The 143,194-nt window shown below is 48.1% G+C and overlaps 2 protein-coding genes across 3 annotated transcripts; one reads left to right on the forward strand and one right to left on the reverse strand.

The window, feature by feature from the left end:
* The first annotated feature begins 527 nt into the window (after positions 1-527).
* MEIS3 (Meis homeobox 3) lies at positions 528-68,283 on the forward strand. 2 transcript variants are annotated; one of them, XM_033158491.1, is made up of 13 exons: positions 528-791; positions 4,688-4,890; positions 14,772-14,919; positions 19,953-20,003; positions 24,355-24,405; positions 29,775-29,924; positions 38,423-38,534; positions 51,423-51,568; positions 60,374-60,450; positions 61,956-62,014; positions 63,635-63,721; positions 66,058-66,141; positions 68,065-68,283. In XM_033158491.1, the coding sequence occupies exons 2-12, from the start codon at positions 4,715-4,717 to the stop codon at positions 66,105-66,107; spliced, it is 1,107 nt and encodes a 368-aa protein (XP_033014382.1). In that variant the 5' UTR covers positions 528-791; positions 4,688-4,714; the 3' UTR covers positions 66,108-66,141; positions 68,065-68,283. The 2 variants fall into 2 exon arrangements, with proteins under 2 accessions (XP_033014382.1, XP_033014381.1); XM_033158490.1 differs by lacking the exon at positions 528-791 and adding an exon at positions 986-1,220.
* A 28,710-nt stretch (positions 68,284-96,993) lies between these two features.
* LOC117052068 (sodium/calcium exchanger 2-like) lies at positions 96,994-110,860 on the reverse strand. The gene is made up of 5 exons (XM_033158794.1): positions 110,815-110,860; positions 109,961-110,085; positions 108,257-108,356; positions 103,438-103,713; positions 96,994-97,405 (listed from the first exon to the last, which is right to left on the reverse strand). The coding sequence occupies exons 1-5, from the start codon at positions 110,858-110,860 to the stop codon at positions 97,029-97,031; spliced, it is 924 nt and encodes a 307-aa protein (XP_033014685.1). The 3' UTR covers positions 96,994-97,028.
* Positions 110,861-143,194: the final 32,334 nt, after the last annotated feature.

Raw genomic sequence — 143,194 nt, forward strand, 5'->3', positions numbered from 1 at the left:
CTGTTTGCTGAGCAGAGGGGGCTGGGGTGTGTTGTGGGAGCTGAATCCTCCTTGGTGGAGATGCTGGGTGGGGGGGCTTTTTGGAACCCCTGAGCCCCCCCACACCTCCCTTCTTGCACCTACTCTCCTCCTCCTCCTCCTCCTCTGCTTCTTCTTCTTCTTCTTCTGTCTCTCCACACCCCCCCACCCGGTTTTCCTTTTCATTCCTGGCTTCTTGCTTTGATAGGATTGAAGCCACAACCATTTAAAAGGGGAGAGGGAGGAGAAAGGAGCCGGGGGGGGGGAGAGAGAGAGAGAAGAAGAAGAAGAGAGAGTCGATGTCCATCTTTTAAAGGAGAGGAGAAGGAGAAGGAGAGGGGGGGAAGAAAAGAAAAGAAAGGGGGAGAGAGAGAAAGGAGTGTTTTGGAGAAGGGGGTGGTGGTGTTTGATCATCACACACACCCCTTCTCTCTCTCTCTCTCTCTCTCTCTCTCTCTCTCTCTCTCTCTCTCTCTCTCTCTCGCTTTCTCTCTCTCTCTCTCTCTCTCCTCTCCCCCCCCCTCCAATTTCAAACTACCACCGGGTTGTTGATATATTTTTTTCCCTACAAGGACCATCAGTCACTTGAAGTCTGACACCTCTCAGCACTTGATGGGCAGCTACGACAGCCAAAAGGCAGAAGAAAGGGTCTACTTGGGAGAAAGAAGATACCCACAAGCAAGGAAATAAGGAACTCTAGCCTCTCCCCCCCCCAATGCAAACACATCCACGCAGATCTGTCACCCCGGCATCTCACTAGCAAGCTGGGTTAGGTTTGTTTTCTGTATCCGTGTGTGTATGTGTATAAAAGGTTAGATTTTCTCTCTCTCTCTCTCTTTTTTGGGGGGCTATTTTTTTAAAAAATATTATTATTGCTGCTGCTGAGCGATCCGCAGAGAAATCGGCCGTCCCTTAAAGGAAAATAGGTTGTTTCCTCCCCCACCAAAAGAAAAGAAAACAAAACAAAAAAAAACCCTACCCAAGGCGACAAAAGCCAAACTGTTTGAAACAGTTTCCATCTCTCACTTGGTTGATCTTCTTGGAGCGATGGGGTCAGAGAAGGGGCCAAAATGAAAGATCTCCTCTTTGAAAAGGACTGAAGTTTCTCTGGCCCCCCAAGAGCCGCCTCCCCCCAAGGGGGAGAAGCAAGACGGAAGGAAAGCCCGAGAGAACAAACTTCCGAGCGTCTGATGGCACAAAGGGTAAGTGATGGCAAGGATGGTGACGGCGGTGATGATGTGTTTTTTGGGGGGATAAAACTCGGTGTTGTTTGCGTCGCATGCGAAATCTGTTCTGAAAGATGTCTATCTTCTGGCCTAGACTCTTAAAAGCACACGACAAAAACTCGACAAAAGGAATGATAGGTCTGCATGTCTCTCTCTGTGTTGTTGTTGTTTATAGATATACTATAGTTTTCTCATTGCCTGCTCTTTCGGAAAAAGAAAAATAACTTTGTGGTTTGTGAAGTTAGTAACTCCAGAACTCGCAGCGATAAACTCAAAGACAGGGCTTGAACCTGTCTGCTGGCTTTAAAACAGCCTCCATCCCTCCCTCCTTCAACACTTCCCATCTCAACTTCTTATTTGTAAATATTTATCTCTTCCCTCCCTCCGCCCACCCCGGAGTTTGATTGGCAAGTGTCAAATGGAAATTTTTGGATGGGGTGAAAAAGAAAAGAGAGATGAATGCCACTTTTGAAATATATATATATATATATTTAAAAACATTTTCATTTCGAGTAAATTAGCTGTCACCCCTAGTCGATATAAATAGAGGCACGCCTCATTCTCGGATTAACTTTGTGGTTTAAGAGATATGGATTTATTTTTTATTTTTTAAACCCGACTAAATTTGACCGGTGTTTTGAAGCGTCTCTATAGCAAATTTGAGCAAAATAGATGCATTGGGTATACTTAAGAACAAAACCAAAAAAAAAGCAGCCCTGGACAAAACCTCTCTCATGCAGGGCAAACTATTTCTTGACTTTCTCAGTCTAGTCTTTTTGCTTTGATTGCATGCTGCTCATTTGAAAGCCTCAATGGGGCTGCTTTGTGGCGTTTTGCGATGCCTTTCTGAAGTTTTTCGACTCCTTTTTCTCCTCTGACCCCCCTCCGTGGAGCGGCAGAAAAGATCTGACCGGTCTGAAAGGCTGAGGTTAATGTGTCTTCAATGTGGCCGGTTGTAAGAAATTCAGGAAACTTTTCATGGGACTCTTAATTCCCAAACCGCCACCATTTATTTTGTATGGGGGGGGGAATGCTTCAGTACCCACCCACCCTCCCCACTATTTTGAAATTCATCCATTGCATTTGGGGCTGGAGGAACTACAATTCCTTGCAACACAGACACAACGAGCTACTTCCTTCTGCAAAAAAAGCCTCTCAGTTTCCCCACTCACCCAACTTCTCTATAGCAAGCCAATGCAGCTTGCGCCAACATTTTTTAATTCAAAGAGAATCTCTGCCGCTTTATTTAAAAAAAAATCCTGTCCATTCTGATTAAGTTTTCAAACTTTAGAAATCAACTGTTTCTCTAGGCAAAAGCAGAAGGGTGTGTGTGTGTGTGTGTGTGTGTTTGTGTGTTGGAAATCCTTCACATACTTACACCTAGGAGAAAATAAGATAATTCAAAATATGAGTGTGCTCAATAGTTTTGCAACCAGCATTTGTACCATCCCCTACACCTGAACAATTTAAATTACTGTTGTTGTTGCTGCTGTTGTTGTTGTTCATTCAAAAGTCCCATACCCAGAGCATATGTGGGGCATTTAAAAGGCATTCATTCATTCATTCATTTATATGAAATTGTGTATTTTGCACCCGTTGAAAGAGAGGTCTGTGGAGTTTCAAGCGAGGTTTTGAGAAACGAGAGGAGGTGGTGGGGGGGTGAAATAACGTCAAACGGCCCATAAGAGCTTGAGATACGGCATCATTTAAATAAGAATAGTTGGCAGGGTGAAAAAATTTCACACTTTCTCTTTTTTTGCCCCCCCCCCCTTTCCCCACGAAAGGGGGGGGCGGGAGATGTGAGAAGAAGAGAATGTTTTTGTTCTATTTAAAAAGAACATTGAAGTTTCCAAAAGTGCCTGGCGGGGTTTAATGAGTTAGAAAGGGGTTGACTGTACTCCCTTTAAGGGGGGGGGAGCGAGAGAGAGAGAGAGAGAGAGATGGGGGCAAAAAGATGTAGGTATTGATTTCTTCTTAGGGTGACAACCAGTCGGGGAAAAGGATAAAGATGACCTGAGAGTAAAGGGGCACACAGTTCATTCAGGAAATAAATACAAGCTTATTTAAAAGCCCGCTCGCAGGAAGCGTGGAAATCATGCAGATTCCCAGTGTAAATAATAATAATAATAATAATAATAATAATAATAATAATAATAATAATAATAATAATAATAATAATTTCCTTCTTGGACAATTCAGTCCCAGGACAGAAGTGTGATTGTGTGCGTGCGTGAGTTTGATCTCTCCAAAGTTCAGTGCCTCCCCGGTCAGGAGAAAGGCTTTCTCACTTCTTTTAAAGTTTGCAAAAAAGCGATGCAGCCTCCGGTCCACTAGCAAAAACAAAAGTAATCGGGGTTACAGGTAGGTAGCCGTGTTGGTCTGCCATAGTCAAAACAAAATAAAAAAAATAAAAAAATAAAAAAATTCCTTCCAGTAGCACCTTAGAGACCATACTTCTGAAGAAGTGTGCATGTACACGAAAACTCATAGCAAAAGCAATTGGGGTTTAAGAAAACTAGACCCCCCCCTTGTATTTGTGGAAGGTGTTTTGCAGTTTGAGGTTGTATCAAACTGCAAGCGAAATTAGCAGCTTTCCCACCTGATTTGCAAGTACGGTAACTTTTTGGGGGGAGGGGGAGAACTGGTGAGGGTCTTCTTCTAGGTGCTGTGTTTTGTATTTGGGGGGGGGGGGAGAGAGAGAGACTACGGCGCCCAGTACTTGGGAGCGCGACGCTGCGCGCAGGCCTTGGAGACGGAGGCTGAAATTAACAAGGCCGGCTTCGTGAAATTGACGAGCGCTGGCGTGAAATTGACTTAAGTGGCCGAAGGCACAAAAGAGGAGACATTTGTGGCGAGAGATGGCGAAAGTTTTGGGGGCTGTTGTGAGGGGCGGCTGCTGGACAGAAACGGCCGGGGGTCTCATGAGTGGAGGATTAAGGGCAAAGCTGGTCGTCGGTGCATGGGGTGCTGCCGCTAAGCTCTATTTTAATTTTTATTTATTTTGAGGGGGTGCAGAAGAACGACAAACAAAACCAGCAAATGTTCGACCCGAGTGGAAAACTCGGGGAAGTCGTGACGTCGGTGGGAAAAGATCAAGATGCGGGGAGGTTTAGATAATAACCAAGGGCTGCGTCTGTATATTTGTGCTGGCCCCTCAATACTTCGCCCCAAGTTCCTCTCTGAGATGAAAACCTTCCAAAAATTTGATTTTTGAAAGTCTGTCATTTAAAAGGCATCTTTCTTTGTATGTGACTTTTTAGGCATGCTTATTATATATGGGGTTTTCCTGGTGTCGTCTGGCCGTGCCATTTATTCGCCCTTTGGTGATGCGAAATTGGCTAAACGCGCCTAGATCGGATGTCTAAACTTTCTCTTTCTCTCTCTGTCTCTCTTCCCCCCCCCACCTTGCCCCGTTTTCGCACCTGGGTCTTCTTTACCTCCAGTACGATGACTTGGTACATTACGCCGGAATGGACGGGGTCTCTCTGCCGGGCTTTGGAGACCCACACACGGGCCGGGGTCTGCAACACCACGCTCTGAACCAGGGGGGCCCTTACGGATCCGCCGGAGTGAACCACCGGCCCGGCTTGCCCCCGGGGCTGGGCACCAACGACGCCTTGAAGAGAGAGAAGGATGAGATTTATGGGTGAGTCCGGCTCCCGCTCAGTCCCTCGAGAGAGGACCGGGGGGGGCGGGTGAGGGATGGGGGTTGGCAGGGGTTCGGATGATGAGCCCAACTGGCCTTGAAAACTTGTGCGCGCAACTCTTTGGCATCGGGGATCGGTCCCCCTCCTCTTCTCCAAACCCTCTTTGGATATTGGAGAAAGGGAGGAGAAGGGTGGAAACATGTGCGCGCCTCGATCCGAAGCCTGCCTCCTCGGGAGTAAATGCCTCTGTGCTCTAGGGGGCTTCCCACCCAAGGAAACGGGACGCAGGAAGACTCAAAACTTATTTTGCAGCGGCTTCTCCCCTGCTGCTTGCTCGCTTACTTCGGGGTGAACCAGGTGGAGCCTGCTCCTGCTTGTACGGAGGACTTACTCCGGAGGAATCGTGCTGCAAAGTCGCAACCCGCCCGCCCCCGGCCCCAATGCGCTCTCACTGGGAAGGAAGCCTCTCGGAAGCCACATAGGGGCTGCTTCCCAGTTAGACGTGCAGACGATCCGGACCGCGAATCTGATATATTCCAACCGGGATACTGTATTTCTCTAAATTCAGCTGGATCTCTCTCTCACACACAAACTCTTAGCGGATCGAAGATGTTCCCTTCCGGTAGATCTGTGCTCAGGCTTCTCCCTCTCCCCCCATGAAAGAGAGTTATTATCGTGTTTGCTTAATTGATCGATTCGGTGGGACCCGGCTTCCCTGCGGGTCTCCCCGTCTTGCTTTTGCCAGGGAGCGTAAATAGTGGGGTCCTCTCTCCCCCAGTTTCGTGCACACCTTATCCTTTGCAGCCGGATCCTCTGGGTGTTTATTCGTTAGTATTTTCCTATATGCTTGGGGGGGGGGGGCTTACTCCCCCGTAAATCTGCCGAGGACCGGCGCAGCCTGAATTAACTGTCCTCTCCGTCTAGGTCGTAATCGGTTTGTTTGGTGACTCCAAGCAGACAGACTTGATTTACAGGGAGCATTTTCTGCTTGGGTTCCGCAAGCTCTTCTTGTTCAGAAATCCGCTCAAGGTGCCTGGGATTTCTAGAACATCTGCACGCCTCGGAGATTTATTTAAGCGTCTGCGGTTTCTAAGACTTCAGTTTACCCTCGCGTTTTTCTCCGTGGGGCGAAAAGGATCTGATGATCCAGTGGGTTGTATATAGATATCTTTCTCTCTCTGGCTCTCTCCATTCCGCATGTTTCTTCATGCCAAGGAATGATAGGATTCGCGTCTCCTGTTGCTGGCTAGCTAGATTTTCCTTCCTTCCATGTGCGTTTATGATTCCCAATCTCAGGTGGGTCTCTCCTCCTCCTTTCCAAAAGGTCCGTTCCTCTTTTTGGCTGCCCGTCTCAGGATTTCCATAGCAGATGAAATGCTCTCGGGATTTTAGTTTCCACCAATCCTACCATATAGACACCCCCCCCCCCACTTCTGAAAGGCATTTTGTTTCTCGCTGGAGGGATAGGGGCCAACCCTCCGACGACCGCAAGAAATAAGAAGCGGGCAAGCAACGGAGGTTTATACTATTGAAATCTCAGGCTTTCACTAAGACCTCGGAACAGCAGGTGACGGAACATGAGGGAGATGCCTTTTTCCAAGTCCATTGGGTCCAGCTAGCTCGGAAACCTGGTTCTCCGAGGTTTCAGACGGGGTTTTCCCCCAGCCCTACCTGGCGATGCCATGGAGAATCCGAACCAGGGGACCTTCTTCAATGCGAAACAGATGCGCATCTACTGAGCCACCCGGCCAGCTGTGGAAATCCGGAGGGCGGCAGGTTGGCAAAAGCTGGGGACGCCGGAGAGGCGGAATGGGGAGGGCACAGGGACACCGGAAGCTGCTTTATCCTGAGTCAGACCCCATTTGGCTCTCTGTCTTGCCCGCTCTGGCTGGCAGTGGCAGCGATTCTCAGGGTTTCAGGCAGGGGATGATTCAAACCCGCACCCCAAGTGGAGATGCCGGGGTGCATGAAAAGCAGATGCTCTGCCCCTGAGCCTCAGCCCCTCCTTTCTCCTCCACTCACATCATCATCATCATCATCATCATCATCATCATCAGTGCTGCTGTTACCATCCTGTAGTTGAGATGCGAACAGAAAGGGACTCCAAAGTGCGCAGGTCAGCTGAAAGGGTGGTGGAGAGGATTAAAAAAAACACAGAATGATTGAAAACAAGAGCGTTTCGGTGTGAATCAGCCAAGGATCAGACCCTCCCCGGTGTGCCTTGCAGAATGTGGCCCCTCCCAGGCTTGAGAAGAGGCAGATTTGGGGCATCAACGAAGGAGTGGCAAGGCGGGGAAGCGGCTGTGTCCCAGGGGAGAACAGTCCAGTCACTCTCTTCTTCCCCCCCCGCCCACCAACTCCAACCTCAGTTTCCCCCATCTGTAAAACGGGACCAACAACAGCGGACGTCTCAGAGCAGGTTTGCGAGGTGTGAGAGGATTTGCGGCAGGGGCTTTTGAAGTGGTGGAGGAGGAATCTTTTTCGGGGTGTGTGACAAATTCATGGATCCCGTGTGAACTGGATCCAAAGACGGCGTCGCCACGTAGCCCCGTTATAAGTTGTGAGCTTCCCAGAGGTGTAAGGCTGGGCACTCCGGGAAAGGGGACCTTGGGGGGGACATGACGATCCTTGTGGAATCCCCACGAGAGGTTGCTACACACCAGCACCCCAGTTGAAAGAGGCGTTTATTAAAACGGGCATTAAAATTATTTTTCACTGCGGGGTGTGTGTGTGAGAGAGAGCATGCATCGTTTTACAAAGTAACCTTTTGTTGCTCTTTGCGCTGGATCGGTCCCAGCGAACAGGTGGGGATCTCCAGATCGGGTTTTGTGCTGCAGTTTTTTTTTTCCATAGCAGAGGTGAATGTGTGTGTGTAGGTGCACGCATGATTTTGTGAGGAGAGGAGTGGGCATGGATGCGGAGATCCACATCCTCATGGATTTGGTTTTATTTGAGCACCCAAGAAGGAAAAATCCAAATGACAGTTTAAAAAAGTTTAGTAGGCGTTCCCCCTCCTTTTTTCCTTGTTACATTTTTTTTTTGAAGCGATGTGCTTCTTGGAGCACTTTGCCTGAGAGTAGAGCTAGTTTGGCATTAGAACACAAACCCTGCTCAATCAGTCAAAAAGTCTGCTTTGCCCAGTGGTCCTGTTTCTGACAGTGGCAGGTCTTGATCACTGGCATTCGGCTGTTTGGTCAGGACCCACTATTTGGTCAAGGCCTGATTATTTATTTATTTACATTTCTGACAAATAAACATTTCAAACAGAATCATCTTTACATATCATATTTTGACTCCCCCTCTTTCTGCGGTTCCTTATATTTACTCTTTTTTCCTGCATATCCCAATCTAAATCAATTTTATATTTCATTTCCATCCATTTCGTATATGTTTTCACTACTGAAAATCACTACTTAGATCCAGGCCTGATCTAAGATGGGTTGCAACAGCACCACTGCTACCAAAGAGATACAACAACAACAACAACAACAACAACAACAACAACAACAACAACAACAGAGAAATGGGTCCCCAAATGTATGCTTGGCTTAAGGTGGTTACCCACCCAGGTCTGAGAACCTTTAAGGCCCACAAGCAGGCCATGAAATTAATTATCCTCCCCAATTGTCTGTTTGCCAGCAGTGTTTTCTGGGATATACTGCCACTGAAGAAGGAAGCTCCATTAAGCTCTGGCTTTCTGCTGGCTGCTTCCTCTTGGGTTATCAGGTTATGTCCCACAAGCAGCTTATGACCATAAACCACTCTTCTAGGTTGCCAGTGCAACCGTCACAGCCAACCCATAGACTGAGGTAGATGCTTCTGTGTGCTTCCCAGTTTCCCATGTGCAGTGGCCATGTGGAAGAAGCCACTTCGGTTGGCTTTTCTCACGCCGCCACAAATGCCCTGCCTCCAGCTCGTGCAGGAAACACTGAACATGGTCCCTGTGTGATTGGCAGAGCACGCCCCAGTCAGGTCCCTGTGATATTGCAGAGGTGCTTATATATTTGTATTGCAAACAGGGTCCTTGTAAGAACATAAGAATATCAGATCAGCCTGCTGGAGGAGGCCAATGGCCCATCTAGTCCAACATCCTGTTGCACAGTGGACAGATTCCTTTGGGAAGGTGGCATGCTGGTTATGAACGCAACCTCAGAGCCCATAGCAACATTGCTGGCCCAAGGAGCTGCTTAGATGGGTTGGGTGGCTACATAAGCCTTCTCCGAGTACCGGTACTTTTTATGCCAGCTTCCAGTTGCAAGGAGCCAGTGTGGTGTAGTGGTTAAGAGCGGTAGACTTGTAATCTGGTGAACCGGGTTCGCGTCTCCGCTCCTCCACATGCAGCTGCTGGGTGACCTTGGGCTAGTCACACTTCTCTGAAGTCTCTCAGCCCCACTCACCTCACAGAGTGTTTGTTGTGGGGGGGGGGGGAGGAAGGGAAAGGAGAATGTGAGCCGCTTTGAGACTCCTTTGGGTAGTGATAAAGTGGGATATCAAATGCAAACTCCTCCTCCTCCTCTCCCTCTTCTTCTTCTTCTTCTTCTTCTTCTTCTTCTTCTTCTTCTTCTTCTTCTTCTTCTTCTTTCTGCTCCTCATTGTGAGCTACAGACTTAATGCCGTTGCTCATCCAAGCTGGGGCCCTTCAGATGTTTTAGACTCCCGGTCCTCTCAGTGATGGGAGCTGGAGTCAAGAACATCTGGAGGACCCCATCTTGGATGTCTTGTCCCATGCTTTGATCTCTTGGGATTGGGAGGGAGGAGGCAAATCTCAAATGGGTGTCTCAAGAGAGAAAACAGGAAGAAGCTAGGTGACGGTGGGAAGGTGCAGTCTATTTCTGAACCTGGGGACAAGATGGAGCTGCAAGGTGGCTATTTGTGAGATGGTGTTGAGTGTTTTCCCCCATGATGGAAGTCTGTACGGATCTCAGGTGACCTGCTGCCTAGGTGTTGACCAGACATTGGCCTGCTTAAGCTCCAGCAAGGTTGTGGCATCACGTGGCTTTGGACTGCGCCCTAGAGACCTCACCTGCCTTACTTGGAAGCAAGTCCCATTTGCCTTCCATGGTGGCATCTCATGCTAGTTCTACTCAGAGCAGACCCGTTGAAACTAAGTTTGGCCCATTGGTTTCAATGGGACTTTGTAAGACTTAGTTGCAGACAACCCAGTGCCACTTAACTTCCATATAATGGACACAATCCATCAAAATGTGCAGTGCAATCAACGTCCAGCTCATTTCAGTGGAACGTACTTCTCAGTTACAGTGTGTAAGGCTTAGGAAGCTGCCTTCTGTTGGACAAGACCACTGGTCTGTCTCACCTGGTATTGTCTTCACGGATTGGCAGCTGCTCTTCAGGCCTGGGGTTTCAGGCAGAGATCTTCTCTAGCCTTACCTGGAGATTCCTCCTGGGACCAAACCTGGAAGTTTCTGCATGGAAGACAAATGCTGTGCCACTGGGTTGCAGCCCTAAAAAACGACTTCAGCTTTAGTTGTGACTAATGGCAAGGACAGCATCCTAAGTACATTTACTCAGAAGTAAGTCTTGAAGAGTTCAATGGGACTTGAGTAAATCCCCCATCAACGTGGGTTAGGACTGGGCTACAGGACCCTTCTTTAAAAGGCACAGGACTGAACTTGGTGGTAACTCATTAATGAACAATTGTTTTGCTCACACCGCACAGATGTAAATTTGGGGTTTGCTACCAAATGTAAGTAAGTAAGTAAATTTTTAATTATACCCTGCCCTCCCCCGCCAAGACCGGGCTCAGGGCAGCTAACATCAAATATCAAATACATTAAAACACAATCAAATAATTGATTAAAATACAGCTTAAAAATTAGAATCAGGATAAAATTAAATGATTAACCATGAATTGCAACCATAGGGGTCGGGAACCTCAAGTATTCATCAGGGCCAGATACCCATGTTGGTCCCACATGAGCCGATAAAAGGGCCAAAGAGGTAACTTACAGGGTCCCATGGAGGGGGGGTCAAACTGGGCCCGGACCAAAGGCCAGGTGGAAAAACTCCGTCTGGCAGGCCCTGCGGAAAGATGTCAAGTCTCGCAGGGCCCTGGTCTCCTGCGATAAAGTGTTCCACCAGGCTGGGGCCAAAGCCATTGCGGATCTGCAGCCAATCCCAGCTCCATGTATGGGGCATAAGTTTTTTGTATTCACGCTGCATTTTTTTTAAAGGTTTGTGCTTAAAATACAATACACAACGTCGTCCTTAGGGCATTCTCATCCCATGCATGTTTATATAGATGTAAGTCCCACTGATTTCAATGGGACCTCGTCTGTGTTCAGGATTTGGGGTGGGGGGGGGGAGTGTCAAAAGATTTCTCGCAGCTAACATCTTTTGCCCCTGCAGGGAGATTTATGGGCTGGCGTAACAGGGCTGCGTCTTTTCTCTCCTACACCCCAGCCAATTGACAGCTCTGTCATTAGGAATAGAAAGGTGTATGTTTGTTTTTGAGAGGGAAAGGCTGGTGGAAGAGAAGAATTACCCCTTTCTGAAACCCCCTCCCTGTGCCCATGGGGGGCGGGAACAATTAAGATTCCCCCACCCTCTTCAGCTTCTCAACAACCCGATTATTGGGAAATGTAATATTTCTGCATGGTTGGTTTTTTTAAAAAAAAACATATATAGCGAATGATTAAATATTTGCTGTGTTGGATAATTATATAAATATCTCTTTTCAAGTGTAAAGAAAATTACATTTTAAGAAGAAAAGCTTAAGGGGAAGGACACTGAGAACCGAATTCTTGCACTTTTGTATGGAAAGCTCAGATCGAGCCCCCCAACCCCAAATAAAACCAGTGTTCCTCTTCCTAACTGTGGGTTATCAGCCAGAGTATTTGAGAATCGGATTCTGAAGACGGCACAAAAGCCTTGTAGGCCAGAGGCCTTGCTAGTCCAGCATCCTGTTCATTCACACGGGGGGGGGGGGCAACCAGATGCCCCAATGGGAAGCCCCACAATCTGAACACAAGAGCACTCACAGCACTTGGGATTCCTCACAACTGGCCCTCATTTTCACGAAAAAGGCTAAGAGCCCTTCGGTGTGCATTCTGTTCCCTCGCCAGTTCTAGCCCAGGACAGAAATCACTGTAGAATCTGGTTCCTAAATCAAAAATGCTCTGCCCCCTCCCCAGCAAGGTTGGGAAATGCAGAAACTGGTTTAAAAGCGTCACTGGGGGTGGGGTGGGGTGGGGGGAGCAACTGGCCTAAGAGGAACATGATGGATTTCCCTTCCTTTCCTCTTCAACTTGCGCTGTACGGTTTGAAGCTTTCCAGCCGTCTTAGAGCAAGTATATATTTTTTCCACCCTACGAGACATAAAAGTTATTTGCTCCCCCCCCCTCCGCCATGCCCAGCCCTGCAACACCCTACCCCCAGATCCCTACTTACAGCTGGCAATGGTTTTAATTTGCCAAAAAAAAAAAAAATCCCTCTTGGAATTTGCAGTGGGGCAGAGAGGGAGAGAGAGAAGATGAAATGTTGCAGGATTTGGCCTTCCCATCTTTCTTGGGGGGGGGCAGCGGGGGATTTGTTTTGTTTTACATATGAGATCTAAAAGTTCCGTGGAGACGCTCACTTAACAGCTACACCGTGCTGGGCCTCAGCTACAAATATTTGTGTAACATATGGTGCGTGAACTTGTATAATGTATGGCTGGGAACACTCTGTCTTGCTAGCTATCCATTCAAATCTAGGGGGAAAGTGTGTGTGCTGGGGGGGGGGGGAAGCAGCCGAGGGATGGCCTTTACTGGTTTGCAGTTGACATTGCTCATAAGACATAAATCACAGAACAGGATGGAAGTGAGCTCCCCACTGTACCCCCAAATGAGCTCTTTGAAATAACTGTGATCCTATCAGAAACAGTTTCTTAGATCCACATACTGCCTCCCCTCCCCCGACCGCCTTTGAACGACTTCTCTCTCGTTTTTCTTCCAGAATTTGCTCTTCTTCCAGAACGTTACTTGGCACGTAGACCGAGATTCTAAATCACAATTTTTGCATGGATTTTAAGTATTTTGGAATTGGGTTTTGTTTTTTTTTTTACACACACACACACACACACACACACACACACACACACACACACACGGGCCCTTGCTGTTTTTATTCACTGGGCGGGGAGTTCCCTTAACACATGCAGGTTGATATCTTGACAATGCCACACTGTGGTGACTTTGAGGTGTGAACATGTTGTGGAGAGCCAGTGTGGTGTAGTGGTTAAGAGTGGTGGACTCGTAATCTGGTGAACTGGGTTCGCTTCCCCGCTCCTCCACATGCAGCTGCTGGGTGACCTTGGGCTAGTCACACTTCTTTGAAGTCTCTCAGCCCCACTCACCTCACAGAGGGTTTGTTGTGGAGGAGGAGGAAGGGAAAGGAGAATGTTAGCCGCTTTTAGACTCCTTCGGGTAGTGATAAAGCAGGATATCAAATCCAAACTCTTCTTCTTCTTCTTCTTCTTCTTCTTCTTCTTCTTCTTCTTCTTCTTCTTCTTCTTCTTCTGCCACATCCCAGACAGGACTTCTGCAGCCTTCACACTGAGAGAGAGAGAGAGAGAGAGAGAGAGAGAGAGAAAGAAAGAAATAGAGAGCGAGAGAGAGACTGTTTGATGGAGTCTGTTAGTTCACAAACCCGGCTTAGAGGTCTCCAGCGCTGGTGGGCCAATGCAGGGCCAGGGGGGATGTAAGAGATGGCAAGCAGATGCCTTATATGGGCAGACACGATCCTTGATAATAGTTTTCTGGGTTTCCATGTGTCTTCTACTGCCTACAGAGCCTCTCAAGGCTGGTCCTGGGGCCCATATGTGACGTTGAGATGGGGGGGATAGTGGGTCTCAGGGAACCAGGCAGAGGGCCTTTTTGGTAGTGTGCCCGCCCTCTGGAACGCCCTTCCATCAGAGGTCAAGGGAATAAGCAGCTATCCTATTTTTAAAGACATCTGAAGGCAGCCCTGTTTAGAGAAGAGTTTATACTTAATGCTGTATTGTTTTTAACACTCGATTGGGAGCCACCCAGAGTGGCTGGGGAAACTCAGCCAGATGGGCGGGGTACAAATAAATTATTATTATTATTATTATTATTATTATTATTATTTATGCAGGTGATTGTTTTGTTTTTTTGTTTGTTTCCAACCGTCTCTCCAAGACATTTTTGTTTCGACAGGCTTTCCTGGATGAGCAAATGGGTCTTTACCACAAATGTCCACTTGTTAGGATTTTAGTCTTGCGTTAATATATGGGCAGATTGTAAATAATACAATTGTTGTTATTATTATTATTGTGTCCCCCCCCCCCCCGTTTTTGTCTTATATGCCTGGAGATGGTGGTTTAGAAGGCAGTTAATAAATCAGCCATGATGGCACGAAGAGAGCAGCAATATGGGTTTTCAGGTTATGGGCTGTATCCAGCGTCAAGTCTTATTCAGAGTATTCCACTGAAACTGGGCAGCAGGACTAAGGCCCATCATTTTCAATAATTCTACTCCGAGTAGAACTTGGTTGGAGACAACCCTATGACCCCCCCAGGCAAGCATTCCCACCGCTGCCTGGCCGAGGAAAGTAAATACCGAGAACCAATGCAACTCCCCCCCCCAATTTTCCATGAATTTAATGTACAGTAATTTGTTTTTTCCTTTCAAATGGTCTCGAACACCAAGGGTCCTTTTGCCTCCCTTTTATGCTGGCAGCGTGGCTAGTCAGGAAACGAGGGGGGAAACACCAGGCTCTGTAAGAAAAGCTTGTGCTCTCCGAGTCTCCAACTCCATTCCAAACCCACCGTGCCCTAGTTTCTGTTCCGAGCTGAAATGTTGGCTAGTGTCTTTGGATCTCCCTCTCTGCTGGGCCCTGAACATCTCCTCTTGTGTAACAGGCATCCCTTATTCCCGCTGCTGGCCCTGGTCTTTGAAAAATGTGAGCTGGCAACCTGTTCTCCCAGGGACACTTCTGGCTCGTATCCGGGAGGGGACGTCTGCTCGTCGGATTCCTTCAACGAAGACATCGCCGTCTTTGCCAAACAGGTTGGTTTCTGGAGAATGAGAGGTGCTGGAGGGAGAGAGCAGATCCGGGGAACGCTCGGCAGTAGGAACGTAGAGGCTAGCCGTGCAAATAAATCTTCTACCGCTCCTTAAAAAGGTTCCTTAGCCAAATTGCCTACTTGTATGCATTTGTAGCCTTTTAAAAAAAAATTAAAAAAATAAAAATTAAGAGCCAGGTTCTAGAAAAAGATTCCTGACTTGGGTGTCCGAAGGCAGCTCTTAACTCGCCAGAGGCAGTGGAGAGTCCTGCGGCTCCTTCAAAATGACTTCTTTATCAATGGCAAAATTTCGAGACTTCATGCATCCAACAAAGTGAAAGCTCATAAATTTGTTAGCCATTCCTTATTCTTATTTCATTTGACAAAGAGTTATACCGTATTGTCCCGGCGTATAAGACGACTGGGCGTATAAGACGACCCCCAACTTTTCCAGTTAAAATATAGAGTTTGAAATATATTCGACCGCAGATTCTCCACCCGGCGTATAAGACGACTCCCGACTTTTGAGAAGATTTTCCTGGATTAAAAAGTAGTCTTATACGCCAGAATATCAGCTCAAAGCTGTTTGCACGAAATGGTGTAAAATGTTCGTTAAGAAAAAACAAGCTTTCAGAACAGGAAGCAGGATAAAATGATCAAATTGCAGAGAAAACCAGTTACAGATAGGTAGCTGTCTTGGTCTGCCATAGTCGAAACAAAATAAAAAAATTCCTTCCAGTAGCACCTTAGAGACCAACCAAGTTTGTTCCTGGTATGAGCTTTCGTGTGCAGAGAAAACCAGCGGTTAAAATATATATGTGTGTGTGTGTGTATGTATATGTGTATATATATATATATATATATATATATATATATATATATGCATGCATAATGAAATCACATGTCTGGGTAGACTTGCCTAAACAAGGAGGAAGTTTTTATTTTTAGCAGGCCAGCATGGCCAGTGGTCAAGTTTGATGGGAGTTGTAATCCCACTGCTAGAGGGAGAGGAAAGTTAAGCGAGGTCCAGCCTTCAAAGGCTGGTTTACACCTTTGAGAGGCAGAGTACCCTCCACTAATGAATGCAGATTTTCCTTGCAGTGCAGAAAGCCATGCTGGTCTTTTGCATAGCTCCATGGCTTAAGCCAGGGGTGGCCAACTCCCAAGAGACTGCGATCTTGTGATCTACTCACAGAGTTAAACACAGGCAGTGATCTACCCCCTTTTGGGGGGATTCAGGTCAAAGTTGCTGAGGTTTTTTTTAGGAAGGAGGAAGGCCCATTTGGGGGGGGGTGGTTCGGCTCAAAGTTGTTGAGTTTTTTCAGGGAGGAGGCAAAATGTTGAGCTTTTTTAAGGGGAGCCACACTTGTTCAGCTTCTTTGGGGGGAGCCAATGATCTACCAGTGATCTACCGGTAGATCACGATCCGCCTGTTGGACGTGCCTGGCTTAAGGTAAGAGGTGATTTTCTTTAGGACCATGATGCAGGAGAAAAGGGTTACACCCACCCACACCCATGTGACCGCCGTGATCCCCACTGATGGGGTTTCCTTGCCTGCTGTTTCTCGATGAGAAGCAATTGCCCAACCTCCAGGGACATGCATAGCGCCATACTTGTAGTCTGATTGTATGGAAATTAGGGACATTTATATTCTTTTAACCCCACGTTTTTATCGTCCTACTGCCTTTATATCTTTTCCGTTCTGGCAGCCGGGCAGAAGAGAGTGAAGCTCTGGCAAAGCTCGTAGGTTCCATCAAGGTTGTGAGACGGGGACCTCTTTGATTAAAAGTCCACTGTTGGAATGATCGCTCAGTTAACCAATATGATGAATCTATGGAGGTCAAATTTCTCCCTCATTTCGTTGGAAGGCGAGCTCGAAGCCAAGAATCGCCTAGGATGGAACAAAAAAAATGTGTGTGGGTTTTTTTGGGGTGGGGGTGGGGGGAGCAAAGTAGGTTGTACAACCCTAGCGTCTGTAGCAAGGTCTCTACACTTGAAAAGAAAAAGCTCTCTCAGGAGTAGAGAATACAGTTGTACGTCATGTTACGAATGATTCAGGATGCGTCAAACACGGGCTACGAATGCGCCGAACCCAGAAATAACGGAACGTGTTACTTCCGGTTTCTGCGGTTTGTGCATGCGCAGAAGCGCCGAATCGCATCGCTCACCTGCGCAGACGCGGCGCTTCATGTTACGCACGTCACGGGTTACGAACGGGGCTCCGGAAAGGATCCCGTTCGTAACCAGAGGTACCACTGTACTGTACAGAGTGGAGAAACAGCATGGGGAGGAAGAAATGGGAGCTAAACCCTTTTCTTCCTTTATTGCAATTAAAGGTAAAGGTAAAGGAACCCCTGACCGTTAGGTCCAGTCGCAGACGACTCTGGGGTTGCGGCGCTCATCTCGCTTTACTGGCCAAGGGAGCCGGCGTACAGCTTCCAGGTCATGTGGCCAGCATGACTGAGCCGCTTCTGGCGAACCAGAGCAGCGCACGGAAATGCCTGTTTACCTTCCCACTGGAGCGGTACCTATTTATCTACTTGCACTTTGACGTGCTTTCGAACTGATAGGTGGGCAGGAGCAGGGACCGAGCAAACCGCTGACCTTCTGGTCAGCAAGCCCTAGGCTCTGTGGTTTAACCCACAGCGCCATCTGTGTCCCTACTTACATCATAGGAGCCTACAAAACATGAAACACTGTTGCTGCATGTGGGTTTTATTTTATTTGTTTTTTATCTTATATTTGGAAAGGTACATCCAGTTTTTTTCCCCCTTTAATTTTTTGGGGGCCCCCAATAGAGTGGGGCCCTAAGCTATAGCTTGCTTAGCTTATACGCAAATCTGGCACTGGTTGTGTTCAGCACATGTTATCCCACCCTTTCCTGTACATCTCCCTGCCAAGGGCGCTTCTGTAGTGTTGCTTTCATTATAGGTAGGCCTCCACCATATGGGACGCGGGGGGTCCTGTGGTCTAAACCACAGAGCCTAGGGCTTGCCGATCAGAAGGTTGGCGGTTCGAATCCCCGCAACGGGGTGAGCTCCCGTTGCCCGGTCCCAGCTCCTGCCAACTGAGCAGTTCTAAAGCACTAAGTGCAAGTAGATAAATAGGTACCACTCCGGCGGGAAGGTAAACGGCGTTTCCGTGCGCTGCTCTGGTTTGCCAGAAGCGGCTTAGTCATGCTGGCCACATGACCCGGAAGCTGTACGCCAGCTCCCTCGACCAGTAAAGCGAGATGAGCGCCGCAACCCCAGAGTCGTTTGCGACTGGATCTAACGGTCAGGGGTCCCTTTACCTTTACCTTAGGCTTCCTCCACATGGTGGCAAGTTCAGGAGGCACAATCAGAGCTGATTTGGCACCCTCTATTTCGCACAAACCCACTTGCCCCCTCCCAAGCCAGACTTTCTAGTGCAAGGAATAAGCTCGGTAAGCGGGCGCTGGAAACGGTGGGATTCAAGTTGCAAGGAAGGAGATTCCGGCTCAACATCAGGAAGTACTTTCTGACAGTAAGAGCTGTTGGACAGTGGAACGGTCTCCCTCGGGAGGATGTGGACTCTCCTTCCTTGGAGGTTTTTAAGCAGAGGTTGGATGGCCACCTGTCAAGGATGCTATGGTTGAGATTCCTGCACTGAAGTGGTTTGGACTAGATGATTCTAGGGGTCCCTTCCAACTCTATGTGTCTATGTTAACGTCACCTAACCTCCCCTGCAAGCAAATCAGAACGAATGCTTGATAAACAAACAAGTGAGTTTGTCGCATGAGTGGTCCTAAACGAACTTTAACTGTGTGACCTGAGTTTTATGGTGTTAAGCAGCATACAGAGCCAGTTGAAATAAAATAAACTGGGCAACCTGAATTTGCCGCTGTGTGATGGAATCCCACCTGACAGTCTGGAAGTGCCCCCAATGGGGAGAAAAGCCTTTGGGGATATTGGGGGGGGGGTTATAGGCAGCAAACTGATGCAGAGGAATAGTGAGCCGAGAAACGGTTAAGAAACTGGTCTTTCTCAGTTCTAACCCCCCCTCTTTTTTAAAAAAAAAGGCATAAGGCATTGTTATATGTGTTAGCAATGTGCTGTTTGTCCTTGAGACACAGCTGGGAATTAGGAAATTCCTTTTACTAGGATTTAGCTCCCCCCCACCCACCCTTGTATCTTTTCAGCCAGTTGCCAGAACTACAAAAGGGGAAATGGAGGAGTCCTCCTCACTCGCCATCATAATAAAATAAAATAAAATAAATAAAATAAATAAAATAAAATAAAATAAAATAAAATAAAATAAAATACTCCCAAGATCAGCTTTTGCCAAGCTGGTGCCCTCCAGATGTCTGGGAATGACTGGGTCTGATGGGATTTGTAGTCCAAACACATCTGGAAGGCACCAGCAAGGCAAACTTCGCCTTAGGTGAATAAACAACTTTTGCCCTGTGCTCCAACCCCAGATCTGCCCAAACTGGGGCTTCACACACACACACACACACACACACACACACACACACCCCTATGCAGCTCCCTCTGGATCTCCTCTTAAAGGCCCCATCCGGGTACCAGAATTTCTGATTCTCCAAGTTGGCGGAGCCCTATCCCAGAATTTGGAGGATGAGGCCAGACGCCTGGGTCTGTTTAGTGCCTTGAAACTATTTACTGCCGGGGATTTCTCTCTCTCTCGTCTCTTTCGTTTCTTAAATGAGACATGTGGAGGGGGAAACTAAACTTTTGCATTTTGATACAGGGAGGGGGAAATGTTGAGGAATTTTAAAAGCACAGGGGGCTACTGGGGGTAGGGGGGGGGGGTGGAGAGAGGGAGGTTGCAAACTCTTGAAAGTGAAATATACGTTCTCCTGCCAGCTGCTGCTCTCGGGAGACGAGAGTCACATTTTTTTGCCGTTTCTTTACAGTTTCTGGGAAATGAGAGAAACAGATTTTTCAGTGATGCGCATCGATTCCTTACATTTCTCTCTATCATGTTTTCTCCCCCTGTACTAACGCTTTCTGTTTTCTTCTGTTCCCCCTTCCCATCCCGAAATGCCCATTTTTTTAGGTTAGGACAGAAAAACCTTTATTTTCTTCCAATCCTGAGCTGGATAACTTGGTAAGGATGTTTCTTTCTTTTCTTCTTTTAAGTTTTTAAACTGCATTTCCCCTGTCCGTCTGCCAGCCTTGCCTACTCGGCATAGGACCACGAAGTATTTTCACACCTCCATTCAGAAAAAGTGTAGTGTAGTGGCTAGAGTATTGGTCCACGATCTGGGAGACCAAGGTTCAAGGCCTCACTTGTCCATGAAGGTCCTTGGGTGAGTCACTGCCTCTCAGGCTTATCCTACCTCACAAGACTGTTGTGGGGATTAAACGAAGAGGGAAAGACGCAGATGCGCCACCTCCAGCTCCTTGGAGGAAAAGGTGTTATGTAAAGCCGATGAATCAATTAATAAATCGATTAATATCCGCGCGCCATCCAGATGTTGTTGCACTCCAGCTCCCCAGCAGCCTCACCCACCATGGTCAGGGATGATGGGAGTTGTAGTCCTGCAACACAGAAAGGGCGTACGCCCATCTTAGACACACAGCACCATTCCTTCACAACCAGTGTGGTGTAGTGGTTAAGAGCTGAGGACTTGTAATCTGGGGAACCGGGTTCGCTTCCCCGCTCCTCCACATGCAGCTGCTGGGTGTCCTTGGGCTAGTCACACTTCTCTGAAGTCTCTCAGCCCCACTCACCTCCAAGTGTTTGTTGTGGGGGAGGAAGGGAAAAGGAGAAAGTTAGCCGCTTTGAGACTCCTTCGGGTAGTGATAAAGCGGGATATCAAATCCAAACTCTTCTTTACAGAAGTGGGCCGGAAATGGCAGCCAGCAGAGCCAAATCTGGATTCTGAACAGCTGGCCTGCCAATGATTCTGCCAGTGATCCTCATTGCCTGCTAGCCAGTTGGACACAACTTGGGTCCTTCCTGTTGAGGGTGATGCAGAGGCCAGTTGCTTAGCAAAACCGAGCAAATAAAATCCCTGGCTCTACAGTTGCTGCAGCCGTCAGACTGCTAGGAAGTCTTAGGCAAGCCGCCACCTCTCAGCCTTAACTAGGATAGCCACAACAAAATAAAATAAAAAAATTCCTTCCAGTAGCACCTTAGAGAAACTAAGTTTGTTCTTGGTATGAGCTTTTGTGTGTCTGAAGAAGTGTGCATGCACACGAAAGCTCATACCAAGAACAAACTTAGTTGGTCTCTTAAGGTGCTACTGGAAGGAATATTTTAATTATTATTTATTTTGTTTTGACTATGGCAGACCAACACGGCTACCTACCTGTAACTAGGATAGCCACGTGTCCTGCAGGAGAGCCTGCTGGATCAGGCCAAAGGGAGCCCATCCAGTCCGGTGTCTTGTTCTTACTGTGGTCACCCAGATGCCCGTGCAAGGAGGACCCAAGCACAAGAGCCATCTCGCCTCCTGCGGCTCCCAGCAACTGGTACTCAGAAGTATTTCTTCCTGGCAAGCAGCCATTGATGGCTTCTCCTTTACAAAGGAGAGTCTCTATTTGAAAGGCTGTCTGGTCCAAGCCCAGCTTAGAGATAAATAACTCTAAGAAGGGAGAGGCCTTGAAGCAACACCTGGGCAGCCGACTGAGCAGGCCCACAGCTCACCTGGTTACAGTCTTCCTCACTCTGGGGAGACGTTTTCCTTTCATTTCTAGCCCAGGTTTCCACCAAAGAGCTCAAGGTGGCCTATGTGGTTCTCTTCCTCCCCGTTTTATCTTCTCCACAGCCCTGCCAGGTAGGTTAGGATGAGAGGCAGCGACTGGCCCAAGGCCACCCGGTGAATTTCACGGCTGAGCAGGGATTTGAACCCTGGTCTTCCAGGTCCTCGCCCACTAGCCTAACCACAGCATTATACAGGTGAAACTCGAAAAATTAGAATATTGTGGAAAAATCCATTTATATAAGCAATTGTTTTCATTAGCTACTGGAGTTTAATATATGAGATAGACTCGTGACATGCAAAGCGAGGAATGTCAAGCCTTTGCTTGTTATAATTGTGATGATTGTGGCGCACAGCTGATGAAAACCCCAAAGTTGAAATTGTTAATTTGGGGTTCTCATCAGCTGTACGCCATAATGATCACAATTATAACAAATAAAGGCTTGACATACCTCGCTTTGCATGTCATGAGTCTATCTCATACATTAGTTTCACCTTTTAAGTTGAATTACTGAAAGAAATTAACCTTTCCATGATATTCTAATTTTTCGAGTTTCACCTGCAGTTATTACTCATAAATAGGTAAATCCATATCAGTTGACATTTGCGCAATTTATCTTCGCCTCCCCCTTTTTTGGGGGTGCATCTCCTCCTTTGTGGCGACACAAATGTGGGTGTCCTGCCAACTGCACCCTGGTTCCCGGAAGGATGTGTTTGCCACAGCAGATGAGACGGGTTAACTCCGAACATGGATTTAAGAAGTCGTTTGCCTCAGTCCATGCATGTTTTCTTCAGAAGCAAGCCAGGATCTTCAGTGAGACTTACTCTGTCCACCATATGTACACAATAAGCTAGTGTATCAGCTGCACTCCTTCCTTGTGATACAGTAAGCCCATAAACTACTCTCCATGGAGAATTATCGTTTACAGTGGGAGGGCATTATGTTCCGGTGATCATGCCTAAAGTCTAAATTGTGCATGGTCTCCAGCGTGAAGAACAACACACACAAGCCATTAAGGCTAAAAACTACTTTATTGCAGATAAATTGCAGAGTATGTCTCTGCTGCAAGCTCGGTAAGTCAGAGCTGTGCATAAGGGTGTCCAGCATCTCTGAGCCAGAAACGAAAGTAAAGTACAATAGTAAAGTACAAAACATCACGGTGTGGGAAAGCTGTTAGGACTAGTGGCTTTCCCACAGAATAAAAACAGACACAGTCGTGCCTGGCCTCGCTGCTGCAGCTTTTGCAGCTCGGCTTGTAATAATATCCTGACACAGAGCATATGGGTGCAATGGCGGGTGGGATGCCCACCCGCTTTCTAATTTTAAAATATATTTTTTTGCCAGGTGCATAAAGCTGAATGTGCACACAGGGCTGTATTACCCATAGGCGCTAGGGGTGCGGAACACCAGGTCGCTGGGCTCTCAGGGGCGCCAGGCCAAGAGTCTGGGACCCGAGAGTTGAGTCCGGGGAAGAGCCCACCCGTCGGTCGGAGTGCCACGACGGGCTCTTTTGCTGCGGGTGGCTCTGCGCCATGAGTTCGGGGGCAACTGAGCCAGCGAGACACTGAGGCTGCCAGCCGGCTCCGCCCTCCTGCTCGCCTTGGGACTGGGCACTGGGGGGGAGGTGCCGGGCGGATCTTTGCACCCCAGTGCCGCATATGCTTAAGACAGTCCTGTGTGCACAAGTTAAATACACCAACGTTGAGGGTTTATTGTATCTGATTTGGCCACAGTGACACAGGCCTAAGTTACACCCCATTGGAATGACTGTAACATGCTCTATATGGGGCTGCCTTTGAAAAATGGTCAGAAACCTCAACCGGCTCAAAGAACTGCAGCTGGATTGTTGACCAGGGCCGGTTAGAGGGAGCAGACGATTCCCTTGTTGGAAAAGCTCCACCAGCTACCGGTTTGTTTCCAGGCACAGTTCAAAGTGCTGGTTATGATCTTTAAAGCACTACACCATGGGTAGGCAAACTAAGGCCCCGGGGGCCGGATCCGGCCCAATCGCCTTCTCAATCTGGCCCACGGATGGTCGGGAATCAGCGTGTTTTTACATGAGTAGCATGTGTCCTTTTATTTAAATGCATCTCTGGGTTATTTGAGGGGCATAGGAATTCGTTCATTTCCACCCCCCCCCAAAAAAATATAGTCTGGCCCGCCACAAGGTCTGAGGGACAGTGGACCGGCCCCCTGCTGAAAATGTTTGCCGACTCCTGTCCTACACCATGTAGGCCCAAGCTCTCTGAAAGACCGTATTCTGTCATGTGAACCTGCCTGGGTTTTGAGATCTTCAGGGGAGGCCCTTCTCTCCATCCCGCATCCTCACAGGAAGGCTTGGTGGAACAGGGCCTCCTCAGTGACTGCTCCCAGACTTTGGAGCTCTCTCCCTAGAGAAGCTAGCCTGGCTCCCCTCCTTGTTGTCGTTCTGTTGGCAGGTGAAGACCTTTTTGCAGCAACAAGCTTTTGGGAATTGACTGCTTTTAGTTAAAGGGCTGGTGCCATGCTGTTTTCATTTGTAATTATTGGTGTATTTATAAACAGGTTTTGTATATGCATATAGTTTTAATTCTACCAATGTTTAATTGCTTTTTAATGATGGATTATTCCATTCTATGTTTTTAGCAGTTCTTGATTTTATCTGTAAGCCACCTTGAGTCCTGTCAGGGAAAACAATATCACAGTCTAAGAAAAGTAATATAGTCACCAATATTTAGCAACGACTTAGTTTCTCTCTCTTATAATTGCAGATGATCCAAGCTATTCAAGTTCTGAGATTCCACCTTCTGGAATTAGAAAAGGTATAGATGTTTGCTTTGCAATTTCTTTTATCCTTTTCCCACCCGCAAACCCTACGCTCCCCCCCCTCAACACCCCCACCCCACCCCCAGTCTAGCAATTTGGAAACTAGGCAGAAGGACATGATTGATCTCTGCTTTATAGAGGCATCCCTGATTGGGAAAGAGCTGTGGTTTCCTACAATGACTGCTGAAACCAAATGTTGGGCCAAATCAAGTTTGCTGAGAAGTCAAGTTGTGGTCAGTATGTCTTCCCTGCTGCAGGTAGTTTAGAATCCTGCACTGAAGGAAAGTTGGATTTTGAAACCTGCACGAACTGAGACTTCAGGCATTGCCCACGCACCTCCAGGCTTATCATGAGGGACAGAAACTTGTCTTCATAAAAAGAAAGCTGATGTGGGGGGGGGGGGTTGAGATTCTCCACAGCAGAATTCTCAGCCTCATAGTGCAACGTCTCACATATTTCTTCCGTGCTTCGGCAAACTAGTTTTCATATAGCTCAAAGTAAAGCCCGAGGTGGTCCCTGGAAAAAACTGAAAGGGTGAAAATCCCACTATCTCAAAGTATAGGATTCTTTTGTGTTGTTTTTTTTTTAAAAAAAAAAACAAATCAAAATCCAAGGTTATCCTCCAGCAAAAAGAAAAGAAAGAAGTTTGCATATAATTTCCCTTTCTCACTAGCGGCAGCAACAGCTGTCTCCAATTTTGAAGTATTTCCTCATATGGGAGTGAGAGGGGGAGAAGTTTTAAAAATAGACTCAGAGTCCAGTTCTCCGTTATGTTTCTACGGCACCAGAACTCATAGGTTTTCAGATAAATGCTAATCCAGCGATGCCCCCCACCCGTTCATACTGATCCCGAGAGGGATGGCTAAAGAATACATAAATGATGTCTCTCTCTCTGTGTGTGTATATATCTTGCAGGTTTTGTGGCTCGATCCACAAATCTCCTGGCCAACACAATGCTCGGGTTTTCATCCCACAGCCACCCGTTTCTGAGCTAGGCATATATGCAAGGACAGGTTGCGAGACTTTAGATCTGAGCTATCGAGTCACTATTATTTAGCAAAGGCACTATGGCCTTGTCAATGGATGCCACTTCAGTTTAGTGGCTCCGGTTAGCAAACCTCCTGAGCTGAGAGGAGCTGGCTGGCTGGCTGGCTAGGTCACCACGAGGCACTTTGCCATCCAGCGCAGCTCTCCTTTTGCTTTGATCTCAAGGCTTCCAGCTCCACCTCGACAGCTTCAATTGTTCTAGGGCAAACGTAACTGAAGGCGAAGCTGCGTCCAGCGAGATCACACTTGGGAGCTGAGGGAAGGAGGGTGGCTCGACCTAAAAGCGGCCTTCGCCAACATGGTGCCCTGTAAATATTTTGGACTACAGCTAGAGTGTGCCAGGTTGGCATGTAGCCTGTCTAAATAATATATCCTGGCGAGGTCCGGCCCAGAAATAAGTGTATGGGTTGCATGTTGCTTATGTGTTTACGTTCAGAAGAAGCTGGGTTCATCAGAGGTTGTTGCCTAGCAACCGCTCCATTTGAGCAATACCTTGGACCAGTGTCTTGTGCCTCCTGCATTCAGAAATTTGGATACGGGTGGTTGATGTCACAGAACTTAAGATCACAGGCTGTTTGTACTGGTGTGTCAGCCCAGTTAGAATTTCATCCTTTGGATCATCAGCAAGTGTAAGAGTAGAGCCAGTGAGATTATTTGACTAAAGTTAGCTGCGTCTATTAATTTCAGTGGGTCTACTCTGAGCAGGACTAACATTGGATGCAACCTTTTGGGTCTTCCCTGCAAGAGACAGGCCATGCTCCTTGGCTTAGGGCCATGTCCAAACTGGGGACCGTTGTTTCTTTCGCCAGTGTGGTGTAGTGGTTAAGAGCGGTAGACTCGTAATCTGGTGAACCGGGTTCGCACCTCCGCTCCTCCACATGCAGCTGCTGGGTGACCTTGGGCCAGTCACACTTCTCTGAAGTCTCTCAGCCCCACTCACCTGACAGAGTGTTTGTTGTGGGGGAGGAAGGGAAAGGAGAATGTTAGCCGCTTTGAGACTCCTCCGGGTAGTGATAAAGTGGGATATCAAATCCAAACTCCTCCCCTTCTTCTTCTTCTTCTTCTTCTTCTTCTTCTTCTTCTTCTTCTTCTTCTTCTTCTTCTTCTTCTTCTTCTAACAAACCATGGCCAGTAAGCCAAGGACAAACCTTGGTTACAGATCGGAGTTCCTTTGAAGGGAAACAAACCACGATCCCTGATTTGGATGTAATTCTAAGATAGGGATCGTGGTTTGTGTCTCTCCAGCGCTAGCAGGAGGGTGGGCAGAACGAACACAACCAGATTGTGCTTGGTAAGCGTACTTTGACTTGACAGGGCCTTTTCAGTGATGGTTTCCGGGTGTGGAACACCTTTCCTGGCAAGGTGCATCTGCCTCCATCACTGTTGAGAAAGTTAAAATATTCTTGTTTACCCAAGCAGCTGATGGCTGATAGACAATGGCCGTAGCAACCATGAAATCAATACCTGAGGGTGTGTCGTTGCTTATTTTTTTATTTTTTAAGATGTTCTAAATGTTTTATTTTTATTGCACCATTTTAACGTTTTGATGCTCGCTGCTCTGGGAGGCAGCTCAGGATTGAAATTACATGAACAAAATGAATAGATAATAAATAAATGTGGCCGCAGAAAGCTAGCAAGTCGGGACGGACGGATTAGACTATTAACCCTTCTACCTGACGTGATCACCTTCCATGTGAAACCTGAATGTTTATCTTTAGAAAAATAGAACAATCCTTTCGCCTAGAAATCTAACACATCAGGGACATCTCTCCTCCCTGACACTCTAGCTTTCGAGGCACAGGCTGCCCACCTCTTTGGGTTATTTGGTGGGCCCTGGGAAAGAGTGGGTGTCAAGTCTACCCCCCTTTAACCAGCCCAAACCCTCTTGTGAAAACCCCACTGGTTGCCTCTACAGGTGGGGCGTGGGATTGTGTGTGTGTGTGTGTGTGTGTGTGTGTGTGTATAAATAAAGGCACGTTCTTTGCTAGGGTAATGAGCTCGTTAGCCACACAATAAAACTCAGTGTTTGTAACCTGATAAATCCCTTGTTAATGGAATTAACCCTTTGATTCACGCAGAGGGCACCTGCTGGGAAGCAGCAGACTCTAGAAGCTGGGGTTTAATTCTTTGTCCTGGGGAAAGGGGTGTTTCTGAGTTCAGAAGAGGGAAAAGGGGGTCGGTGGTGCTCTGCTGGGTCAGAGACAAGGCTGCGGGGAGGCGAAAAGGGAAGCGGCAGCCCCATTCAGCCACCACTGAAGCCTCTTAGATCTCTGACATGCTAACATTAAGGGGGGGGGGTTTCCAAAAATTCACTAGGCAGTTATCAGCAAGGTGCTGGCTTCATGTACCTTTAGAATAAGCCCTGGCCGGCGGCCTGTTTATTAAAAACAAAAGCCCTGCCAAGTTTCTACGCTTCAAGAGGAGCTTTGAAAAGGGCAGCGGGGCATTTATTTATTCATGTTAAAGCATTCATCAACCGCTCAGTGTTTCGAGAATCTCTCAGTCTAAAAAAAAGAACGAACAATATACTCAAAACAGAATTAAAAAAAAAAATCCTTCCAGTAGCACCTTGGAGACCAACTAAGTTTGTTCTTGGTATGAGCTTTCGTGTGCATGCACACTTCTTCAGATACAGTATATTTAACAATATACTGTTAAAGCAAATGAAAGGGTAATGAAATAATAAGACAGAATATATATATATATGAACAAAAACAGAGCCTGATAAAACAGCAATATAAAAACAGAGAAAAGCACAGAAAAGCGAATACAACAGAAAATCAGAGGACTCAAAAACATGTAAAATGGGGGCTTTTCTTATGAAGCAGGAAAATCCTGGGCTTATAAGTATACTCTCTGATTCCTGCTCTTGAACCAGTTACTGATGCAGGAAAGGACCTTATCCCTTATGCAGGGGCGTAGCAAGGGGGGGCGTAGGGGGCGGTCCGCCCCATTTTCCATCATGGAGGGGGTGACAAATTATCAAGGAACAATTACTGCCCTACTAGGGCGGTTCATAAAAACTTTTTTTTTTAAATGCCTGCTCCAAAGGTCTTATCTTACTATACTAGGGCTTATATAGCTATATAAGAAATGTCATGCATATCGGTTAATATCTTGACCCTCCTCCACCAAAATAGCTGTTTACTTGGCTGTTTTCCTATGTCGTGAAGGCTGAAATTTCAGTTCAGTGGAGCTCTTTCTGTTCCCAACCCTAACCCTGTGGAAAGCCACCGAATTAGACTTTTATTTGATTTTGAGATGTTTTTTAGGAGGTAATTTCAGTATTGTTTGATTTTATACCAGTGTTATGTATCTGATGTTAGCCACCCTGAGCCCGACTTTGGCCGGGGAGGGCGGGATATAATAAAAGGTTTATGGTAGAGCACACAGCTCCCCGCAAAGAATCCTGGGAATTGTTGTTTGCCCCTCATTGATCCACTGTGTCCCAGCACCCCCAAGAAACTACAGTTCCCAGCATTCTTTGCGGGAAGCCACACGCTTTCAGTGTATGGCGCGAATGTGGCTAAAGCCCATGACCCTTTGGTTTTAAACTGGGGAAGTTGCTTGTGAGGCCAGATGAAACACAAAGGCGTGAGAATGGCTCTGCTGCCGGATCAGGCCACCTGCTCCAGCATCCTTTGTTCCACTGTGGCTGTCCAGAGGCCTTTGGGATGCTTCTGGACAGACCACAAAGGCAGGAGCCTCCCCTACCATTGATCCCTCAGCATTTGATGTTCTCACGTACACTACCTCTGAACATGGAGGTTCTGCTTAGTTAGCTTGCGTTAGAGATATTAAGAGACTTTCCCTCCCGTGAAATTGCCTAATTTCTTTTTAGAGTTGCTTTAAAAGGATCTTGCCAGAGCCCTTGCAAGGGGGCTTCGCAAGACCCGACAATCAGCTGCAAACCATTATTATTATTATTATTATTATTATTATTATTATTATTATTTAAATTTGTATACCGCCCTTCTTCTGTATTTCTCTGTGTAGGGCAGGTGGCTTAAATGGTCTGGCAGGCCAAATGGGGAAACCTGGGGGGGTTGCACCAAACACCTTGAATGTAGACTAGTGTGGTGGTCCTGTTGAGTTTTGGTAGCTCTGTGGCAATGCCTCGTGGGTCAGGGCATAAGGTCAGTAGGAAAAATATACGTTGTGTGCTCCTCAGCTCAAAATGCATGGTGCATTCAACAAAATACAAACGCAGGAACTGTTCTGAATGCTCTGAATACTTACCAGCTGGAAATTCCTGGCATTTAAACCAGCCGCTCCTGGCTACTTTTTCATTTTCACCTTTTTCATTTCTTTTTGGCAGGTACATGACCTCTGTGACAATTTCTGCCACCGCTACATCACTTGCCTCAAGGGGAAGATGCCCATCGACTTGGTCATCGACGACAGAGACGGGGGCTCGAAATCCGACCTTGAAGATTTTGGCGGCTCCTGCGCCAGCCTCTCCGATCAGGTAGGACACCTGCGGGGCATGAGCTTTGGGCAACAAGCCCTGGCTGCAGCCGAACCGTTTGCCTGCTGCAATCGTAATTTGACTTTAAGAAAAAGCTTTTTCTTAGAGTTCTTAAGTTTTCTGCCGACATGGAAATTTGCAAATGCAGATTCTCAGGTGCGTATCTGAACGTTGCGCTGGTGAACAGCAGCATCCCTAAGTCAGCTATATTGCAAAATGTTTTATAGGAAAAGTGGAGTGGTGTGAAGATCTCCCAGTGGCATTTCCATGCACAGCCCTACCTTGATGCAAAGCATCATTCATGAGTTTGGGACACTTACCTGCAATAGCTCAGGGGTTAAAATGCTGAAGTTTCAATCTCTAGCATCTTCAGGTTGGACTGAGAGGTGCGGGAATGTTCAGGGTGGCAAGACAGGATATATTGTTTATTAATATCCTTCCTAACTTGCACTAGCAAGTTCCTTAGCAGAGTTTACATTCCCCTTTTTACACGCACAGCAGATAGCTGGTTGCAGGCTCGTGTGAGCCTCTCACTATTACAGTGGTACCTCGGATTACAGATGCTTCAGGTTACAGACGCTTCAGGTTACAGACTCCGCTAACCCAGAAGTAGTACCTCGGGTTAAGAACTTTGCTTCAGGATGAGAACAGAAATTGTGCGGCGGCAGTGGGAGGCCCCACTAGCTAAAGCGGTACCTCAGGTTAAGAACAGTTTCAGGTTAGGAACGGACCTCCAGAACGAATTAAGTTCTTAACCCGAGGTACCACTGTATACAATTCAGTCTCAGGTTGAATTGTTCGTTCCTGGTAGGTTCCCTTGAATCCCTCTTAAAAGAATAAAGACGCCACAATCTTATTCAAAGTCAATTAAAGAAGTTTACTTACATCAGTTCACAGTTGGATCCCTGAAGGCAGACTTAGTTACAAATATGTACATGTGGATCTACCCCATATTGGGGGATAATCCCAGTGGTTCTGCTAGCTGGGAGCTAGCAGAGCAGTCCTAGCTAGAAGCTGGTCAAACGACGAAGGAAGTGAAAAAGAGGAAGGTGTGCTGCGTGACTCGTCCTTTTGTTACCTGGACAGGTTAGGTCACGCCCACCTTCTATCACATGCAAAAGGAAGGATGCTCCAGCCTGGGAGGAATAGGAAGTTTCAACTGTCTGGACCAAACATCCCCTTGCTTGTCCACTCTAGGAAAACAAGGAATGTTGTACTTGAATGCTCCTAGTGGATTACATCCCAAAAGATGGACCCTTATCTGGAACCATGGAAAGCCACTGCTAGCCAGTGTAGACAATAATGTGCTACATGGACCAATGGTCGGACTCGTAATACAGCAAATTCCTATTTTCCCAATAGCCAATGTGCAGTTGTGGCAACAGCAGGATTTTCCAGATCATTATTTCACATTGCAATTTGGGATCCTAGAGTTGTTGTGCCAGTTAAAGAGGATAGTGATCTGGCTTAATGCTACATACTTTATTCATTTCCCTTTCTTTCTTTTTTTACAATGGCACACAGCTCTTTTCCTCCTGTGGAAACAACCCTTTACAATTAGTTATTTATTACCATTAGCTGCGCCGCCTTTTTGTGATGAAATTTCAAGCCCGTGTTCGCTGTTTTCTCTGCTCGCTCGACACGCTGGAATTCTATTCTTCCCATCCCTGAAAAGGGCAGGTTGAAACAACCACTTTAATAAATAGGTAATCCATCATGTGTTTTCTTACCATTTCTGACCGACTAGCTTGGGTCAGCTTTCTTTTTGCTGGGCAAGAGTTATAAGAAGTCTTGTCTGGCCTCACTGTGCTCTCATTTTTCTTTCTGAGAGTTAATGGCAACTTTTCAGAACCCAGTTGTTGTATCGGGGACATAACATTTGATGTGATCCCACCCTCTTCGGTTTAGGAAATGATAACCGCAGATATTTCTTATATAGCTGTTTCTTCCAAACATATTGAGTTCAGAAGAGTCCCTTCTAGTCTTAAATCCCGCTCTTATCTAAGGCCTGCTGCTCCAGATCCCTATTTCGTGTGTGAAAGTGTGGAGATCCTTACCTAACCTGCTTTCTCTGCTGGAAGACTCTTACCTGGCCAATATGTCCAATCTTCTGCTTCAGTCTGTTACAGGTGCTACCTAATACACATCCTGCTTTTGTAAGAAACGCTGGTGGCGCTGTGGGTTAAACCACAGAGCCTAGGGCTTGCTGATCAGAAGGTCGGCGGTTCGAATCCCTGCGACGGGGTGAGCTCCCGTTGCTTGGTCCCTGCTCCTGCCAACCAAGCAGTTCGAAAGCACGTTAAAGTGCAAGTAGATAAATAGGTACCACTCTGGCGGGAAGGTAAACGGTGTTTCCGTGCGCTGCTCTGGTTCGCCAGAAGCGGCTTAGTCATGCTGACCACATGACCCGGAAGCTGTACGCAGGCTCCCATGGCCACTAACGCGAGATGAGCGCCACAACCCTAGAGTCGGACACGACTGGACCTAATGGTCAGGGGTCCCTTTACCTTTACCTTTACAACTAATCCAGAATATAGCTGCCAGACTGGTGACTGGGAGCAGCTGCCGGGACCATATAACACCGGTCCTAAATGATCTACATTGACTCCCAGTATGTTTCCGAGCACAACTCAAAGGGTTGGTGCTGACCTTTAAAGCCCTAAATGGCCTCGGCCCAGTACAGTCAAACCTCGGTTCTCAAACGGCTCCGTTTTTCCACATTTCGGCTCCCGAATGCCAAAAACCCAGAAGTAAATGCTCCGGTTTTTGAACGTTTTTTGGAACCCGAACTTCTGATGCAGCTTCTGCTTGTATGCAAGAAGCTCTTGCAACCAATTGGAAGCCGCACCTTGGTTGCCAAACGGTCTTCCAAAATGGATTACGTTCGACAACTGAGATTTGACGGTGTACCTGAAGGAGCGTCTCCATCCCCATCGTTCAGCCCAGACACTGAGGTCCAGCTCCGAGGGCCTTCTGGCAGTTCCCTCCTTGCAAGAAGCGAGGTTACAGGGAACCAGGCAGAGGGCCTTCTCGGTAGTGGCACCCACCCTCCCATCAGATGTCAAGGAAATAAACAACTCTCTGACTTTTAGAAGACATCTGAAGGCAGCCCTGTTTAGGGAAGTTTTTAAGGTTTGATGTTTTGTTTTGTTTTGTTTTTATATTTTGTTGGAAGCTGCCTAGAGTGGCTGGGGAAACCTAGTCAGATGAGAAGCAAATAAATAATAAAATTATTATTCTTATAGGTGTGGCCAAAGCAAATGTGGGGGGTTCCCCACCCCCACCCCCTGCTTTCCTCTCCGCCCAACAGGCTGCCAGACTAGGGAAGAGCTCACTTTTGCCACAGATCTGAAGTGACCACTTGCAGAGAGAGGGCCCTTGAAATCAGGCCGTACAGAATTAGGCCAAGGGTCTCCATCTTGCCCACACAGACCACCGATGACTCCCCAATCACGGGCGTACCCAGGGGGGAGCAGGGGGGCAGCTGCCCCCCCAGAAGCAAAAAAGGGAAAAAAAGCTCAAGACTGGTCTTTCTACCCCTCCCAAAATCTCAATAACAATGGAGCTCTTCCGCTCTTGCTGGAGGCACAGTTGGCCACTGTGTGTGTGTGTGTGTGTGTGTGTGTGTGTGTGTGTTGCCGGCTGTTTCCCCCTCCCTCATGCCGACAAAGAGCTGGCGTGCCTATCAGAGACCGGATCCTAGCCTGCACCCTGCTTGGTCAAATGGGGATGCAGGCTGAGACTTGGGCAGTGTCAGGAGGCGAATTCATCGTTGCCGGGATTCATCGTTGCAAGGGAGCTTGGCAAACCTGAGTTCCCTTGCATGGTGAGTAGTTCCTTTGCAAGGACTGAGGATTCTGGGAAACTGAGTTTTTCAGCCGTTTGGGGCTTTCTGTTTGGGCCACTGAAAACCTTACAGGGGGGGCGTTTTTCTGTTTTTTGAAGCTGTTTTTGTTTTTTGAAGCTGTTTTTGTTTTTTGAAGCTGCTTTTGTTTTCAAACCTGAACGACCATGGCTTGGTTCCCCCCCCAAGTTTTGATCCTGGGTACGCCCCTGTTCCCAATGTTTAGGACAGAGGCTGTTCCCAGTCCTAGCCGGAGTTTCGTGGGTGCAAATCTTTTGCCTGCAAGTGAGCGTTTTGCCACGCGGTGATACTTTTTTGTCGAGGCGGGCGGAGGCGCAGGAAATAACACTTGGATATCCTCGGGCTACCCTGCTTCTCACACAAAGCATTTTTGAAATAGAACTAGCTGACTTTGGGATCTCTCCCCACCCCGCACCCCCTACCCCGCCCCCCAACAGGTTTCCAAAAGCCTTTTGATTGGCAGCGGCAATGGGGAGAAAGGAATGGTGTGTTTGCATCCTACAAAGCCTAGTTTATCTCTCCAGCCGCTTTCCGCTCCTTTTGGTCTACCTTAATTGAGGGGGGGGGGAGAAGAGTGATTAAGAATGGTGTAAAATGAATATAACCCCTTCTCTCCCAGCCCGTATGGCCACTCTCACCCCTTCCCCTGTAAGGGAAGCATATGGGGGGGGGGAAACCCAGCTCTCCTTGCAACATTCATGAGTTAGAAAGAAAAGGTTCGGACATTTGGAAAATAATCACCCCTGACAGTTAGCTGGTAATGAAGGCGAGCCGGTCGCCTCTTGCACTGCCCCCGATCTCTCCCCTCCCTGCCCCGGGAAACTTTTTCATTTTTTCCCAAGCCCCGCTAATGCAGTCAACACATTCATTTGCCTATAGCAACTTCCTTGCATTTTTAATGTGCCCCGGGGCTATCGGGCTGGAAGCTTCGCAGAGTGGAGGGTTTTTTGGGGGGGTGGGTGGGGGGGTTGGCGCAAGGAGACGGAGGGGAGGAGGAGGCTAATTCTAGCAACATCCGCAGCCCGGCATCTGAGGACCGACTCCTTTCTTAGCCGTTCATCTCCTCTTCCGCACTGAACATGAAGGGGGAAGAAAGCCGGTGTTGGATGAAGCCCAGCCCTCTCCCAACACCAGCGACTGCCTAAGGGAGCCTGTAAGCGAGGCCTGGTGGCCTGCCTCTGTTTTTTTCACCCCACGCCCCGCTTTATCGCAGGTACACTGCGCCTCTACATGGAGGTTCTGATTAGCTATTGCACTCGAGGGCTTTCAATATGTGCCTAACCTCCCCCCTTTTTAAAAAGTCATCTGAATTTCCCATTTTTTAACCTTTGACACTGAAGGTGTCTATATTTAGACCCGCCCTGTTCTCCCAACTGTAAATTGTTAGGGCTAATTTTAATATTGCATTTTTTTATGCCTGCAGTGGGACCTTCTGATGAAGGGCAGATAAGAAGTGCACTTTGGGTGGGCCTACATGCCTGGTTTTTACCCGGGGCCAACCCTTGACTGGGGCAGGACCCGCCCTGTGGAACTCCTTGCCAATAGAAGTTTGGCAGGAGCCGTCCCTACCCTTTTTTTAGGCCTTCTAAAAACGGTATTATTTCGACATGCCTTCCAAAACCTGAGATTCTTCGTTTGACATTCTTATTGCAGCGCTGTGTTTTTTTTTCCGTTTGCTACCTTCTTGTATGAAAATGCGATTTTTAATTAAAAATAATAATAAAAAAATAAAGGTGCGGTCATACCTCGGGTTACGTTTGCTTCGGTTCGCGTTTTTTCGGGTTGCGAATGCGGCAAAACCCGGAAGTGTTTACTTCCGGGTTTCGCCACATGCGCAGAAGCGTTCTGCGCGGTTTGCGCATGCGCAGAAGCGCTCTGTCGCGCATGCGCAAAAACGCCGCTCGGGTTACGGGCTTTTCGGGGTGCGAAAGGCACCCCGGAACGGATCGGGTCCGTAACCCGAGTTACCACTGTAGTGGCTTTTGCCGCGGCCGTCAGTTCCATGATTAGGCCGTGGGGTGGGCAGGTGGGGGGAATGTTAATATCCCAAATCCCAAATAATAATTATTAAAAATTCAAATCCCACCCCCGTTAACATGCTTCTCTCTGCTTATGCCCCTTAAGTCTCCTCCGTCTTTTGGCCGGGGAGCCAAATCTCAGCCCTGGACTTGACTCTTAAGCGGCTCTCGTGAAATCCGCTTTGGGCAGAAGCTCCTGGGCCTGCACTTAATTAACTGCTAGTGTTGCTGCGTTCGCTTCCTAGAGTTTGAAACAGCGACCCCCTGACCCCTCCCTTCCCGTTTATTGTGGTCTACAAGTGTTAGGTTCGCTTTCGAAATCCGCAGCTCCTTAACCCCCTGAACCCCTTAGGCCTCTCGCTTGTGGGGCTCCTGTGATCAGCTCTGCCAGGTTAATCAGGCAGGGCATGAGAGGGCAAGGCGGGGGCGCGGGGGACCCGGGGCTTTGTTTTAGTCCCCCGGCAAGTCGGGGGGCTGCAACCTGAGCCCCTTCGGTAGCTGTGCGAGAGGCCCGGTGTCCCCCTTTGAACTCTGTTCAATTGGGCAAAGGAAGGGAAGGGAGGGAAAGGGGGGGGTCAAAAATAATTACAGCCCCAGCGGAGGCGTTGTGGAAATCCCTGCTAATCATCCTGGCCTCCTCCTTAAAGGATTTATGGGGAGGGGTGGAAAGGCTTGCAGGGGAGAAGGAACCGGGAGCTGCGGGATAAAAGGAAATGCCCCCTTTCCCCCATGGCAGGGATTCCCTGAGACGGCAGCAGCCTCTGGACAGGCGGAAGTCGAAACCGGCACAGCTGCCTCCTTTGCCTGGAAAAAACAAATTTCATAGAATCTTAGAGTTGGAAGGGCCCCGAGGGTCATCTAGTCCAACCCACTGCAGTGCAGGAACACGCAGCTGTCCCTTACGGGATCAGACTTGCAACCTTGGCGTTATCAGCAACCGTGCTCTGACCAACAGAGCTATATTTTGTCCGTTCGTTTCTTCCTGTCGCGCAGGGTCAGGGTAGGGGAAAATTTGCATACCACTGGTCCCTGTTTACGAAACACACTAGGGGTACTAATAGTACAGGCCTAGCTAGCTTATTGGGAGGACTTTTGAGGGGGTGCAGATTGGGGGGTAGCCAGCCTGGTGCCCTCCAAATCATTGGACTACAGTTCCCATATGGGGGCCACGTGGCTAACTTTCCATACTGAGCACCCAAAGTGACTGGGGAACGGAGGTGGTGGGAGAGAGGCAAACTTTCCCAGAGAACTGTTTTTCTCCTCCTTGTCAAATGTTCAGGGATGAAGGATGCTTTAAGGTCAATAAAGAATCAATTGCAGGGTGTTCTATTGGTTTACATGGGCCGTCTAAGTTTTCCTAGCTGGGTCTCTGCCATGGGCGTCTATTTCAGTGTTTTTCAACCTTTTTTGGGCAAAGGCACACTTGTTTCATGAAAAAAATCACGAGGCACACCACCATTAGAAAATGTTAAAAATTTTAACTCTGTGCCTATATTGACTATATATAAAGTAATTTTTCAATTTTCCCACGGCACACCAGACAACATCTCGCGGCACACTAGTGTGCCACGGAACAGTGGGTTGAAAAACACTGGTCTATTTTGTACGGCCTTTACATTCATCCGGTCTTATTTTCTGTGTTGTGTTCAACTGGTTTTCCACGCCAGGTTCATTGCATTTTGCACTTTGCCTTGAGGTATGGTGTGGGAGGCGATTTAGTTAGCTAATTAGTTTAATTAAGTATACAATATAGCAGGGGTGGCCAACTCCCAAGAGACTGCAATCTACCTCACAGAGTTAAAGACTGGCAGTGATCTACCCCCTTTTTGGGGGTTCAGGTCAAAGTTTTTGAGCTTCTTTAGGGAGGAGGGAAGGACCGTTTTTGGGGGGGTTGAAGGGCCCAAATGTTGACCTTTTTTTTTAGGGAGCCAAAGTTGTTCGCTTTTGGGGGAGAGCACGGGTGGCGCTGTGGGTTAAACTACAGAGCCTAGGGCTTGCTGATCAGAAGGTCGGCGGTTCGAATCCCCGCGACGGGGTGAGCTCCGTTGCTCGGTCCCTGCTCCTGCCAACCTAGCAGTTCGAAAGCACAAAGTGCAAGTAGATAAATAGGTACTGCTCTGGCAGGAAGGTAAACGGCGTTCCCATGCGCTGCTCTGGTTCGCCGGCTCCTCGGCCAGTAACGCGAGATGAGCGCCGCAACCCCAAAGTCGGACACGACTGGACCTAATGGTCAGGGATCCCTTTACCTTTACTGATCTTCCAGTGATCTACCACAGACGTCCAGTGATCTACCGGTAGATCACGATCTACCTGTTGGATGTGCCTGCAGTATAGATTTGACCCTGGTTGCATGGCATTTGGGACAGCAGAGCACTTTCAAGGATCAGCTCAGTTCTTGCAAAGTTTCTCTCCCAAGCCATTCACGGCACTCCGGGAATGCCCAAGGAATAAAAATTGCCTTTCAGGTTACAGAGGAAGGGCTCTATATCTAATTTACCCTTCTTCTGATAACCATTCTTCCTGGGTTGGCGATGAAAGGAAAACGTGGATCTGGGCAATCTCCTGGTGCCCACTCACACAGCTAACCTTGCCACGTGTGCTCTCTCCGCCTGTAGAACAACTCTTGGATCCGGGACCACGATGAGACGGGATCCACGCACTCGGGAACGCCGGGACCTTCCAGCGGCGGGATCGCGTCACAGAGCGGCGATAACTCCAGCGAACAAGGTAGGTTTAGCCGGTGCTGCAGGGAGGAGAAAGGCCCTGCTTCCGTGGTCCTGGGTTTTATGTGTGGACTCAAGGAGAGCATTTTAGTTGGGATGAAGTATCTAAAGAAGGTGTGAAAGGTGATGTCTCTGACCGACAGCGCTAATGCAGCGAAGAAAGAATTTAAGGGAACAATTGTAGGGAAAGAAAAGACATCCGCCTCAAATAAAAAATATTTGACGTGGGTCAACAAAATAGGGAAGCTCAAGAAAAAGAACTAGCAGCGGTCCACGTCTAACAAAATGCAGCGGTACCTCGGTTTTCGAACGTAATCCATTCCGGAAGACCGAGTTCTGAAATGTTTGAAAACCAAAAACTCAGTATGGAAGCCTCAAAACTCAATACAGAAAACTCAATACGGAAGCTGCGTGGCATGTTCAATTTCCGAGGTGAGTTCGAAAACCGAAACATTTACTTCTGGGTTTACGGCGAAATGTTCGTCAACGGAGAAAACCGAGGTACCACTGGACCAACAATGAACCAGGTAACCTGACAATAAACTATTGTTACACTGCAACAAAAGTTAAGAAACTGAGTTGAAAAAGTCACTTACGATTACCATAATCGTGATAGTTGTTCTTAGCATTTAAACACTGCAGCCTTGCTCAGCCCGGGGTCTTCCAGATGTTTTGGACTATGACTCCCATGCATCAGATCCAGCTTAATTCATTTGCCTTCAGTCAGGGAAGAGTAGCGTTGCAGAAGGACTTAACCGAAGGCAAGCAAAGTCAGTCCTGAGTGAGGGCAATGCTTCCTGAATCACATTGCCCTCACTCTGAATGACGCTCGCCAGCTGTATGAATTTGCAGGCAGTGCTCCTCCTCTTCCTAATTTCCGCTTTCATATTAACTTGGCCATCTATGCCACAGCCCTGTGTGCCAGGCCGTTATTTATGAGACGCGTCTTGCAAAAATAATAATAATCAGGGACGGAGACTGAGGCAAAGAAAGTGGTGGCTTGGCCGAAACCCCCTCGTGAGTCAGGATTTGTACTGGAGAGCTGCATCGAGCTGGCTATGGAGGGAGAGCCCCTCTGTAAAATCGCGGTCACTTAGCACAAGAGCAATGGCACACTGGAGCGATTTGTACGTTGCAACTGCAAACTTCCACCCAGCGATGAGATGCTTCTGGGACTAAGATGCCGGTTATGATGAAGCGAGAAGGGCCAGTCGAGTCTAGAATAGAGGGACCCACTTGTCTTGTTTTTCTACAACGTATGCAGCTGCTTGCAGAGCAATGGCCAAAGAGGGCCTTACAGAGCTTTCCATCTAAATTTAAGCAGTGTATTATGTGGGAAAGTCAGTAAAGGTTGGAGAGGAAGGTGGAGGGAAGGCTGAGCAAAGGGGGGGGGGGAATGTGAGCACATCCAGTTACATGCACTTCTTTTGGGGACCCCAGTTGTAGGATCAAAGGCTCTCAGAAAATGAGAAGATGGGGCACATCAGAGAAACCAGGCTTGGCATAGTGGTCTCGACCAGAGACAAGGTGGGGTGTATACCTTTGGGTTCCTATCATACCCCAGCTTATCTGAATACCCTTAAACTGTGCCAAGATTTAGAGTGCTTTGGTTTGTTCCCCCCGCACAGGGCACTGAGCCAACGGGGTTCAAAATTGAGAAGATCCATAATTGAGTAGATCCATTTGCGGGTCAGCAAGTGTTGGCCTCGCTCAGGGTGCCAGACTCCCAAAGATTTCCAGAGTTTGCTCCTGGAGCCCTTGGCCACCCAAACTTAGCGCAGAAATTACCAGCAGTGCTTGAGGAATTTGAGTTCTGTGAACTTTACGATGCAATCTGCATCTTATCGGCCGACGTACGGGTCGGGACGCAATTATTCTTTGGATTCCACGGTCCTGTGAATTTTGCGATGTATGATTCCCGGACGAAAGATACGTCTCATTTAGAATAAAATGGATTTTGGAGGGCATGCCTTCAGATGAGGTGCGTTCAGAAATGCTCGTTTTGCGATAGAGCAGGTATTTGAATAAGTAAATGAAAACAAGTATTTAAGGATGAATTTTCACGCTGATTTAAAAAAAAAAAAACCAACCACCACACAGGCAACTGTAAAAACAGAACAGGCTAATGAACAAAAATGTGTGAAACCAGATCTCTCCATCTCAAGAAATTATGCTCAATATGGTCAAACCTATGCTAAGGTGGGGTGTTTTATGGGGGGGGGAGGGATACAAACAGGGTTGTGTTAAGCGTTTCCGGCCCTTTCTCATCCAGATTCTGAAGTGTTGCCAAGGAGGCACCCCCCCCACCGTGTGCCAACCCTCTGCTTTCCCTCCCCGTGCCCTAAGCCAGGAAGGAGACGCATCCTGGCCTCCCATCTGTGTTTTGCAATCGCCGCGCATGCGCAGAGAGGCCGTGAGCCCGCCCACAACACCTGTGAGCGTGTGCCGCAGAAAGCCGGCGATCGCAGTTATGCTAATTAGAGTGTGAGCGTTTACACACACACACACACACACACACACACACACACGGGCCTCTGCATTCCAGCAGTCGCCATCTGTTGAGCAAATACCCTGAGAATGGGGGCATCCAACTGAAGAAAGGGAAGGCAAAGGGAGGAAGGGAGAGGGAGGGGTGGGTGTGCTGGCAGCCCTCAAAGCTTGGGGGGGTCGCCCTGGGAGTCACTGCGGCTGAGCTGCAAGGCGCCCCGTGGAACCTCCTCCTCCTCCTCCCCCTCAGACCTTGCAAAGCGCAGAAGTCAGCCTCCAATCGGGGGGGGGGGGTTGCGAGGGGGGGAGCGGGCGAAGGGGAGACGAGAAGGGAGGAAGACCAGAGTGGGAGGAGGGGTAGATTGCCCTGGGAAAATCGAGAAACGGCGTCTAGGCTTTAGAGGCGACGGGGTGAGCGAGGCCGCCTAGGGGAAGGAGGAAGGTTTAGCCTGCTGACTTCCTGGCCCCCTCCCCACCCCCCACCCCCAAAATGGCCTGTCTTCTTCTTGCCTCCATCCTGGTCCTTGCCTGTTGGGCCCACTCCTCTCACCAACATGGGTGGTAAAAAAAGGATGCGTCCGTATTAGGAGACCTCAGTATGGGGCTATCTGTTTAGCTCCATTCCATTGTGGGTATGTTTTTCCTTTTTTTTTCTTCAAAGTTCCTTCAGAGGTTTTTTAATTCTGTACAAATGTATTTTTTTCTGACTGACAGTCGAATAAAAGAATGTATGTATGTATGTATGTATGTATGTATGTATGTATGTATGTATTAGGAGACCTGGCGTGGCAGGGCTTTTAAGGGACGGAGAGTTAACATTTTGGTCCACTTCCCCCCTCACTCCCTTTCGCACAGTGCCCTTCAGGAAAGTTAGCCACCAGCCCAGTTGCTAATCCCTTGCAAATCAGCAAGGAGTGGTAAAATTGGCTGGACCGGTTTTTGAGATGTTTCCATCCTGGAGAGTTTGGCTTCCTTTGACCGCTTGGAGAGCTTGGGAGCAAATATGGTGCTGGTGAGTGTGGATTAAGCTCTACCCCATGGGTAGGCAAACTAAGGCCCAGGGGCCGGATCCGGCCCAATCGCCTTCTAAATCCGGCCCGCAGACGGTCCGGCAATCAGCGTGTTTTTACATGAGTAGAATGTGTGCTTTTATTTAAAATGCATCTCTGGGTATAGGAATTCGTTCATCACCCCCCCCCCCCAAATAGTCCAGCCCCACACAAGTTCTGAGGGACAGTGCTGCAAAAAGTTTGCTAACCCCTGCAGTCTACCCAACCTCTCTCCTTCTGTGGCACAAGACAGCTACATCAGTTGTTCCAGGCAGGAACCAGATTAAAACACCCATCAGTGTTCTTCATACCTAGATAGGCTTGCCGAAAGAAAAAAATGTTTTCAGCAGGTGCTGGAAAGGTTTTGGTGAAGGTGCCTGCCCCGTATTCTCTTTGTCCAACTGGACATCCATAAACCTTTCTGCAGGCAGGCCTCCAGAGACAAGCCTGGTTACTCATGGCAGGAACAGAAAGAAGCCGGCCCTGTGTGTGTGTGTGTGTGTGTGCCCTCTCCTCTCATTCCAAGCTGAATGGTGACGTTCCAAGGGTCAAGGGGTCGGCGCCTAAACGGGAAGGGGAGGGGCAGCTTGCTTTTTGCAAAGCGAAATGCAGGGGGGAGGGGGGTTTTCTTGCTGCCCACCAGCCGGCATTTTTGCCCGGCATTCCATTCCTTCTCTGGGTCAGTCGGCTTCCCTGGCTGCCCAGGGATTGGGGAAGTTGCAGGGGACAGATGCATGCAACAAAAGCCACACACCACACACCAGCCCCAGCTTAAGTAGCAATGGGTTAGGTAATAATAATAATAATAATAATAATAATAATAATAATAATAATACGCCACCTTTCGCCAGAAAACTGCAGAGCGGTTTTCAGCATGCAAGACAGATTTCACAACATAGCATCTATGTACCATCCAACTCAAAATGATTATAGCAAATGCAATTGTTCTAAGGAGTGCGTAATGAAACGCGAATTCTCATAGAAGCAACAGCGTAAATAGGAGAGAAAATCAGCAGCAGGGTATCTGAACTACAAAGACAGCCCACAGATGCAGAATCTTCTGTTAAAGGTAGCTCTTGATCCTGGCTACCTATAGGAAACGACAGAGTCTCCCAGCTCTCACCTGAGGGCTTTCCTTCCCTCTCCTAGTCTCTCACCCTAGGAGAGCTTCGCTTCTCTGCCTCTCTCTCAGGGCACTTAGCACTTAAAAGTTCCTGTGCATTAACCCAACTCTTTACTGTGTACACCTCTAAAGCACATTTGAAGCACATTGTGAAACTGAGTACTGGATAAAGGGCTCGGTCAATTTAGTTCTGCAACTCAGAAGTATGTTCCTTTGGATTCAATGGGACTTACCCCCCGGTAAGTGTGTACTGTAGGGACGCGGGTGGCACGGTGGGTTAAACCACAGAGCCTAGGGCTTGCCGATCAGAAGGTCGGTGGTTCGAATCCCCGCAACGACGGGGTGAGCTCCCCTTGCTTGGTCCCTGCTCCTGCCCACCTAGCAGTTCGAATGCACGTCAAAGTGCAAGTAGATAAATAGGTACCACTCCGGCGGGAAGGTAAACGGCGTTTCCGTGCGCTGCTCTGGTTTTGCCAGAAGCGGCTTAGTCATGCTGGCCACATGACCCAGAAGCTGTACGCCGGCTCCCTCAGCCATTAACGCGAGATGAGCGCCACAACCCCAGAGTCGTCCGCGACTGGACCTAATGGTCAGGGGTCCCTTTACCTTTACCTTTACCTTTAAGTGTGTACTAGTGTTGCAGCCTTGATTGCATTGTGTGTGTGTGTGTGTGTGTGTGTGTGTGTGTGCAAATGCCACCCGAGCATCCATGTGTGTGCTTGTGCCAACGTACATACCATGAAAAGGAAGAGTGCAGGAGTGAAATTGACTAGACCAGAAGCGCCTCAAAATCTGGTCTAGTCAATTTCTGCACTCCCCTGATTTGCAAGGGACTGGCATCTTGACAGGTAAACTAACTTTTCTGATGGGCTGCTGTGAGGAAGGGAGTGAGAGTTAGCGGGCCAGTCTGGGCTGCCCCCCCCCCCATGAAGCAAGGTGAGGAAACTGCCTCAGGCGGCAGGTCCACTGGAGCAGCAGATTCAGGTGTCAATCTTTCTTCCCCGCCCCCCCACACACCTTGTTCCTGATGCAGAGCTTCCCTGCCCCCTTCTTCCTTGGCAGGAAGGGGGGCACCAATTTGGGGTCTGCCTCAGGTATATTGGGCTGGCCCTGGGACCTGGGTTTTACCTCCTGCTCCCTTCTCCACACCAGACTCTTGTGTCCAGGTTGGAGACAGATGTGAGATCAGGTAGCATCTCTCAGTGGGGTTGGTTTGGGCCTAGTGGCTTCCAGGTGCCAACTCTTAGAGTAGGGGAATGAATCCAGACCCTCCAAGTGTCCCTATTTTCCAGGGATGCCCCTGTTTTAGAGAAGCCGTCCTGGTTTCTGATTTGATCCCGGAATGTCCTGCTTTTCCTTAGGATTTCCCTATTTTCATTGGAGAAATGTTGGAGGGTATGGAGTTATCCTGTACAGGGAAGGGGTTTATATGTTGTTGTTTTTTTAAAAAAAATAAAATGTTTTTATGTATGTCGAAAGCTGCCCAGAATGGCTGGGGCAACCCAATAAGATGTGTCGGGTATAAATAGTAAAATTATCATTATGGAATGGGACGCCCCTATTTTCATCGGTACTTTGGCCACCTCATGAGAAGAGAAGACTGCCTGGAAAAACCCTGATGTTGGGAAAGATGGAGGGCACAAGGAGAAGGGGGCGGATAGGGGTGCCTGGTGTGCTCTGGTCCATGGGGTCACGAAGAGTCAGACACGACTGAACGACTGAACAACAACAACAACTTTTTCATCAGAGAAATGTTGGAGGGTATGTAAATTAGGAATGAGGGGAGAAAATAGAGGGACTTTCCTCTGAGATCAGGCTCCTTTATCCCATTATAAATAATAATAATAATAATAATAATAATAATAATAATAATAATAATAATAGCAATGTGTGTACAGAACTAGCTTAGGCAGGGCCGTCTTAAGCTTATCTGGCGCCGTGGTGCAAGGATCCCTCTGGTGTCCCCCCCACCCCCACGTTTCCCTCTGGGCGGGCAGCAGCTGGAGGGCGGCTCCTCCGGCGGGATGGAGGCTCCGGGCACAGCGCAGCATGGCGGAGGTGGATGAGGGCGGCGGGCTGATACCGGGAGGCGCCGCGTCCAGCCTCTGCCTCTTCCCTGGTGCCCTCCTGAACTTGCCACCGTGGTGCCCGGCACCACTAGCCTCTATGGCTAAGACGCCCCTGAGCTTAGGCTGGGATCTGTGCCCCTGCGGTGCTAAAGGGTACTTCGCTCATTTGTATTTGTGTAGTGGATAAGGAAACTCTGTATGATCTGGGAAGGCCTGGCCTAAAGCCCTACCTCTTTCCACACCCGGTTCCACTGGAAACCCGCCATTTCTAAGCCTCGTTTTTCCCTATCTGTGAAATGGGGGGATACTGCAGTGAGGACACATGAGAGAGCTGTATTTTTATCTTAGGACTGCAACCTTTCACTAATAGGTTAGTCAACAAAATCTTTTTTTTTGTAATTTGATTAGAGTCAAAGGCACATTTTAATTCTGGGTTAGGACGTGAAGACACCTGCTTGTTTATGTTTTGAGACTAGTTCCCGTATGTGACTAACAACGGGGAATGGGAAAGCAGAAATATCAAAGCCTCCTCTTTCCTGAAACAAGGAGGAGTAGCTTTCGTTTATTAAATTGCAAATCATTTCAAAATGGGATCTATTTTTGGTAACGTGCACATTTATTTCAACTTAATTAGATAAAAGACAGACAATTAATCAAATAAGCACCCGGAATATAAAAGCTTGTTGTTTTTCTAGGTTCAGATATTGTGTTTCTTCATTTAGGAAGAGTGTGGCAGAACACAGAAGTGAGAGCCTCCTTGAAGCCCCCGCTCTGCCTAGTCTAGTCATAAACCATAAATCCACCTATAATGTGGTAAGCAGACAAGAAAGGTGTAGAAGGATACTGCCTGACCTTATCAAAGTCCCAAATCCTGTGATCTGCAAAATAACAATAATTTAAAAATGGTGACTGTGCTCACTTCGGCCAAATTTCTTTTGGTGAGGCTCTGCTGCAACTGTGCACATCTCACTGCAGTGACGTTGCTGCAGCTTTTTTTTTTTTTGAATCTCGGCCTTTTGGCTTGCCTGGGGAAAGCCCGACCTTCCGACCGCATCTGCACCTCGCCCTTCTGGTTTTGTTCTTTGGCAAAGAGCTGCTGCAGTTTTTGCAAAGAACTGTCCTTGCGCACCCCTCCGCAAGCAAGAGTTCTGGAAGCGGAGGGCGATGGATTTTACTTTTGCATTTTTTTGTGGGGGGGGGGGAAGCAGGAGAGGGTAGGAAAGCAGGGTGGGGCTGGTGATCAAGTGGGGACACGGGTGATGGCTGCTGGAAGCCCCCGACAGCAGCGCTTTCTCTGATGCATAATTTACGTGCCCCTCCAGGCAGGGCTTTTAAGCTGCCTTTTAGCCGGAGGATATAAAAGCATGACAGCTGCTCCATTGGGCTAGGATTGGGCGGGTGTGGGGGGAAGAGAGACGGGATTTTATGTTTGTTAGGCGAGGCTTGTGTGCAAAGGGAGGTGGTGAGCGTGTGATAGCAGGGGGTTCCACACTGCAGGCCGCTCCCCCCCTTTTCTTGGGCATTGACAGGAGGGAGCAAGTTCTGTCTTCAATTGTCTGAGAGCCCCGCTAGGAAAGGAGGTTGACTCAAAACGGGCAGAAGTCAATGGGGTTTTTCCTTGTAAGCGAAAGGATGCTTCTGTGTGCCATAAAAGGTAAAGGGACCCCTGACCACTAGGTCCAGTCGCGGACGACTCTGGAGTTGCGGTGCTCATCTAGGCCGAGGGAACCGGCGTACAGCTTCTGGGTCATGTGGCCAGCATGACTAAGCCGCTTCCGGCGAACCAGAACAGCGCATGGAAATGCCGTTTACCTTCCCACCAGAGCGGTACCTATTTATCTACTTGCACTTTGACGTGCTTTTGAACTGCTAGGTGTGCAGGAGCAGGGACCGAGCAACGGGAGCTCACCCCGTCATTGCGGGGATTCGAACCGCCGACCTTCTGATCGGCAAGCGCTAGGCTCTGTGGTTTAACCCACAGCGCCACCCGCGTCCCTCTCTGTGTGGGATAAGAAACCTTATTTATTAGCTTTTAAATCTCGCCTTTCGCCCCATAGAGCTCAAGGTGGCCGTACAGGGTTGTCCTTCGTTTTTTAAAAATCCCGACAACGACGACCCTGTAAGGTAGGCTAGGCTGAGAACGTGACTGATTGGCCTAAGGCAGTGGTTCTCAAACTTCTTGTTTTCAGAAGAAGAATAAAGGCTGGCTCCACACAGAATTTCTTATTGATGAGAAATACATTGGAAAACGAAAGGGAACAGCTCCTGGTCGTGCTTGATCTATAACATAGAACACAACTACTTTATAATATGATCACAGGACACCCAAAAAGTATAAACACAGCTCTATAATAACACAAACCATTGCCGAAATATAATTATAAACGAGTTTTCTCCAAGGTTGTGACTCTGGAGCACAACTAAGATTGTCCTCGATGCTCTTGATCTCATTTTGAAAACACATCTATCCATATTCTGCAAATAATTTCCGTCCTCTATGCTACACTGAAATGTTTAAGTGTTTCTTTGATTTGGTATCTGAAGAAGTGTGCATGCACACGAAAGCTCATACCAAGAACAAACTCAGTTGGTCTCTAAGGTGCTACTGGAAATAATTTCCTATTTTGTTTCCTATTTTGTTTCTTTGATGGTCCTTGAACCTTCCTGCCACACTTGCTCTCTCCTTCCACATCAGTGTGACGCACCACACCCTTTGAGAACCACTGGCCTATGGTCGCTCGGTGAGCATCAGGGCTGAGCAGGGCCTTCTTCCTGGTTCTTCCTGGTCCTCAACCAACACTCCAACCACTGCGCGGCACTGCCTCATCTTCAGAGCCTTTCACGGTTATGCAGAGGCGGTTTTAGGGAAGTGCGACTGGGTGCCGCCCTGCAGGGAGCGCTGAAACAATGCTGTAGAACAGAGTGTGAGAGGAAGGGGGCACCGAATTTTAGCTTCGCTGAAATTTCAGAGCCCAAAGTCTGCTATTGAATTATGGGACGTATTTCAAATAAAGATAGCACATCATGTTCTTCCTTAGTAATCCGCCATCCCTGAGAGAGAGAGAGAGAGAAAGACTGAGAGTGCCTTGCCTAAGCCCACTCAGTGAGGTGAGATTTAAAATGGGTGGGACTTCCAAGTCCTCTGCCTCCTTATGATATTAAAACTTGTTATTTATTCAGAAAGGTCTCCAAGCCTATTTAAAAACATAAGCATAAGTTATAACATTCATTACAGCGTACATTATGAAACAAATATGTAGGACGTTGGCATGTGTTTTAATCTGGTTTTTAGCTTATTGTTGATTTTTTTTAAGGCTTTAAAACGTTGTTTTTTTATTGATAATTTCATTGATTTATTCTTCTTGTAAACTGCTTTGAGAGTTTTGGGGCTTTTCGATCAAGCGGGATATGAATCCTATGAATTAATCAAACAAACAGATGTACAGAGAAACGCACGCAGCTCATAAGAAAGATACACACAAGGCACACGCCCCTCTGCCCCCAAATAAAGGCACTGGGGAGTGTGCCTCCCCCAAGATGTTTGCTGTTGGTTTAGGGCGATTCGCCGTAATTTTTTTTCCACTAAGATAAATCCCAGAGCAGGGTTACAGCATAAAAAAGTATAGAAGAAAATAAAACAATCCGGGGGGGGGGGAATCCAACCACCACAGTAACCAACTCAAATATCCCATCCCAGCACCGCAAGAGTGGCGTTGCCGGAGTCCATCTCCCAGCAGCACCAGCCAGCATGGCTAATGGTCAGGGGTGACGAGAGATACAACAGCATCTGCAAAGTGCCAAAGGTTCGCCACCTCTGAGGCTGGTTAATTATCTGATACCTGGAGTGGGTCATTATCTGAGCACCTGGTGCCTCCCTGTGGCATCCGATGGCTAACCTTTGGCCTCCCAGATATTGCTGGACCACAGGCTCCCAATACCACTAACCATTAGCCATGGTGGCTACAGCGGGGAGGGGGAGTCCAACAATGTCTGGAGGAGCCTTAGGTTCCCTTCCCTATCTTGTCTACTTGCGAGCAGAGGAGGTGTCTGTGGCAAGTTGAGTTGTAGAGTTGGAAGGGAGCCCAAGGGTCATCTAGTCCCACCCCCTGCAATGCAGGAATCTTGGCTAAAGCATCCGTGACAGACGGCCATCCAACCTCTGCTTAAAAACCTCCAAGGAAGGAGAGTCCACAGCTTCCCAAGAGAATCTGTCCCACTGTCCAACAGCTCCTACTGTCAGAAAGTACTTCCTGATGTTTAGTTGGAATCTTCCATGTGATTGTTGTTGTTTAGTCGTTTAGTTGTGTCCGACTCTTCGTGACCCCATGGACCAGAGCACGCCAGGCACTCCTGTCTTCCACTGCCTCCCGCAGTTTGGTCAGACTCATGTTAGTAGCTTCGAGAACATTGTCCAACCATCTCATCCTCTGTCGTCCCCTTCTCCTTGTGCCTGCCATCTTTCCCAACATCAGGGTCTTTTCCAGGGAGTCTTCTCTTCTCAGGAGGTGGCCAAAGTATTGGAGCCTCAGCTTCAGCATCTGTCCTTCCAGTGAGCACTCAGGGCTGATTTCCTTCAGAATGGAGAGGTTTGATCTTCTTGCAGTCCACGGGACTCTCAAGAGTCTCCTCCAACACCATAATTCAAAAGCATCCATTCTTCGGCGATCAGCCCTCTTGATGGTCCAGCTCTCACTTCCATACATTACTACTGGGAAAACCATAGCTTTAACTATACGGACCTTTGTCGGCAAGGTGATGTCTCTGCTTTTTAAGATGCTCTCTAGGTTTGTCATTGCTTTTCTCCCAAGAAGCAGGCGTCTTTTAATTTCGTGACTGCTGTCACCATCTGCAGTGATCATGGAACCCAAGAAAGTAAAATCTCTCACTGCTTCCATTTCTTCCCCTTCTATAGCCTTTAGCTATTGGAAGATGGTTATCATATCTCCTCCTCTTTTTGAGGCTAAACATACCCAGCTCCTTCAACCGTTCCTCATCAGGCTAGGCTTCTAAACCCTTAATCGTGTATGCCATTTCTCTCTCCTTTTGTGTTGATCCAGTGGACATGTTACTGGCCCTGACTGATCACCCTGTGACAGCCAGCTCTGCCTCAAGGACATAGGCAGCCCATCTTAAATTGTCGGATCGTCTGTCTGCTTTATCCCTCTTAACTCGCTGCTGTTTGCTCTGACTGATGAGGGCTCTCCAGACCAGTGCTGACATCTAGAGATGCTACAGGTTGAACCAGCCACTTTTTGCATGCAAGACACGTTCTCTACCATAACCGCTAACGCCTGCCTAATGGACAGGCTTAGCCGGTCATCTATGGGGGCCAGATCCGAGGAGCACCTGCTATGCTGGAAACAAAAGAGAGTAGCCCTTTGCACAGTTAAACTATGGAACTCACTCCCACAAGAGCCCAGGGTGGTCACCAACATGGATGGATTCAAAAGGGGATTAGACAAATTCACGGAGGATAAGTGATCAATGGCTACTAGCCACGATGGCTATGAATGCCCCCAAATAACACACTCAGTCCCCACAGGGCTAGTTCTGATGTCCCCCCCCCCCGGCACAATTTGCTTTTAGCTGCTAGTTTGGAAATCAAGGACTGTATGCCAAGATATTTAAAAAGAACCTCCATGCCAGATGCAGGGACAAATATAGGACATTATATTACCTTTATATTCTGTTCATGAATGCACAATCATGTCTGTCTGGTTGCTGTGTGTAGCAGTATTCCAAACCATATGGATCCATCAAAGTAGTTCGTATGCATAACCTCCTTCCTGCTCTTACAGCTGCAATGCAGCAGCTGGGTCTGTAATGTTCAGCCAGCTATGCGTGTGAGCAGGTCAAAGTGAGTACGGGGGAAACTATCTAGCAGCTCACTGTTCTTAAAGACCCTGATTTCATCACAGATTTCAGTTTGCAACAGTCCTCCCAAGGGTGAAATTCCACCACCAGCCTCTAGAGGGCCACTAACGTTCGACGCTTGGCACCATGTCTCCCTCTAGTGGCCGCATATGGTATGACTCCAAAACCTCTTTCTAACTGAACCACAGCAGATTTAGTCCCACGCCAGGTGCAAACATTATGGGCCTCTTTCTCCGACCATCTTTCTCAAAGGGTTTTCTCTCTCCGTTTCTTCTTCGTTTTCCTCGCAGGGGACTGTCTAGACAACAGCGTGGCCTCCCCCAGCACGGGAGATGACGACGACTTAGACCGAGACAAGAAACGGAACAAGAAAAGAGGGATATTCCCCAAAGTGGCCACAAACATTATGCGCGCGTGGCTATTCCAACACTTGTCGGTAAGAACCTGGATCTTCGTGGGGGAAAGGGTAGGAGAGAAGGGAAGGTGCCAGGATCATAGAGAACTGCCTTATACGGAATGAAACCATTAGTCCATCTGGCTCAGCAGTGCCCCTACTGGCCGGGTCTCTCCAGCATTTCGTGCAAGGGGGGCATTCCCAGTTCTACCTGGAAATGCTGGGACTTGAACCCCGGGACCTCTTCAAAAACAAGGGTTCCGGTGTCCCATTCTCAGCTACGCAGGGAAGAATTGGGAATGGGGAGCCGGACAATTTGAACAAGGGTTAATGGGAGTTTCCTGAAGCTTCCTGGAGTACAGAACAGATGAGATATGCGAAAACAGCATATCCTGTCTCTAAAACTAGGACTGGGGAACCCGTGACCCTCCAAATGGACGCCAACTCCCATCAGCCCCAGCCAGCATGGCCAACAGTCTCAAATGATGGGAGTTGTAGTCCAGCAAATATGTGGAGGGCCACAGTTTCCCCTCTCCCAAATTAACCCAGTTTCAAACCCATTGGCTCAAGGGATCACGGACACTTGTTTTGTGATGCAGCAAGGCGTATTTAACAGAAAGGTCCTAGCACGAGGCTTCTATTTTTCGCAACTTCCTCTTCAGAGAGGAGCCTCGCTACCTGATCACTTCTCCCCTTGCCTTTTCGGTGAGCAGCAGCAAAGACCTAGGTGATCTTGACTCAGGACTTTGGAGTGGAGGAGAAGCAGAGGCCGTGTGGCTGTTGCCGCTGCCTCTGTCTCCCCAGTGGTTAGCTGTTTCTCCCCCGCCTCCTAGAGCTGGGCTGAGCTTTGTATTTTAAATGGTTTTATGACGAGAGCATTTATTTATTTATTGCAGTTATTCATATCCTGCCCCTCAGGATACAAACCCTTCCGAGTTGGCTTACACAAGTGAGATTGAAGTACATTTAAACACACACACACACACACACACACACACACACACACAAAACACACCACAATATACAGTATCAAGGTACAAACAATATTGTGTATCATCAGGATCGACATCAATATCATCAGGATGCTTTCCACAGTGCAGTTTGCAAGTAGGATGGCCTGGTATATAATAATATACACAACTACCTGACATTCAGAAAATACCTGAAGGCAGCCCTTTTTAGGGAAGTTTTTAATGTGTGATATTTTTGTATTTGATTTCTGTTGGAAGCCGCCCAGAGTGGCTGGGGAAATCCAGCCAGATGGGCGGGGTACAAATAATAAATATTAATGATAATAATAATGATGATGATGATGATGATGATGATGATAATAATAGTTGTTGTTGTTGTTGTTGTTGTTGTTATTTATACTGCACCCATCTGGCTGGGTTTCCCCAGCCACTCTGGGCGGCTCCCAACAGAATATTAAAAAGACGATAAAACATCAAACATTAAAAACTTCCCTAAACAGGGCTGCATTCAGATGTCTTCTAAAAGTCAGATACTTGTTTATTTCCTTGACATCTGATGGGAGGGTGTTCCACAGGGTGGGTGCCACCACCGAGAAGGCCCTCTGCCTGGTTCCCTGTAGCTCCGTTTCTCTCAACAAGGGTACTTCCAAAAGGCCCTCGGCGCTGGACCTCAGTGTCCGGGCAGAACGATGGGGGTGGAGACGCTCCTTCAGGTATACTGGTAGAGTGGGAAGGCAATTGCCGAACCACCACTGGAGGCCATGACAATTTGACACTGGCTTCAAACCAGTGTCAAACCAGATCCCCACCTCCTCTTCCTTTAACAGGAGAACCGGAATCGCTGTAGCGTGGGGGACCTCTTCTAACCCATAGGCTTCATTTCCCCATAGGCAGCTTTCTGAAGGCCACAAGTCAGTGGTGGATAGAGGCAAAGTGTCAGCAGAGCAGAGGATACAACTGTTAACCTTTGCATGGTAGACTACATCCCAAGAACCATGCGCAAGTCAGATGCATACCCTCCCATATTTCTCCGGTGAAGATGGGGACGTCCCATTCCATAATGCTAATTTTACTATTTCTACCCAACGCATCTTACTGGGTTTCCCTAGCCACTCTAGGCAGCTTCCAACATATATAAATACATAATAAAACATTAAACGTTTAAGAAAAAAACTTAGAATCATAGAATCCTAGAGTTGGAAGAGACCACAAGGGCCATCCAGTCCAACCCCCTGCCAAGCAGGAAACACCATCAAAGCATTCCTGACAGATGGCTGTCAAGCCTCCGCTTAAAGACCTCCAAAGAAGGAGACTCCACCACACTCCTTGGCAGCAAATTCCACTGTCGGACAGCTCTTACTGTCTGTACAGGATTGCCTTCAGATGGCTTGATAACTCCAATGAAAGTAGGGACATCCTAAAGGAAAGTGGGCATCTGGATTCCCAGCATAGGATTTTATTATTATCATTATTATTAATATTTTACTATTTATGCTAAGTTCCAAGGAGCTATTACCTTGAGTTTTAATAGGTTATAAAGTTTTATTGGTAACCATATTTGTTGTATTTTTGTTGGTGTTTGTCCTTTAGATGCTATGGCCAGTCGGCTACGCAAATAAAGTTTGAATAAGGGAAAGTGGGACATTCCGGGATCAAAACAGAAACTGGGATGGCTTCTCTAAATAAGGGACACCCCTGGAAAATAGGGGCACTGGGGGGGGTCTGCAGATACTTCTCTGTGCTCACACCACACCAAGAAAGCACTGGGCATTTTCACAGTGCAAAGAAACCCTCCAGCCAGTCAAAAGTGATTGAAGAAGATACGGGGCCCTTGAGGGGCGGGCCTTGGGCAGGAGGCGTGGCCTGCAGAGTCCTGAGGTCCGGATAGCAAGACTTGGAGGGCCACATTCGTGCCGCCACCAGGCCCTGAGGTTCATTTCTCTTGGTCTGTGGGAACAATTAATTCCAACCACGGGCGTTGCAAATTTTCAAGATAGGGAGGCTCAGAATGGGCAGTTCCCTCTTGAATAAAGTGGCCCTGCTTAAAAGTCAGGCAGCGTGTGTCTCTCTTTGAGGTCGACCGGATCGGGGCTTGCGCCACGCAATGCCTGGCTGGCATTAAGAGGGCTGAGACACTATTTCTAGTGAAGTTAAAGAATGGGGAGTGTATTGAGGCCCCCCGTGTTGCAAGTCTCAAACTAGTTTGCATCTGGGGATCAAGGAAACATTCCGAGTGTCCCCAACATCTCTGGCTGCAAATAAGGCAAACCTCCTGCAGTCACCTCTGTCTACCTCTCCTTCCCCTTCCTGAAGATTTGGGGCAGGGGATAGTTAGATAACGTGGAGATTGTTAAATCTGGTTGTTCCGGACCTTCCACTGCAAACTTTAGAAAATCAAACTGCTTGAGGCTTTTCGAGTGGTCAAATTGAACAGCAGACCCTCCAAATGTCCCTGTTTTCCAGGGACAGTCCTGGATTCACAGAAGCCTTCCCGGTTTCTGATCCCAGAATGTCCCATTTTCCCTTTGTTGTTATTCAGTCGTTCAGTCGTGTCCGACTCTTCGTGACCCCATGGACCAGAGCACACCAGGCACCCCTATCCTCCACTGCCTCCCGCAGTTTGGCCAAACTCACGCCAGTCGCTTCGAGAACACTGTCCAACCATCTCATCCTCTGTCGTCCCCTTCTCCTTGTGCACTCCATCTTTCCCAACATCAGGGTCTTTTCCAGGGAGTCTTCTCTTCTCATGAGGTGGCCAAAGTACTGGAGCCTCAACTTCAGGATCTGCCCTTCCAGTGAGCACTCAGGGCTGATTTCTTTAAGGATGGATAAGTTTGATCTTCTTGCAGTCCATGGGACTTTTTGCAGTCTTTTTGCAGTCCATTTTCCCTTAGGATGCCCCTATTTTCGTTGGATAAATGTTGGAGTGTATGGAACAGCAGAGGTAGCTCTATTAATTCTGGAGACAGCCCTGAGCCCATCACCCATGCCAACGTGTTTGAACCAGGGGTTTTCTTCGACAATAAGACGGTGTTTCTGATTCCCTTCTTAGGCCATGCCGCTGATCATTTCTGCCCGTGGCGCCATTTTCTGCCAACGCAGGCTGAATTGGGGGCATTTCTAGCTCCCTGCTTGCGGCCCCTTTTGAACTGGTGGGCGGGCGGCTCGCTAGCAGTGGGCATCTTTCCATGCCCGCCACCCGGGCTCCCTTCCCTTTCCTTCCCCTCCCCTCCTCGCTCGCCACCAAGCTGCCAGGCAATTAGGCAGGGCCTCTCCCTGGTTAGTTAAACAAAGGCGAGTTAATGAGCGCTGGCCAATTAGTGGCTAATTGAAGGAGCTATAAAGCTATTAGAGGCTGGTGAAGGGTAATCAATTCTAGCCAATTACCCTGAACGCATTGGCAGGGAGTGAGGTGGGAGGGGGCTTCCAAGGCTAAGCAGCTACGGCTAAGCTGGGTCCGTCCGGCCTGGCTCAAGGGGGCTAGGGACCGAGTGAATTGAAATTGGGGCAGGGGGTCTTCCTCACCATGCGATATCTAGTTTGTTTTTGTATTTGCTGCTTAGATTTTAAACCCAACCTTACCCCCAAGGAGTGGAAGCATATGTGGCACACACACACACACACACACACACACACACACACAAACTTTATCCTTACACCCTCTTGTGAGGTAGGTTCAGCTGTGAGATAGTGACTGGCCCAAGGTTACCCTCTGAACAGAATATGGGCTTGAAGCTTGACCTCCAAACTCCTAAACTGTAACCACTACGCGAAGGTCAGGGAGCCCTTTTCAGGTCGAGGACCCCATGGCTAACCCGTCGGGGGCCACACACCAGGGCTGTGCAGGGCCAGGACCAAATCAGAGTGGGACCAAATGTAAAAGAGGAAGACTGGACCCTCCAAGTATCCCTATTTTCCCTGATTTAGAGAAGCCGTCCTGGTTCCTGATTTGATTCCAGAATGTCCTCGTTTTCCTTAGGATGCCCCTATTTTCATTGGGAAAATGTTGGAGGGTATGGGGTTATCCGACACCCCCCCCCGAGCTGTCTGAAGGCAGTCTTGTACAGGGAAGGGTTGTTTTTTTAAAAATGTTTAACGTCTTACTGTGTTTTTACATATTTTGGAAGCTGCCCACAGTGACTGGGAAAACCCAATAAGATATGTGGGGTATAAATAGTAAAATTACCATTACGGAATGGGGCGCCCCTATTTTCATCAGAGAAACGCTGGAGGGTATGGGGTTATTGTTACACCACTATCATTTTGCCTCATCTTCACCATAAAGTCCCAAACAGGTTGCAATTGTTTGAAGTTCCATTTACAAATAGTTGAAACAGATTAGTCAAGATAATAGCATGGGTCCTAATACACACACACACACGCACACAACACACGTCGTGTCACCAAGGCCCAAAGTAGAGAAATACACAATAAAAGTGCACAACCTAGGAGTTGCCACAGAGAATGCCCTCTCTTGCGTGTCTCTCTCTCTCTCTCTCTCTCTCTCACACACACACAACTTCTGACATTGGTGGTCCTACCAAGTTCTTTTATTTACATTATTTTTATTTATTAGATTTATATACTGCCTTTCATCAAAAGATCTCAGGGCGGTTCTTAACTGCTGATCTTTACGTGCGACCCAGCACCTTGAAGGTGAAAACCGTGGCGTCATCTTCCTGGGCGCCATCTTCCTGTTTTTTTCTTGCGAGGGAACGGCGGCCATGTTGGGCTCCGTGACCTCACACAATTTTGCGCTGCGATTTCCCCCTGAAATAAAAGAAGTGTTTCTTTGGGGCCTAAAATGTGCATTTTCGGGTGCCGTGCGAGATCGCGGCCCTGAGAAAACTCGCCTCCCCCCCCCGGAAAATTCGGTGCCAAATCTTGCGAGATCATGGCACCCAAAATGTCTGCCATTCTTTTGTGAGGGGAAAAAACGGGATGTCCCAGTTTTCCTAGGACACTTGTGACTCTTTACACCCAAGAGTGTCTATAGGGAAGGAGGTGGTCTTTCTGATACACAGAGTTCCCCAGAGGTCTCCCATCCTGGCACTAACCAGGCCGAGTTCTGCTTAACTTCATCAACGTTGCTGCATCCTAAACATTCAGCCTCTGGACTTTTTCTTTTCTCCTGGATTTTTTATATGTCACATCCCAGGGCAAATCTCCCAAGGTGGCTGACATCAGAACAACATCCCATCGATCACCCAAAATCAATAAAGTTGCAATCCAGAACTAAGAACAGTTTAGAAATAAATTAAACTTTACAGCATTAAAAGGCAGCCGTTAACGCAATAGTTAGTGCCATGTTTTGAACAGCAGCTTGAAATAAAAATAAAAATTAAAAAAAAAGATTTTCAGGAGAGGAGGAAGAGGATGTTGGACTACCGATCCCATCATCCATGACCATTGGCTGTGCTGGCAAGGGCTGATGGGAGTTGGAGTCCAATGACATCCGAAGGGTCATAGGTTCCCCCGCGCTGGGTTTTCAAGGTCCAGCAAAGTAGGGGCCATGCAAATCTCCCTAGGGAGAGAGTCCCACAGATATGGGGCCATCCATGCTGGAAAAGGCCCTGGCAACACAAGTGGGAGAATACAGGTGAAACTCGAAAAATTAGAATATCGTGGAAAGGTTCATTTCTTTCAGTATTTCAACTTAAAAGGTGAAACTAATATATGAGACAGATTCATGACATGCAAAGCAAGAATGTCAAGCCTTTATTTGTTAAAATTGGGATAATTATGGTGTACAGCTGATGAGAACCCCAAATTAACAATTTCAGCTTTGGGGTTTTCATCAGCTGTGCGCCACAATCATCACAATTATAACAAGCAAAGGCTTGACATATCTCGCTTTGCATGTCACGAGTCTATCTCATATATTAAACTCCAGTAGCTAATGAAAACAATTGCTTACATAAATGGACTTTTCCACGATATTCTAATTTTTCAAGTTTCACCTGTATATGGTGAGTTCACGTGGACTGGGAGCTAAGGCTACTTTCCCCACCCTGATTTCAGGTACTGATAATGGAACCTGCCCCCTCTCCATATAGAAGTGTGATGGGATACAGAGAACTTCAAAAATAATAAACCCTCTTGGTTATAGAAACTTTTGCCAACCTGGTGCCTCTCCACTGCTTTGGACAGCAACTCCCATCAGCCCCAGCCAGCACTGCTGTTAGCTAAGAATGATGGGAATTGTAGTCCTCAACATCTGTAGGGCTGTCCCTGATCTACCGGGTTATATTGTTTCAACCGCTTCCTGAAAGGTTATATGGCAGTGGAAACAGGATCATGGTCCTTAGTGCAAAGTGAACAAGGATGATAGTGATTTCTTTATGTGCTACTACACTGAAGGCTTGAACTGGTGTAGAAGCTATTTCCTCTTCACAGGGATCCCTGGGAACTACAGTTGTGCGAAGGGGAGCCTTGGGAAACTCTGAACACCTATATTTCCTAGGCTCCCTTTTTGGGAGAAACCATAGATATGGGTGGGGGGGACTATGTACATTTTTAAGTTGAATTCCACCCCCCCCAAAAGGAAGATACATTTAATTGTGCATCAGGATATCCCCAAGCTTTTTTTTTTTTTTTTTTTTTGAAATGCAAAGTAGGAACAGTGAATTATCAGACAGTCCATCTTGTCCTGGTGAATAGGGAGAACTGGGAGCATCTGTGGAAGTTCTGATCTCCACGATGCGCCAGAAGAAAGCCCCAAAGTGGGTCAGCAGCTCAAGGCAGGTGGTGACCTTGTGTTTCAAAACCTGAGAGAGGCTTCAGAGTTGCCTCCGTAGCAATTGCCCCACTCCGTGTGTGACCTGGGTGACCTTCGCTCATCTGTCACCGGGCTGTCAGAGTCGGGGGGCCCCTACGGAGGCCCGGTTGCGACTCGTGGGCAAGGACCCAACTCATCCATCATTTGGAGTGACAGCTAAAAGGCCGGAGCGGGCGGAGGGCAGGATGGGGGGATGGACAGTTGCCAGGTCCCCCCATAACCGGGTACAGGGGAACTTCGTGTCTTGGGACATCTGCTTGGGAAGTGGGGGGGGGGAGGAAGGGACGTGGTTTTGTGACGGGCGTGGAAAAGGAAGGTGCTCCCCAAAGCGGGGTGCCAGGGTCCCTCCTGGGATCTGTTCCCATGTTTGTTGGGGATCAAAAAACAGAGCGACACGAGACCAAACAATCTAATATGAACTCTAAAGAGCTTTAGTGACGTCCATGGTCAATATAAGCATTCAAAGGGAATTATATCCTGATAATATGACAAAATATAATGCGTGTAAATACGTCTGCTGAAGAAGTAACATCGAAACAGTGAACTTTATCCGGAAACACTGTCGGATGGAAGGTCACATTCACTAGTTTCTTCACCACTTCGGCTTTGCTGGATTACTTACTGTAGAACACTTGGCTGATGGCTCAGTTGGTGGAGCAGGGGGCTCTTAATCTCAGGGTTGTCAGTTCAAACCCCACGTGGGGCAAAAGATTCCTGCATTGCAGGGGGTTGGACTAGATGACCCTCGGGTTCCCTTCCAATGCTGCAATTCTAGGACTGTTTTGCTTGTACCGTCGAGATCTGGACTCAAATCCCCACATGTCTGGATAGTTCAGTGCATGAATTATGCTGGGGGGGGGGCATACGCTGTTCCATCCTCATAAACTTTGCAATGCTCACTTTGTTCCTGGAGGACCACAGGGCACATCATTACTCCCTAACCAACTCGCAAGGTTGTGATGCTAACATGGGGTAATCGCTGTGTACGGGGGCAAAGCTCAAATGTGGTTTAAGAAGCCTTCCGCAAAACCCTTCAGATAATATCGGGCCAGCTTCACTGAGAACCCTCCCCGACTTCTCTTCTCTTCCCCTGAACAGCACCCCTATCCCTCGGAAGAACAGAAGAAGCAGCTAGCTCAGGATACGGGACTGACCATCTTGCAAGTCAATAACTGGTAAGGATCTCAGCGCTGGCGCAGAAAGGGCATTTAGCTCCTTTTAGCTCCATTTCTTCTCCCAGTCCGGAGGTTCTCTTCATCGATGTGGGTTGCAGCCGACTAGGTTCTGCTCGGGGTAGGCATATTTAAAAATTATGAATCTAAGCGAGTAATGATCAGTAATTTCAATGGGTCTACTTTGAGTAGGACCCACACTGGATGCAGCCCTTTGGGTCTACGCAATGGTGATTTTTTTTAGCTGTGTGTGTGTTTAAATGATGTAGGGCAGGCATGTCCAAAGTCCGTTTCAGGGGCCTAATCTGGCCCGCCGGTCGGTTTAATCCGGTCCCTGTGGTAGTTTATTTCCTGGGGTAAAATCATGCCATTTTAAGGACAGAAGGAGGGCTTCCTGGATCAGGCCAATGGCCCATCTAGTTCAGCATCCCCTTCTCACTGTGGCCGCTCAGATGCTCCAATGGGAATCCCTCAAAGAGGACCTAAGTGGAACAGCTCTCTCTTTTTTTAATACTTTAATTCAGTGACACAAAAAGGGGAGCCAGCCACTAGACTCAGGAACTCAGTTAGATATACCCATAGAGGAGATATCCTCTATCAGCTTGAATCTCAAGCGCTAGGGCCAGATAACAGGGAAGAGAACCCATCGTTTCATCCCTTGCATGTGGACTTTCCAGAGTCATGTGGCCGGACCAGAACATTGGGCAAGGTGGACCTTTGGCCAGGAAGGAAGACAGCCTTGCGCTCATGCTTATCCTGCTTAGAAACAGCTTGTTTTTTCGGTCTGAATTTTAAAATCATTGACATGTAACTGGCTATAAAGATTATTTGTTTTTTTAACATTTTCTCGCAAGGCAACTCCCAATTTGTTTGGGGGGAAACTGCTGCTCCAGAGCATCATTTGGCTAAATAGAACTTCTGTGTACAGAGGGGAGCCTGATTTTGGGAACCAGGAATTAGGGGTTGCCATTCCCTCCATGCTTTGCAAACGAGGGGGCCAAAGCTCTCTGACTGTCCCCTGCTGGCAGCAGAGTGCTGGTATGGTTATTGCAGCAGGACTGTGGCTCGGAGGGAGAGCACCTGCTTTGAATGCAGAAGGCCTCGAGTCCAATTTTTTGACACCGCCAGCTAGGGTTCCCTTATCCGAAACCCCAGAGAGGCACTTCCAATTGGTGTTGGTCAGTCTTCCCCAAACAGGCGCCCTCCATTTGCATGGTGGTAACGCTCCTGCTGCGGCCCACCTTGGAGCAGGCCGTGACTCACTAGCAGGTCCCGACTCACCGACTGAAGACCAGCACATAGACAGTACTGAGCTAGAAGGAGGACCAAGGGTCTGACTCTGTACAATGCAACTTCCTAAGCTTTTAGTGTGGCTCTGTGACCCGGAGTGGAGCTGGCAATAAGCAAGCGGCGTTTTGGAGAGGGGCAGCCTCATCCCAAACCAAACTCTGACCCTATTATCAGTCGGTGCCTGACTCTGCAACGGCTTCTTCTTCTGTCTTTTGCAGGTTTATAAACGCCAGGCGGCGCATAGTTCAACCGATGATCGATCAATCAAATCGCACAGGTATGGGAGAGGGGAAGTGGTTTTTTGGGTTGTTGGGTTGTGTGATCCAGGATGCTGGGGCTGCACTCTCTTAACTCAACCTCCTCCGATGTGGGGCCCTCCAGTTGTTTCGAACTACTGTTCCCATCAGTCCCAGCTAGCAATGCCAAAGGTTAGGGGCGATGGGAGCTGTGGTGCAGCAACATCTGGGCAGCTGCAGGTTCCCCCTCTGTCACAGGAGGAAGCCAGTCAGTAATCACACAGTACAAAGGTGGATTTCATTCCCAATGGTCTTATTCCAAGAAAATCAGCTGCTGAGACTGAACGTCTCCATCTCCCCACAGCCATCTAAGTCACCTCCTCTCCACTGGCGGAAGAAGAGGTGGGGGGGGTGCCATCCCAGCTGGGTGCCACATTCTCGGGACGCGCACCAGCCCTGCCCCTGCCTGCTCTCTGCCCCCTGGTGCCAGAGCATAAAGCTCAGCCCCTGCTCCTCTCTAGGGCTTTTTCCAAGCAATCTGAGACTGTGCCTGCTTGCAGCCAACCTCTCTTCCGCCCCTTTCATGCCTCTTCTGAATCCAGGAGTCAGGGGGGAAGCTTGTCACAACAGGAGGGGGAGACTCCAGTGGCTCTTTACCAGCCAGACTCATCTCTGCCTCATTGCCTCCCACCTCCCACTCGCTTGCTTCAGCTTCTGTCTCCGATTCTGGATTTCTCTCTGCCACAGACTCTCCCTGCTCACTAAGCCCTGTTGCCTCTTCAGCTTCCGACACCTCCTCTTCCCACTCTTCTCCCTCTGACCAATCATCAATCTCCCACCACCAATCCCCTGAGCCTTCTTCCCATGGGGGGTGGGTTCCCCAGCTGGTTCCTCCCACCACTTCAAACCAGCCCCATGACACCCTCTCTGCTCTAACTGGAACTAAGATGTAAGCCTTTATCAACCTGATCTTCTGCCCAATGGATTTTGGGCCTGCCCTAACATTAGCCCACTCCGGAATGATATTACGGCAATGAATCAGCAGTTGACAGGATTATCAGATACCTAGAAACCCTAAACTAAAAACCCTGTTGTTGTTCAGTCGTTCAGTTGTGTCCAACTCTTCGTGACCCCATGGACCAGAGCATGCCAGGCACTCCTGTCTTTCACTGCCTCCCGCAGTTTGGCCAAACTCATGTTAGTAGCTTCGAGAACACTGTCCAACCATCTCGTCCTCTGTCGTCCCCTTCTCCTTGTGCCCTCCATCTTTCCCAACATCAGGGTCTTTTCCAGGGAGTCTTCTCTTCTTATGAGGTGGCTAAATATTGGAGCCTCAGCTTCAGGATCTGTCCTTCCAGTGAGCACTCAGGGCTGATTTTCTTCAGAATGGATAGGTTTGATCTTCTTGCAGTCCATGGGATTCTCAAGAGCCTCCTCCAGCACCATAATTCAAAAGCATCCATTCCCTGTTATATTACCTAAACAATGAAATAGGGAGGACTTTGCAGTTGGTATGGAATATATTAATGGCATCTAGAATGCGCAGTGCCTTGCGCCAGCAGGTTCCAAATAAGAAAGTTCCCAACGGATTTTCACACAAATCCGCAATGGGTCATGAAAGCAAGCGAGTTTTTGAGATGATGTTCCTTTCTTCCAAGCAGGTCAAGGGGCACCGTACAGCCCTGATGGGCAGCCAATGGGAGGCTACGTCATGGACGGGCAGCAGCATATGACGATCCGCCCCCCAGGTAAGTGGAGACCGAACTCAAGGCAACAAGGGAAGTAGAGAGGCTGAGAGGGCGCAGTGGGATTATGAGATCAGAGGGATTGGCAGATCTGTCGATTTTGGTTTCTCACCTTCTATGAGCATCTATGTGCTCAGTTTTTCAGCGCTAAAAGGCTGGCAAGTTTCCAAGAGGACTTTAAAAAAAAAAACAACAACAACCCACAAACGGATGTGGAAAAGGGTAGAGCTTAACCAAAGACTGGAGAAACTGAAATTGACAGATCTGCCCATCGCTTACCTCTGCCACCAGACTTAGCTGAGGGACCTGTCAGTACTATAGCAGACTCTGATTCCAACACCTGAGCTTCAGTCCGGTTCGGTTCAGGTTTTTAATGTGGGCCTATGTCAGTCACACTTTCTGAAACAATACGGGAAACCGAATTGCAGCCATTCTTCGAAATTCACACTTCTCCGAATATTGTGACGCACTTCTCCAACCAAAGAATGTGTGCATTCAGGGAAAGTGTGCAGAAAAATTTGTTGCATCGGATAAAGACGACATGTGAAGTGTATTATTTTGCTTGCAGAAGTGTGCATTCCAGGCAAAATTGCCTACAAACATGTGCACATTTGGAGACATTTGCACTAAAATGCCGACAATTTTTTGTGAGGACTTTAGAAATAATAATGGTTTGCAAACCGTTAACAGAAATGTGGAGAACTGAGCTTAAGGCTGGAAAATGAGAAACTGAGGGAAACCGAAAGGGACAGATTCATTCACCCCTAGCCCTGATAAATGGGTTGTCTCCAGTGCAAGTTCTACTCAAAGTATAGCCCTTGAAAGTAATGCATTTTAAGTAATGCGTTCACACAGTAGTTTATTCTGTTTCCCCCCGATGTTTCCCTAACTGTAAATTTCTGCATTATATTTGAGCGTCGACGTGACATAAAAGACACTTCCGGAAACATAGCGGAATGTAGCCCAAGTTTAGCCAAATAACAAGAAAAAGAGGAGCTAAATTTGCAATATATTCTGCTATATTTCTGGCAGCGGCTTTGACGTTGTGTGAAAAGCTCAAATACAACTTGGCAATCAGCAGTTAGGGAAACGTCCTGAACCGCTATGTGAACGCGGCCTAATTTAAGCCTGTTATTTCAATGGGTCTACTTAGTTGGCTACAAACTTAGATGGCTGTGGGAAATAGAAGTGGGGTGCTTGGAGGCTTTGTTGTTGTTGTTGTTCAGTCGTTCAGTCGTGTCCGACTCTTCGTGACCCCATGGACCAGAGCACACCAGGCACGCCTATCCTTCACTGCCTCTCGCAGTTTGGCCAAACTCATGTTAGTAGCTTCAAGAACACTGTCCAACCATCTCATCCTCTGCCGTCCCCTTCTCCTTGTGCCCTCCATCTTTCCCAACATCAGGGTCTTTTCTAGGGATTCTTCTCTTCTCATGAGGTGGCCAAAGTACTGGAGCCTCAACTTCAGGATCTGTCCTTCTAGTGAGTACTCAGGGCTGATTTCTTTGAGAATGGATAGGTTTGATCTTCTTGCAGTCCACGGGACTCTCAAGAGTCTCCTCCAGCACCATAATTCAAAAGCATCAATTCTACGGCGATCAGCCTTCTTTATGGTCCAGCTCTCACTTCCGTACATTACTACTGGGAAAACCATAGCTTTAACTATACGGACTTTTGTCGGCAAGGTGATGTCTTTGCTTTTTAAGATGCTGTCTAGGTTTGTCATTGCTTTTCTCCCAAGAAGCAGGCGTCTTCTGATTTCGTGACTGCTGTCACCATCTGCAGTGATCATGGAACCCAAGAAAGTGAAATCTCTCACTGCCTCCATTTCTTCCCCTTCTATTTGCCAGGAGGTGATGGGACCAGTGGCCATGATCTTAGTTTTTTTGATGTTGAGCTTCAGACCATATTTTGCGCTCTCTTCTTTCACCCTCATTAAAAGGTTCTTCAATTCTTCCTCACTTTCTGCCATCAAGGTAGTATCATCAGCATATCTGAGGTTGTTGATATTTTTTCCGGCAATCTTAATTCCAGTTGGGGATTCATCCAGTCCAGCCTTTCGCATGATGTATTCTGCATATAAGTTAAATAAGCAGGGAGACAATATACAGCCTTGTCGTACTCCTTTCCCAATTTTGAACCAATCAGTTGTTCCATATCCAGTTCTAACTGTAGCTTCTTGTCCCACATAGAGATTTCTCAGGAGGCAAATGAGGTGATCCGGCACTCCCATTTCTTTAAGAACTTGCCATAGTTTGCTGTGGTCGACACAGTCAAATGCTTTTGCATAATCAATGAAGCAGAAGGCTTACAAGCTGTGTTTTGTCCTCCGTTTCCAGGACCAATGGGGATGGCGATGGGCATGGAGGGGCAATGGCACTACATGTAAAGCCCTGAACCCGCTGACAACACGAGGCAGGGAAGTGAGTATCTCATGGGAGTTTGCGGTAGCTGGTGGCTTCATCTGGCCTCTTTCTCCAGGAAACAGAAGTAGCATGAAGGGAGCTCGTTGAAGCCAAGTGTGGCGTCCGTACTCAGCACTCTTGAGCAGCTGACAGGACCCACTCACACGGGCGCCGGCTCTGGGTCCCCCCCATTGAGTGGCCCAAGACATTTTGGTACCTGAGGCAAACCACAAAAAGGTGCCTAGACCCCACCAGGTTAGAAGGGAGTGAGTGAAGATCTAGAACAGGAACAAGGGGGGGGATAAAGATCTACATCGGGATCTGCTGTCCCCGTGGATCCTGCCACCCCAGGCGATTACCTCACCTTGTCTCATGGGTGGGCCGGCCCTGCTTCAAGCCGCTGCTGGGAATTTCCCATGATGCCCTGGGTCTGCACTGAGGCTTTGTGATTGGGGCATTTTGGGAGACGCCCCTGGAATGGCGCAACACCCTGGAATGGTGCAAAGGGGCATTTGAGGTGTGTGTGCAAAATGCAGGCCAGGGTGCTACCGCAGCTGCTGTGAAGCAAAAATGAGCAAACAAACGAAAGCTAAACATTTTAGGAGAAGCAAAAAAAAAAAAAAAGTTGGACTGCTGCAGCCGCTGCTGATACTGAGCTCCCCACCAAGCCACCCAGGAAACAGTTGGAGAAGTTCTCCTTTCTCTGGAGGAATCCTGTGAAATGGTTGCCCCAGTTTCTCTGCCTGCAAGCTGCATAAAAGATTATGGGAGTTCCTTGTGAGCGTAGAACTGGTTCTCTGGGCAGATTCTGGATCACTCATTCAACATGGTACAGTGGCCAGAGTGTCCGACTAGGACCGGGGAGACCAGGGTTCAGAGCCATATTTCAAAAAGTGAAAATCAGGACACAAAAATTGTTTTTTTTTTTGGGGGGGGGCTACTGTAAGTTATTGAGCTTCCCCCCCCCAAAAAAATCTCAACAACAACAAAGGTTTGGGAACTATTTTTAAGGAAATTCAGCATAAAATCTACACTTCAGACATTAATTGCCATGCGCCCTGGTTTGCCCAATTTCCAATTTCTGGAAATTCTGCAGAGACACTATTTCTGATACGTTCAGGAAATCCTGGACATATGGCAGCTCTACTTTAGAGGCCCTAAGCACTGGAAAAACTATGGGGCCCTCCCCCACTAAGTAAAATAAAAACCACACTAAACCATTTTTTTTAATAGTGAGTAAACAAATTTATTGCAACACGTGAAAGGATCTGATTTCTTTGCATTGTTTTGATCTACGTTAATAGGACAACCCCTGCCAATTAAGGAATCCGGGGTTCAAAAGGGGCACGGGTGGCGCTGTGGTCTAAACCACTGAGCCTCTTGGGCTTGCCGGTCAGAAGGTCGGCAGTTCGAATCCCCACGGCGGAGTAAGCTCCCGTTGCTCCATCCCAGCTCCTGCCAACCTAGCAGTTCGAAAGCACACCAGTGCAAGTAGATAAATAGGTACCGCTGGGGCGGGAAGGTAAACGGCGTTTCTGTGCGCTCTGGTTTCCGTCACGGTGTTCCATTATGCCAGAAGCGGTTCAGTCATGCTGGCCACATGACCCGGAAAGCTGTCTGCGGACAAATGCTGGCTCCATCAGCCTGAAAGCGAGATGAGCACCGCACCCCATAGCTGCCTTTGACTGGACTCAACCATCCAGGGGTCCTTTACCTTTATACCAGTGTTCAAATCCCCATTTGGCCCTATCTCCTAGCCTCCCCTACCACACACGGGTGGTTGTTCTGTGGGTAAGAGGCAGAGGGGAAGAGCTGTGTACATAACCCGGAGCTCCTCAGATAGAAATACGACAACAAATTGAAAAAGAAGATTTGAAGTGGAGGCAGAGGGAGGAAAGCATGGCTGTCATTCACTGTCTTCTCCTTCTTTGGTCCTTTCAGGTTTCCAGACTAGGCTGTGTGCCGGGCAACATGAACCCTACCCGGTTTTATGGGCACCAGACTCCCGGCACATCAGGGCCTCCTGCGCCCACAACTTCCCCTGCGCTCCGCGAGAATGTGCCACAGACGGTTCTCCCTCTCCCTCTCCAGCCACGACGCACGGCCACTGTCCGCACTGCAACACCCGACCAGAGGAAGCGAAACACCCCCAGCACACCCAACCCCCCCCCCACTCGGGACGGGCCGAGCACGGACAGCGCCCCCCCCTCACCGCCCTCATCCTCCCCGTCCTTCTCTCCCTCCCTCCTTTTGCCAAATTAAGAAGGACCGTTCCTGACAACCTGTAGCCAAAACGACAAGGCTCCGAAATATCCTGCGGGCATCACGTCTGCCGGGGTTTAGGAGCCAGACCGAGCCGGACTTTGATGGAAACAGATCTCCCTTCCCAGCATTTAGAGAAAGAAAAAGGAAGAATAAGGGAGAGGTGGAGAGCGCCATCCGTCTTTCAACAAAGATGTGGAGAGGGGGGGAGGAAGGTCGAGATATTAACTTTTTCATTGCCTGGGGTCTGATCCATCATTTTTCTTGCCACGCGCATACCTCACGCCCGCCTGCCCCCCGCCACCTCTTCAGACACGGCGGTCTCTTCACGGACTTCTTTTCCAAACGAGAGATTGTTCCAAGCAGGGTTGTTCTGTTTCGTTTTCCAGAAACCTTTCCTTCTCTTTCTTTCTTTCTTTCTTTCTTTCTTTCTTTCTTTCTTTCTTTCTTTCTTTCTTTCTTTCCCCTCCCCACCTCCCTTCCTTCTGGATGTTTTAATTATTAATTAATTATTGATGTCAATGCTCAGAATGGGGAAGTAAATTAAATTGTACATTTTATTTTCCTTTTCCTTTTCCCCCCCAGGGTTCTTGTTTTTTAACGTGCATTTTTTGTTTTTTGTTTTTTTTTAAACGGAGAAATAATTCAAGAAAAAGAGAAAAGGAGAAAAAAACCAAAACGAACTACATCTGCGGCCTGGTGTCGTTTGTTCTCGCCGGGTTGGTTTGCTGCTGTTCTGAGTTATCGAGACAAAAATGGCGTCCGCCTTTTCCTTGCTTTATAAGAAATGGCTGGTGGGATGTGGGGCGGGGGTGGGCAGGGGAAGGAATAACCCTTAAAGCTACCATTTCTGGGCGGGCTGAATTTAAGGATCCTGAATGTGCTAATGTCTAAGGGTGTGTCTACACTAAAACATTTTTAACCCAGATTAACTGTTTGGACTCATCTGAATCTCAGGGCATTGGGGTCAAGCCCCACATTGGGCAAAAGATTCCTGCGTTGCAGGCGGTTGGACTAGGCGACCCACCCTTGTCCCTTCCAACTCTACAATTCTACGATTTTATCCTCCTAGGAAAATTGAAAATTAAGAGTTCTCTGAAAGGCCTGCATGAGTCTTGCGCCATCTCCAACCTACAAAGCGACACCAATTTTATACAAATTTAACTGTCATGGCTTCTTCCTTCAATGGATTCTGGGAGTTATAGTTTGACATAGTGGAAGTAAGGCCAGAAACTGCTGTCTTTGTTCAGACCAAATAGAATCGAACTGTGCTGTGTCCTGTTAGTTTGTTCCGGTCCAGCCATTTCATACCTCAACCTGATCTTTTGATTCCTACGTTGCACGACTGCTGGCACATCTAGAATTTCAGGGGGGGGGGTGTCATAGGCCCCACCAATGAGGTTGCTTTCCCCCTCACCTTCCACTGGCCAGTCTCTTCCCCGCTCCCTCCCAATCACAGACAGAAAAAGCACGAATTGTCTTTCTTTCCACAGGGTTGGGAGGAAATTCAGATCCACCCAAAACTGAACTGGATCGTCTTGGGTTTGCATGATTTTACATGCTCACCCATGACCACCATCCAGTTTAAGATTATAGCGGTAAAAAGCACAGCAAAAAATAATAGATCCAGCGCTTGCCAGCACTACAAAAATTCAAGGCACACAGCCTCATGAATAGCCGTAATTTTTTGTACATAGGATGACAACAATAACAACAAGAAACCACAAAACATGTCACCAAGCTGGTTTCCTCCAGTTGTTTTGAACTATAATTCCCATCAGTCTCAGCTGCAGATGGGAGATGTTCAAAACATCTAGAGGGCACCAGGTTAACAAAAGCTGGTTTACTGGACGGACAATCTGCTTTATTTAATGCGTTTATTTTATCTGTTGTTTTTGTCCCGAGTTTTTATTAGTCTATATATTTTTTCCCCTGGAATGGATTATATTTGATAGTTAGTTTTACAGCCACCCTGTTCATCCTTGTATGAAATAAGCGAAGACCCCGCCACACAGAAATCAATGAACGTGGCCTTCATTCACAATTGGCCAGGCGGACTTTGAAAAACATCCCCGCACCTGGAACGCTAGCCTGTCAGGGAGAAGGGTTCTACAGCCTAGGCTTGTCTTCAACATCCTAGCTACCTAGGTGCAGGGATTTTGGGGAAAGGTTTGCATTCACTCAAGTGACACCTCACCACTTTGCCATTCCTAAAAAAGCACAGCCCAGAACTATGTTTACTAAATAAGTCTATAGTGAGGCTGGGAAATCTCAGGCCCAGGAGTTCATCCCTCTATGAACTCTCTGCTGGCCACACCCCTTCTTCACAGGCCGCACCCCTCAATTGCCCCACTTTGCACCCCAAAATCAGCTGAAATTTGTCCTTGGATAACGACCATCTCTCCTGCTTGTCTGGACAGACAACAAAGAGGTGTGTGTGTGTGTGTGTGTGTGTGTGTGTGTGTGTGTGTTAATGTTTTATTTGCAAATTTAACAAAGGAAAGGAAGGGGGAATTAAAGAGACACTAAAATAAAATAAAGGAAAAGGAATAATATATGAATATTACTAACAAAAAACACACACTGTCAGTTCATATTGTGGATACAGCCATCATCAGAATATGCATCTTAAAATTAATGCAAGCCCTCCAGGTGTTCAAAATGTCTACATGAAATTGATGTCCATATAAAATATTTTTCGAATGTTGTCAGGGCAGAGAGGTCGTCAGGCCGTTGCATAGTAGACAGTGGGTATTTATCCTTTCAGGCTCGAAGTACAAGTCTCTTAGCAACCATACGTGCTTGCAAAATCCACTTTTGCCGTCCTGCCGTTAGTCGCCATGCCACAGGAAGATAATTTGAAAGCACACAAACGCCTGTAAATATCAGGGATATTGCCAATACAAAATTGATGTGGACAGCAACTTCGGAACCGAAAAGCCCACCTCGTACGCCTCAACGTGGCATTTTCTGTGTTACACCTCCAATATTTGTCTGAGCTGGACAGTGCCTTTCTAGTTATACAGGGTCAATTACACTCAAAATATTGATCCTGGCCGGATCAATCTCAATTTCATGTCTAAGGAAACCTTATCTCTCATGCATGTGCGCGAAGAAACTAGCCTACTGTACATAACTGATATCAATTGCTCCTCCCACTTTGCACTTCGCCCTGCCCATCACTGATGTGGCCCCTGGAAGACTGTCCAGGTGGGGATGTGGCCCCCGGGTTGCAAAAGGTCTAGAGAAAACCCTCTTGGCGGCGGCAGCCCAAACGCTGACGGTGCCGAATTTGCGAGCCCCGTTTCCGCACAGCGGCCGCAACGCTGCACCACCTCACCTGATGCCAACAACACCAAGGAGAATCGATGCGGCCGAGGTGATGGGGAGGCAGCTGGCGGCAATATCTCACTGTGCGACAACCTCTTGATTAGGGAAAGGGGATAATGGGCCTCGCCGGGCCTGCCGGTGGACAAGCTGATGGATGGCCCGGTGGTCTGGAGGGGGATTAAAGCAAGCTGGAAGACGGAGAGCAGATCTAAGATCCATCACGGTTGGCCGGCTCGACCTGCGCACTCCACCTTTGTCCTGGGATATTAATACCTCGCTTTCCCCTCTTTTTCCAGATGGAAAGGCCAAACCTAAAAGACGCGGGGCTTTTGTTTAGTGAAGGGTTTACAAAATGGCACAGTGTGTGGAGAGAGATTATTATCTCCCCACCCATTGGTTCTGGGGTGGTTTGGCCAAGGGGCTGAATGTGGCCCTCGAGACCTTTCCATCCGGCCCTCGAGACCCTCCCCCACACTACACCCTTCAGCAGCCTTGCTTTGCACCATTGAGCTCTTTTGCTTAGCAGGAATGCGTCCTTGAACTGAGACAACGCTGGATGCAGAACGGATAGGTGCGGGTTCCTAGATGTGGCATTTGCATAGCTGGAATGTGTCCCTCTGTACACAAGTTGTCGTCGCTGGCATCTGTCTGTCTCGGGAGCTAATGGGGGAGCGTGCTGCTGGGGGGCGAAGAGTTACAGCAACCGCTGTGTCTGTAGAGACCGATACGAGAGAGACATGTTTTGTTGCAGCTGGGGAAGAGGAAGGCGTCCGGTTGTGCTGCTCCCGGTGTACCATGGCATTTCTTCTCTCTGCTCTCCTTCCTGAGGTCATTCCTCCTCTGAACACAGCTGTGGATGCACAACCTGGGTGTCTCCAAGCGCTGCAGTCATTTGCAAGAGATTCCCACATGGTGGGGCTAATTAAGCCCCACCCAGACCTTACACCAGAGCTTTCCAAACTTTCCACGTCAGTGACGCAACATTTCGCGACACAGTAATTCGGTTTGACTAGCAAACCGGAGGTTGAACTAACCCCTTTCCAGCCCTGGGAGGAACGTGGTGAATGTCCGCACAGCACACCTACACACTGCAGCTGTCACGACACGTGGTTTGGAATGCTCTGCCTTGCACCCATCAGGTTGAGATTATAACCCTTAGCTCCTGCCTTCTTCTGCATTGTTTTTGCTGCATTAGCAGCCTAAAAGTGAGCTCCCCGGGGTGCAAGTCTAACCAGTGTGTGTGGAGGTCCTGGGCTGCCCAGACAACAAGACCCCTGTTTTCAACCTGGCTGATGTGGTCCAAAGGGAAGCAGAGCAATACATTTGTAACCAGCTTGGCTGCAGGAATTGCCGAAAGGAGGCGTACAAGGCGGCATCCAACCACCTTAGGGACTCCGCTCTGGATTTGTGTAGGGTTTACCCCTGAGCCTTTTTTTTTGTCCCAGAGATGTCCCACAAGGCAGTGGGGTAAGAGTCACATCATTTGCTCTGCCCCAGCCCACCCGCCCTTTGCCTCTCACCGCCACTGCCATGCGACCCTGGGTGTATGGACAGCTCCTTAAAGATCTGGTTTGGACAGCAGACACATTGGCAGGAGAGGAGTGGTCTGTTAGCAGCCATGATAGCTGAGTGGAGCTTCCATGTACCGAAGCAGTCTACCCTGCATGCTGGAGACAAAGAACAGGATAGGCCACCTCCTAGGGGCACCTGGCTCAGAACTGATAAGAAGCAGAATGCTGAGCCGGACAGACCTTTCGTTTCGTTCTTAAATCGAGATCACCGTGTGTTGTACAGATGTGCGCTGAGAGCTGTGCAATGTGGAACGTCTGTTGTTTTCCTACGTTAAGAGTGAGCAGGCTTCGGGTTTGTGTGATCTGCTTTTCAGCGGCTCAGGCAGGCTGACATACGCCAACAATTAGGGAACAGGGTTTTTTTGAGTATCTGCCATGCATGGGGGTTTGTGATCAGGACCAGAATCAAGAGGGCAAGTTGCTCCACACCCAACCCACATTTGCTCCCCAAACACACCTCAATGCACCCCCCCCAGTAACTTAATTTAGGGGTGTCTGAGCGGACAGCTTTTTCGGTTGTTGCTGTTGCTAGACAATGGGGAATCGGAAATGTGGGCTGACCTATGGCAAATCACCCAGAGATGCACCCAGAGATTCAAGACGGACGAATCTTTCAGCTATGTTTCCTCTCCCTATCTCGTTTTCTCCAGTCTCAACTTCAGCTCATCAAATTTCCACATCAGGGTGCAATTTATTTTATTTTTTTAAAGAAGCCATGCCGAAAATTCGCCAGCACCTCAGTGCTGCTTTCTCCTGATACACACGTATCTGCATGCAATTTTGCCGAACGCAGACATTCCTGCAAACTGAATTCGGTGAAAAGCGAATTCCGAACGAGAGCTGGGTTTTGGTTTGCGTATTGTTTCTTGGAAAGGCGAATTAGGAGCAGGAGCTCAATTAAAGGCAAATCGAACTGGACATGTCTCTCCCTCTTTCTGCCCATGCCTATCCTCCAGGATTTCGGAAGCCATAATCTTACCCCTTTCTCATTTCCGTGAAGATTACAGGCACATATACACCCTCTTTTGCACACGCACGCACATACGCAAGGCCCACAACCAACAGCCCACCATTTCCAGTTCTTTGCCACCAACAGATTAACAGCAAACATGGGGGCCGGGTTCTGATCTAGGCCATGCTAATTTACGGGGGTATCTGCATCCCGTCTCTGGCAGCGTGATTCATGCCAGCAGGCACGGCAATTGGTGGGTAATGTCACTGAGAGGTTTGATGCCGCCGCGTTTGTGGGGAGGGGGGGGGAGAGAGAGAGAGATGGGGGAGGAATGATGGATGGGCCGTGCCAAAGAGGTAGAATTAGGTGTCGAGGACCCTGGCTTTCCAGGAGAAAAAATAGGAAGGGGTGGGAGCTGGGGAAATAAGAATCATAATAAAGTCATTTATCACCGGGCAGTCAAGCCGGCGATCTCTGGGGAACAGGGCGGGGGGGGGGAGGAGAGGGGGGCAGCAAGCGGGGGGGGGAGCGAGCTGGACTGAGCGCGTGTTTCTGAGCCACTGGTTTTTAAGCACTGTTGTTGCTTGCTAGTGGAACGGGCACAGGTGGGGGAATAAGGAGTGGGGGACCCCCCGTTCTTTCGGCTTGCAAATGTGGTCAAGGGTTATGCTCTTGGGGAAACAGAACCCACGGCTCATTTCCACAAGCTCCGGCCTACATTTGCCTCACCCGAAAGAGCACCTAGTTTGTGGTCCAAGTCCTATATAGAGGAGGAATTACTTCCATGTGGGCACAGGGGGTTCTGTCCATCCCCTCCCTGCAGTAGGCCGCAAGGTGCCTGGGTTTTTTGGGGGGGGGTGCCTGCTATCTCCCAGGAGCATACCCTCCAACATTTATCTGATGAAAAGAGGGATGTCCTATTCCATAATAATAATAATAATTTATTTATACCCCGCCCATCCGGCTGGGTTTCCCCAGCCACTCTGGGAGGCTCCCAACAGAATATTTAAAAAACACCAAACAGTAAAAACCTTCCCCAAACGGGGTTTGCCTTCAGATGTCTTCTAAAAGTCAGATACTTGTTTATTTCATTGACATCTGATGGGAGGGCGTTCCAGAGGGCGGGCGCCACTACCGAGAAGGCCCTCTGCCTGGTTCCCAGTGAAAATAGGGACGCCCTACCACACCCTCCAACATTTCTCTGATGAAAATAGGGACATCCTAAGGAAAAGCAGGACATTCTGGGATCGAATCAGAAACCGTGACGGCTTCTGTAAATCTGGCGCTGTACACACACTATTTCTGGCGCATATCCAGGTCGGAGGAGCGCCCGTGCGCATGCACATGGGCGCCATCAACCCGGAAGTCGGTCCCCGCGTCACACCACGCTGGTAAGAGCGGGCAGCAGGGGGTGGCATGGGTCGCCATGGGCTGTTTAGATGAGCTCCGTGGGCAGCTACCAGCCCATGGGCCTTAGGTTGCCAACCCCTGAGTTAGAGCGATCATGGACCCACCAGAGGGGCAGCAATGAGTCTGTGGAAGAGGAGGAGGAGGTGGCTGGAGTCAGCTGGGGCTTTCTGGGAACACTCCCAGCTCATGGGCTTAGATCCATCACCCTTTTTCGTTGCGCCGAGGGAGAGGCTAACCACCATCACCCCATTTGTTTTGCTTGTGGCCTCATCCACACCTTACATGCCAAAGTGCTTGGATGCCACTTGAAACAGCTGTGGCTTCTCCCAAAGCACTGTGGGAACTGGAGCTTGTGCTGAGAAGCATAGCTGTAAACTTTTCCCTTTTCTTGCAAGGAATCCTATTGGGAATAAGGGAATTTCCCTTTAAAAAAGTTGACAGCTATGCCGAGAAGACCCTTAGCCCCCTCAGGGAATTGCAATTCCCAGAAGAAGGATTGGTTGTGATCCCACTCTGGGAATCGTAGCTCTGTGAGAGGAGCAGGGGGCCTCCTAACAACTCCCAGATTCCTTAACAAGCCACCATTCCCAGGGTGCTGTGGCTGTTGAAGTGGTATCATATTGCTATAAATGCATAGTACAGTTGTGACCTTTTCCTTTATGGGTGTTGGCGGTGGGCATGGATGCTTTTGGGGGTTCTCTGGGGATAGCAAGCGTCAGCTTGTTAAGAAAGCAGCAGAAGCTGCTACCTGGAATAATACATGCTTGTAGATTGGGGCGGGGGGCAAGGCTGGTTGTCTTTGCCATTTGGCCAGTGTGGTGTAGTGGTTAAGAGCTGAAAGACACGTAATCTGGTGAACCGGGTTCGCTTCCCCGCTCCTCCACAAGCAGCTGCTGGGTGACCTTGGGCTAGTCACACTTCTTTGAAGTCTCTCAGCCCCACTCACCTCACAGAGTGTTTGTTGTGGGGGAGGAAGGGAAAGGAGGTTGTTAGCCACTCTGAGACTCCTTCGGGTAGTGATAAAGCGGGATATCAAATCCAAACTCTTCTTCATTTTGCGCTGCTAGTCCTCATTGTGGTCCTCATATATCAGTCATTTTAGTTTATACAGTATTGAAGTTTAAGAGGGCATTCTTGTCTTTGTGCCACTAAAAACGTGGAATTTTAAACTGCATTTTTGTGTGTGTTTGTACTTTTATTTGTGATATTTCAAGGATCTTGCAAAGCACACATTTCTTTGAAATATGAAGGAGTATATAAATCATCATTATTATTATTAGTCAGAGCTGCTACCAGTCAGAGGAGGCAATGCTGGGCTAGATGTAGGGTTGCCAACACAGTGCTGGTGTGTGCCCTGGCAGCCTTGTGAACACCCCCAGGCACCTACCCATCCTCTCTGCTCCCCCCTGCCCCCTTTATCTTGAGGGCAGTTACCTTCCTCCCCTGAAAAGTACATAGAGCTGAAGGAGGAAGTTGGAAGAGAGACACTCTTGCCTACTTCCTCTCACCGCTCTATGTGCTTTTCCAGTGCTCAGTTTGGCATTGGAGCAGCTGAGCAGAGAGCGGGGAGACTGAGGGGAAAGGAGAGGGAGGAGGCTGGAAGATGGGTGGGGGGAGAGAAAAAGAATGACCGAGGGGGAAAATCAGGGTGTTGAAGGAGTCGGGAAGGAGGGGGAAAGAACGGAGCGCCAGAGAGAAAGAAGACAAGTGTGAACACACACATTGGATCCAGGAAGATTGTTACTTACAAAGCTGAGAAATTCTTTTCATGGGTTCCCCAGCCAACACTGAGAGCCAGTTTGGTGCATTGAGTGACATGCATATGACCCACTGAGCATATGATGAACACGATCTGTGTTTCCCTGGTGCTTTTTCATCCGATGTGGCTGCCAATTTCTTCTTTCTTTTATCGGCTCCTGTGCTTTTCAGAGCAGCGCATCCTCCGGACATGCTGTGAAAGGCTTCGCCTGTTGGCCACGTCTGGCTCAAGAGTCAGGATGCCAGTTGTGGGGAAGTAGGGGGTGTTGCCCCCATGCCCTGCTTGCGGGTCTCCTGAGGGCATCTGGTTGGCCACAGTGCGATACAGGAAGACAGGAAGCTGCCTTGTATCAACACACCCACACCCACACCCACCCACCCACCCACCCACACACACACACACACTGGCCTGCCTAGCTGAGCATTGCCAACACTGGCCGGCAGTAGCTCTCTGGGCTTTCAGGCAAGGGTCTCCCCCAGATGAGACCCCAGGATTTGAACCTGGGACTTTCTGCATGCAAAGCAGACGAGCCACGGACTCACTGACCCTCTGATTTGATCCAATGCAGGGCTCTTCTTACAAGCTGCTGGAAAAGGCACAGGGGCGAGTCGGGCTTGTTTTTCCCACCACAGAGCAGTTGGCAACCTTGCCCCCCTCGAGGCCCAAGCCACTCCCCAGGACCATTTGATCGTTGCTCAAACCTCGCACCCTGGGCAAGGATGACCAGAGCGTGCGGCGTTTCGCAACGTCGGCTTGGGAAGGTTTCCGTTGCCGCGATGACAAAAGGTTTAAACAGATGGGTGTACTGCGACTCCTTGCGCTCCCTGATCTCTGCCTCTGCTCTCCCCGCCGTGGTCCCTGGGAAGGCTTAAAACGCCATGCGTGGCCATCTCTGGTTCAATCACAGGCTAATGAAGCCACATTAATCATCCAATTATACACCTGTCAGGCTGGGAACAATGGCGCAGGGCGAGCTGAATGAGGCTGGAGGCATCGGAGCTCAGAGGGGGCCCCCCAGGCAAAAACAAATCCCAGGGAGACAATAGGAAGCAAAACAGAGAGGACCCCGGAGCAGGAGGGGGAGGGGGTGAACTGGGCGGGGAGGGGGGCAAAGGGGCTAAACTCATGGGGAGTTTTGTGTCCAGATAAAAAAAGGGGGGGCACCCGACCCAAAATCTCAGCTCTGGCCTCCAGGCATAGAAGTCGCTGCCAATTGCTGTAGCATCCTCCCATCCCTTAACAGTTAACCGAACTGTAAGCGAGGGCAGGCGGAAGCAAGAATAAGCAAAAAAGGGGAGAAGTTGGGCTTTCGGAAAATAACCAGAGTTGCACCAAGCACCACCTGGAAGTCACTGGGACACGCGAGCGGAGTAAACTTGTGTTAGGTGAGGATGGATGGCTAAGCCCATTTCGGTCCTGCTGGTTTCTCATTTCCACGAATAATATACACAAGTATCAATTGTGGTGAAAATACTTTTTTTTAAAAAAAAGAAATTTTATTATTCGATCCTCATATGTACAATTGTTCAATCATCACATGTACAGTATTAACCAAACGTATAGTAATGTACAGTATACATTCCAAACACAATTCCACAAAAAAAATTAAATGAAAAATGAAAAGCAATTACTGTATCTGCCTGATTTTGTTAATGCCCATGACAGGGTCAAAATTCAATGCAAATAAACAAGAACGGTACAAATACAGAAATAATAGGTAGGAGTAAAGTAAAAGAAAATGTAATTTAAAAAAACGACAAAAAGAAAAAAGAGAAGGGGGGGAGAGAACAGAACCAACAGATTTCCTTAAATCATATAAATATCCTAAACCTATCCGACTTCCTAGCAAACCCAACCATATAGTCCGATCGTTCCTATGAGTGTACATCAACTCAGTCGATGTCAACCGGTACCCAGTTTTCAAATCACATTATTCTTTTTACATCCAAGGTTATTGAAAAGCTGGCTAGCCAGTTTGTGGTGTGGTTGTTTTGTTTTGTTTTGTTTTGTTTTGTTTTGTTTTGTTTTGTGGTTTCTCACTTCCCCCCAAATCTTTAATTTAGTTCTCTGGGTTTCCGCAACCCTTTGCAGCGCACGTGTACGCATTGAAAATCCTCGTGAAAATTTGTCGGTGTGACTTTCTCCTAAGAAACACCAATTGTTTCGTACACGGCCATCTCTGCAAGCTGTTTCCTTTAATATGATGCGTTTCTGCATGTCGTTCTCACTAAGATTTCCACCTCTAGGTACACAATCAGCGAATGCATGCAGTTTTGTAACCATGGTTTGGTTGAGAACCGCACTGCAAATATTCAGAGAAGTTCAAAGGTTGGCTTCTTCTCAGTTTCTGTACTGGTTTGAGAAGCGCAAATTTTATGCCGTTTCTCACAAAATGCGAACAAAATTGGACTTCTGCCCTTATCCTTAGAGTTTGGGTTGCTAACTGGTGTTTTTTTTTTTTACTGCCCTCACTCTTCCGCCTTTAACAGCAAGCTGATATGCAGAAGAGCAGTAAAGGGACATTTTTCCTAGCATGGAGATAGAAACATGGGGAATGTTTTGAGTGTTTTAAACTTCCGAAATGATGTGTCATGCTTGTTGTTGTTGTTGTTCAGTCGTTCAGTCATGTCCGACTCTTCGTGGACCAGAGCACGCCAGGCACACCTATCCTTCACTGCCTCTCGCAGTCTGGCCAAACTCATGCCAGTCGCTTCGAGAACACTGTCCAACCATCTCATCCTCTGTCGTCCCCTTCTCCTTGTGCCCTCCATCTTTCCCAACATCAGGGTCTTTTCTAGGGAGTCTTCTCTTCTCATGAGGTGGCCAAAGTACTGGAGCCTCAACACTCAGGGCTGATTTCTTTGAGAATGGATAGGTTTGATCTTCTTGCAGTCCATGGGACTCTCAAGAGTCTCCTCCAGCACCAGAATTCAAAAGCATCAATTCTTTGGAGATCAGTCTTCTTGATGGTCCAGCTCTCACTTCCGTACATTACTACTGGGAAAACCATAGCTTTAACTATACGGACCTTTGTCGGCAAGGTGATCTTTTTAAGATGCTGTCTAGGTTTGTCATTGCTTTTCTCCCAAGAAGCAGGCGTCTTAATTTCGTGACTGCTGATACCATCTGCAGTGATCATGGAACCCAAGAAGGTGAAATCTCTCACTGCCTCCATTTCTTCCCCTTCTATTTGCCAGGAGGTGATGGGACCAGTGGCCATGATCTTAGTTTTTTTGATGTTGAGCTTCAGATGTTGTGTCATGCTGGCTGCTATTAAAAGCCCAGGAGAAGCAGGACCAAAGGGGAAAGTGGGGAGTCTCAGCGCCCTCCCCAAACCCCAATAATTGTGAAATCATTCACTCTGGGCAGAGAAGGAATCCCTACCCACTAGACAAAACTGCCTCTTCAGTTTTGGAGCTAGATCTCATGCTATCACAAGGTTTCCACCTCCGCCCCAGGGTCTGTTCCTGAGATTTCACTTATAGCTGAAGGCGAAATTCAAATTCCGTCCACATTCTAAGGTGAGCAGACCAAACCTGCACTTTCAAAACGAGTCTGTGAGCTGCACATCCTTGAAAATGTGCGTTCCCCCCCCCCCTGAATTTTACAATGCGGTTCTCCAGCAAAGTCATGTGTACAAGAAATGCATGTGCTGGACAAACAGATCACCCGCAGGAGCGTCGTTCCGCAAATAGGTGAGGCTCGTTTGGCAACAATAAGAAACTTTTATTGTCACCGGCCCAGTGCGGCGGAACTCCTTGCCACTGGAAAAACCCAGCAGGCCCCTTCTGTGCTGACTTTTAAACACTTGCTGAAAACTTTTCTATTCTGCCCGACCTATGTAGACAACTAAAATCATAGCCTTCCACAATGCTTAACTGATGTCTGTTTTTTAAACTGTTGAAGTATGTTTTTTTTAATCGTATGGTTTTATGTTTTATTGCTGTAAACCAATTAGATATTTACACACAAACACATATGACACAGCAGTAAATAGATATTTGTATGAATAAAGTAAAATAAAGTGTGCATACGAATGCATTCGTTCATGAAAATAGCACATACAGTGGTACCTCGACTTACGAATTTAATCCGTTCCGAATGCACATTCGTAGGTCGAAAAATTCGTAAGTCGAAAAAAGCGATTTCCCCATAGGAATGCATTGGAAACGAAAAATTCGGAAAAATTCGTAAGTCGAGTAAACCACATCTAAAATTCGTAAGTCGAGTAAACCCCATCTAAAACCGCCAACGGATGTCCTTCGGATGTCAAAAAAATAGTAGGCGTGCGGGCACTTTTTTCATTTGTAAGTCGAAAAATTCGTATGTCGAGTAATTCGTAAGTCAAGGTACCACTGTATATATCCATTGTACTAAGAGAGATTGCTTTGGCAAGGAAACGCATACGTTAGGCAAAATTGCATGTATGTATGTTTATTAATTTAGAGCATTTGGCACCCAGTTCTCCAGCCGAAAAAGCCTCCTGGAGCATCCTACATGTAATCCATACAAGGCAGGCTTACAGTCTGAAAAGCACACAACACACAAGGGAAAAGGGAAGAGGAGGGAAGAGGAAAATATATATTACTGTCCGCTTCTCTGGAGCAGCAGAAAACAACCTTTCTCCCTCCTCTATATGACATCCTTTGATATATTTGAACATGGCTATCATTTCACCCCTTAACCTTCTCTTCTCCAGGCTAAACATAACCAGCTCCCTAAGCCGTTCCTCATAAGGCATCGTTTCCAGGCCTTGGACCATTTTGGTTGCCCTCCTCTGGACACGTTCCAGCTTGTCAGTATCCTTCTTGAACTGTGGTGCCCAGAACTGGACACAGTATTCCAGTAGAAAGAGGAGAGCGGGGGGGGGGGAGAGAATTCAAACTAAAATGCTGGTGAATTTTCACGAGGATATATATATATATATATATATATATATATATATATATCTCAAAGTGATGATCAAAATACTGAAGACCAGGAAGGTGAGGAACTGAGAGGAGCCAAATTTGACAGCACCTGAACACAGAGGAATGAAAGAAGCAGCATTTTCTCCATGATTGCTTTATCTCTAGGCCAAGCAGGAGACCTTCTGCTTTGCTTTCTGCATCTCTTAATGCCACAGGATCGGGGGCAGAGGAGGCAGGGGGGGAGATGGCAACCAGCCCTACGGCTGCCTCGCCTCGTGGATAAAAACATGGATGTCCGCCTTTGCAACAACATTCCTCCCGCCTTGGTTGAAATCGCGTCTAATCGCCGAGAAGTCATAAATATCCTCTCTTCGAATCTATCAAGCTGCAGATCCATTCTTTATCTAGAACTTGGACAGGAGGGGAGGCCAAATAGTTATGCCACCTCGATTAGACGGAATACCCAACTTGATTGCGGCGCATTTTTCAAGAGCACAAAATTAAATTAAAAAGAAACGGGAAGTTCTCAGACAAAATGATGAATAGACTTTGATATTAGTGTTTGTGTGTGTGTGTGTGTGTGTGTGTGTGTCATGGACGGCCGGGGATGGAGGGGGGAGGGATCCTGCAATGAATGCAAAGAAGGAAAGTGGGAGAGTCAAAGTATATACACAGCACTTTATATGATACAAGGGTTCTGTTTGGATCAAGGCAACCACAGGTGAAGGCCTAATGAAGATTGTTCTATCTCTCTCTCATAATACTGTAACTCAATGGGGTCGCTCCATGATGATCAAACATGGAAATTATCAAAAGGTGGAAACCAGGGGTCCCGTACTCATCACGTCGGGCAGAAGAAGCAATTATGGTGCCAGGAAATCCTTTCCTCTCCTAGGTAGGGACGCGTGTGGCGCTGTGGTCTAAACCACTGAGCTTCTTGGGCTTGATGACCAACCTCCACCTCCCCTCAGCCACCCCCCACCTGCCGACCTGCTCATTTACAGCCAGCCCACAAGGTGGCACTGTTCTTCAGCTTCCTCCCCCTCAGGCCCCATCCACACTGCACGTTTAAAGCAGTATCATGCCACTTTAAACTGTCAAGTCTTCCCCCCAGGGAATCCTGAGAACTGTAGTTTCCCCAGGCTGCGGAGAGTTGTTTAGGAAACCTCCTATTCCCTTCCCGGAGCTAGGGTTCTCAGAGTGGTTTTGCAATCAATTCCTCTTCACAAGCAACTCTGGGAATAGTAGCTCTGTGAGGGGAATAGTGGGGCAGTCTCCTTGCAACTTGCAGCTTCCGCAACCATCAGGATTATTTGGGGGGAGCAGGGAGGAGGACGGCAACAAAGCCAGCATTAGGTGGCTCTGCCTGCCAATGGTTGCGTCGCCCCCTACTGTTGACCTCCAGCATCACCAGTCCGAATGGAACACACCCCTTCAATTAATCCACAATAACCACTACCCCTAGAGACCGACCCCACTTAGCTGAAGTGTTCAAGGTGTGAGAATCTAGCTATTAAAGGATCGGGGCCCTTGCGGAAGGCACCACAGCCTTTAATGTGCATTGCGAGGATCGCTGATCTGCACTGAGCAGGTCCTTTTAAACGTCAGAAATACCTTTCCTCCCCAGGATAGCGAACCTGGTTCAGGTCCCCAGGGTCTCTTTGCTCCTTCCATATTCCTCCGCTGATTCTGATGACTAGGGCAGCCTTCGCACACCTGGTAGACCTTCCTGAATTTTTTGACTACAACTCCAGTCCTGTTCTGCCTGGGGGATGATGGCCACCACCAACACCCCCAAGTTAAAGGACACTGCCATTCGAATGGTGTGCGTGCACCACGTCTTGTGGTTGATTTTGCGGGGCGGGGTTTACCTGGCCTACCCCAATATTTTATTCAAGTTGGCACCCCTGCATGGATCCTTCTTTAAATGTGAATTGAGTCAAATTTCTCCCCCACTGTGTTTGTGTGTGTGTGTGTGTGTGAGAGAGAGAGAGAGTGTGTGTGTGTGTGTGTGTGTGTGTGTGTGTGTGAGAGAGAGAGAGAGAGAGAGAGAGAGAGAGAGAGATTACCTTATATCTCACAAACCAATGCAACTATAGAGCAATAGCGCCACCTGGTAGCTGTAATTTTAGCTGATGTAATCAAAAGCACCACTTTCTCCTGTTACAGGTAGGTAGCCTTGTTGGTCTGCCATAGTCAAAACAAAATAAAATATAAAATATATATAAAAAAGCCTTCCTGTAGCACCTTAGAGACCAACTAAGTTTGTTCTTGGTATGAGCTTTCGTGTGCATGCACACTTCTGTGTGGTCTGTGGTCTGGTGACTTCTGTTTCAGTGTATCTGAAGAAGTTTGCATGCACACGAAAGCTCATACCAAGAACAAACTTAGTTGGTCTCTAAGGTGCTACTGGAAGGAATTTTTAAAAAATATTTAATATTTTGTTTTGTTTTGACCGCTTTCTCCTGTTTGGGTAGTAGAGTATATCTGGATTTGGTAGTCTACACCATTCCAAGACCCCTCCAACTTTAAAAACTGGACCAGTTTTCCAGGAAGATGAGGAACAGGAACAGAAGAAGGGACAGATGTGACACACATTGAGCACAGCAGCCAGGCTGGAAGGTGTCTCACGGCGTTCATTTCAAACACACCTTGTTCATTCCTTTCCAAGGTTGAACTCTGGGTTGCAGGCATAGAAGTGCCCTGCAAAATTTGCAGCACAAGCTGGCTGTGTTTTTTCCAGGGCCCATCCATTTCCTGTGATTGCAATTTCAACTGGTTTTTTTATGTTGATTCCTAAATTGCTGCAAACCCGCCTTGGGGCCTGCAAGTTTGCTAGCATCCCATTTGCACATGTGCCATTTCCTTAGTGAAACTCAGAACAAGCAGGGCTCACAGCACAGGTAAGCGGTGTGTGTGTGTGTGTGTGTGTGTGTGTGTCATGGTCAGATCCATGTTTTGGAGGGTCCATGGGCATGCCCCCTTGCCCTCTTGTCTGATCCAGCAAGGTGAGTAAGCATCTTGCACTGGTGAAAAAACAGAGCAGGTGGAAAGCTGGAGATTTTGGGTTGCTTATGCCCCGCTTCTAGATTTGTTTTACCCAGAAACAGTGGTGTATTGTAGGTTGCCAGTGCCCAGGGCCAAGTGGAGTGGAGGGGAGGGAGGGAAATGGACAGAGTATGCGTGCCATTCAACCGCCTAACAGCATCCGCATGACCCAGGAGATTGCAGCCGCGGAGATAAGAAGATTCATTCCGTTGTCTGGAGAGGTCACTTCCTGGTTTTGCATGGAGAAGCTGCTTTTAATGGAGCCCAGCGACAGAAGCACACAGCTACGTTGCATGTTGAAATATCGCACCCCTAACAAATTTCTGCCTGGGACAAGTGCCCCTGTGCCCCCTCCACACTACACAACTGTCTGGAGATCGGTGTCGCAAGAGGGTCTGCCAACCCTCTGACACAAAGTCTCCCCTCATTCTGGATCTGGAAGGTTCTGGAAGGTTCTTCACCAAGTTAATTTCTGCATGTCAGGCTCGTCGTAGTGCTGCCACTCATCGTGGAGTTTGGTCTTCCTTGACTTTCAGGTATTATTTGTTATTAATTGGCAGAATTCAAATTCATTGGGGTTTTTTGTTACCCACTCTGTATAGTTTAGGGACCCAGGTGGCGCTGTGGGTTAAACCACAGAGTCAAGGGCTTGCTGATCAGAAAGAAGGTTGGCGGTTCGAATCCCCACCACGGGGTGAGCTCCCGTTGCTCGGTCCCAGCTCCTGCCCACCTAGCAGTTCAAAAGCACATCAAAGTGCAAGTAGATAAATAGGTACCGCTCCAGCGAGAAGGTAAACGGCATTTCCGTGTGCTGCTCTGGTTCACCAGAAGCGGCTTACTCATGCTGGCCACATGACCCAGAAGCTGTCTGCGGACAAATGCCGGCTCCCTCGGCCTATAGAGCGAGATGAGCGCCGCAACCCCAGAGTCGGACAAGTCTGGACCTGATGGTCAGGGGTCCCTTTACCTTTTACTGTATAGTTTAGCAAGATGGTGTTGTTGAAGCCCACTGTTTTTCTGTGTTGGCCCTTTGTATCTTTTTCAGACTCGATTAGTCAGAATCGCTTCCCTTTTTTGGTTGTAAAATGCCATTGCGGCACCTTAACCTCTAGCAATAAAATGCCCAGTAACCTCTGTAAGAGTTCCTTTGCCTGTTTAGAGGTTGAGCCTATTGAGTAGATTCCTGCTGAATGTGGCTGGAGGATTATTGCTAAAGCAATCCTATACATATCAATTCATTGTCCCATTGAGTTCAATGGAATTGACTTCCAGGCAAGTGTGCAATTATGTATAGGACTGCGGTTTCCATTGTTCTCAAGTAGCATCTCTTAATTGCTACAATGTCAGTTTCTGTTCCCACGGGTTCCTCTCATTTTCTTTCCCCTTTTGATTTTTCAAACAGCGACATGTGGCTATTTTTCTTCCAAAATGAAAACAAATATCATGATAGAAAATTGGGAACAGGGCAATTAACAGAGGCAGTGAAAGCAGCAATTAATAGGCTGTTAATCACTAATCCCCCGTCAGCAAGAAGCAACAGCGGCGAGCATAGCAGGCTGAACATGAAGCAGGAAACTTGTAAATTAATTAACCTTGTTGGGACCTTTTGCTGAATTAGGCTTACTTGTGAGTAAACATGGGAAGGCTCTTGACCTTGGGGAAACCATTGCTTGGGGGCAGGGGAGCCAGCCAGTGGTTAGAGTCCAAATCCTCACTCCTCTCACTGCTTCTTAGCCTGACCTATCTTGCAGGGTTTTTGTGGGGATTGAGGAGGGGAAGGCTCGTGTATGCCGCCTCTAGCTCTTTGGAGGAAAAGGTGGGAAATAAATGCAATTAATAATATTACTATCAAGGCTGTATTAATTAAGCGCTTGTGTGGCATCTCCGGTTCAGTTTTGTCCTCAGCAAAGCCTCTGTAGCGAGAGCAGGCTTTCTTAACCATTAATACATTTCTGTGGATAAAATACATTTGTAAAGAAACAGCCTTAGTCTTACTGCGCCACCTAAAGGTAAAGGGACCCCTGACTGTTAGGTCCAGTTGCGGACAACTCTGGGGTTGCGGCGCTCATCTCGCTTTACTGGCCGAGGGAGCCGGCGTTTGTTTGCAGACAGCTTCTGGGTCATGTGGCCAGCATTGACTAAGCCGTTTCTGGTGAACCAGAGCAGCGCACGGAAACGCCGTTTACCTTCCCGCCGGAGCAGTACCTGTTTATCTACTTGCACTTGACGTGCTTTCGAACTGCTAGGTTGGCAGGAGCTGGGACCGAGCAACGGGAGCTCACCCCATCGTGGGGATTCGAACCACTGACCTTCCGATCGGCAAGCCCTAGGCTCTGTGGTTTAGACCACAGCGCCACCTAGTGGCCATCATTACAGGTGTTCACATGCCATGCTGTTTCTTTGAAGACTCTCTGCACCCAAGAAACATACCAGTAAGTAGGTTTGGTACCCCCTTAAGAAGTTGCCTTATATATGGATCATTGCTTCATCTAGCTCAGTACTGGCTACACTGACTGGCAGCTGCTGCTACAGGATTTCAGAGAGTGCTTTCTCCCGGCCCTACCTGGAGATGCTGGGGATTGAACCTGGGACCTTTTGCATTTAAGTCATGTGCTCTACCATTGAGCTACAGAGCTTCCTCTCGAGGAAGAGACCTACTTCATCTGACCGAACGCTCGTATTCCCCAGAATCCTCTTTGCATACAGTGGCCAACCAGAAGCCCCCGGGAAGCCTACAAGCAGGACCTGAGTGATCTTGCTCTCCAGTAGTATTCCGACCAGTGTTTCCCAAACTTGGGTCTCTGGCTGGACTACATTTCCCATCTTCCCTGACCACTGGTCTTGCTAGCTAGGGATGATGGGATTTGTAGCCTCTAAACCAGGCACCCCCAACCTGCGGCCCTCCAGATGTTTTGGCCTACAACTCCCATGATCCCTAGCTAACAGGACCCGTGGTCAGGGATGATGGGAATTGTAGTCCAAAACATCTGGAGGGCCGAAGGTTGGGGATGCCTGCTCTAAACAGCTGGAGACCCAAGTTTGAGAAACCTTGATTTAGAGGCGTTCCATGCCTCGGAACTGGAGATTAGTACTTGCAGCCATTGATAGGCTGGGCCTCCTCCGTGAATTTGCCCAAACCCCTTTTGATGAGGCAAATTCTGTAGTTTTAACTGTGTGAAATAGAAGAAGAGTTTGGATTTGATATCCCACTTTATCACTACCCGAAGGAGTCTCAAAGCGGCTCACATTCTCCTTTCCCTTCCTCCCCCACAACAAACACTCTGTGAGGTGAGTGGGGCTGAGAGACTTCAGAGAAGTGAGACTAGCCCAAGGTCACCCAGCAGCTGCATGTGGAGGAGCGGGGAAGCGAACCCGGTTCACCAGATTACGAGTTCACCGCTCTTAACCACTACACCACACTGGCTCTCTTCCTTTCATCCTCCCCCCCTCCTTCATTGAATGATCCTATTGGGTTCTGTCTTGAGGAGAGTGGTTTAACAACGTCTCCCTGCTCGCTTTCTCCACACCCTGTTATAAGGAATTGTGTGCCAGGCGTCTGCCCGAGATCCAGGCCCGAGATACTCCCCTGTGCCAACTCACCACACTTGGGGGGGGGGGTTGTGTGCAGAACTCCCTCCCTGTGGAATTTTTTTCATCTTGTCAAACCCTTATCTAATGTGTGCCAACCCAACCACCTCCACCTGTGGAACAGGGCCTTCTTCACACAGGCCCCACATAATACCCATTCTGCATGTGTAAGGAATCGATCTTTGGTGTGGCAGCACCTACACTTTGGAACCCCCTGCCGATTGACACCAGGCAGGCGCCTTCCCTGCACTCCTTTCGGCACCTGCTAAAAACATTTTTTGTCTTCACGTGTGGTGGGGGTGTAAAAACGCATGCATTTTCTGGCAAAGGGGTGTTTAAGGAGATAACAGAAATCACTGGGTTAAAGCTGACCAAAAGTCCAGAGGTAGCATAATTATCAGTTTACGACGGGGGTGGAAGGTTTGCAGGCTGGGGAGGACTTGCTCACAAATTTATTGTCAGCTGCACGAATTATGATAGCTAGGAAGGGGCAAGCGGAATATAAAATTTGAAGAATGGTATAAAGAGGTGTGGCATTTAACTATTAATGTCAAACTAACATGTGCCATTAAGGTGAGATGGGGAATACGCAGGAGAAATGATTTTGAGGAGATATGGAGGGTATTTGTAGGGTTTGTACTGTTAAGGGGTCAAACCATCACAAGAGGTGTTGAAATTTTGGGAGGTTGGATAGTTACAATGGAATGCTCTCGGTGGAGGGGTGCACATTTTAATTCTTATTTATTTATGATTATTACTTTGTCAGAATATAATAATAATATAAATAAATAAATAAATGATTTTTTAAAAAAAGTCTAGACAAGCCTGTCCAGCTAAGTAGAATGTTGACATGTGTTTTAATCTGGTTTCTATCTTATCATTGATGTTAACTGGGTTTTAGAATAAAATAGTTATTCTTAACTGTTTTGTTTGTTTGTTTGTTTTACTAATGATTTCATTGTTTTATTCTTTGTGTAAACAGCCCTGAGGGTGTTTTTTTTGTTTACAATCAAGCGGTCTATGCATTTTACCAAGGAAATCATAAAATAAATCCTCTTTTCAGCGCTCTCAAAATTCCTCCACTCTTTTGCCTGAGGAACCTCCAGATCTAGCAGCAGTCCATCTGCCTTTCCACCCCCCTGTCGGTCTTTTAACAATTGTGTCGCTTCTTCCTTTCTGTAAGCTTTTTTTTTTATTAAAAAAAAAAGCAGTTGGTAATTACTCGAAATGTGTGTCAATTTAACATAAATGGGTTCCCATTTCCCAAAGTCTGGTGCGAATCGTCTTGTGATGGACCCCAAAAGAAGCCACCCAACAGGAGGTACCCAGATCTGAAAAGTCAGAGAGAGACACACACGTCTTGAAAATAACCACACTCAATTAGGATCCAGGTGTCGCTGGTTTTTTTGCCCCTTCAAAAAATAACATGTATTCATAAATTGTTCAATTGTCTCTGGAGAGCATCATGCAAGTTCTGCTAAACAAGGTTGTTGATTTTGTGTTTTCTTTGCAAAATGAATAACAGGCAAGATTCAGTATCTTATGGCAACCTGTACAGGGGGAGAGAGAGAGAGAGAGAGGGAGTACAATGCAGAGTTTTAAAAAAATTAAAAAGTTAAGAGCAAGAGTAGGAGCCAGCGAACTAGAAAAGTGAAAAGAGAGGGCTGCTGAATTAAGACCCCCCCCCCAGTACTGCAAAGCAGAAACAGACTACAAAGTCTCTTAGTCTGAAAAGAATCTTCCGCCGTATGCCGAAAGGGAAGAAGTGGTTAGAAAACCAGGTATTATAATTTATAAATACCACATTTAATTCCCCTCCCACCAATGCAATAACATTTCCCCCCTCTGCCCCCCCCCGGTTTCCCACAAACGCATTAGAAAACTGTACCCATACTTCGGCTATGAAAGTCAGGTGGGGGTTTGGTAAAGGTGTTTATTTTTAAAAAATTGAAATGTGTGACCCTTCGTCTAGGGCAAGGAGGGCTCCTACCCAGCATCAAGTTCATAGAGCCCCGGCTACAACCCCCCCCCACCCCATGCTTGGAAAGGTAGGGAGGGAAGGGCCCCCCCAAGAGGTGGAGTCATGTCAAAGATGTGGGCAGGAAAGCTGGTCTTGGGAAATCGGAAACTTCTTGCTTGGGTTCGGCCCAGCTATTGGGCGAATGGGACGTTTGTCCCAGGTGAATTTTTCCGCAAGGGGAGCAATCAACTCCTGAGAACTCCCACGACATCTAGAGGTAAGCAGGGGAACCGGACTCCCAGGGTGGCTAATCTGTGGCCTCCCAGAAGTTGATGGACTCAAACTCACCCCCCACCCCCTGACCACAGGCCACACAGACTGGGGTTGAACGGAGCTGGAGCAAAACTACTTCTGGACAGCACTCAAGACTTTCCAACTTATTCCGATGCAAAACTGGGACCTGTGTCCTTCAGGACGTGCTCCCGGGCAAGTCATGTAACTCGCACCTCGCTCTCGACCTGAAAAAGTGTTTCTTTTGGGGGGGACGAGATCTCACGCGGCACCCAAAAACTGTGCATTTTGGGGCGCAGGGTGAGATCGCGGCCCTGAAATAGTGGCTTTTCGGGGAGAGAGTGCAGTCCCAGAGCACAGCACCTGAAACGGCTGCCGAGGTCTCGCAAGAAAAAATGGAATGACCTGTTTCTTCAATATATATATATATATATATATATATATATATATATATATATATATATATATTCAACAATCAATGTAGCAGATTACACTTCCTAGACTCACCAGAGTAGGGGCAAAATCTTTCATCCGTTCCATCCCTTTCCATAATATGGTTGCTCAGTCCTCATCCCCGGCTGAAGCAATGCTTTCAAACCCCTGATACAATACTTCCTCTCCTCCTTAAATTCTCTTCCTTACTGCTGACATTCAGATTGGAAGCTCCTTGCAAGCAGAGACCTCCCCTCTCTTTCCCCCCTCCCTCTTTCTTCACTGTGTTACACTGTCAAGTGTCTCTGTTTAATTAGTAACCAAAGCAAGTGTCAGAGGGACATAGGAAGGTACCTTATACTGAGTCAGACCACTGATCCATCCAGTTCAGTACTGTCTACACTGGCTGGAAGCAGCGGCTCTCCGGGATTTCAGACTGTGCTCTGCCAGCCCAACCTAGAGATGCCGGGGACTGGACCCAAGGCCTTCTGCATGCAAAGCAGATGTTCTACCGGTGAGCTATGGTCCTTCTTAGACCTACTGAAAGGGGTCCTAATCACGCCAAGTCAAGGAACCTGTGGCCCTGTATGTGCTCATAGAATCATAGAATTGTAGAGTTCGAAGGGACCCCCTAGGGTCATCCAGTCCAACCCCCTGCAATGCAGGATTCTCAACTAAAGCATCTGTGAGAGATGGCCATGCAACTTCTCCAAGGAAGGAGAGTCCACCACCTCCTCCAAGGGAGTCCCCAGTCAGACACCTCTTATTGTCAGAAAGTTCTTGATGTTTAGACAGAATCTCCTTCCTTGCAACTTGAATCCATTGGTTCAGGTCCTAACCCTCCAGAGCAAGAGGAAATAATAATGATAATAATAATAATATTTTTATTGTTTATACCCTGCGCATCTGGCTGGGTCCCCCCCCCCCCAGCCATTCTGGGTGGCTTCCAGCAAAATATAAAAAATAAAATAAAATGTCAGACATTAAAAACTTCCCTAAACTGGGCTGCCTTCAGATGTTTTCTAAAAGTTGTGTAATTCTTTAACTCCCTGACATCTGACAGGAGGGTGTTCCACAGGGAGGGCGCCACTGCCAAGAAGGCCTGGTTACTTGTGACTTTATTTCTCGCAGTGAGGGAACAGCCAGAAGACCCTTGGAAGTGGACCTCAGTGTCCGGGCTGGATGATGGAGGTGGAGACGCTCCTTCAGGTATACAGGGCCAAGGCCATTTAGGGCTTTAAAGGTCAATACCAACACTTTGAATTGTGCTTGGAAACATACTGGGAGCCAGTGAAGATCCTTTAGGACTGGTATTATATAGCATCGGCAGCCTCTCCAGTCACCACTCTTAAATCTTGCTCCATCTTCCATGTGACAGCCCTTAATATATTTGAAGATGGCTATCATATCTTCTCTCCTGTTCCTCTTTTCCAGACTAAACACACCCAACTCCTTCAACTGTTCCTCATCAGGCTTGGTTTCCAGACCCTTGATCATCTTGGTCGCCCTCCTCTGCACACATTCCAGCTTGTCAACATCCTTCTTAAACTGGGGCGCCCAGAACTGGACACAGTATTCCAGGTGTGGTCTGACCAAGGCAGAATGGAGTGGTACTCTTATTTCCCTTGATGTGGACACTATACTTCTGCCTGCTTTATGCTTGAAGTGCAAGCATATCCTTCAATCTGCTCCCTTGATCTGGACACTATACCTCTGTTGATGCAGCCTAGAATAGCATTAGTTTTTTCTTTTTTGCTGCGCTGGACTCCAACCCCCTCCAGCCCAAGTCAGCATCACCAACAGCCAAGGATGATGGGAGCTGGAGTCCCAACTCCATTTGGTGGGCTGCAGGATTCCCCACCCTCATCCAAAGGCCTCCCACTGGCCATTGCTCTCATATGTAGATGAACCAATGGTAGGGCCGGCCCGATGTACTTTGCTGTCTGGCTTCCTTCCACCAGCACCACTACATTCCATGTAAAAGAAATGGACCAGGCTGGTCGTTGAAAACTAGGGCCCCTCCAGAAATCCTGTTTATTGTGCATTCATGATGGCTTGTCCTCAGGATGGTATATGGGCTGGTTATATGCAAGCCAAATTTCAACACTGTTTGTGCCTGCAAAACTTTTGGAGCAGGCATACCGTTTCATTTCCCATTTGTGCATCTACCGTAACTTCCTGCTGAAATCCTGTAACTTTTTATTTGTCATTGTCCTGCTTTCATTGTGCTATATTTTCCCTCCAGGAAGCGTTGCAGAGCAACTGCAGAATGTTGCTACCATTATAAACCTACCACCAATGCACTGTTGTTGCATCGATGGCATGTTGCAGAAGACACTTAGAAAGAAACCATCTGCCTAGAGAGGATCTTACTTTCAACACTAAGTAACAGGAGAGCACCCCAAACACCACACCACACCTGACGGCAGCAGGGAAGGTCCCAAAGCAAACATTGCCCTGTCTTACAACACTGCTCCCTGCCCATCCGCAACTGCCGCCTGAGGCAGCCACCTCACTCTGCCTAATGGTAGGGCTGGCTCTATTCAGAATAGTGGGTTGAAACAGAACTGTACCATGTGGGATTTCTGCAGGAAGCTTTGCGATGCACAGAGGGATGGGCTGAGATGGCCGTTTCCAACCGGCTAGCATGTTTCCAGTTTGACCAGTAAAACCTGTGTCTTCCGATCACAAAGCCAGTCTTCTGGTCGTCCACCCTGGCTCCACTCCTCAGCCAGTCATTGAAACCCACCACCTGCCAAATTTGCATGTTTTTAAAGCTAGACAACCTCTAAGACCAAGTATGATTGGACGGCAATGTTGTCCAACGGCAGTGTGAGTCTGGTTTCAGGTCTGCTGTCTTTCTAGAAAGAGGTCCACCAGCCAATGAGAAAGGATGAAATTGGATGCCAAAGCTCAGGTGGAGAAGGAACGGAGTCTTGCTAAGAGTTCAAATAATCCCCACTCCGTTCATCAGAGGCATGATGCTGGGATGCCTGGCCATATCTGGTTGGCACCCAAGATGGCCGTGGGCATGAAGGCAAGAGGGAAAGTCCCAAAGAGTGGGCAGCAAAGAGGCCAATTTATTGGAAGCGAAATGCATGCACCTCGACTCCGTTGGGAGCAGATTTGCGAGGATGGGGCCTTCCTTATGTCTCGCTAACTGCATCTGTGTTCATAAACTGAGGAGCAACTTCCCACTTTGTGGAGACAAGTTATTAGAAGGAGGCGAAGAAGAGGGAACGGTTTCTTCAAAGAGAGGGAGATTCCTCAGGAAGCCACAAGCTTGGAGCAGCCCAACGCTCCCAGTTTCAAGATGGCAGCACTTCCTCTTCCTGTCTCTACAGAGGGGTTGCAAAATGGGTTCTGAGAGAAGGCTGGTCTCCAATCTCTTCTGTCTCAGCCAGGCATGCATGATTGTACACAGTACCTGGGCGGGAATGAGCACTCAGCACAAACCGAGACATTTCTACTAGACCAGGGAGTCGGTATGCCCAAGTGTCGGTCATAATGTTAAGTGTAGGCCAGGGGTTGGCAACGTTTTTGTGGTTTGGGCTGGTTCATGGTCCTGCAGATGCCGCAGTGGGCTAGAGTGTGTGTGCATGCATGCACAAACGCTATTTCCAGCGCAGAGGAGGGGTGCACAGCTTCCCATTGGCTGCAGGACTCTGCTGTGTGCCAGTGTAGTGCGGCGCATGGGAACTGACCGAGTGGGCGGCGAGGGTCCCCGAGTGGGCAGCGGGGGTCCATGGGCCGGTTAAACTACCCCCATGGGCCGCTTGTGGCCCATGGGCCTTAGGTTGCCGACCCCTGGTCTGGGCAAATGTTTTGCTCCAGAAAGAGACCTTCAAGTTGCCTGCAGAGGGAAATATGTTAAGATCTACTGTACAAACACTGATCTGCACATTCAGATGCCCAGAAGGAAACGGCATTCGCTCAAGGCAACGTTCCTGCTTCCATTCACATTCTGCATGTAGGTGAGGCCATCCATCACCTCCCCCAGCCCCACAACACCCCCCGCAAAAGAGCATCAATTCTACATTTCTGGCACACTGAAATTTCTCCGTCCTCCTTCCTGGATCCCACACACTTCTCCGAAAGAATCGCATGGGGGTGAGTGGATCACTGAGGACAACACATACCTATAGCCTCCGGTTCAAAGGAAGGTCACCGGGTTCCCCCCATCTGAGAGAATCGTCCATAGTGATGTGCCACACCATTCCACCACAGATAAGGTACGAAACGACTCCTAAAGAGGACTATACCATTCTCCCAGCCACCCACCTAGAGCGAAATTCTTCTCGTTGTGTTGGAGAAAGACATTCCAGGAAAGGAGGAGAGAAGACCCTGTCCTAAGAAGTGGGAAGGTCAGGGGTGTCCCCCTCCTTTAAAAAGCAGGGGGGCTACAGACACTTATTCCAACACCTTTCGCCGCAGAGAGCAGAACAGGAGTTAAAAGCGAGTTATGGCGCTGTTCCAAAAGGAGTTCACTACGTTGGTGAACATGACCTCGTTTAAAAAATAAATTAAAATGCAGCAGGAGATTTTGCTTGTTCGTTGGCCCTAAATCCCAGGAACGGGTGGGCAGTGTGTGGGGATGTTGAGGTCAAATGTCCCCTTCTATTTGGGATGGAGTCTGATGACAACCTCAACCCGTCGAGAATGTCGAAATAAGAGAGAGAGAGAGAGAGAGAGAGAGAGAGAGAGAGAGAGAGAGAGAAAGCAAATGGCAAAATCCCATCACGCTACTGCTGGCGTAGGATTCACTTCTCGAGAGCGGCCTCCTCCCGTTTCATAAAACGCCACGCCCGCCTTCAAGGAAGGGGAGCAAGAGAAGGAAGGGCCTGATCCGGTGTCTGGTCCCTTCTCGTTTTGTGGTCTGAGGTGCCGTGGAGCTGAAGTACCACAGGAGGGTGTTTGAGCAGACACATTGCAGACACTGCGGTAGCTGGGTGTTAAAAACAGAACATACACACACACACACACACACACCAAACACACCATGCTCCCATCTCTCCTGGCGTCCCTAGTTCCAGTGTGTAGGGGAGACCCCAGGACTGGAGTATGGCAGACCCCCCTTGGGGAGCGAAGAGTGGAGAAACAGAAGTGCCCTGCTTTGAGAGCAAGTGGGACACTGCAGGGGACAAAAATGGCCTGGAGATGCCTGGAAATTTTGTGAGCAGCCATTGCGCAGGCATCTGCTCCTGAGGCGAGGAGAGAAGGGCCCCCCCTTGTCCCGTGTGGTCCAGAGGGGTGGCTGGCTGGCTGGTGAGGAATGATGCTCAGAAACCTGGGGGGGAACCAGGCTGCGGGAGTGTCTATTTGCAGAGGGTGCCCCCCCCGTTGGCCGGTTGTCTCTCCCAAGCCCCACCCCACGCGTTCACCCCGGCGGTCCTCAGAAGCCCTTGATGTGGCAGTAGGCCTCGAGGCTGGCGAAGAGGATGTAGACGAACCAGAGGCCCATGAAGAGGCAAGTGGTGAGAATTTTGGGGGTTCGGGGACCCCCCAGCTCGCCCCCTATGCTCGGCCGGCGGCGGTACATGAGAACGCTGATGGAGACGAAGGCGAAGATGGTGAAGAGCGTGACGGAGAAGGCCAGGCTGCCCGTCTCCACCTCGAAGTTTTTGCCTTGGAAGGCCCAGTAAATGGCCGCCACAGACCAGGCCACGCCCAGGCCCAGGAAGACGTTGACGGCGTTGCTCCCAGTCACGTTGCCGATGGAGGCGTCGGCACACTGGTCCTGGAGGGCGGCCACTTTGCTGGCAAAGGTGTCTGTGGGAAGAAGAGGAGAGCCGTGGTCAGCAGGGACAGAGGGTGGCCGACAACCCTGGGGGACACCCCCCCCGCACAGCCTCCTCCTCCTCCTCCTGCACTGATGCCCTGGTGCCACAAGGGGGCAACAGCAGTCAAGTGCCCCCTTCAAGGGAGGAAATGGCTGGCCTCTTGTCAGGATTCGGGGAATCGGCTTCCTCCCCCATGGCAGTAAATAAGTAGATCACTCGAAAGGGAAGTCTTACCCATGGGTAGACAAACTAAGGCCTGGGGGCTGGATCCGGCCCAATCGCCTTCTAAATCCGGCCCGCAGACGGTCCGGGAATCAGCGTGTTTTTACATGAGTAGAATGTGTCCTTTTATTTAAAATGCATCCCTGGGTTATTTGTGGGGCATAGGAATTCGTTCATATTTTCCCCCCCCCCAAAAAAATATAGTCCGCCCCCCCACTAGGACTGAGGGACAGTGGACCGGCCCCCTGCTGAAAATGACGCCTGGTCTTACCAGTCAGTTTCTTTAATAAACACAGCGAGAGACAAAAGAAAGTGTCTCCCTAGAATGGCGGTGCTCCCCATTAAGGCTCACTCCCCCCTCTGCCCCTATTAATCTACGTCACTCCTATGTCTTGTAATCTGAGCTTGTACCCTCTGCGCTTTCTGTTCTGAGACTTTCCAAGCTCTTCTCGACCTTGAGGAGGGCGGTGGAGGAGGAATGCTGTCCAACGACTGTGAATCTGTTAAACCTCTCCCTCCCATTGTTCCTTCTTCTTCTAGCTGTTCTCCATCCAGTATTTCCCAGCTTCTGCCTTCTGATCTGTGCCCCTCTGCAAACCACTGTTCCAACTCTACACTGTCCTCCTGTTCCTGGGAAGATTCAGGATCAGGGGGAGGGGTGGCTCCCACCATTCCTTTTCAGTGCAGCCCCTCCTCAGCGCGGTCCCTGACATCTTTGGCAGAGCGGAGCTGGTGGGCGAGATAAGCGCTCTGTGCTCTCCCCAGACAGGTTATGTGAACATCGTATTATCTGAATATATACGCTTTCGACACCCGAGGTGCATATATTTGGGACCCACCTTATCCCTATTGATTGTAAACTTGTTTTTTTTAAATATTGTATTTTTATTGCAACCCGCTCGGGGTCCTGAAATTGGGACATGTGTCACTCCCCGGCGATTCACGTGACCAGTGCTGTGCTCTCGCCCACCCCGGGTGCATTTTTTGGGTGCCGCGCAACACCACAGCCCCAAAAGAAGCAGGGCAAGAGCACAGCATGGGGGTGTGGCGCCGGCGCTCTGGGCCTTCAGAGGGTCTCACCACAGTGCCAGACCTTTAGCATTCTGGCGAGGCCCCACTGACAAGCCTAGAATGCTATCGTCATGCTGGACTCACCTGAGGGTCACATCACAGAGCTGGACCTTTGGCACTCTGGCGTGACTGTTCATAAGTTAGAGTTTCGGTCCAACACTCTGGCATGAGGACTCACGGCAGAGCGCCGGACCCAAAAAAACCAGGAATCAAACAGAAGCCGGGATCGGCTTTTGTGATTCCGGGATGTCCTGCTTAAAACAGGGCAGTTGACGGGTATGCAATCATAATGAATGGATGGATTGTCAAGACAAAGTTATGATCTGGCCCAGGCAGGTGAATATTTGGTTCTTAGAATAAGCACCTTGGGGTGGAAGCTCCAACCCCCACCCCACCCCCCGGCCACAAATGCCCTCACTTCACTTTTAGGGCTCATCCTCACTTACGTTTGTCCCATGATTTTTTGGGTTTTTCCCTGGGGAAACCTGCTCTTTACTGCTGGAAAGGGAACAAATGTCAAGCCCGAGAAAACTCAACTGATGTTTGTTCCAATTCAGCAGTAAAGAGCAGGTTTAAAAGTGGCAGGACGAAAGGAAGAACCTCTTGGACTTGGGCCTAGAAATCATGGGACAAACGGAACTGTAGCCGAGTCTTTAGAGTGGGCAAACGGCTGCTAGGCATTGGGGACATCCTATTTGGACTCTCAAGATCACCAGGTGTGCACGCTGTGTGGATTGCTACCTGCTTATGTTGCAAATCTGCTGTATAAAAACAGCACCCACATACTGTTGTGTCTTGTGTTTCAGTTGCTAAACCGGCCTTTCCTTTGTGTGTGAACTTCGAGGGGGGGGGGAATCAGGTTAAGGGTAAGAACGTATTTGCAACAGAAACATTCGTAAGAGATCCAGCAAAAGGACCTAGACCTCTTGAGTGCACTGGTGGAGGAGGAGGAGTGCGGGGGGAGCACACCACCCTCGGCAGCGCGATCCCGGTGGGGTGCCATCACGGCTGCCCCCCTGCCCGCACTGGGTGCCACGCCCCTTCACGTGGCATGCCCTGCCCCCAGGATGTGCACCAGCCCCGCCCCGCCTGCTCTCCGTCCCCGTCCCCCCGGTGCCAGAGCATGAATCTCCGCCACTGCTTGAGTGTGGGCATAGGAACGCTGGCCACCCCTGGGGGTTCAGAGTGTTGGTATTTTCACCCCTCCCGTTGCAAGAATCGGCTGGTCATATGTTATGAGAAAGGAGGGGGCGGAAACTGCTCTTCTGTTCTTCCGTCCCTGACACACACAGAGAGAAAGGTTTCACTCTTATCTAAAGGTGAAACTCGAAAAATTAGAATATCATGGAAAGGTTCATTTCTTTCAGTAATTCAACTTAAAAGGTGAAACTAATATATGAGATAGGCTCATGACATGCAAAGCGAGATATGCCAAGCCTTTATTTGTTATAATTGTGATGGTTATGGCGTACAGCTGATGAGAACCCCAAATTAACAATCTCTCTTTTTTTTTTGCATAATTTTATTATACAAAAATAAATAAATCATATTAACAAACAACGAAAGCATAACTTGTTCCCCCATAAGTTTCCAAATAACAAAGTAACCAGTCCTTATCGCCTATACATATGAATCTTATTCATTGATTTACCAAGCCGGCTCCATCAAATACAAGATTTTAATAAAGTTTGAAACCCTACTGAGTGATTGTTTATGTCTCTTTTTCATCCTTCTGTACCTTTTACCTTTTGCCACATCCTTCTATATTAAAGGGGGGAAAGGAAATAAAAAAGGAAGAAAAAAAAAGAAAAAAAAGAGAAAGAAAAAAAAGAGAAGAAAGAAAAAGAGAAAAAAGAGGAAGAAGAAAAAGTGAACAAGGAAGAAAAAAAAGAAAGGAAGGAAACAAACAGAACCAAGCAATCCCCCCCAAAAAAATACTATTTAGTAGTGACCGTAATAAAAAGTTGTAATAAACAGCAAAAAAGAAAAAAGAGAAAAAAAAATAATAGACAAGAAAAAAGAAACAAATAATAACAAAAAAAACAAGACAGCAAATGCACACACACACACACACACACACACACACACACACACACATATATATATATATATATATATATATATATATATACACACACACACACACACACATCAACCCTTGTGTCCGACCTCCTGGCAAATCCCCTTGCTTCAACTAGGTTTCAGTTTGAGTGCTTACGACATTGCACTTTATCGTATGTTTACTGTCCCATGCATTCTCTAAAATATATTTACTCCACCGTCTTCCTTTATCCTACCTCCCTTCCCTTATTCCTCGAAAGCTGGCATACTAACAAAACTTTTGTTATATTTCAACACATAATTTTTGTAACTTTCCCATTTTTCAATGAATCTCTGCTTAGACTTCCCTCTAATATTGTTCGTAAGTAGAGCCATCTCGGCCAGTTCTTGTAGCTTAACTTGCCAGTCAACGACACTTGGTACATCCTGCTGTTTCCAAACTTTTGCCACTACTAAACGGGCCGCTGCAGTTGCATACAAGAAGACTTCCTTAAATTTGTTCGGTATCTCTTTATCTATTATACTCAATAGAAACATCTCCGGTTTTTTAGGGAAAGCGATTGGCATCATTTTTCTCAATTCGTCATATATCTCCCCCCAAAATGCTTTGATTTTTCGGCACCTCCACCACATATGTATAAGATCTCCGTTTTCCACTCCGCACCTCCAACAAACATTTGCAACACATTTATGCATTTTTGAGAGTCTAGCCGGTGTGAGGTACCACCTATGGGCCATTTTCAACATGTTTTCTCTTATATTCTGGTTTGCAGTAAATTTTAAGTTAACCTGCCAAAATTTCTCCCAGTCTTCAAACATAATTGGGTGGCCCAGATCTTGCGCCCACTTTGTCATTGAGACAGTTACCATTTCATCCATTACTACATATTCTAACAGCATCTTATACATATGGGAGATTATTTTATAGTTGGTATTTAAACATTCTTTTTCAAATTTTGAAGGCTCTTTTCCAAATCCAATCCTCTTGTCTTGTTTGTATATTTCGTTAATTTGAAAGTAATCCAATCTCAACTTTGGGGTTTTCATCAGCTGCACGCCAGAATCATCACAATTATAACAAGCAAAGGCTTGACATATCTCGCCTTGCATGTCATGAGTCTATCTCATATATTAAACTCCAGTTGCTAATAAAAACAATTGCTTACATAAATGGACTTTTCCACGATATTCTAATTTTTCGAGTTTCACCTGTATATAGGGATAAGATGGCTGCATGAGAGCTGTTTCACTCATGCACGCCTGTAGTGTCTGTAGTGTTTGTAGTAACTATTAGAAATAAACAAGGCGTGCTTCAAAACCTCCACAGCTTTACAGCTTTATTTCCGCGTTTATACTCTGCTAATGTGTGGTGCTCACAATGAGCAATTGTGAGTCCACTGCACCAGGACCTGTTCTCCAGGTGTGTGACCGGAAGGACGGTGAAGTCGCCTAGCCCAATCGCCTAGGCCAGGCAAGCGCTTAAGGTGTGGTATAGTAAGATTGAAATTTAGAAGGAACTTGGAAGAAAAACCAGACTGCAGATTTAGAATTATGTTAAGCTTTAAAGAAATGTGAAATAATGAATTAAGATTATAGTTAAAGGAGTGGATAGTATTCTTTGAAAAATAAGGTTTGTATAATGTAAAGAAGAATCATAGAATCATACAGTTGGAAGAGACCACAAGGGCCATCCAGTCCAACCCCCTGCCAAGCAGGAAACACCATCAAAGCATTCCTGACAGATGGCTGTCAAGCCTCCGCTTAAAGACCTCCAAAGAAGGAGACTCCACCACACTCCTTGGTAGCAAATTCCACTGCCGAACAGCTCTCACTGTCAGGAAGTTCTTCCTAATGTTTAGGTGGAATCTTCTTTCTTGTAGTTTCAATCCATTGCCCCGTGTCCGCTTCTCTGGAGCAGCAGAAAACAACCTTTCTCCCTCCTCTATATGACATCCTTTTATATATTTGAACATGGCTATCATATCACCCCTTAACCTTCTCTTCTCCAGGCTAAACATACCCAGCTCCCTAAGCCATTCCTCATAAGGCATCGTTTCCAAGCCTTGGACCATTTTGGTTGCCCTCTTCTGGACACGTTTCAGCTTGTCAGAAGAAGAATTTGGATTTGATATCCCACTTTATCACTACCCGAAGGAGTCTCAAATCGGGTAACATTCTTCCTTCCCCTTCTTCCCCCACAACAAACACTCTGTGATGTGAGTGGGGCTGAGAGACTTCAGAGAAGTGTGACTAGCCCAAGGTCACCCAGCAGCTGCAGGTGGAGGAGCGGAGACGCGAACCCGGTTCACCAGATTACGAGTCTACCGCTCTTAACCACTACACCACACTGGCTCTCTAAAGATGAATGACAATGAACGCAGGAAGGGCAGACGTGAGGAAGTCAATTTACAACGTTAAGGAAAGAATCAGCTTTTAACGAAATTATTTCTTGTTTTTCATTTTTGCAGTTTGTTTGCAATAGTTTTTATTTTTATTTTTTTGCAGTTTGTTTGTAATAGCTGTATTTGTGTTTGTTTGTGTGCATGTATTTTGTTGATGTTTTGAAAAAGTTAATAAATATACTTTAAAAAAAAAAGGTGTGGGCTGACACAGAGGCCCACCTTGCAGCAAGTCTTCCCGCCACCTTCCTGCTCTCAGCATAAATACCTGGTATGGACGTGCCCAGCGCCACAAAGACCACGGCGTTGACAGAGTCCTTGAGGCCGACGGTGCAGCCGAAGTGGGAGGCCAGGTCCCCAATGAGCGCCGTCAGCAGCCCAATGACCAGGATGCTGACGCTGAAGCAGGCCCACCCGTTCCAGTACTCGGTGGGCGGCACGCAGGCGAAGAGAACCTTCCAGAAGACCGTCAGGAAGTGCATGACGTAATCGAAGCAGGAGGGGAGGCGTTCCTCACGCCCGTCTTCCTCATCTTCCTCGTCTCCTAGGGATAGGGAGGCAGGGGTGGAGAGTTAGAGGCCTTTCTGGGCCAAGAGGGTGGGGAGGGCTTCCAAACAGGGGTGCCAACTTGAATAGGATATTAGGGGGGGCAGGGAAGCCCTGCCCTGCATAATCGACCAAATGATGCCCACTTATATGGCAATGCCCATCAACTGGTCCCATCACCTCCTGGCAAATAGAAGGGGAAGAAATGGAGGCAGTGAGAGATTTTACTTTCTTGGGTTCCATGATCACTGCAGATGGTGACAGCAGTCACGAAATTAGAAGACGCCTGCTTCTTGGGAGAAAAGCAAAGACATCACCTTGCCAACAAAGGTCCGTATAGTTAAAGCTATGGTTTTCCCAGTAGTAATGTACGGAAGTGAGAGCTGGACCATAAAGAAGGCTGATCGCCGAAGAGTTGATGCTTTTGAATTATGGTGCTGGAGGAGACTCTTGAGAGTCCCATGGACTGCAAGAAGATCAAACCTATCCATTCTCAAAGAAATCAGCCCTGAGGGCTCACTGGAAGGGCAGATCCTGAAGCCGAGGCTCCAAGACTTTGGCCACCTCATGAGAAGAGAAGACTCCCTGGAAAAGACCCTGATGTTGGGAAAGATGGAGGGCACAAGGAGAAGGGGACGACAGAGGACGAGATGGTTGGACAGTGTTCTCGAAGCGACTAGCATGAGTTTGGCCAAACTGCGAGAGGCAGTGAAAGATAGGCGTGCCTGGCGTGCTCTGGTCCATGGGGTCACGAAGAGTCGGACACGACTGAACGACTGAACAGCAACAAGCCCATCAACAGCCTCTCTTGTATGGACATGGGCCTTTCGCAGCAGCAAATTCACCCGTGCAAATTAAAGAGGCAAAAATCTCCCTTGGCACCTGTACGCTTCGTCGGCTCATCTTCAACTGTTCAAGCTGCTGTTAATGCCAGAAGCATGAAGCCACCTACCTGTACTGAGTCCACCTCAAAGAGCTTTTCTTCTCATAGTTTATTCTGGAAGATGCTGTAAGGTAACTTGGCAACTAGAGGGCACCACAGCCATGCCACATGACTGGGAGATCTACACCTCATTCCTACCGATTTCTGAGGGTCCTGTCTGCCTCACCTCGGTCAGGCGTAGGGCAGGGCCTGATAGACGACAAAAGGACTGCTGCCACCCAGCAGACAGTACTGTTTGCATTCATTTAAACTGTGGGTTAATCCACGGAGCCTAGGGCTTGCCGATCAGAAGGTCGGCGGTTCGAATCCCCGCAATGACGGGGTGAGCTCCCGTTGCTCGGTCCCTGCTCCTGCCCACCTAGCAGTTCGAAAGCACGTCAAAGTGCAAGTAGATAAATAGGGACCGCTCCGGCGGGAAGCTAAACGGCGTTTCCGTGCGCTGCTCCGGTTCGCCAGAAGTCATGCTGGCCAAATGACCCGGAAGCTGTACTCCGGCTCCTTCAGCCAGTAATGCGAGATGAGCGCCACAACCCCAGAGTCGTCTGCGAATGGACCTAACGGTCAGGGGTCCCTTTACGTTTACCTTAAACTGCTTTTTTAATTGTGTGTGTGTGTGTGTGTGTGTGTGTGTGTGTGTGTGTGTTTTTTAAAAAAAACTTTTAATTGTTTTTATTTCAAAGGCTATGGTTTTCCCAGTAGTAATGTACAGAAGTGAGAGCTGGACCATAAATAAGTCTGATCGCCGAAGAATTGATGCTTTTGAATTATGGTGCTGGAGTCCCATGGACTGCAAGAAGATCAAACCTATCCATTCTCAAGGAAATCGGCCCTGAGTGCTCACTAGAAGAACAGATCCTGAAGTTGAGGCTCCAGTACTTTGGCCACCTCATGAGAAGAGAAGACTCCCTAGAAAAGGCCCTGATGTTGGGAAAGATGGAGGGCACAAGGAGAAGGGGACAACAGAGGCTGAGATGGTTGGACAGTGTTCTCGAAGCTACTGACATGAGTTTGGCCAAACTACAAGAGGCAGTGAATGATAGGCGTGCCTGGCGTGCTCTGGTCCATGGGGTTACGAAGAGTCGGACACGACTGAACGACTGAACGACAACAATTTCAGAGGTTTTTTGGGGGGGAGTTTATTCAGCTGTTTTTGTTTACATTCTGATAATGCGTTTTGTGTTTTTATAATGTAATTTTATCTTGCGAACCGCCCTGAGACCTGCGGGTATAGGGTGGTATATAAATAATGATGATGGTGATAGGCCTCGTGCACAAGAAAGATGACTACTTTCTACTTCCACTGGTAGAAGCAGCAATGCTTCTAAATAAGGGTAAAAAGTAAAGGTAAAGGACCCCTGGACAGTTAAGTCCAGTCAAAGGCGACTATGGGGTTGCGGCGCTCATCTCGCTTTCAGGCCGAGGGAGCGGGCGTTTGTCCACAGACAGCTTTCCGGGTCATAGGGCTGTTTAGCAATTTTGAGAGCCCAGGACTAAAGCCCTTTCAGTGTGAATTCCTGCATTGCACGGGGGCTCGACTAGAACGACCCTTTAGGTTCCTTCCAGCTCCACAGTTCTATAATCCTATGGCACAAAATGGTCTCTGTTAAGTTGTGGGTGGACACAGCAGACGACACAGTGATTTCCAAGCAGCTCTTGTTTATTCTCAGGCTGGAACAGAAGTGAGCTGAAGGCCTCAGCAGCCTGCTTATATAGAACTCAGCTACAAAGCAACAGTAACAACTTTCTGTAGTTAACCAATCCCTGAACGTCACTTTACAATCCCTCTTTTGCATGTGCTGACCTGAGTGAAAACTGCAGCAGAATGAACTATATACACACACCCCTAGTGGCCTAGGGTGAGAACTTCAATACATAACAGTCTCCTTCCTTCCTTACCAAAGGCGGGGGGGGGGGGTGGAGAGGCCTGGTTGACCGTGTGAAGGGAAGAGAGATTGAAGCAAAGAACATTGTGGGTGGACAGCAGTGCAGGACTCGGGGGAGGGGGGGAATATATAATTTCTCTTTCTGTTTCCCTCCCGGTCCATCCTCCCCACCCCCCCGGCATTAAAAAAAAATTAAAAAATCCACCCACAGCTTTTATAGCGGGTGCTGTCACCGTAAAGAGATTTTCAGGGCAGCAGCAAAAATATGCAACGCCTGTGCTTTATTTATTTATTTGTTTGTTTGTTGCCAAAGAAGTAATTTCTAGGCTCCTTGGTTGACAGGAAAATCATAGATTCTGGCAGATTTACTTAGTCATCAGTGATATATATATATATATTCCATTTTCTTTCCCACAACTCATTATGTGAGGTGAGGGAGGGGTATGGCCAGAAGGCACCGCGAGGAATCTTTTCCCGCCCCCCTTCTTCTTCTTCTTCTTTTTAAAAAAGTGAATTCTGAGAGCCAGGGGGGATAGGTGGAGTCTTGGGTGAGGGCCAGGAAGCTGAGAGGTGTTGACGGGCAGGGCGGAGCGGGGCGGGAGGAGTCCACCAGAAGAAGGTGTTTATATCAGTGTTTAGGTTAATGTATTTCCCCCTGCATTTCTTCTCTAGCATACATTTGTGTAAGGTTGTTGTCAGGTTGTAGTTCACGCGGCTGCCGGCAGATGGCGCTAACCCTGCAAACCACAGGGTGATGACCATTAGGAGGGGATGGTGGGGAATGGAGAAGGAGAGGAGGTTGAAAAGAAGGGCGGGTGGCAGAGGGGGGAAGGGGGGAAAGGACTTGGGGGCGGAGAAGCATTGGGGCAGGCCCATTTGCTGTTGAGCCATGCAGTTTGAGTACAGACACTAAAGCAATCTACCCCTTCTTGCCCCGCCCCAAAGGAAAAAAACTTTGACATCCCTTTCACCCTTCCTCAAATCCTTACTGGGACATGATATATAATGAACTGAGGAAAATGTTGAAATATACATTTGTTAAAAAACCCAGAAGCTTTCTTACTGGGAATTATAGGTACGAACATTAAAAAGCAAGATGTTAAACTTTTCCAATATGCAGTGACTGTGGCAAAGATTTTGTTGGCACAAAGGTGGAAACAAGAAGAAATACCGACAAAGGAAGAATGGACAGTAAAATTAATGGAATCTGCAGAATTGGACAAAATGACGGGAAGAATCCGAGAACAGCGGGACCAGAAATTCATCAAAGACTGGTTTAAATTTACGAACTATTTGAGGGACAATGATTCTCAGCTGAATACGTTGATAGGACTTCAAGAAGCTTTGTAGATAAACGTGGAAATATTATTGTAATTATGAATTTTATAGTGACTAATATGTATACAAACTTTAAGCAATGATGGATTTAAGAAGTATAGAATTAAGATAGAAATTTGAAAGGACTGAGGGAAGTCACGGCTATGATTGCCAAAATAGATGAATGTATGTGAATTTATATTTTATTTTCTGTAGTAGTTATAGATTAAAACAATAAAAACCATTTATTAAAAAAAAAGAGAGCAGGCCCTGCTTGAGCACTGCCACCCTCTGGACCTCCTGGGGAGCAGGCACGCAGAAGAGGGCCTTGGGCGACAATCGCAGGGCAAGCTCACGACGGCAGCCTCTCTCAATCGCGCAAAGTTAGAGTCGCTTACCTGCACTCACGGTGATTGCCTCTAGAAACTGTTCCCGCCAGGAGTGTGTGCCGATCACCAGAGCCAGGTTTGTCTTCTTGATGAGTTTGTCCACTGTGTTCTGCAGAAGGGGGGGCAACAGAAGCACAGTCAGGTCTGCCTGGTATGCACACTGTATTTTTCGCTCCATAGGGCGCACCAGACCATAGGGCGCACCTCGTTTTTAGAGGAGGAAACAAGAAAAAAAAATTTTCTGGTTTCCCTCCTCTAAAAGCCCTGTTGTTGTTTTTTAAGGATCAGCTTAAAGTTTTGCAGCTTTTTTGCAAAGGGAAAAGCCCTGTTTTTTTGAGGATCAGCTAAAAGCTTTGCAGCTTTTTTGCAAAGGGAAAAGCCCTGTTTTTTTGAGGATCAGCTAAAAGTTTTGCAGCTTTTTTTGCAAAGGGAGAAAAGCAAAGAGGAAAGGCCCCATTTTTATGGGGCTCAACTCACATTTCTGCAGCTTCTGAAGGAAAGGGAGCCATTTCTACAGTTTCCAGACAGATAATCTAATCAGCCAGTCACATGTCGCTGGGGAAACAAACAACCTCCCTATGCAGCACATTCAACAATGGAGGCCTGGGCAAGAGGGCGGGGCTGAAAGGGAGCCGGGACTCTTATCTCTCTCCAGATCTTTTGCTGATCAGCTGCTGAGCGGGGTCCTTTCAACACCCCTTTTTCTCTTTGTAAATTAAAAAGCACTATCTGCTTTTGGCCCTTGGGCAATTCAGCTCCAGGGACCACCATTCGCTCCATAAGACGCACAGATATTTCCCCTTACTTTTTAGGAGGAAAAAGGTGCGTCTTATGGAGCGAAAAATACGGCATATCACTTTAAGCAGCCGTGGCTTCCCCCAGAGAAACCTGGGAACTGCAGCATGTTACCGGCACAGAGATATGTTAGAAGACCCCCCCTTTCTCTCCCGGAGCTACAATTTCCAGGGTGGTTTAACAATCTTTTCAATTCCCGGAGAACTCTGGGAATTGTAGCTCTATGAGGGGCAATGCGGTGTGTGTGTGTGTGTGTGTGTGTGTCTCCTAACAGCTCTCTGCACCCTTAGCAAACTTTCCAGGATTCTTCACGGGAAGCCATGACTGTGGGTTGATACTGCTCTAAAAGTATAGGGTGGGTGGCGTTTTGGTGGGAGCAGTGTCAGTCGTGGTTTCGTCAGTCCTCCACGCATAACCAAAAAAATAAATAAATCTATATTAGGGTTAGTAAATAATATTATCATTTAACTATTATTAAATAATAGTATAATTTGGCATTTATGAATAGCACAGTAGTAAGAGTAGAATATTTCATGTTACTATTGTAAGCCGCTTTGAGCTCAACGAGGGTGTTGCAAAAGCGCCATACAAATGCCAAACCAGAACCAAGATCCAGCGAAGCCTTTTTATGTTGCTTGCTGGTTGTTCCTTATTTAATGCATCCGTATCCCTCCTTTTCCCTCCAAGGAGGGCAAGGTGGCCCTCCCCCTTTAATCCCCACCACAACAACAACCCTGCAAGGTTGGACTGAGAGGCAGTGACTGGCCCCCAAGGTCACCCGGTGAACTTTGTGGCCGAGCGGTGATTCGAACCCGGGCCTCCCAGCTCAGAGTCTGATGCTCTAACCACAACGCCACACGGGTGCGAAGGGCTGGGAATCGAGGCTGGGCAAGGCACCTGCCGTGCCCCCCTCCTCACCTTGAAGTCGTAGGATTCCTCAATGATGACTTCGAGGCGGCAGTTTTCCCCCAGGATGGGCTTCCCCATCTCAGCGATCCGCCGTGCTTCCTCTTCCTCGGCCGAGAGCTTCTTGTCGGCATCCGCTAAGAAGTCAGGGGGGAAACATGGCATAAGGAAGAAGAGACTACAGTGGTACCTTGGTTCTCAAACGCCTTGGTTCCCAAACACCGAAAACCCGGAATAAAGTGTTCTGGTTTTCAAACGTTTTTCGGAAGCCGAACATCCGATGCGGCTGTCGGGTATTGTTTCCGGGGCGCCTGCACCAATCAGAAGCCGCGCCTTGGTTTTCGAACATTTCGGAAGTCAAACGGACATCCGGAACGGATTAAGTTTGGCGCTTCTGTTTTTGCTATTTATTTTGCGTTTTTGTTTTTGAGGCTTTTTCGGTTAAGTTATTTTTGTGACTGTGTGGAACCCAGTTCAGCTACTGATTGATTGATTGATTGATTGGTTGATTGACTGTCGAAAGGGATAAAAGCCCCCCCCCCATCCAAACAATAATTATCATCAATGCAGGTAAGAAAAAAATAATTTTAATTTTTATCATCTACAATACTGCCTTATTTATTTTATAGTACAGTACATTGATTATTGCTTTCGTTTTATGGATCAATGGTCTCGTTAGATAGTGAAATTCATGTTAAATTGGTGTTTTAGGGGTTGCTTTTAAAAGTCTGGAACGGGTTAATCTGTTTTGCATTACTTTCTATGGGAAATCGCGCCTTGGTTTTGGAACGCTTTGGTTTTGGAACGGACTTCCGGAACGGATTAAGTCTGAGAACCGAGGTAACCACTGTATACTGATATCCCACCTTCTCGAGGTGGTGCGCAGATAGCAACAGAATTGTAAGCGGGCATCTCCAAAGGCCATCTAGCCTGACCCTCCTGCCAATGCAAGGGAGCACGCCACCACAGCATCTCGGATTGGCGGCTGTACACTCCCTGCTGAAAAAACCTCTAGCGAAGGAGCGTTCCTTTCCATCCTGTAAGTTTCATCATCCTCACATCAACCCTCTGCGGTAGGCTAAGCTGAGAGAGAGCAACTGGTCCTCCAGGAAGTGGGCTGAGTCAACCAGCTTTTGGTACCCAGAGATATACTGCTCTTATACATGGAGGTTCTGTATTTTGCTCTTGCAACTTTTCACTGTTGGCGGTAGGCTTTCCTTCCTTGTGTCGCACAGTCCATTCCTCTGCATCAAGAGATTTTGGGGTCCAATTTTTATTAAACTTTAAAATCTTGCCATATATATATTCTAGACAGTGCTTTTTTCCTTCTTTCTAGAAAAATAGGTGCTGTTCCTCACCACGAAGTTGTTGCAGTAAGTGCCACACATTTTAACAACAACAAAAACTTTGACTTCCTGTCTTATCTCTCCACGCTGTTCATAATCCCATCTCATTTACCTACTGCATTCTAATAAACATTTCACCTGAGATTTATCCTTCTATTTCATATATTATCAATCTTCTATGGCTGCTCATAATTCAAATCCTGCTTGCGATTTCATCTGATTATGATATTTTTCTTTTCTTATTTCTGCTGTTAGTTTTGTCAGCTGGCCACAGGAGCACTTCAGACCCAGAGGCTTCCGTAGAAGGTGTGGCCAACCTGATTGGGGATAATGGGAATTGTAGTTCAACCACAATTGAATTACAGGTAGGTAGCCGTGTTGGTCTGCCATAGTCAAAACAAAATAAAATAAAAAATTCCTTCCAGTAGCACCTTAGACACCAACTAAGTTTGTTCTTGGTATGAGCTTTCGTGTGCATGCACACAATTGAATTGAAGCTCAACATAAAAAAAAAAAACTAAGATCATGGCCACTGGTCCCATCACCTCCTGGCAAATAGAAGGGGAAGAAATGGAGGCAGTGAGAGATTTCACTTTCTTGGGCTCCATGATCACTGCAGATGGTGACAGCTGTTGCGAAATTAAAAGACGCCTGCTTCTTAGGAGGAAAGCAATGACAAACCTAGACAGCATCTTAAAAAGCAGAGATATCACCTTGCCGACAAAGGGCCGTATAGCTAAAGCTATGGTTTTCCCAGTAGTGATGTATGGAAGTGAGAGCTGGACCATAAAGAAGACTGATCTCCGAAGAATTGATGCTTTTGAATTATGGTGCTGGAGGAGACTCTTGAGAGTCCCATGGACTTCAAGAAGATCAAACATCTCCATTCTGAAGGAAATCAGCCCTGAGTGCTCACTGGAAGGACAGATCCTGAAGCTGAGGATCCAATACTTTGGCCACCTCATGAGAAGAGAAGACTCCCTGGAAAAGACCCTGATGTTGGGAAAGATGGAGGGCACAAGGAGAAGGGGACGACAGAGGATGAGGTGGTTGGACAGTGTTCTTGAAGCAACTAGCATGAGTTTGGCCAAACTGCGGGAGGCAGTGAAGGATAGGCGTGCCTTGCGTGCTCTGGTCCATGGGGCCACGAAAAGTCGGACACGACTGACCGACTGAACAACAACAAAGTTCAACCAATGGAGGGCGCCATGCTGGCTACCCCTTTTCTTGAGCCTTTGAACATAATAAGGGTGTAATCTGCCCTTGGCCATAACCGAGAGAGGGCCATAGAATTAGCTGCTATAAACGCAACATTAAACCACAAAAGGGTTTCTTCTTGGCGTGGGATCATTCGGCCTGTTTGAGAGATAGAAGGTGAAAAAAAGAATATCATCTTGCTCAGAGGCTTAGTGAGGGCAGCTGGCCAGGGAGCAGGCGCCATTCCTCACTGGTTCCACACAGCCTAACATAGTAGAACCGCTAGGATTCAGCCACAGAGAACCGCTAGGATGTGGAGGGGGGGACCTGGAAAATTTGGATGGTGCTAGCAGCAACCAGCAGACTTTCTTTTTTTCTTTTTTTAACACAACACCTTCTGGGCAGGAGCAGTCTACCTGAGCATTTGGGCAGAAGTATCCTCCACACACCCGAAGGCTGATTCCTTGCGGATAAAGAGGTGCAGAACTGAGAGCTTGACCTGGCATTGAAATGGCCAGTGGCAGCACAGGGAAATGGAAGTGATTTCTACCTCCCACCACCACCTGAGAAATATTCCGGCTTCCGCTGGCAACCAGCCCTTTCTAAAAGACCTCTTCCTCTAGATCCTCGATTCTCAAACGCCAACTGCTGGTTTAGAAACCCTGCAGAACAAAAGTGGTGATTGTTTTTTCCCTGGCGTCTGGCATTTCAGGCTTCAGCTGGTCAAATTACTTGCTTGGACATTGGTGGTTGTGGGGAAGAAATATTTCCCTTAATGTAGAAAAATAGCTCACCAGCGTTGTATACTTCTCCTTGAAGAGCTAGCTTTCTCTGTTTGGGGATTTGCAGATTTTTGTTTTGCTTTTTGTAGAGCAGCTATTTCCAACCTAGTGGAAATGTTTCTGGAGTGCAACTTCCATTAGTCCCAGCCAGCATGCTGGGCCTGAAACATCTGTTGTAGAGAAAAATCGCAACATGCAATTTTGCATTAATACCTCGAAGTAACAGAATCCTGGCGTCAGGACAACTTTTGTTCCCTTTCCTGGTGTCTTGGCTTCCCTTTCTTTGCTTGGGCAATGGATAATTTCCAAGACAGGAACCTCCGTTCAAGCTTACTCAACCACAGTTGCCGTTTCACCCTCATCCGAATGCCAGAATGATCCCCACTGACAATATGTTAAATTGTCAGGGCTGCTGTGCATTCAAATCACACGGCAATACACACCCCCATGCTAGAAACGAAGGAGGAGAAAACTTCACCAAAATTCAGCAAAGAGGGAAAAAGCAGGATCCTGCAAGCGCAGTGAACTACGCAAATGATATGCTGCCACTTATTTTGCATACAGTGGTACCTTAGTTCTCAAACACCTTGGTACTCAAACAACATGGAACCCAAAAACTGCAAACCCAGAAGTAAGTGTTCCGGTTTGTGGATGTTTTTCGGAAGCTGAACATGCTCCGTTTTGAGTGTTACGCTTCCGATTTGAGTGTTACGCTGAGATCTGTCTGTTTTCGCTATTTAATTTTGCGTTGTTTTTTTTTTTTGCGACTGTGTGGAACCCAGTTCAGCTGCTGATGGATCAATTGTGTGACTGCACTACATTGATTTTTTTACTTGCATTTTATGGATCGATGGTCTCGTTTGATAGTAAAATCCATGTTAAATTGCTGTTTTAGGGGTTGTTTTTAAAAGTCTGGAACGGATTAATCTGTTTCGCATTACTTTCTTATGGGAAAGCGCACCTTGGTTTTGGAACGCTTGGGTTTTGGAACGGACTTCCGGAACGGATTAAGGTACCACTGTATTTTACTCTGTTCTCAGGTTGGCCAGGGAGCTATGTTGAACCCTGCACCTTAAAACAACTAGAAAACCTTACCCTTCCGGATTCCTTTCACCCAGCATTGTGCGCTGATTTCCAAGGTTCTCTGTACTGCCATAAAGACCGGAACCCCACATTTTAAAACGAAGAGCCCCAAAGCTCTGGGTTGTGTGCCATGCCAGTCCTACTCAGAGTAGACCCATTTAGATGAACGGGAAAGACATTCCGACTAAACATACGGAAAAAACTTCGGACAGTGGAACGGTCTCCCTCGAGAGGTTGTGGACTCTCCTTTCTTAGAGGTTTTTAAGCAGATGTCAGATGGCCATCTCGTCATGGGTGCTTTAGCTGAGATTCCTGCATTGCAGGGGGTTGGACTAGATGACCCTTGGGGGTCCCTTCCAACTCTACAGTTCTATGATTCTATGAAACCCAGAATTTGTTGGCTTTGCCTGTCATTGGCTCTGGAGCCACCTACTGTTGGGCTCTCCACCTCCTGCCAATCAGTTAGTGGCAATGGATGGTGATAAACATTAGCTTTTACAACAATCCACGGCCGTTCTTGCACACATTTCTTCCACCATATGGATTTTTCCATGCAGTGTAGTCTAATGAACACATTTCAATCAGCATTTCCTCCAAACGCAATGCAGTTTTGGATGCTGTTCACACCAACGCGCAAATTTCTGCACCTTCCCCTAACACCGACCTTGCTTTCCTGTGCATTTTTAATGTCTTATGTTCTATTGTGTTTTTAATATTCTGTTGGGAGCTGTCCAGAGTGGCTGGGGTATAAATTATTACTATTATTATTATTATTATTATTATTATTATTATTATTATTATTATTATTATGGAACTATATGATGGAACTCAGATTAGCGCAAATTTTGAAGGATGGCCACTGAATTTTGGTGTGGGGTTTTTTGTTTTGTTTTTGTTCCAGAAGTGCAAATTACTGTATTGGCCAAAATATAATCCGCACCTTTAAAAATGGAGGGGGGGGAGGAAAAAAAACACCCGAATATAAGCCGCTCCATGCCTCATTGCTCCTGGCTACATACTGGGCTGTGGGGGTGGTGGGGGGAGATCCATACTGTGTTCCTCTCTCCCTTTGCAGCCTTGGGGGAGAGGACGGGGGACTACGCACGGGTCTGGCTCTGTTTGCCCCATGCTCCTGGCTGCATACCGTAAGGTCGCAAATATAAGCCACACTTTAACTTCGGAATTTGGGGGTGGGGGAAGTGAGGGTTATATTCAGGCCAATACGGTAGGTGGGCTTGCATGAATACGCTAACTGAACGAATTCCCCCCTCTTCTTCTTCTTCTTCTTCTTTAAAAAAACTCCCAACCCCAGCCAACATGTCCTGGTGACCCCATGTACCCCACAGATAAAACCTGTTCCATGCACAACCTATCCCCCAAAAGGAGAGAGAGAGCGTTGTTTTGGGCAGGGACGATCTCTCTCTCTCTCTCTCTCTCTCTCTCTCTCTCTCTCTCTCTCCCTCTCCCTCCCTCCCTCTCATCATCAAGACACACATTTTCATCTCAATCTCTTCCGAAGCATATAGTTTCTCTCCCACTCACTGCCTCTCTCCCCAGAACATGGCAAACGCACGCATACACACTTTCTCCCACGCACCCTCTCCCGTGGCATTCCCCCGCCCCCGCAAAGTGCTCCCTCTCTCCCAGCCACAGATGTTTAATAGAAGGCTATACCTCATCTGCCAACGGTGCTCAGCTCCCCTTCCTCTCCGTTGCCTGCCTCGGGGAATCTGCACACTGCTGCAGGGACAGGCCACAGGAACAGGATATCTCTCTCTCATACTAAGGTTACCAGATTTTTTTCCCCCCACAATGAATCCGGGGACACTTTTCAACTTCCTACTAAATAGGGGACGCGGGTGGCGCTGTGGTCTAAACCACTGAGCCTAGGGCTTGCCGATCAGAAGGTCGGCGGTTCGAATCCCCGCGGCAGAGTGAGCTCCTGTTGCTCGGTCCCTGCGCCTGCCAACCTAGCAGTTCGAAAGCACGTCAAAGTGCAAGTAGATAAATAGGTACCACTCCGGCGGGAAGGTAAACGGCGTTTCCGTGCGCTGCTCTGGTTCGCCAGAAGCAGCTTAGTCATGCTGGCCACATGACCCAGAAGCTGTACACCAGTTCCCTCGGCCAATAAAGTGAGATGAGCACCACAACCCCAGAATCGGACACGACTGGACCTAACGGTCAGGGGTCCCTTTACTAAATAGATGGATTTTTTCAGGGCACTTATTTGTAAATCCGGGGACTGTCCCCAGGAAACTGGAACGTCTGGTAACCTTATCTCACACACACTCACCATTCAATATGCAATGCCATCGCACCAGAGAAGCAAACACACACATACCTCTGAGAAATGTCACCCCCCCCTTTTTTTGCTTTCCTTGAAATTCTATAGATTTCCTTCCTCCTAACCCCACCAGAGGAAATAAACAAATTTGCATTAGATTTTGCATTGGACAAAAGCCAGTAGCAAATTAATTACATTTTTTTTTCTTTGGCCAGCCCTAGTGAAACCATTTTAGCGTTCCTCACAAGTCCTCAGATATTTTGTCCTCCAGATTCAGCTAAAAGCAAGTACCCAATCCCTTTGGATTTAAGTCAAGGACACAATGCATTAGGATCCTTGCCCCATACATTCATGTGTGGGGGGGGGCAGCATTGGGGCTACAGGAGAGATTTACCAATAACTAGCGGTTACAGAACCTCCATGTTTAAAGGCAGTATATCTTTGAATACCAGCTGCTGGGAACAAAGAACAAAAACACCTCCTTCGTGCCCCACTTGTGAGATTCTAGAGGTGTCTTCTGGAAATTGCAAGGTGGTCAAAGTGGATATTATGGCCTGGACCAGCAAGACAGTTCTTGTGTATTTATATATTCTTAGCTTGCATGAGGAGCTGTAGCAGAAGGCGGTGAACTCTCTTTCATGGGAGGTTTCTAAACAAGAGGGCCGATGGCCCTCTGCCAGGCACTCTTCAGCTGCCATTCCTGCATTGCAGGGGGTTGGACTAGATGGCCCTTGGGGGTCTCCTCTTCCAACTCTTTGGTTCCATAACCAGCTGGAAGCGGCATGTACAAGTATTGCACACACTGCAATTATGTGTCTAGTCTGTGTACAACAGAGGCAAACACGAAAATTGTAATATCCCTGTCCTTCAAACATTCCCAATACATCTGTCCTCCAACGTACCTTGAGCCAGGGAAAAGGAACGCTCCAGATATTGCTAGAATATTATTCCCCCCATCTCTAACCATTAGTCACACTGGCTGTGGGTGATGGGAGGTGGAATCCAACAACATCTGGAGGGCCGTGTGTCAAAGCAGAACCCTGCACTTTGTGAAATGCCCAGTGAAGATCCTTTTTCTAATTTTTAAAATTTTATTTTTGCAAATGAAACATGGGGGGGGGAGGAAACCCTCATAATAAAATTTCTATCTCTGCAAAATCTTTTTGAGTCCACGGCTCCCTTGACCAACTACATTCTTTCTGCGGCTCCGCTGTGGGGCTCAGGAGCCCAGTTATGTCACCCCCCTTGCCTGCAGAGCTGAAAGCCTCTCACCCTTTTCCAGACATCCTCTCTTGTGGAGTGTTCCCTCAGCCTCCTGTCCTCTCTCCCTGGGAGTCCTCTGGGCAACCACTGCTGCCACCCCTGGTCTCTGAGCTGCCCCTCTGCCCCCAAAGAGAGGTATCTCCCCACATTGCCCCACAGGGGCCTGGGAAGCACCCCCTGGCCAGCCCCAGAGGCACCATTCGCCTAGGGAGCTTATAGCCAGGGCTGCTGCAACAAACAGCTGTGCAAGCCTTTCGGAAGTAGAGACACAAGAGGGCATCAGAGGAGGGAGGGAAGGAAAGAGGGGCAGAGGCCAGGGTTGCCCACGGCACCCCTGAGCATCATTCAAGGCACCCCAGGGCCCACAGCACACTCGTTGCAAACCACTGCTTTACCTATTAACTTACGCACTGTAAGCCCAAGTGAATTCAGTGGAAATTACTTCTGAGCAAAGGATTTGCCTGTCCGTTAGGACCCCTGACCATTAGGCCCAGTCATGTCCGACTCTGGGGTTGCGGCGCTCATCTTGCGTTACTGGCCAAGGGAGCCGGCGTACAGCTTCCGGGTCATGAGGCCAGCATGACTAAGCCGCTTCTGGCGAACCAGAGCAGTGCACGGAAATGCCGTTTACCTTCCCGTCGGAGCGGTACCTATTTATCTGCTTGCACTTTGACGTGCTTTCGAACTGCTAGGTGGGCGGGAGCAGGGACCGAACAACGGGAGCTCAACCCATCGCGGGGATTCGAACCGCCGACCTTCTGATCAGTTTAACCCACAGCGCCATCCACACCCCGCGTTACTTGGGGCTAAGTTGCTCCACCTGTACAATAGGTGTAGTAAATGCCCTGCCCTTAGGCGCTGGAAAGTTTGTGCCCATGAGACATTCAGAGTGGGTGGAGAGAGCATAAGGGGTCGGTAAGTGGGAGCTGCATTTGTGAAGGCAGAACCAGTCGGAGGTTGAAGAAAAAATGGAGAGCAGGCAGGGGAGAGCTTACCTTGGTTTAGCAAAAGGGCTGCGACAAAGGAAACAGAGAGAAGAGGGAGAGAGAAAGAGAGAAATTATGCAGACCGTCAGTAAAGAGGCAGAAAGATTTGTGATCAGAAGGAGCAGCCACCTGGGAACAGCCACCCCATCAAAGGCAATGCAGCAGGGATTCAATCCTCAAAGCAACCCTCTCTTTCCAAGCAACTGCTAGCTGCCTCTAGGGATGGCACCAGGCAGAGCCAAGGTTGGGTGTTTACTGAGGCTCCAGGCCTGCCGAAAGGCTCTGCTGCTCTAACAAGCACCATCATTTTCAGTTTTTGCACAAGAGAAGCTTTTCGCCTCCCCTGGTCTCCAAGGTTAAGGGGTCCCCCACTTGGAATCATGGGGGAGCCTCACCCTTAGAACCTCTCCAAAATCCCAAAGCCGCTATCGTTAGCAGAGTAGTTATTTACTTTTTATTTATATGCCGCTTATCTGCCAATATGGCTTCTATAAGCGCTTTACAAGTACAAAACCAACAGCAAGCAGCAGAACCAAACGCGAAGCGCCCCCTGGTGGCAGTTTTGCGAGGCTGTGTCCCAGTTCAGGTGGGCTGCTTAGAACATTTATCCCCTGAAACCAAACTGAACAGGGGAGGGGACCGGGATGTGAAGGTGGGGGGGGGCCCAAAGCAATAGGTTCAGGGCCTGAGGTGCCCCCCCCTGTGCTATAGGGGAAGGTGGGAAGCAGATCGTCCTCTAGGGATGCTCCTCCACCATTTATGAACATCTCCAGATGAACATCGCTCCCCAATTTTCACAATGGCACCTCCAGTCTTTTCCTCTGGATTTGAAAGGTGCTCTGCCCACCCCATAGCCCCCTACCTGATATGCCCCTTTTCAACCAGCGTGGCTGTCCCAGCTCTATGAAGAAGCTGTCCTTCTTCTCATATTCTTCAACGTCCACAATTTTCACGCAAAGGGATTTCCTGGAGGAGGAAGGGTGGGAGAGAAAGAAAGTATTAAAGTCTTCACTGGGAAGAGTTTAAAGGATGCTGAGGTTGCAAACCACATGCCCAGATGTTCCCGCAAAGATATTCAGCCCTGCAGGATCAGGCTGAAGCCCCCATCTACTCCAACATCCTAACCTCCATTTCCAACCAGGTGCCCATGGGGAGCCCTGAACCAGGTCACCTGAGTGCAACAGCACTCTCTCAACTTCTGATTCCCCCAGCGACTGGCCTTCAGAGACAGGCTGCCTCTGAGGGTGGAGGCACAGCTCGGCCCTCATGAATAGGAGCTACCAAAAGGCCCCACCACCCACAACGAATTTGTCCAGTCCTCTTTTACGGCCATCCGAGTTGGTGGCCATCTCTGTGTCCTGCGGCGGCCAGTTCCAGAGGTAAACGGTGTGCTGTTGAGTGAAGAAGCACTTCGTTTCCTCTGACTCTCTTGCCAATGAGTTTTGTTGGATGGCCCTGGGTTCCAGTATCGTAGAATCATAGAACCAAAGATTGGAAGGGACCCCAAGGGTCATCTAGTCCAACCCTCTGCAACACAGGAATCTCAGCTGAAGCAGTAGGATGGGAGCAGGAGAAAGCACCTCTCTGTTCCCTTTCCCGCTAGGCCATGCATCATTTTATAAAGCTCTATCATGTTCCGATCCTTTATTCATTATCCCCCGATCCCTAAAAATCCCCAAATGTTGTAAGCTTTCCTCGTAGGGGAATTGTCTCAGCCCCCTGATTACTTTTTGCAACTTTATGCAAAACCTCCCCGCCCCCCGCCCCCGCAACTTTTCCAGGTCTGTCATCTCCTTTTAGGGATGCAGCAGGAAACCAGAATGATCTTATGCTGAATAAGACCACTGGGTTTTGCAACTGGGGGGTGGGGGGTGGGCTTTCGAAAGGAGTTTGTAGTATGGTGTTGAGAACTCCATTTGATCCTAAGGCATAGAAGATAGATAGAGATAGATGATAGATGAATAGAGATAGATAGATTAGATAGGTAAATAGATGATAGATGATAGATTGTTGTTGTTGTTCAGTCGTTCAGTCGTGTCCGACTCTTCGTGACCCCATGGACCAGAGCACGCCAGGCACCCCTATCCTTCACTGCCTCCCGCAGTTTGGCCAAACTCATGCCAGTCGCTTCAAGAACACTGTCCAACCATCTCATCCTCTGTCGTCCCCTTCTCCTTGTGCCCTCCATCTTTCCCAACATCAGGGTCTTTTCTAGGGAGTCTTCTCTTCTCATGAGGTGGCCAAAGTACTGGAGCCTCAACTTCAGGATCTGTCCTTCTAGTGAGCACTCAGGGCTGATTTCTTTAAGGATGGATAGGTTTGATCTTCTTGCAGTCCATGGGACTCTCAAGAGTCTCCTCCAGCACCATAATTCAAAAGCATCAATTCTTCGGCGATCAGCCTTCTTTATGGTCCAGCTCTCACTTCCATACATTACTACTGGGAAAACCATAGCTTGAACTATACGGACCTTTGTCGGCAAGGTGATGTATTTGCTTTTTAAGATGCTGTCTAGGTTTGTCATTGTGATGATAGATAGATAGATAGATGATAGATAGATAGATAGATAGATAGAGAGAGAGAGAGAGAGAGAGATAGTACAGGCATCCATAGCAGTGACCAGAGGAGCAATGAGGAGGAATGCAGAGAGAAGAAACGCCATGGTGCATCTGCAGCAGCACAACTGGATGCCTTCATCTGCCCCGGCTGCAACAAAACATGTCTCTCTTGTATCAGTCTCTACAGCCACAGCAGGCGCTGTCATGCTCCAATGGTTTGACTCACCCCCATAGGCACAGTCTTCCATTGTCTCCCAAGACAGATGGATGCCAACCACAGGCGAGAGAGAGAGAGAGAGAGAGATCCCAGTGGAAGCCAGTGATGACAATACAGTACAGTAGTACCTTGGTTTGCATACGTTTTGGATTACAAACACGTCAAACCCGGAAGTGCTTGTCCCGGCTTGCAACCTTTTTTTGGGATTACAACCCTTTTTTATTTTTTTGGATTACGAACAGTTTTTTTTTTTGAAAGCGCGCCTTGGGTTACAACCTGTTTTGGTTTACAAACGGACCTCCGGAACGGATTATGGTTGTAAACCAAGGTACCACGGTACTGAGCTGTAGCGAACAAAGTTTTTACTTGGTATTTCCTCAAGGCTGGAAAAGCCCCCCCGCCCTCCCTGCACCTGCATTGTAATTAAAGCCGGGAGCCCCTGAAAAAGCAAACCATCACCCGAAGACCCACATTTTGCAAACCCTTTTTTTTTATCTTTCAAGTGCACAAGAAGAAAACATTTCCTTCCAGCCTTGGTTTCCATGGTGTGTTTTTGCGGTGCATAAATGCGCTCGTCAGGCCAGCCTCTCCGGGTTCCGCATCCTCCCCCTCGACTCGTTCCAAAGAGTGGGCGCCTCTCTGGCAGGTTAGGCATCTGCTTGCAGCCAGATTAGGGGAAGATCACATCAGTGGGGGGGGGGAGGAGAGGCAGGGATCCTTCCCTGTTATTCTCTCTGCTCCTCTATCAGACCCTGGCAGATGGGCAAAGTGATGACATCAGAAACCAACTGGAGAGGCAGGAGGAGAGAGGGAGGGAGGGAAGGAGCTTTGGTCAATGCTGTAGCTCGGGGATAGTGTATCCACTCCACATGCAGAAAGTCCCAGCTTAATCTCAGGGTTGTGGGTTTGAGCCCCACGTGAGGCAAAAAGATTTCTGCATCGCAGGGGGTTGGGCTAGATGACCCTCGGGGGTCCCTTCCATTCCCTACAGTTCTATGATTCAAGGATGCTGGACTAGGTGGGCCACTGGCCTGATCCAGGAAGCTCTTCTTCCTAACAGTCCAGCGGCTCTTGCAGTCTGCAGTGTGGCCCATCAGCTCGATCTCACTCTCCAGAGAGTGGATTCGGGGATCTCTCCGCCAGATTGTACGTTCTAGTGAAGGAGATCTCATTTGGCTTCTTACTAGAGGGGATCAGCAAACTTTTTCAGCAGGGGGCCGGTCCACTGTCACTCAGACATTGTGCGGGGGGTGGACGGGCGGACTATATTTTGAAGGGAAAAAATGAATTCCTATGCCCCACAAATAACCCAGAGATGCATTTTAAATAAAAGCACACATTCTACTCATGTAATGTGTAGATTCCTGGGCCGTCTGTGGGCCGGATTTAGAAGGTGTTTGGGCCGCATCCGGCCCCCCGGGCCTTAGTTTGCCTACCCGTGGAAGTTTACATGAAATATCTGGGACAACTTTGCCGCTGTCCGTGGTGCTGAAACGAGATCACTGGCGACGCTTTTTAAACTTCCTAGGGCGTGTTTAATTCTTAGATATCTTCCCGTCCCCCGCTTACCCCCCAACTTTCACTTTAGGTGGTTGTTGCCATGCGACTGGGATCTGCAGCCAATCCAGGCTCCCTCGCAAACATACCTGCGTGACACACGTGTTTGCAAACGCCATCACCGTTGGTAATTGCATTTGGGAACTTCCGCCCTTCCTCCAAGGATCTCAAAGTGGCAAGTATTGGGCTTTTGCAATTCCATCCTCCTCCTACAAAGGAGGTTTGGCAACCCTTTTTTGGGGGGGTGGCAGGAGTTCAGAGCCGCATTCCCTCGGAAGTAATCTGTTACTTCCACATGCTGGTGGTGAGTGGAGTCAGAACCAAGAATGGGGTGCAGCCAGAGACAAAAATGTTGGGGGTGAAATAATCCGGAAAAACCCACCCTGATTCAGTTGTGGCTGTGACTTTCTCACATTAGAATTCCCAGTGCTGTGCTTCGGAACTCCCTGCCACTTGATTATTTTTAAAAAATACTATCAAATAACAACCTTTGTCGTATTGTTTGGGAAGGGAGCCAGGAGAACAGGGTTTTTGGAGGGATGGGGGGCCAGCAGTGTTTTGCCTGCATTATGATAGATGCCACGTAAAATGTTTTGTGCTTAAGCAGATTGCAAATGTTTCCAAATAAACAAAACAGCTCAGTTTCCAGCAGTCTCTGGCTCGCAACCCCTGATGGAAGGAGAAATGTTGCCCACCCCTGATGTAAAGGGAGACCAAATGGCACGGGAGGCATCAGAATTGAGCAAAGCTTAAAAGCAGTGGTGAAACTCAGCAGAGCAGTGAGTATATATTTCAGTTTCACAAAGCAAGAGGCTGTTTTCGAACACGCAAACACACCCGTCTCCATACTCCCTCCAGAGAAGCAAGAGTCATTGTCAGAGATCAGGGACGCATCTCTCAGCCTGGTGAAAGCTCTCAAGATGATGAGTGAAAGGCATGAACTGGGGAGGGTACCAAGGGCTAGAGAGAAAGGCTTGGAGGACCGCATTCTCCCTCTCTCCCTCCCCCCGGACCTGTGGTTCTGCACCCTTGCTCTGAAGAATGAAGCCTGATGGGTGGATTTCTCTAGGAGAGTCGAGAGCCATACATGAGTACCCAAGTCTTGGAGCTTACAAAGATCAGGTGCTGCCCAGAACTCCATAAACACAGCAGACGAGAGATGAATAAGGATTTCATTGTGGAGAACCCCCCTGATGAGCAACTCCAACCCCCCACCCCACCCCAAATTGACAGAAGTGCAAGCTTGCACTCAGGAATTAAGGGTCTGTGGAGTCATTTGAGAGAGTTCCTAAAAGACTTTCGACCGGAAGCTCTTCCACGACAACATTGCAGGTCTGCCACGCTTGCAGGGATGCCCTGGCAGCTGTGCAAGGATGGCTGAGATAATGTATGTGAAACATTTGGATGGCTGAGATAATGTATGTGAAACATTTGGATGGCTGAGATAATGTATGTGAAACATTTGGAAATGCATTATAAACTATTTTGGCGATGATTTATCTGCCTGTCTTCATTGTGGCTTCCCAGTTTGTTTCACTTGCAGACAAGTCCCTGCAAATGTGTAGCCTCTGCCCTCTGGTAGAAAATACCTCTTTCTGACTCATTTTCTTATCCCCGTCTACAAGATTTGTCACCACAGATAATTATTCATTTCATTCCGCCCACGGTTTACTTCACCCCCTACCCCACTACAGCAGTATTATTTTTCAGATAGATACTTTTTTCTCTCTCACATTCACTGATACACAAACACGCACACAACATGCAAAATGCAAATCAAAGACACACAATCCCAATTTAAATTCACCTAAAAGGTTAGATAAATTTCTTTAAATAGTCTGTTTATTGAAAGCCAGGTTGGTTTTTTTAAAAAAAAACTTTGCCACTGTGCATCCTCTCAAAATCCACAAAGGAGTTGAGACTGTGCTTGAGCATGTGCAGAGTGCAGCTCCTGTACTCCAAAGTAGCCACAACGAGATCTCTTCACCTCTCCTAACAAAGGGAGAGTACTTCCAGGCCAGAGGGCATGATTTCCAGGCAAGTTATTTTAAAATGAACTATTTAAATTCGGGTTGCCACTTCCACACTGGGGGGGGGAGTGCAAAAGAGGACACCGATTTGCATAAAATTTGCATGTGTTGATTTATATGCTTGGATGCAAATTTAGAAATAATTACTATAATTGAAATAGAAATGCAGCACATCTCGCCTGCGACCTGTTTGCTTCCACGTTTTGCTTTCTGTTGAGGGTGGGCAATTTCCAAGGCCTCTGTATGCCTCCCTTCACAGGGTCCTTTAACTTTCAACTCCGCTAGGACCAGAAAGCCCTTCGGAGGACGCCTTAAAAACACGAGGGCTGTCCTCTGTGAGGACCCTAGTTGCTATTTATTTCTCAGGTTTACAAATCAATATAACTGAACACAACACCTTCGGCAAAAAAGGGCAAGGCTGTGCTCCTGCTACTCCCCAGGGCCGACCCGGTCATTGGGCAGAATGAAGCAGCAGCCCCAGGCAGCAGATGCTCAGGGGCAGCAGCAGTAGCAGCAGCAGCAGCAGCAGCCTGGAGCTATTTCTCCTGAGCCCCTAGCCAGGAGCAGGAGAACCTCACCCAGGCCAGTTTGGTGTAGTGGTTAAGAGCGGTGGACTTGTAATCTGGTGAACCGGGTTCGATTCCCCGCTCCTCCACATGCAGCTGCTGGGTGACCTTGGGCCGGTCACACTTCTCTGAAGTCTCTCAGCCCCACTCACCTCACAGAGTGTTTGTTGTGGGGGAGGAAGGGAAAGGGGAATGTTAGCCGCTTTGAGACTCCTTCGGGTAGTGATAAAGCGGGATATCAAATCCAAACTCTTCTTCTTCCTCTTCCACAAGACCTCTCTATCTGGCTGTTGTAGAGGCCACACCCTCTCCTCAGCCATATCCCAAGCCACACCCCTTTCCCCCAGGGGACACAACCTCCCATGGGCCCTTCTTCGCAGTCTCCTTGGGTGTTTGTGCCTGACTAGAAAGGGTCTTTGCACCCACCCCAAATACAGTGGTACATCAGGTTACAGACGCTTCAGGTTACAGACTCCGCTAACCCAGAAATAACGCTTCAGGTTAAGAACTTTGCTTCAAAATAAGAACACAAATTGTGCTCCAGCGGCAGTGGGAGGTCCCATTAGCTAAAGTGGTGCTTCAGGTTAAGAACAGTTTCAGGTTAAGAACGGACCTCCGGAATGAATTAAGTTCTTAGCCCGAGGTACCACTGTACATGAGCGAGCATCTCTTTCAGCTCCTTCTCTGGCCAGCATGGCTCCATCTCTCCCTAACTTTGTCCACCCCACCCCACACCCCAATCCCTCAACGAGATGAAGCAATTGGAGGGAATTAATCGGGGGGGGGGGGTTCCAGGGAGAGGAAATGGCGCTGGTGCCCTAGCGAGTGGGATGGTTACAGCATCAGGGAGCAAGGTTGCCGTGGCAACCAAGATCCTTCTAGTTGACACTGAGGCTCAGAGAAAATCAATTACTGGCAAATTACACAGGTTCCCCCACCACCACCATGGAAAGATGGGGGGCCCGAGGGATGGAGGGAAGGCAGAGGAGAGAGAGAAAAAAAACTCGAAAAGTTATCGCGGGGTTACAAAGGTCGGAAAGGGTGAAGGAAGCAGAGGAAGAAACACTGTGCTATTTTTCTTCGTTCGTTTGCTTGACCCAAGCCTATCACCCGCCTACCCGCTGCAGATTCCCTCAAACTTTACGAGATTGCGCCCCAGCCCTTTTGAAGTGGAACGCAACTTCCGCACCCAACCCACACACCGGGCACTAAGAACATCAGAAAAAAAACCCCGCTGGATCAGGCCAATGGCCCATCTAAGTCCAGCATCCTGTTCCCACAGTGGCCGACCAGGTGTCCGTGGGAAAACAACAACCAGAATTTGAAACGCAAGAGAACTCTCCCCTCTTGTGGTTTCCAGCAACTAATATTCAGGAACATCGTCGCCTCTGATCGGTGAGGCAGAAGCCACTGAGAGGCTTTTTTTGTGTGAATTTCTCTAATCCTCGTTTAAAGCTATCCAAGTCAGCGGCCATCACTGCCTCCTGAGGAAGTGAGTTCCATAGTTTATCTTTGTGCTGCATCTTTTAGGTGTCCTGTTCATCTTCGTGGGGTGCAGGGGGTCTTTCGAGCAGGAACTCGGGGGAACTGAGTTTCCTTACCTTTAAATTATTATTATTATTATTATTATTATTATTATTATTATTATTATTTTGTTGGGGGGGCTGGGGCTAGAACATATATATACCCAATGCTTGAGCCCAAAATCCACCTTTATCTGTAATCAATAAAGTTGTGTGTGTGTGTGTGTGCGTGCCACTGCAACTGGGCTCACAACAAACAAACAAACAAACTTCATAGTTAGTTCCCCCACCTTTCCCCATAAAAAAGCAGTGAATAGATGTCCATGACTTCGAGTTACAGGTAGGTAGCTGTGTTGGTCTGCCATAGTCAAAACAAAATAAAAAATAAAAAATATCCTTCCAGTAGCACCTTAGAGACCAACTAAGTTTGTTCTTGGTATGAGCTTTCGTGTGCATATGCACACTTCTTTCGTTGGTCTCTAAGGTGCTACTGGAAGGAATTTATTTTCATTTTTATTTATTTTGTCATGACTTCGAGTGTTAGGAGAGAGGGAGAAAAATGTTTCTCTCGCTCCACTTTCTCCATGCTTCCCTTTTAGGACTTGCGCCAGGTCCTCAAATAGATGTTCGCTCAGATGTTAAAGCAACTTGCGCGTTTCATTTGTGCCTCTTGAGCGTCAGGCCTGGGAGGCCACTTTGAGCGATGCTCACTTTTCAGCCAGCCCTTGTTTGTTGGCGCACGCCATATGTTCACAGTTGCTTGCTCTCCATGATGACAAATAAATAACAACCATCCACTAAAGTCAAAAGGTTGAGCTAGTGGGGGGTGTCAACACACACACACACACACTGAACAATTCTGCCTGGGTATTGGGCTCTACATGGCTGAGCCCTTCCTGAAGTGTCAGTGGATCCCCTTGGCTAATAATAATAATAATAATAATAATAATTGCTTGTTCATTGTACCCAGCCTACCTGACTGGGCTGCCCCAGCCACTCTGAACTGCAGTGGCGTGCAGTGAAATTTGTCACAGGGGAAGAGTTAGGGGCAGAGGCACCGGCGACCGGTGGGGGGCCGACACAGGTTTGATGCATAGCTGTCAACTTTCCCTTTTTTACGGGAAATTCCTTTATTCCAGTGCCGTTTCCCAATGCAAAAAAAGGATGGTTGACATCTCTGGTGTGATGTTGCACACATGAGCATCGCACCTCCCTCCCTGAGCCAGGTAGAAGCTTCCCAGCCTTTCGGAAGGAGTCACCAGGCCTCTGAGAGGATCCTGCCTCCTGCCTCCTTCCCGACATCAGGAGAATGGAATAAGCTGCCATGTGAATGCAGGCTGAGCTATGATTTGCCAGAGCTTAACTATGTTAAGCGGGTGGCGCTGTGGTCTAAACCGCTGAGCCTAGGGCTTGCCGATCAGAAGGTCAGCGGTTCAAATCCGGGGTAAGCTCCCGTTGCTCAGTCCCAGCTCCTGCCAACCTAGCAGTTCGAAAGCACATCAAAGTGCAAGTAGATAAATAGGTACCGCTCCGGCGGGAAGGTAAACGGCATTTCCGTGCGCTGCTCTGGTTCGCCAGAGGCGGCTTAGTCGTGCTGGCCACATGACCCGGAAGCTGTACGCCGGCTCCCTCAGCCAGTAAAGCAAGATGAGCACCGCAACCCCAGAAGAAGAAGAAGAGTTTGGATTTGATATCCCGCTTTATCACTACCCGAAGGAGTCTCAAAGCGGCTCACATTCTCCTTTCCCTTCCTCCCCCACAACAAACACTCTGTGAGGTGAGTGGGGCTGAGAGACTTCAGAGAAGTGTGACTAGCCCAAGGTCACCCAGCAGCTGCATGTGGAGGAGCGGGGAAGCGAACCCGGTTCACCAGATTACGAGTCTACCACTCTTAACCACTACACCACACTGGCTCTCAGAGTCGTCTGCAACTGGACTTAACGGTCAGGGGTCCCTTTACCTTTTAACTATGGCAAAGAATATTTGCACTCTCTCTCTCTCTCCTTTTATTAAATAATAATACATTTTTTTTATTCTTCGCCTTCTCCCTCTTTCTACTTGCCCAGACTCCAGAAGCTTTGGTTGCTCCGAACAATCTCCACCCTTTTGCTCCATTTCTGCTCAGGCTGGGCCCTGCTTCTTCTCTCTCTTTTCCCAACCCAGCGTGAGCCAGACAGGCTGGTTGCGTGGGAGTGCAATTATGCCGTTATTCAGAGAAAAACGCCTTTCTGCTCCAGAGAGGGCGAAAATCCTCTAGGTAGCTCTGTGAGCACATGCATGGACAGAGCTAAGGGGTACCCACGCCTGGTTCGAGCCAAAGTTAAATCAGGTTCAAGAAAAGTTTCTTTTTAAAAATGCATGTTCCAAATGAGGGAAGCGAGGTGTCAAACGGAGGATGTGAAAGATTCGTTCTCTGTCGCAGGGAGTTCAGAATGCAAAACAAGTCACGTTGGATCATATCGAGAGCAGCCTCCTGTTCCCCCCCCCCATGCAGATGCTCCCAGGAAACCCACAAGCAGGATATGACATATCAAGAGCCCTCCCCTCTTTTCTGTCTCTGGTGTCTGATATTCAGAGGTAGACTGCCTCTGCTCCTGAAGGTTCCATTTACATGTAACGGCTCATATCCATGGGTGAAGCTGAGTGCTGTCAGTTTGTCGTCGTCCCTCCGCCCTCTTATAGTCACCTACATTCCCAAACATGTCTTGGAATCTTCCATAGAGGAGGACGAATAGCTGCCAAATTTCAAAAATCTGAAAGAGTTCCGGTCCTTACAATTGGGGTTCATTGCTTGGCTTATTGTGAAACGGAAGCAAAGTCAGAAGCACAAAGAGAGATTGTAAACACTCACCCTCGATGAACTTTTGATATTTCTAAGCCGCTTTTGGAACTACAGGCTTCCTAAAACGGCTTCCGTTAATAACAAATATACAATTCCTTAAGAACCAATCATTAAAGCATACAATTTAATTCACAATGGAGCAGCCTGAGGAGCAGATTGAAGGATATGCTTGCAGTTCAAGCATAAAGCAGTTTTTTTAAAAAAAATATGGGCCGAAGTATAGTGTCCACATCAAGGGAAGTAATAGGACAACTCGATTCTGCCTTGGTCAGACCACACCTGGAGTCCTGTGTCCAGTTCTGGGCACCACAATTGAAGAAGGATGCTGACAAGCTGGAACGTGTGCAGAAGAGAGCAACCAAGATTATCAAGGGTCTGGAAACTAAGCCTTATGAGGAATGGTTGAAGGAGCTGAGTATGTTTAGCCTGGAAAAGAGGAGACTGGGAGGAGATATGATGTTGTTGTTCAGTCGTTCAGTCGTGTCCTACTCTTTGTGACCCCATGGACCAGAGCACGCCAGGCACGCCTATCCTCCACTGCCTCCCGCAGGTTGGCCAAACTCATGCTACTCGCTTCGAGAACACTGTCCAACCATCTCATCCTCTGTCGCCCCCTTCTCCTTGTGCCCTCCATCTTTCCCAACACCAGGGTCTTTTCTAGGGAGTCTTCTCTTCTCATGAGGTGGCCAAAGTACTGGAGCCTCAACTTCAGGATCTGTCCTTCCAGTGAGCACTCAGGACTGATTTCCTTCAAAATGGATAAGTCTGATCTTTTTGCAGTCCATGGGACTCTCAAGAGTCTCCTCCAGCACCATAATTCAAAAGCATCAATTCTTTGGTGATCAGCCTTCTTTATGGTCAAGCTCTCACTTCCATACATTACTACTGGGAAAACCATAGCTTTAACTATACGGACCTTTGTCGGCAAGGTGATGTCTCTGCTTTTTAAGATGCTGTCTAGGTTTGTCGTTGCTTTCCTCCCAAGAAGCAGCCGTCATTTAATTTCGTGACTGCTGTCACCATCTGCAGTGATCATGGAGCCCAAGAAAGTAAAATCTCTCACTGCCTCCATTTCTTCCCCTTCTACTTGCCAGGAGGTGATCAGATATCTAGATGGCTGTCACATGGAAGAAAGAATATGCTTGTTTTCTCCTGCTCTTGAGGTTAGGACTTGAGGCAATGGCTTCAAGTTACAACAAAGGAGATTCCGACTCAACATTGGGGGGGGGGACTTTCTGACAGTGAGTGCTGTTCGGCAGTGGAACAGACTCACATGAGAGGTGGTGGACTCTCCTTCCTTGGAGGTTTTTAAGCAGAGGTTGAATGACCATCTGCCATGGATGCTGTAGCTGAGATTCCTGCATTGCGGGGGGTTGGACTAGATGACCCTTGGGTCCCTTTCAACTCTGAGATTCTACGATTCTATGGTGTTATTATCATGGTTTCCTTCCAAGAGCAATGGACTGGTGGCAACAGAGTGTTTTCATCACATATGCAAAACCACATCTACCCAAAAGTCTGGTTTGCATGTCACGCTAAGCCAAACTATGGTGCAGTATGATCACCTGAGTGCAAGCGCTCCCAGGAAGGAAGCTGATTCAAAGAACTGCAAAGTTGGAAGGGACCCCCGAGGGTCATCTAGTCCAACCCCCTGCAATGCAGGAATCACAGCGTTGCTGTTAGGGATGCATGAGAAACCCAATTCCATTTGCACTGAAATGCGAACCTAAATTTGATTCCATACAAACCATCAATCATGGTCTCCACAAGGTGCCTTGGCACAGTTCATCTGTGTCTAAGAGGGGTCTTTTTTAAAATTTAACACAAACACACATACATTTATTACAAGCCTCTCGCTGAAGGAGCAATTATTTCCATCTTTCATGCTCTGGGCCCGCACTAAACCGAGCAAAAGGAGATGAAGATGGAGCAACATGAATATTTCATTGGGTGCTGAAATATTTATCTGTGCCCAGTAAGTGTGTCACCAGCTGCTGGGGGCTGCATTTCGAAGAAGGGGCTGCTCTGGGTTATGCCTCACCACCACACGGCCTCTCATCACACACACAAAAAGGGAATCTGGAATACTGCAAGCTTCTCTCGTGGAACTTGAAGAGGAGGAGGAGGAGTTTGGATTTGATATCCCACTTTATCACTACCCGAAGGAGTCTCAAAGCGGCTAACAATCTCCTTTCCCTTCCTCCCCCACAACAAACACTCTGTGAAGTGAGTGGGGCTGAGAGACTTCAAAGAAGTGTGACTAGCCCAAGGTCACCCAGCACCTGCATGTGGAGGAGCGGAGACGCGAACCTGGTTCACCAGATTATGAGTCTACCGCTCTTAACCACTACACCACACTGGCACCAGCAACACTCACTCCCTGTTCCCACCTGCCCAAAAGGAAACCTAAGAACAGCCAGGCTGGGTCAAATTCCCTTACTTCAACTAAGTGCTCTATGAAGACAAAGTTTGACCTGTCTTTTCTGAACATTCAGCAGCAGGGAGTTCCCTGCTCCCGGGCTCCTGAGGGTGGTGGGATGGCCTGGAGAGGGCCCCTTCTGAAGTAGTCTGCAGATCCAGACTACTGGGCTGGATTATTCCACTTTTAGTTTGAAATCTTATACAGGGTGGCCAATTGCACATTCCATTGCGAGAACAGGATGCTGGACTCAGGGGAGAGAGAAAGTTTTATTCCCTCCCTCATAGCACCAAAGCTCATGGACACCCCACGAAAATCCGGGACAGAGAAAATAAAGGGCTTCTTCACGCAGTTGAACTATGGAACTCAATCCTGCAGGAGGCAGGTTGGCCACCAACCTGGATGTCTTTAAGAGAGGATTGGCCAGATTCGCGGCAGAGGGTCCACTCTCTGTTATTAGCCAGGATGGCTGTGCTCTGTTCCCACAGCTGGAGGCAGCAATGCTTCTCAATCAGGGGTAGGCAAACTAAGGCCCAGGGGCCGGATGCGGCCCAATCGCCTTCTCAATCCAGCCCACGGACGGTCCGGGAATCAGCGTGTTTTTACACGAGTAGAACGTGTGCTTTTATTTAAAATGCATCTCTGGGTTATTTGTGGCGCATAGGGATTCGTTCATATATTTATATTACAGGAAAAAATTATATTACAGGAAAAAAATTAGGAAGATGATAATTGGTTATAAATTATTAAAAGTAATAGTACAACTATGAAAATACGAGATTAAGATATGAAAATTGGAAATCTTTAGACGTGGTTGATGGAAGTCCAAAAAATATTGTATAAGATATGAAGGAATGTTAAACGATGTTTGGAAAATATATGTAAAAAACTATATATATATATATATATATATATATATATATATATATATATATATATGAAACCAAAGTTCTTCCAGACCAGCAAATGAACTCTGCTCATGCTCTGGGGGCAACCAGAGCTTTTTGCAGAAAAAGATGTGCCAGGCCTGAAAGAACAGCAGTTTGTTAGCAACCTCCACCCCTATGAACAAATCAACGAGCTTTTTAAAAATAAACACGTTTAGAAAAACAAACCGTCTGCTCCAACTGAGTAACGCCTACCCCGACGGGATCCCAAATTTGCATGTCAAAACAGTCCTTAATGAAAGATCAGGAGAGCGGCCTCCTGAGACTCTGGGAGATATAAACAGATACATTCTGGTGCAACCTCCCATCTTGCCTGCAACGACTTGGGTTTGTTTTCTGAGCTGGGAGCCTCTCAAGCAACACGTCGTCGTTCGCTGAGTTTGCCTGGGAGGGGGTGGTTTAAGCAGGCATAGCCAACTCAGTGCCAGCCAGATGCTGTTGGGCTACAACTCCCATCATCCCTCAGTGGCAACCACTGGTCATGCTGGGGTTGGACTAAATGACCCCCTGGGTCCCCTTAAAGGTAAAGGGACCCCTGACCATTAGGTCCAGTCACGAACGACTCTGGGGTTGCGGCGCTCATCTCGCTTTACTGGCTGAGGGAGCCGGCGTACAGCTTCCTGGTCATGTGGCCAGCATGACTAAGCCGCTTCTGGCAAACCAGAGCAGCGTGCGGAAATGCCATTTACCTTCCCGCCGGAGTGGTACCTATTTATCTACTTGCACTTGACGTGCTTTCGAACTGCTGGGTGGGCAGGAGCAGGGACCGAGCAACGGGAGCTCACCCCATCGCGGGGTTTCGAACCGCCGACCTTCTGATCGGCAAGCCCTAGGCTCTGTTAGTAGCAGTAGTAATATCAAATTTCTATCTCACTCTCCCTCCCAAAGGCAGCAATTTAAAAATGTTAAAGTTTGAATTAAACACTTCCTTTTTGCAGGTTCAGCCAGATTCCTTTCTTCCTATTGATCCGGGCTGCGGGAATGAGTGAATGATTTCACTCAAATAGCCTCTCTGTTAATTTGCCCCATGTCAGTTTCTCTCCCTTTTTTTTGGCGCAGAGGCTCTGGTGTAGCGCTGAGTTACTGATCTCTCCTTCCCTCCCGCCCCTTTCTAAAGAAAGAAAACAAAACAAAAAATAGTCTTACGTATGCTAAAAATTATACCTCCTCCCTCCATCTCACACACAGCCTGCCTAAGCGATGTCTGCCACTCAAAATCTAGCACAGCCCTTTTTGCCACCCAAAGGTGGCCCTGGAAAACCAGCAGCTGCCTTCCCCTGTTTTGCACCTTGTATTCTCTGGTGGGAACCCAACATGGTAACGCAGGTCTCTATCGCCGAGCTAAATTTAGCAGCTCAGCAGAACCTTCTGACAGGTAGCAAGCAAATAACCCGAGATGAATAAACCACACCATGAAACCAGCAGAGCCCTCTGGGATCCATCAAACAACACAATCCATCACCTTCGCTTGCTTGGAGCGGAGTCGCTGGATAAAGAGAGGACAGACAGAGACCTCTGACACCCAAGTCTCCGGGGAGCAGAGAAGGCTCTATTAGTCACCAGGACACTCAGGCTGCAAGCAGTTTGAAAGGAGGACTCGTGTTGTGAGAAGGTGCAAGTCTAAGAGCGCTGTATATTGTCTCCCTGCTTATTTAACTTATATGCAGAATTCATCATGCGAAAGGCTGGACTGGATGAATCCCAAACTGGAATTAAGATTGCCGGAAAAAAATATCAACAACCTCAGATATGCTGATGATACTACCTTGATGGCAGAAAGTGAGGAGGAATTAAAGAACCTTTTAATGAGGGTGAAAGAGGAGAGCGCAAAATATGGTCTGAAGCTCAACATCAAAAAAACTAAGATCATGGCCACTGGTCCCATCACCTCCTGGCAAATAGAAGGGGAAGAAATGGAGGCAGTGAGAGATTTCACTTTCTTGGGTTCCATGATCACTGCAGATGGTGACAGCAGTCACGAAATTAGAAGATGCCTGCTTCTAGGGAGAAAAGCAATGACAAACCTAGACAGCATCTTAAAAAGCAGAGACATCACCTTGCCGACAAAGGTCCGTATAGTTAAAGCTATGGTTTTCCCAGTAGCAATGTATGGAAGTGAGAGCTGGACCATAAAGAAGGCTGATGGCCGAAGAATTGATGCTTTTGAATTATGGTGCTGGAGGAGACTCTTGAGACTCCCATGGGCTGCAAAAAGATCAGACTTATCCGTTCTGAAGGAAATGAGGCCTGAGTGCTCACTAGAAGGACAGATCCTGAAGTTGAGGCTCCAGTACTTTGGCCACCTCATGAGAAGAGAAGACTCCTTGGAAAAGACCCTGATGTTGGGAAAGATGGAGGGCACAAGGAGAAGGGGACGACAGAGGATGAGATGGTTGGACAGTGTTCTCGAAGCTACTAACATGAGTTTGGCCAAACTGCGAGAGGCAGTGAAGGATAGGCTTGCCTGGCGTGCTCTGGTCCATGGGGTCACGAAGAGTCGGACACGACTGAACGACTGAACAACAACAACAAGAGCGCAAGATCCTTGTAGCTGGAGCAGACCAGAGGCCCATCTAGTCCAGCATCTTATTCTCACAGGGACCAACCAGATACTTATGGGAAGCCCTCGAGCAGGACCTGAGAGCAACGGCACTCCCCTTACTCCTGGTTCCCTGCAACTGGCATTCAGAGGCACGTTGTGTCTGAGAATGGAGGTTGGACATGGGCATTATGTCTAGTAGCCAACACAGGTGCCAGAAGGCATCGTTTTCTGTATTCGCCACAAGCGTCGTCGTTTCCCTTCTGCTGCAGTTCGTCTTCCACCGGTTATTCCTCTCACTGCAGCAAAATCACATCACTTACATAATTGCGTACATTACAATAGCCCACTCCGAAACAAAATAAAAAATTCTTTCCAGTAGCACCTTAGAGACCAACTAAGTTTGTTCTTGGTATGAGCTTTCGTGTGCATGCACACTTCTTCGGATACAGTGAAACAGAAATCACCAGACCCTTTTATATAGTGAGAGGGAGGGGAGGGGTATTACTCAGAAGGGTGGTGGGAATGGGTGATTGGCTGATAGGTGTGGTAGACCTATTGACTGTTAACGACTGCAATTGGTCTTACAGGAAAGAGCGAGGGTGATGGCTAAAAATAGCTTTGCCATGCATAATGAGGCAAGAATCCAATGTCTCTATGTAACTTCTGTTTCAGTGAATAGAAATCTGCAGGTAAGGAGGGAGAATCTTCTAAACCTCTCTCTCCCCCTTCCTCAAATTCTTTCACTGATGCCGAGAGAGACAATGGAAATCTCCCCGCAGCCAACAGACTTGAGGTGGCTGTCACCAGACATCTCAAGTGCCTCTGCATCATGTATTGAATTAGACTAACACCCAAAAAGCGTCGACGTTCAAAACAAGATGTTAGATACAGCAAATGCCGGGAATTACGTGGCGGATAAGTGGCCAATCCGTCATGTCTCAGGCGAGGCGATGTTAAACATCCCTCATTACAACATTATGTTGGGATTTGCCAACTGGGGCAAATCGTGCCAGGAACAGGAGAAGGCTTCGACGCCCAGGTAGTTTCTTCGCCTGAGGTCACATGCCCCCCTTAGCAGAGGTCCTTTGATAGGGCCGGCCCCACCAAAGATCACAGATCATAAATCATAGAGTTGGAAAGGACCGTGAGAATCATCTAGCCCAGCCACCTACAATGCGGGATTCTTTGGCCCAATGTGGGGCTCAAACCCCTGGCCCTGAGATTAAGAGGGCCATGCTCTACCAACCAAGGTATCCCTCATGAGGGAGATGGAGGCAGGTGCCTCAGGCGGTACTTGCTGAGGGAGCAGGGAGCAGGCACAGAAGAAGAGTCTGGATTTGATATCCCGCTTTATCACTACCCGAAGGAGTCTCAAAGCGGCTCAAACATTCTCCTTTCCCTTCCTCCCCCACAACAAACACTCTGTGAGGTGAGCGGAGCTGAGAGACTTCAGAGAAGTGTGACTAGCCCAAGGTCACCCAGCAGCTGCAGGGGGAGGAGCGGAGACGCGAACCCGGTTCACCAGATTACGAGTCCACCGCTCTTAACCACTACACCACACAGAGCTCTGTGTGTGTCACATGGCCACTAAGCTACAACTGCCCTTGGGTGAGTGGCCGTTCCCTCGCTTGTGTCAAAGGAAGAGTCAACGGCCAGTCTGGCTGGATGTGGAATTGGGAGGGCTCCGCCATCTTGCTTTTACCTCACTCGGCAAAATGCCTTGGGCCAGCCCTGGGCTTTGATGTCAGACTCATTCGAAACCTGACTGGCCTGTTCAGAAGAGCAAGACACGCAAACACACACACACACACACACACACACAAAACCCAAATGGGGTCTCAGTTCAATTCTATGACATGCTGCGCATGTCAGTTTGGCAGGATTCTTGCAATGATGCAGCCACCACTTGTGTTTCATAGTTTAGCGATGTGCTGTGTGAATAAGTCCCTTCTTTGGTCTATCCCAGGCATAGGCAAACTTGGCCCTCCAGATGTTTTGGGACTACAACTCCCATCATCCCTAGCTAACAGGACCAGTGGTCAGGGATGATGGGAGTTGTAGTCCCAAAACATCTGGAGGGCCGAGTTTGCCTATGGCTGGTCTATCCTGAAGATCCCAACATTCATCTTCTTTGCCCTTAAACAAGCAGCAGTGTGTTCATTCCTGAAGATCCCCACTCTAGGCCTTCCTTGCGGTTTACAATAACTCCAGCCCTGTCGTAAATGTCTTAAGCAAAATAAATATCCCTATTAGCCCAGAGTCTATTAATTAGACCCATGTTAAGAGTTGTGCTGGATTTACATAAGGCGCTTTGGTCGCCTTCTGTTGCTCTTGCGGTTTTAAAATCATAATGGCTTTTCCAGAACAATTAAACCCAACTTTCTCTGAATGCATATGGCGGTTGCCATGGGATCGGTGGACGCAGAGGGATGGTGGGAGGAACCAACTGGGGAACCACCAAGGGAAGAAGGGTCAGAGCCCGGGGAGTGGGAGTGAGAAGGGAAGGAGAGAAAGGCTCCGTCGGAGAGGAGGGGAAGACCGTGACAAGCCAGTGGGGCTCCCAGATGAGGAACACCGAGAGGAGCAGCAAACTCAGTGACTGCCCCGGGCAGCAAAAAACCCAGCTATGCCACTGCTCCATCCTCCATCCTCTTGCTCCTGCTCCCGGCCTCCTACCATCAACTGCCCAAGGCAGCCGCCTCCCTCTGCCTACAGATAGAGCCGGCCCCAGGATACAGTCACAGGCACAACAAAGAGAGAGAAAATGGAAGGAGGGGCGGGTTCCCTGCCCACAGTTGTCTTGCTAGAGCTAAGCAGTGGAAGGAGATCTAAAAAAAAAATCCCTCACTGTAAAAAGAAAACGATTCCCCCATCTTTTTACGCCTTTAATTAGTTCTTGCTGCCAATGGCAATATATTATAATTACGATGAGAAATGCCGTGTGCGCCTTTGATTCACTGTCATTTTTTTTTAATGTAATGCAGTGCCTGGGAGGGTGAATTGGGGGGGGGGGGAATTCTAATTAAAGCACATGCTCACACACACACACAAGGTTCCAATTCTGAGTTTTTTTCTGCTGGAACAAAGTGTACAGGACTGTACCCCCTAAGCATCCCTCATCCTGGGCAACACCCTGGTCTCCTAGTGCAACTTATGGAGGGTGAGGGGGAACCCACTGCTCTCTAATTCGGTATTACAGACCTTCTGTCACTAGAGACCCCATCCATCCCTGCCCATAGAATGGCAGTGTTGTTCATTCCTTCTTCCTTCTCCATTCTGCTGCAAGGGGGAGGCAGCCACGTTCCTTCAAACTGAACTGACAGCCCTCTTGGATTTTGCTCGCGATCTGGAGACGGTGCCTCCAGAAGACAGGAAACACCAACGGTTTTTAACGTTCCTCAGTCCATGCCTCTGGGAAATCACTCCTGCGATTCCTACCGCACCTCTGTTTGGGTTTCCGTAGGTGGAAGGAGAATGGAGGAAAGTGTTGCTGGCAGGCGAAATGAGATGAGCCACAAACACCTTTTCGGCTGGGCCAGACAAGTTTCTCTCTCTCTCTCTCTCTCTCTCTCTCTCTCTCTCTCCCTCCCTCCCTCCCTCCCTCCCTAAATGGCCTCAGTCCAGTATACCTGAAGGAGCGTCTCCACCCCCATCGTTCTGCCCGGACATTGAGGTCCAGCGCCGAGGGCCTTCTGGCAGTTCCCTCGCTGCGAGAAGCCAAGTTACAGGGAACCAGGCAGAGGGCCTTCTCGGTGATGGCACCCACCCTGTGGAACGCCCTCCCATCAGATGTCAAAAACAACTACCAGACTTTTAGAAGACATCTGAAGGCAGCCCTGTTTAGGGAAGCTTTTGATATTTAATATGTTATTGCATTTTAATATTTTGTTGGAAGCCGCCCAGAGTGGCTGGGGAAAATATATTATTATTATTATTATTATTATTATTATTATTATTATTATTATTATTGTGTGTGTGTGTGTGTGTGTGTGTGTGTGTGATTCCCTGGAATGACATGGTACAGCCATCCCCGGATCGTTCCACTTCAGTCTGCAGAGAGGTGTTGCGTGCTTGAATGGCCCACCCATTTCAAAACAAAACAACTTCAGTGTATAAAACAGAGGCAGAAAGATTCTCCCACACACATTATTCTTCAACCTACAACAGGTCTCGAGAACCTGGGCAACCTTGTTGATCAGACCCCCTGAGATTTTTGGTTTGGCTTTGCAGCTCCCCGACCCTTCCGAGACAGGCCCTCTTTATAACTTAGCTCAGTCAGTAGAACGTGGGACTTTTAACCTCAGGGCCATGGGTTGGAGTCCCACGTTGGTCCCACATTGCAGGGGGTTGGGCTAGATGACCCTTGCGGGTCCCTTCTGCCTCTACGTTTCTGCAACTCTCTGGCTACGAAAAATAATAATGAACAAAACGAAACCTTTGGCCAGGGAGACGACAAGACAAAAACGGTGGGTCATGACAAATCTACGCCGGCCTACCGGAGAGGCAGCGATGCTCCAGGGAGCTGGGTTTTAATAAAGAAGCAAAAGCAAACAGCCTCGGCCTTGGGTATGTGGGCGGGTGATGGAGAACTCGCCGGCTGCAATGGCGGGGGTGGCACTAGCAAGAGGGAGGAGGAAAGAGCGTCGGTGGGAATGTGTGTGCCGCTTTTAAAAGCATGGCAAGCAGGCGTGATTATGAGCACTCCAATGGCCGAGAAGAGGGCGAGATAGCCATGAGCACGAGGCTGACCCATGTCAAAACAAGTATATGCCCCCAGTGAACACAGAGGTTGTGTGAATCAGCCCTGTTCAGCAGCAGTTGTTTTGCGCACAGGTAGAGGTCTGCTGTGCGCAAAACAACTGCTGAAGACGCCTGCTTCTTGGGAGAAAAGCAATGACAAACCTAGACAGCATCTTAAAAAGCAAAGACATCACCCTGCCGACAAAGGTCCGTATAGTTAAAGCTATGGTTTCTCCAGTAGTGATGTATGGAAGTGAGAGCTGGACCATCAAGAAGGCTGATCGCTGAAGAATTGATGCTTTTGAATTATGGTGCTGGAGGAGACTCTTGAGAGTCCCATGGACTGCAAAAGGATCAAACTTATCCATCCTTAAAGAAATCAGCCCTGAGTGCTCACTGGAAGGACAGATCCTGAAGTTGAGGCTCCAGTACTTTGGCCACCTCATGAGAAGAGAAGACTCCCTGGAAAAGACCCTGATGCTGGGAAAGATGGAGGGCACAAGGAGAAGGGGACGACAGAGGACGAGATGGTTGGACAGTGTTCTCGAAGCTACTAACATGAGTTTGGCCAAACTGCGAGAGGCAGTGAAGGATAGGCATGCCTGGCGTGCTCTGGTCCATGGGGTCACGAAGAGTCGGACACGACTGAACGACTGAACAACAACAAAGAGGTCTGCTGGAGGAGGCCAGTGGCCCACCTACTCTGGCATCCTGTCCTCACAGGGGCCAGCCAGATGCCTGTTGGAAGCCCGCAAGCAGGATTTGAACGCAAGAGCTCTCTCCCAGCCTGTGTTTTCCTGGTATTCAGAAGCATTGCTAGCCCTGTCTCCTCCATGACTTTGCCCAGTCCTCTTTTCAAGCCAACCAACTTAGCAGCTGCCACTGCCCTCCTGTGGCAATGAGTCCCACGGTTTAACGATGCCCTGTGCCTAGAGACAGACAGGTTGTGCATCCACAGCAGTGACCAGAGGAGGAATGACCGCCGGGAGGAGCGCAGAGAGAAGAAACGCTGTGGTGCATCTGCAGCAGCACAACCGGACGCCTCCGTGTGCCCCGGCTGCAACAAAACATGTCTCTCCCATATCGGTCTCTTCTACAGCCACAGCAGGTGCTGCAACCTTCCCACAGTTCGACTTCAAACCCAAAGGCACTCTCCTCCGTTGTCTCCCGAGACAGACGGAAGCCAACGGCCTTCGTGAAGAAGTACTTTCCTTTATCTTCTAACATTCAGCTTCGTGGGAAGGGTCAGACCACTGGGTCCATCTAGCTGAGTACTGTCTGCACTAACCGGAAGCAGCTCTCTAGGGTTTCAGGCAGGGAATCTCTCCCAGCCCTACCTGGAGATGCCAGGGATCGAACCTGGGACCTTCCGCATGCCAAGCAGGTGCTCTGTCAGCTGAGCTATGAACCTTCTGCCAGCAGCCCTAGCGTGGAACAAGAAGTGCCCCCATTGCAGAGGGATATTCCAGATGCTGATCAGAGCAGCAGCCATTGAACTCTACTTCCCATCAGCCCCAGCCAGAATGGCCAATGGGGTCCCTCCCAGACCTTGAACCTGACCTTCTGCATCCAATCAGATGCTCTGCCCCTGAGCTATGGTCCTTCCATCCCACTGCTAAATTGAATGTTGGTCTTGGACCATGACTTGGAGGGGTCCCAAGTTGCTCCTTCATACGTGTAAGGTCGTTTCCACCAAATTCCCCTTCCATCTGCAGTCTCCTGCGTACATCTCATGCTCTTCCTGTGGGTGTCCCAACCTCCAGGAGCACATTTCCTTGGTGGGGAGGGACAGGGCGGCACCATGCATCAGAAAGGAATGTGAATGTGAATGTGAAATCTTATCCATTCATAGCAGGGAGTTTGTCATCCATGCCCATGTCTATAACTTGATGGAGAAATTGTCCCCCCACAAAAGAAGGAAGGAAGGAAGGAAGGACATTCCAGGATCAATCATAGCTACAATTCTTAGGATCTCCTTTCTCTGCATCTCAGGTTACGGTCATGCACTGTGTTTACGTTTTGCTCTGCATGTGCTTTATAATTGCATGAGCTTTACAATTCAGATAGCCTTCGGGTGCTTTTGCTGGATCCCCGCTGTGAACATAGGAACAAAAACGAGAGCCCTGCTAGGCAGTGGCATAGCATGGGTTGCCAGTGCCCGGGTCAATGGCTTCACCCAGCAGATCGCAGCCTCAGAGGTAAGAAAAGAAGAGTTGCTCCATTGTCTGGAGAGGTCACTTCTTGGTTCGCATGGAGAAGCCGTTTTCAACAGAGCCCAAAGACAGCACTGGGTGTTGAAACTTTGCACCCCTAACCATTTTGCGCCCCAGGGCGACTGCCCCTGTGGCTTCCTGCCCCATGCTA

This window comes from Lacerta agilis, chromosome 8, assembly GCF_009819535.1.
Source record: "Lacerta agilis isolate rLacAgi1 chromosome 8, rLacAgi1.pri, whole genome shotgun sequence".
In the NCBI taxonomy this organism is placed as follows: domain Eukaryota; kingdom Metazoa; phylum Chordata; class Lepidosauria; order Squamata; family Lacertidae; genus Lacerta; species Lacerta agilis.

Bases quoted from the DNA above. Each gene is read 5' to 3' on its own strand.
- MEIS3 (XM_033158490.1), top strand. The intron at 62,015-63,634 runs GTATGGGAGAGG...TCTTCCAAGCAG, and splicing joins CGATCAATCAAATCGCACAG to GTCAAGGGGCACCGTACAGC. The intron at 63,722-66,057 runs GTAAGTGGAGAC...CTCCGTTTCCAG, and splicing joins TATGACGATCCGCCCCCCAG to GACCAATGGGGATGGCGATG.
- LOC117052068 (XM_033158794.1), bottom strand. From the start codon at position 110,860: ATGCCCGCTTACAATTCTGTTGCTATCTGCGCACCACCTCGAGAAG. The intron at 103,714-108,256 runs GTAAGCGACTCT...CCCTATCCCTAG, and splicing joins GGCAATCACCGTGAGTGCAG to GAGACGAGGAAGATGAGGAA. The intron at 97,406-103,437 runs GTATTTATGCTG...TTCTTCCCACAG, and splicing joins GCTGGGCACGTCCATACCAG to ACACCTTTGCCAGCAAAGTG.